The sequence below is a fragment of the Crotalus tigris genome, unplaced genomic scaffold, assembly GCF_016545835.1.
Source record: "Crotalus tigris isolate CLP2741 ecotype Arizona unplaced genomic scaffold, ASM1654583v1 scf7180000024461.2689607, whole genome shotgun sequence".
Taxonomy (NCBI): domain Eukaryota; kingdom Metazoa; phylum Chordata; class Lepidosauria; order Squamata; family Viperidae; genus Crotalus; species Crotalus tigris.
In genome coordinates this window covers 2,153,588-2,265,341 of record NW_024100631.1, presented here as the reverse complement: position 1 = coordinate 2,265,341, position 111,754 = coordinate 2,153,588, and the positions used below count along the sequence as shown (strand labels likewise).

Sequence of the window (111,754 nt, the reverse complement as noted above, 5' to 3'; positions counted from 1 at the left end):
TTTCCAATTCCACAAAACCAAGTGAAGATAGCTTCCCCCTTGAATGCAAGGACCTAGCATTTTTAAATCAAAAATCTCAACTATTAAACTTAGTCCAATCTCTGCCCTGTCCAATTTTGACTTCATCCTCTACCAGCCACCAGCATTTTCTAGTCTGAATGGATGACAATAAATATCCCACCAAACAATGTATCCACCTACACCCATGGAGAATTTTATAAGCCAACGTAGCATACAGTACTAGTCCTGTTTTGGAAAATCTAATCATGAGTGTCTCTGCACCCAACAACATTTGACACTGTTGCATTTCCATCCCTGAAACAATTCAAGATAGATCATGAATTTCATGGCGGAGTGAGGACTCTGCTCTGAGTCTCTCCAGTCTTAATCTGGACTATAATATACTACATTTTTAAATATATTTCCTTGGAACGTTTAGATAAGCTTTTAAAACAGATGTGTCTGCCCCGTCCTTTTTTCCATTGGTCAAATCTGATCTACCCCTCTGAAACGACATTACATGGCTTTTTAGAAGAATCCCTCCTAATAAAACTAGGATGAAAATTCTGTCTGGAAATGCCCAACTAATATTCCTTGGAAATGATAATAAAAAACACATCTTTATTACAGGACAGAATATGCAGTTGCAAATGAGGAAGAAAAAAAAAGACTTAAAACCAGCAAGTTTATACAGTACATGTAACACTCTGGAGAACATCAGACATGTAACATCAGGAAGGCTGTTTACATGAATGTTGCTTCATTCTGTCATGGGTCATTCATTGGCGTAATTTGAGATTATCTCCCTTGCTTTGCAAACTGCTTTGGACCAGTGATACACAAGGACCCACCGCCAAAATAAATAAAAACGACTCATCGGCCGACAACAAAGGCCGAATTCAAGATTTGTTTTTAGGGGGGGTGGGGGGCCTTGTACATTTAATGCCACCACAAGCAGCACAGAGACATTTGTTGTTTGTTCTGAAATCAACGCAACGTTCATTTATTAATTGTACTTACACAAAAAAATAATCTTCCCTCCCCAAATCCCATCCCATTTTTACCTACCCCTTCCCGTTTTGCCAATACCTTTTACAAATAGTTAAAAAAAAAAAAGAGAGAGAGACATTTATTTTGGTACAATTGTTCAGCAACGTAGCCGTCATAATGAATGAAGTTACGTTTGATATAACAAGAGGACTTGGGGGGAAGGGGTGGGATTATTGGCCAGATAAAATTCTCCTATTACAAGTTAGCAAATTTTAGTATAAAAATAGTCCCTTGTGTGATCAAACAGCCTCTCGCTTCTAATGGTTGTCCGCAAATTGAAGAGTTTGTGGGCTGCATAATTCTGGAGGAGTTTTTAGGATTTTCTGCTTTGGGTGGCTCCTCCTTCCATCGCCCCAATAGATTAAATCCTCAGTAAAATCCTCTGAAAGGAGGGCCTGTATGACATTCAGTTTAGCTTCTTGTAATGTGCTTCTCAAAGGATATTCAAAAGGCTCACAAAATGTGTCTTTCTGATATCTGGGACATCGGATCTGGAGTCCAACCGTCCCCTTTGAAGACCATTCTCACGCCCCGACAGCGGTAAGCTGCGATGCTCAACTTCCAGGAGAGAAACCAAGGAACGCATCCTGTCACTTCCCCAGCTTGTCACGCTGTTCCTCTTGCGACCTTCTTTTAAAAACGACAACATTTTAGGCTTGTTAAAAAGACCCCCAGACCTGGCTCCTGCCCCGCGTTTTTCAGCAGGGTTAGCTTCTGCCAACGGGACCCTCTGTTTCTTCCCTGCTCTCCTATTGGCTGGAGAAACGTCTCGGAGGGGGCTACTTGTCTTTCAAAAGGTCCAGCTGCTCCTGATATTCTGTGAAAAGTCGCTGGAAACGAAGGTTCTGCCCGATGACGGGCAACAGTTCCTTGAGCAGATCCCGTTTCCGTAAGCCCTGCGCAAAACACACAAAATTACACAAATAAGCATCTCACAGGCAGGATAGCCACTGCACTGAGCTGTTTCCGCTCACTTGTCTGCATGGAAACGACCCCACAGATCAAGCAGAGGGTGCAAAATCCCCGCTTCAACCTTATTTCTGTAGAAAAAGGCTCTGGAGAAAAACTTCCACAGTAGAAGCTGTTCCACTGTTCACAAGGCATGGAACCATACAAGTAGTCCTCGACTTACAACAGTTTGTTCAGCGACCGTTCCAAGTCACAACGGTGCTGAAAAGAGCAACTTAGGATCCTTTTTCACACTTACAGCCATTGCTGTATCCCCAGGGATGATCAAAATTAAGCCGCTGGGCGACAGACTCATATTTACGACGGCCGCGGTGTCCTGGGGTCACGTGATCCCCTTCTGAGACCTTCTGACAAGCAAAGCCAATTGGGGGGGGGAGCCAGATTCACTTAGCAACCATATTATAATTTTAACCCCTGCAGCGATCCACTCAGCAACTGCAGCCAGAAAGGTCGTAAAACAGGGCAAAAAAAAAAATCACTTAAGACGTCTCAATTAGCAACAGGAAGGTTGCTTAATTGCGATGGTAAGTCGAGGATTATTTGCATGCCATACGTTCCCTCCTGGATGTGGCTGGAAAAGTGAACGCTGGAAGATGGCCGGCATTCAAGCCGATGCTGAACCGTTCCGCAGCTGAGCTAGGGAGGGAAATATAATTTTATGTGTTCCCCCCCCCCAAAAAAAAACCCCCACAATCAATGCTTACCACGACGGTCGATTCCCACTGACTTCCAGAGGAAGAATGGACAGGACCTAACAAATCCTTGCATAATTCCCTCAAGCGATATTCAAAGCCTAAGGAAGACGGTAAAATAAGAAGAGTCACAAACCGGGCCATACTCTCCTCCAACTAATTTAGTAACAACAGGTGCCTGGGGTGCAATCCCCAAATGTCTGGAGCACCGTTTGAATATCGTCGGCATTGACAACATCCCCATCAGTCAATTGCAAAAGGCAGCTTTGCTTGGAACCTGCTGACATTCTGCAACGATACCAATCAAACAACAATATCGGCCTATTCTAAGTACTCTGGAAGGACTCAGTAGCTGGTGGGTAAAAATGTCAAATCCAGTCCAAGCATCTGGCTGTGCAACAAACCGTAATCGTAAGATCGGGAACACTGTATCAACCCCATCAGCATTGACAAGAATCCCATCAGTCAACAGCAAAAGGCAGCTTGACTTGGAACAGCTGACCTCTTGCAAGGATACCATCAAATATTTGCCTATCCCAGTTCCTTAGGAAGGACTCAAAAGGTGGACAAAAATGCCGAATCCAGTCTAAAACATCTGGATGACTGTGTATCAAACCATAACGTTGGCACTGACAACATCTCCGTCGGTCAATTGCCGAAGGGCACTTTACTTGGAATAGCTCACATCCTGCGACGGCATCTCTGACATTATTAAAAACATCTGCCTATTCCAGGTCCTTAGGAGGACTCGAGGCTTAGATAAAAATGCCAAATCCAGTCTGAACATCTTTGTATAAACAACCATAATAATAAGAATCCCCAAACATCTGGAGCACCACTTGAACACCGTCAGCATTGACAACATCCCCATCGGTCAATTGCAAAAGGCAGCTTTGCTCAGGACAGCGAACATCCTGCGACGAGACCTTTTGACACCGTCACACCAGTGCATCGCTCCTTACCTTCCTTAACCAGGTACCGTGCATAGATAAGCAGCCAGTGACGATATTCGTGGCTTGACTGTAAAGCCAGGGCAGACGCCACCTGATTCTCCAGGTACGCTGTGGTGGTTTCTTGCTGCACCAAATGAGGCATGGAGAACAATTTGGCTGCCTGTCGCCCAGAGCTGTGGGAAGGAGCAAAGAGGAAGCAGCTTTTAGGAGCTGAGAGTAGAAGGAGGTGTAGGAGATGACCAGGCTGAGCTCAAGGGAGGGGTGGTCAAAGGCGTCATCAGTCACAAGTCTCTGCGTGCCCACAAGAGATTTAAATCCAGCCCATCTTGAATGCCTTTCTTATCTCCCACTCGTTTCCCTTGACTGTTAATTGGCCAGATTCTTAAGTTTGCAAAAAACCTTTTTAAAGATAGTCCTTGACTTAACGATCACAACTGAGCCCAAAATCTAGGTTGCTAAGTGAAGCATCTGTTACGTGAGTTTTGCCCCATTTTACGACTTTCCTTGCCACTGTTTGCTAAGCGAACTGTAGCAATTGTTAAGCAAGTCACACAGTTGTTACGTGAACCTGGCTTCCCCGTTGACTTTGCTTGTTAGAAGGTTGCAAAGGGAGAAATCACGTGTCCTTGGGACACGGCGACCGTCATAAATATGAATCGGTGGCCAAGCATTTTGAATTTTGATCATGTGACCATGGGGAGGCCGCAACCGTCATTAAATGTGCAAAACGATCCTAAAGTCACTTTTTTCAGTGTTGTTGGTAAGTTTGAATGGATGCTAAATGAACTGTCGTAAGTCGAGGACTATCTGTACTCATTTAAACTGCATGACTCCCCTGATTTCCCCTGCGTTTGACGGGAAAACCGTGAAGGAGCTTTTGGGGGGAAATCCGCACAGTTCCAACAGGGGCTGCTGTGTTCAGAGTTCAAAGCAGGGGTCACCAAGCTTTGGGTGATCAAGAGCTTGGCCTGTTCCGATGGCCCGGTGGCTAAAGGCGGAGAGGTTGGGCGAGACAAGACAAGGTCGTACTTAGACATTCGTCCTTGGATGATGGCTAAAGGTCCTGAACACAGCATGGCCTCCTGGGATGGTAGACTGCTCCTGAAGTCTGCGCACTGTGCCAACATTTCCTGCTTGTCAGAGACAAGGTTCCTGGAAAGAGAGAACACGTTCCAGTTAACCAAGTTGGGAGAGGGCAGGCCTTCTCGCAAAATTAAACACTTGCAAGTTGGAAATTTAACCCATTTTCATTTCCCATCCAGCCCAACCTTGATTCCCGCTTAAGAATCATCCCGCCGTGCAAAGCCAGACTTCCACTTAAATGGGCTGGCCAACTGCAAAATAGGTTTCCAGTTTAAAAAACAAACAAACAACCTGTATTCTTGTAATTGACAGCAAGCCCAAGAAACTGTAGGACAAGGAATGGCAGAATCTGAGGGTGGTGGGGTCAAGAAAGGCGCCAGCCTAGAATCCCTACGTAGCTACCATTAGTTCGAGTCCCATTCCCCTTGAATTCTTATTTCTCCATTCTAGTGCTAAGCATGAGTCGGGAAGATTGCTGGGCACAGACAGGAGTAACAATAAATCAGTTTAATTGGAAGTTCATGGGTGGACCTGATCTTTCGCCCAGGACAGGAACGGAGCAAAATAAAACCACATCTGATTGCCGTATTTACTTAAGAGTTTGTTCCGGAAAGCCTTAGCTGCAGATCTAGCCTGCTTAGCTCAAGAATTGCCTTCCTTATATCTCCCACTCTGAGACTTACCAGGAAGATAGAGAAGGATTAAAGCAATATGCTTTTCCGTCCGACATATTCATCAGGGGGATGCCATGCTGAGTCAGCAAGATTTGAGAGACGGTGGTTTCACTTCCTGCAAAGGTCAAACGTACCCATCAGTTTTCTTGGGAGCAGAAATGTGGGGCGAGACTCATCAGCTGACGGGGGAAGGACAGATAGTCCTTGACTTACAGCTGTTCATTTAGTGACCGTTGGGAGTTAACAGTGGCAATGGCGAAAAAAAAGTGACCTACATGTGTCCTCAGACTTACAACTTCGGTCATGTGTGTTGTGATTTCTCACCAGCTAGTGGACCAGGCAGCTGAATCTGAGGAGGAGGAGGGGCCTGGAGTGACATTAAGAGTCAGAGGAAGACTCTGAGGAGCTCCAAGACTTACAGTCTGACGAGGAGCCTGGCCCCTCTACTCACGCTCAGGCTGAGACATAGCTGTGCTGGGAGCCTGAGTTGGACAGTGATGAAGAACATCTGGGGCAAATCGCAGATGCAAGAGAAGCAAGTAGGACAGAGGAATGCAATGGGGCGGCTCCAAAGGCAAAGGAGAAGGCATTAGGAAGCCACACCTTGGCTGCATAATAAAAGGGAACGTGTGGGAGGTGCTGGTTGTTGAAGGCAACTGTTTGTGTTAAGGAATCGAGTTTCTGTGAAATGTGTTTGTTTGCCTTGGACATTGACTCAGGTTGTGAATAATAAAAGGGAATTGCTTTTTTCCTGCGGTTCCAGCTTGCTTGTTGGAAGGGGGGTTTCTCCTTGTGAGCATTAACAAGGACTCACGTAGGCTGAGACAGAATAAGGTGATTATCACTTGTCAACATTCCAGCCGATGTCCGACAACCACTCAATTAAGCCAGATTTGCTTAATGACTGTATTATTCACTTAAATAACTGCAGGGACTAGAATTTCTGCTGGCAAGGAAGAGGTGGTGATTAAGTAAGTCAGCCCCATTTTATGACCTCTTGGGCCACGGTTATTAAGCAAATTTACTGCAGTTGTTAAACGAGTCGTGCAGCGAATCCCATCGCTCTGGGACCCGCAACTGTTGTCAACGCGTGCCAAGCGCCCCAAATTGGACTGTGTGAGAGCACGGGGATCCTGTGAGAGTCATAAGTGCAAGGGCCAATGGCAAGTCCCTTTTTTTGTGCTGTGAAAACTTGGAAAGCGTCGCGAAACAAAGAGACGTTAAGTCCAGGGTGATTTGTAAAGAGGATTCTGATGGGCCCAGGTGATTGTCATTACCTGCTAAAATGGTTTGTAGGGACTCGTCTTTCACCACCACTGTCTGCTTCCTCACGTTCCTAGGGGAAAAAAGAGGTGGGAGAACAAAAGGGTCATTCCGTTCCACGTGACGCGTCTTTGCAAAGGAAGATGGAAAAAAAGACGGTCGGGGAGGGAAAGAGAGGTTCACTGCTTACCAGACTGATAGGGTGGCCGCTGTGGTGAGAGCCATGATGTAAAACCCTGTACAGTGCAACGTGGAGATGGGGGAATGCAGGACGATGGGAGGGAGGAGGCGACGGCCACACGCCGAAAACACAGAGAGGGTCCGCTTTTCACAAGCCACGCTCACCACCTCGCTGGGGGGGAAAAGCACAAGAGAAATAGACGTTTGGTGAAGACATCAGGCTAGAAAGAGGGAGACGGGAGTTCTAGTCCCACTCTAGGTGTGAAAGCCAGCTGAAGGTCTTTCTGCCCCTCATCCCGAGACGGTGAGTTCTAGTCCCACCTTGGGCGTGAAAACTGGCTGAGTGACTTTGGACCGATCACCAGGAGACTGGGAGTTCTAGTTCCATCTCAGGTGTGAAAGCTGGCTGGGTGACTCTGTGCCAATCATCTGGAGACGGTGAGTTCTAGTCCTGGCCTTGGGCATGAAAGCCTGCTGGGTGACTATGGACCAATCACCAGGAGACTGGGAGTTCTATCTAGTTCCATCTTAGGCATGACAACTGGCTGGGTGACTTTGTGCCAATCATCTGGAGACGGTGAGTTCTAGTCCTGGCCTTGGGCATGAAAGCGGCTGGGTGACTTTAGACCGATCACCAGGAGACTGGGAGTCCTAGTTCCATCTTAGGCATGAAAGCTGGCTGGGGAACTTTCAGCCAATGATTAGGAGACTGTGAGTTCTAATCCCACCTCAGGGATGAAAGGCAGCGAGGTGACCTTGAGCCAGTCCCTCTCACCCTCAGCCCAACCCACCTTATGGGATTGTTGTGCTTGGAAAAATAGAAGCAGGAAGGAATATTAGGTGTGTTCACCATCTTAAGTTTTTTATAAAAATAATAAAAGATGAGATTTAAAAAAAAAAACCTAAAAAGAAAAAGGCACAATTCCTTAACCTTTCCAGCAAAGCTGATTAGCCTACAAAACAGTAACAAAACCAAAATAAAAAACCAACATTAAGATTAAACCAGGCATATGAACAAACCCAACCAGCTTCAAAAGGATCCGGGATAGAAAAATCGTGCAAGGACGATTCTGGATCCCTGGCTTACAGGGGCGAGCGAGACAGGCCTAAAAGGCAGATGGTTGATCCCCAAATATTAGACTGTGTGAATTGGGAGTCTCAGATCAACACAGAGGCCTCACCTTGGGAAAGGTCACTTTTTAATCCAATGCATCAAGTTTTTAGCACGTTCTCTCTTCACTGCGCGTACCCAGACCCCCACGCTTACCAGCTTCCCGCCGCGGAGAGAATTCGGCTGGTGAGCAACGTCTCCCACTCTTTCCCGTCTCGGTTGCATTTCAGTCTGCTGAGCTTGGACCCTCCCACGGCTGTGATCTCGTTTTCCACTTCGATATACATCGAGGGATCGGAGCTCACCTGCAAGAGAGGTTTCATCTGAGCCCCTAAGCAGTCCCAGTGCAAGCCAACGGAGAAACCTGGAGGTTTGTGAAGAACCTGATCTGGGGTGTAGTTAAAAGGGCAGGTATGTTCCTCTCCTTGAGATAGGCAGACCGACAGAAGGAAGGAAGGAAGGAAGGAAGGAAGGAAGGAAGGAAGGAAGGAAGGAAGGAAGGAAGGAAGGAAGAAAGAAAGAAAGAAAGAAAGAAAGAGAAAGAAAAAAGAAAGAAGAAAGAAAGAAGAGAGAAAAAGAAAGAAAGAAAGAAAGAAAGAAAGAAAGAAAGAAAGAAAGAAAGAAAGAAAGAAAGAAAGAAAGAAAGGAGGGAGGGAGGAAGGTGGGAATGAGAGGAAGGGGAGGGAGAGAGGGAGGGAGGGAGAGAAGGAAGGAAGGAAGGAAGGAAGGAAGGAAGATGGGAATGAGAGAAAGGGGAGGGAGGGAGGGAAGGAAGGGAGGAAGGAAGGTGGGAATGAGAGGAAGGGAAGGGAGTGAGAGAGGGAAGGAAGGAAGAAAGGAAGAAAGGAAGGAAGGAAGGAAGATGGGAATAAGAGGGAGGGAGGGAGGGAAGGAGGAAGGAAGGAAGGGAGTTGGAGAGAGAGAGAATATACTGGAGATGATAGATAGATAGATAGATAGATAGATAGATAGATAGATAGATAGATAGATGTAGGTAGGTAGGTAGGTAGGTAGGTAGATAAATAGGTAAATAGGTAGATAGATAATAGAGCGACAGAGATAGAGATAGAGATAAAGATAGATAAAGCTGAACTAGATAGAGTAGCTAAGAAGAAATATAGATATTTAGATAGATTTGGGGGCCCTGCGTATGATTCCAGGTTAGTCAGGTAGAAAAAGGGCGGGACAAGAACCTAATAACAAATACAGTCCACCTCTTACCTGTAAAGCAAACGACTTCTGTAGCACCGGGGTCGGCAGTTTAAGTGCTAAGGGTGTACTGTGGCAAGCCCCATCCTTCTCGGAGGCTAATATAGCTGGAGACTGGGAGACAAAACAAAGCATGTCAAGAAGGAGTTAGGCCCCTCTCAACTCCACTCCGGCACAAATTCTGCGGGCTGATCAAATTACGCAATCTAGCTCAGGGGGTCCCCAACCCCCCGATCCGTGGACCGATACCGGGCCGCAGCATGCCAGCAACCGGTCCGCCCAAACAAGCAAAGCCCCATCCGTGGGATGCAGGCAGCACACAAAACCACGCACTCTCTCCGGTCCGTGGGAAAAAAACCTTCCTCCACGGAACCGGTCCCTGGTGCTCAAAAGCTTGGGGGTGGGGTGGGGGTGCTGATCTAGCTGGTCTTCAGAAGAACTCTGCATGATGAATCTGAGCTGGGTTTGAAATAGCCCAACCAGGCTGAAACGCACGTGTGTTTTGTGAGAAAAATCAGAGTGGAATCGATTAAATCAAGTAGAGATATATACAGAGAGAGAGAGGTCACTGTTTGTTCTTAATAGCAATAGCTAGCGATAGCGTCTAGACCAGTGGTTCTCAACCTTTTTAATGCCGCAACCCCCAACCGGTCGTAAGTCGAGGACTACTCAACCTGTCGTAAGTCGAGGACTACTCAACTGGTGCAGCACCGTTTGCAGAATGGGACTTTTGGCAGGCTCAGCAGGGCAGAGACAGCCTGGACAATTCCTGTTGGCTTTTGAAAGCCCATAGAATTAGACTCTATTCAAGAGAGTCTATTCTATGGGCTTTCAAAAGCCAATAGAATAAAAGGGAGTAGCACAGCTAAGGAAAAGGAGGAAAAAAATGGCGGACTGCGTTGTTTGGCAACCCTCGTGAAATGGTCGTTCGACCCCAAATGGGGTCCCGACCCACAGATTGAGAACCACTGATCTAAGGATTGAGCTTGGCTGTTTCCTTGCAAATGTTTCATGACTCCCCTAGCTAACATCCTCCGTGCTCCTTTGCAATAAACCAGGATGATTTGCTTAATTTGCCTGCAGCTAGATTCAGAACATACAGTCTGGTTTCTAAAATGGATAAAAAAAAAAAGCGGGATCTGTCGTCGTGTATCGGAGAGAGATGACGAGCGCCTTCGGTTACCTGAACGGTTAAAGTGACAGGCATCAGCCGGGAGTCTTTCCGAGGTCTGCCTTTCTTCTTCTTTTCAACTTCAAGGTCCAACTTTCGCTTGGACAGCGACAAGGGTTTGATGGCGAGTTTTTCTTCGCTATCGCTGCTACTTTCTAGGAGATCCCTGGGTTTGCTTTCCCGAACGGAGTTCTGCTCCTTCAGTCTGCAGAAAAAAAGGAAAAACAAAACAAAACCAGTTTGATCCAGTTTTTAAGGAACCAGGCGAGAAAATGGCAGACCAACGTGGTCCTTTTACGACTTGTGGACTTCAACTCCCAGAATTCCTCAGCCAGCGTGTCATAAAAGGACCAAGTTTGAAGACTCCCGTGGAAGATTCCGAGTTCTAGTTCCACTTTAAGCATGAAAGCTGGCTGGGTTTCATGACTTTGGGCCAGTCACTCTCAGCCCAATGCTCCTTACAGGGCTGTTGTGGAGAAAGTAGGAGGAAGCAGGGTTATTGGACATGTCTCTAGTCTTGAGTTAGTTCTAAAAATTATAAAGCCAAGATACAAATCAATTAAATTAGGGTTTCAGATCGAGATTGTAAATATTTGGCTGACCACAAGAGGGCACCAAAGAACGAGAGTTTCTGGGTCTCTTTGCTGCCATCTAGTGGGCATTTAAATTTGTGACGTGCAACGCTGGAAGCCCTGTCGACGTCCTATTCCTCCTAAGCCAGCATCCTTTGGACTGCAGAGGAGACCAGCACGATGCTTTCTCCTTTGCTTACAATACGGTGTCCAGCTGAAATGGTTCTTTTCCGCTTCTGCGCCTCACCTGTCCAAGGTAACCTGATTGGCGTGCGAGACGGGGGAAGTCCCTGAGGTGGCTTTGGATCGCTCTGTAAACCGAGAATCAAAAGCCTTCATGGGCTCAATCTTAGAAGAAGCGGACAGCACCGAGGACGAAGAGGCTGGGAGAGCAGCTGAAGCCGAGGTAGCGTTCACACTGGGAAAAGAGAAAGCAAAGACAAAATAAACACATTTGAAGCACCCCACGTATCTGGCAGGGGTCCGCTCTGTTCACAACCGGCAATAAACAGCATCACAAACAGTTGTGGTTTTTTAACCCCTTACCCGGTCGAATTGGGGGGCAAGGGCTCATTTTCTAAAGCAGTAGTTTTCAACAAACATCTGTGGACTTCAACTCCCAGAATGCCCCAGCCAGAATTCGGGGACTTGAAGCCCGCACATCTTGAGAAGTGTTCAGGACCGGGACAAATCCAGATCACACAGAGGGATGGGCTTGCTTGGCATCTACTACATTAAACCTTGGGGACGCCTGATAGAGAAGCACCAGGCGAGCCGTATCCACGTCCTTCGGAAATGTAAGCTGACCCAACTGTGGAATTTCCGCTTGCATGTCTAGGTAGCTTAGGAACAAGCAAACCGGATGGGACAACCCACCAGGGCCAACTCACTATACTGCCTACTCGCCACGGCCAAGTTGCCACAGGACAACTCGCTGTGGAACAATTCAATTTTAATTCTTTCCAATAACTGAGCCCGATTTTAATTTTGCTCACTCGCCTTTCGTTTGATCCCTCCTTATCGCCTCCTTCCTTTTAATGGTTTTACTCCATTTCTTCGATATTAGCGCAACTCCTGTCCTGCAGCAAGTGGTCGTGGCAAGTTGTGTAGTTGTGAATGGGCTGTGGCAAGTTGTGGTAGGGGTGAATTGGCCGTAGCGAGCTGGCTGCAGCGAATTGTCCTAAACCCCCAGCGTGGGACCACTCTACCAGTGGGACGGTCTTCAGCCCATTACATCGGCCCGTCCCACCGGATTCGGCAGGGAAGGCATCCCGTAGATGCCATCAGTTAAAGGACTTGGATGGGTGGAGTGCCTTCTCTGCTGTTGCCCCCTCCCTGTGGAATATTCTCCCCCCCCCCGAGGTGAGGCAGGCCCCCCCACTCCTGGCCTAATGAAAAGGAATCAAAACGTGGCTCTGTGGCCTTGCGTGGGGAGTCCAGAGGAGCATGCAATCCTGGAGGTAGTTAGCTAATTTTAACAGTGCTTGCCTTTTTTTTTTTAAAAAAAAAAATTAATTAATTAATTAATAGTTATATATCGTTTTCGTGTTTTAATGTTCACCGCCCAGAATCTCTCTTTGAGGGAGATCGATGGTTCAAAGATGTGAAAAATAAATACGTTAAGTGTAAGGTCTCTGAAGATGAAGGCCATCACAGGTAGAGCTTCCACCTCACTAAATGTCTATCGAGATTCTCCATCATCCAGGTCGTGGTTGTCCCAAAGGTGCTTTTTCACGAGGCCACTGGACCTCCTTGTTTTTCTTTGAAGACGTTTCGCTTCTCATCCCAGAAGCTTCTTCAGCTCTGACTGGAGGGTGGGGAAGGGAAGGATTTATACTCCTCGTAGACAGCTGGTCATTTGCATCCTTTTAGAGAGTCGCTGAGGCCACCTGGAGGTTTATCTCTAGTCTACAACACAGTCCTTTCAGCAGGTCCAAGAAGGCTCCACGCCCATTCACACCACTCAGGTGATTTTGAAGACACAGACAAATCTCCAAGTGGCCTCAACGACTCTCCAAAAGAAGACAAATGACCAGCGGTCTGCAAGGAGTATAAGTCCTTCCATTCCCCACCCTCCAGTCAGAGCTGAAGAAGCTTCTGGGATGAGAAGAGAAAGCTCTTCAAAGAAAAACAAAGAAGCCCAATTGCCTCCTGGAACAGCAGCTTTGGGATGTCCTCCTCACTACGCCAACCCATGCTTCAGTGAACGGGTCCTTGGTTCACCCGAGTCAGAAGGAGAAGGCCTTTCTTTTGATGCTCACCCATCCTTGTTGGCTACGTCTTCCGCCGATTTAGCGGCCGCTGCCATGGGCTCTAAGGCAGGCTTAGCGGTGCCCAGGGAGTTGGCCGTGTTGTAATCTAACGCTATGAGCTGATTTGTCTGGGAAGCGGACATCATGGACCCGGCTAAGGACCCAGAGAGTGGGATGCTGTTAAAGAGGGCGGTCGAAAAATCCCTGTTGGAAAAAGAAAGGCCGTCAGGGGTAAATGGGGGTATGTTATCCCCACCGGACCGACCAGGACCAATATTTTAAATAGGTCCTGTCTAGGTCATCTTCAACTTACAAGCCTTTGTTCAAGGACTGAACAGAAAACGACAGAAAACCGTGACTTTATGACCAGGCCTCACGCTAACTACCGCCGCAGCGTCCCCAGGTCACATGATCAACATTTAAATATTTGGGAAACCGGTATGCATTTATGACCGGGGCTGCATCCCGGGGGGTGGGGTGGGGTGACGTGATCGCCAATAGGTGACCTTTCCAGTTTGGCTTCGGACAAGCAAAATCCATGGGGAAGCCGGGGTTTGCTTAATGACTACATTAGGAAATCAGGAGGATTCAGGTAACAAGAGTGGCGGATTTGCTAAACAATAGCACGCTTCGCTTTGTGACCGCGGTGATCTGCCTAACCGGAAAAGATCATACGACTGGGCACAATGCGCTGAACAACTGTCTTGCTTAGCAACAGAGCTTCCGCTCCCAATTCTGGTCGCAAGTTGAGGACTTATGAATCACACTGTGATTTAAAAAAAAAAAAAAGGACAGCTGATATTTGGATACATCTTGTTAATTCTTTGCAATCCTAGCTGGAGGGGGTGAGGTCGTTTTGAAAGTGGTTAGGTCTGGCCTGCTTCTTCCAGGGGCTGAGAGCATTTTGTCCACTGCTACTTTGGGAACAAAACAAGACAAAAGTCCAAAATATTTTGCAAACAGTACCCTGTGTCCAGCTGAGCTATGCAGAGCGGTGTGATCCTTCGCCGACCATCGGCTGTCCGCGTCTCAACTTGTTTTTTTAATAGGTTCTGCCAGGAAGAAATAGGATTACTAGGGTTTTGGTTTTATAGTCGCGACGAAGTTTGACCAAGCCCCAGCCTCCCAGTATCCCTTGTTCAGGTTGGTGGCCATATAAACGGGGTGGATAAAGCAATATTAAATAAATAGATATATCAAAATATCTCTTAGGTTGATATGAAAGCTCCCTTTTTTCCTTTTGGTCATTTTTTTTTTTTTTTTACTTCCCATGACGTATTTAAAGGGCGTTAATCGAAAAATCTACTTTTAAGGGCGGTTTTGCTTCATCTGTTAACAATGGGCTGCCTCAGCCTTGTGTTCCCTAAGCACAAAAAGAGAGGAGACGATGGGAAGGCGATTGGAAGAGGGATAGAGAGGGAGGGAAGAAGGAAGGAACGTATACCTGAAAAGAGAGAAGGAAAGAAATGAGAGGAAGGTAGATAGGTAGGGGGATGGGAGGGAGGGAGGGAGGGAGGGAGGGAGGGAGAAAGGAAGGAAGGAGAAGGGAAGAGGAAAAATGAAAGGGAAGGAAGGGGAAGGGACAAGAGGAAAGAAATGAAGATGGAGGGAGAAGGGAAGGAAGGAAGGAAGGAAGGAAGGAAGGAAGGAAGGAAGGAAGGAAGGAAGGAAGGAAGGAAGGAAGGAAGGAAGAACTGTAGGGTCCTTGGTGCTCTCTGAGCTTGCTTCTTTTCTTGCAGACATTTCATTATCCAAACTAGGTAAAATCGTTAGTCCTAGAAGGGAGTGGAATTTATGCAAAGGAAGGAAGGAAGGAAGGAGAAGGGAAGAGGAAAAATGAAAGGGAAGGAAGGGGAAGGGACAAGAGGAAAGAAATGAAGATGGAGGGAGTGAGGGAAGGAAGGAAAGAAGGAAGGAAGGAGAAGGGAAGAGGAAAAATGAAAGGGAAGGAAGGGGAAGGGACAAGAGGAAAGAAATGAAGATGGAGGGAGGGAGTGAGGGAAGGAAGGAAAGAAGGAAGGAAGGAGAAGGGAAGAGGAAAAATGAAAGGGAAGGAAGGGGAAGGGACAAGAGGAAAGAAATGAAGATGGAGGGAGAAGGGAAGGAAGGAAGGAAGGAAGGAAGGAAGGAAGGAAGGAAGGAAGGAAGGAAGGAAGGAAGGAAGGCTATTTCTATCAAAGAGGCAGATCTTCCACGGCTACATCATGATACGTATATTTGAGTTTACGAGTTTATTGAAAAGAAGGACCGGAGGAATGAAACAGGGCACAGGAAAAAAAAAAACTACCTTTCTAATGTCCTCTAAGCTTTCTCCATTCACCATGCTGGCCAACTTAGGAGCTGTGACTGCTACTCCCGGACCAATCCCGTCTCGGAGGGCCTCGTTCTTCTTCTCCATTTGCTGCTGCCTTTGCTGGTACTTGAGCATCTCCGGATTCTCAATAATGGCGGTCGAGAGATGGGCCTCCGTCATTATCGCTAAACTTTTGCCATAGGTAGACTGGTGGATGTTGCTCTGAAAGGGGTTAGAACATCAGAACGTAAGCGGCGTCCTCCGGATCAGATCTCCTAGTCCAGGGGTCCCCAACCCCAGGTCTGTGGACCGGTACTGGGCTGCGGCATGCCAGCAACCAGTCCGCACAAACAAGCAAAGCCCCATCCGCGGGATGCAGGAGGCACACAAAACCACGCACCCTCCAGTCTGCGGAAAAACCTCTCTCCACGGAACCGGTCCCTGGTGCCCCAAAGGTTGGGGACCCCTGCTCTAGGCAGTCTGGTATTATTTAAAATAGAAGGGATTTGAAAGGTTAGAATGCTCAGCTAAACCAAAACCACAGGCACCTTCTCTTCCTCACTCAAGGGGTCGCCAAGCTCGTCTTGGGAAAAATCCAGAAAGGCCACGGACCCGTCCATGGAACACACTAAAATGCCAAGGCCGTTCAGAGTCCTGAAGGAGAAGAAACAAAAATGGAGATTTAATCATCCAGGTTCCCAAAGGTGCTCCCCCCCCCCAGCAACTGGGCTTTCTTTGTTTTTCCTTGAAGACGTTTCGCTTCTCATCCAAGAAGCTTCTTCATTTCTGGACTGAAGAAGTGAAGTGAACTGAAGAAGCTTCTACGGTAGGATGATGACAAAATGACAGAGTTGGAAGGGACCTTGGAGGTCTTCTAGTCCAACCCCCTGCTCAAGCAGGAAACCCTATACCAGGGGTCTTCCAACTTGGTCCTTTTATGACTTGTGGACTTCAACTTCCAGAATTCCTCAGCCAGCGTGCCTGGCTAAGGAATTCTGGGAGTTGGAAGTCCACAAGTCATAAAAGGGCCAAGTTGGAAGACCCTTGCTTGTGGACTTCAACTCCCAGAATTCCACAGCCAGCATGCCTGGCTGAGGAATTCTGGGAGTTGGAAGTCCACAAGTCATAAAAGGGCCAAGTTGGAAGACCCTTGCCCTATACCATTTCAGACAAACGCTTGTCCAATCTGTTCCTCAAAGGCTCCAGTGATGGAGCACCCACAACCTCTGAAGGCAAGTGCCTGTGAAAGCTATCTTACCATGAAATATCCATGATGGACTTGTCGAATAGCTCATGTATGACAACCAAAGGCCTTTTCAGACACGTCAGCTAAAAACAAAATGACAGGAGTATGAGTGTCACAAAAGGAGTCTCACATCCTGAGACTTAACGATGTACTTCAGTGAGCATACATTCATCTGTGCTACAAGAGTAACTAAGAGTGGAAAATTTAAGCAAATTGGTGGGAACCTGCCGCCTTCAAATCATGTCACCGGTGGTCCTCCATTTATGCCCATTTGCTGATTTATGTCCATCAGCAAACTCTCACGACTGCAGTTTATGATGGTTTTGCCAAAAAACCAGCACAACTGGCAAAACGTTGCTACAGTAAACAACTGGGGCATTTGCACTTAGGCTGCTTAATGATTGCCCCAAAATATTTCATAAAATCAGCTTGGTCACCTAACCCTTTTATAACTGCGACAACCATAATGGACATTACAGTCGTAACTGGAGGACTAGCTGTATAGTACAATTCCAAGCAGTTCCCAATGGTATGGCAAAACCAAGAGTTGCTGGGAATTGTTATTCAGCAAAATTGGAATTTCAGAACAACATCAGGACCACAAACTCCCCATGTTTGAATCTTGAGGAGGGAATATAACTTTTATGATCTAGTAGAAATTACAGCATTCTGAGCCATGAATGCAAAATGCTTTGATTGACCATTTGATCGCCTTTTTAAAAGATGGGAGTGACCCACAAGCACCCTCACATTATCTCCTGCATGTTTAAAGGGGAAGGGATGGAAAACTCACGAAGTGGCCCTTTTAAAAACCCAATCCTTCGAAAGACATGGAACCTGGCTTAGTCTGAGGTCAGTTTCAAAGCAAAGCAGGATCTGAATCTGAAGAAGACTAAAACTGGGGTGTCCGACCTCGGCAACTTTTAAGACTTGCAGACTTCAACTCCCAGAATTCTCCAGCCAGCCATGCTGGGAGTTGAAGTCCGCAAGTCTTAAAAGTTGCAAAGATTGGACATCCCTCACCTAAAAACGTCATCCCAAAAAAGGCCCAAAGATTTTGATTTGATTTTGCAAAAATACAGACGTGCAAAAAAGACCACCTACCCCAGGGGTGGGGAACCTTGGCTCTTTTATGACTGGTGGACTTCAACTCCCAGAATTCCTGAGCCAGCCATGCTGAGGGGAAAGGGAGAGGTTTCCAAGCTGAGCCATGCTGGCTCAGGAATTCTGGGAGTTGAAGTCCATGAGTCATAAAAGAGCCAAGGTTGCCTATCCCTGGCCTAACCCACTGTTTCTCAGCCTTGGGTACTTTAAGAGGTGTGGACTTCAACTCCCAGAATTCCTGAGCCAGCCATGCTGAGAGGAAAGGGAGAAGTTTTCCAAGCTGAGCCATGCTGGCTCAGGAATTCTGGGAGTTGAAGTCCACAAGTCATGAGGAGGCCATACGTTTCCTCCATGCTGGCTCAGGAATTCTGGGAGTTGAAGTCCACGAGTCATAAAAGAGCCAAGGTTCCCCACCTTTGACCTAACCCCTTAAATCTGACCAGACCTGTTACTTACCCAGACAGAAAGAGATCGGTCTTTGCTGCCAACTGCACAACAGCAGTAAGGACAACTTGGTTTGGTAGAGCTGCCATTCTTTTGCTTCTTTTTAAAGATTTTTGGATTGAATTTCTGGAAAAAAAGAATTGAGTTTTTTTCTTAATTTAATTTTTTTTTTTTTTTAAAAAAAGGTACTTTAAGAAAAGGAACTAGCAGATGCTTTGCAGGTGGTTCTCGACTTACAAACCAGCCCTTAAGCCAGGGGTCTTCAAACTTGGCCCTTTTATGATTTGTGGACTTCGACTCCTAGAATTCCTCAGCCAGGCACGCTGGCTGAGGAATTCTGGGAGTGGAAGTCCATAAGCCCTAAAAGGGCCAAGTTTCAAGACCCATGCCTTAAGCGGCTGTTTGAAATCAGGACAGAAAAAATGACTCAGGACCGGTCCTCCCACTTATGACCATCAAAGCACCCCTAAGGGCTGCTGTTTCGGCTCCAGACGTATTTGTCTTGATATTAAACTCTTGATATTCTGTGTATTTTGACTCTCCTTCAATGTACCCGTATCAAAATTTGATTTTGAATTTGATTATCACCACCGTTTTGTCGTAGTTAACTTTGGAACAATCTCCTTTCAGGATGGGAAAGAACTCACCACTACGGTCACTGCTTTGCGGTGCCCGACAAAATCCATGTTGGTTTTCCATCCGTCCCTTTCAATGATCTGGGCGGTGGGCCCAGAGTTATTCATGGCGTGAGCCGAGACCAGATAGTGCCCATCGGGAGACCAGCTGATGCGCAACACGTGGGTTGTGCCTCCACACTGAAAGAGAACGAGGACAGCGTGCACAAAAGTAAGTCAGGGGTGTTTTTTTTTTGCAAAGGTACGCAGGCGGAGAAGTACGAAAGAGATAAGCAGAGCTATTCTGATTTTCTACTGCAGGGGCCTTCAAACTTGGCCCTTTTACGACTCATGGACTTCAACTCCCAGAATTCCTCAGCCAGCTATGTCATCCACTATGACAGTGATGGCGAACCTTTTAGAGACCGAGTGCCCAAACTGCAACCCAAAACCCACTTATGCACCGTCGAGTGCCAGGTAGGTGTGGCCCATTGGGTGGGTGTGGCTGCGGTGGTAACAGCAGACTGGGTGGGACTAAAAAGTTCAACCAATCAATTCCAACTTTGCAAGATCTTTTTTTTCCCGCGAGAAGTTGAAATTGACTGATTGATTGAACCTTTTTTTTTTTTTTGCACACGGCGGCGGAGGCCTAAAGCGAAAAGGTTTTATAAAACCCAGCTGAAGGCCTAGGACTGGGGCAACGGCACGCGTGCCCACAGCCAGGGCTCTGAGTGCCGCCTCTGGCACCCGTGCCATAGGTTCGTCACCACTGCACTATGAGATTCTAGGAAAAGATGTAGCTGCTTTAAAGAGTCTCAGGCAAGTGGGTGTTTTGGAACTGACTTGGAAGCATTTCTCAGCCTGGCTGCGGAAGGATGGAGCGATGCAGGAATAGTTAAGAGCGCTCTCGCCATACGTACTTCATCAAAAGGTTTCGTAATGCTGGTTTCTAGCTGCCAATCCATCGTTCGCCAGACCTTCAAGCTTCGGTCATCAGCTTGAGAGGCAATGTATTTCCCAACGGGGTCCCAGGTGAGCCCCTTAACCAGGCCAGAGTGGCCTTTCAGTGTAGCAAGGATTTCTACAGGTAAAAAAAAAACAAAAAAAAAGAGAGAGAGAGTGGAAAGACTGGTTACTGGAAATGTTTTCGGATTAGAGAAAAACAGATGTTCACACAGTGGCAGAACAATTCAGTCAGTGCTGGCTCTTTGTCAAGAATTTTGAGATTCAAAATGTTTTTATTAATTTCAGCAAAGCATAAAATACCAAACTTAAAGAAAAATGAAGGTAAAATAGGGGAGGAAAAGGGGAAGAGAGAAAAGTGTAGGTAGAGGGGAAAAGGGAAAAAAAAAGCATTGACTTCTGACTCCTTTTGATGCAGAAGAAGAAGACAATAACATGAAACCTCAACGTTTGATTTTTACGTAATAGTATATACTAGCCATTTTAGAATAGAATAGAAGCTGGAAGGGACCTTGGAGGTCTTCTAGTCTAGCCCCCTGCTCAAGCAGGAGGACCTATCCCATCTCAGACAGGTGATTGTCCAGCCTCTTTTTAAAAACTTCCAGCGATGGAGCGCCTACGATTTCTGGGGGTAAGCTGTTCCACTGGTTGATTGTCCTCACTGTCAGGAAGTTTCTCCTTAATTCCAGGTTGCTTCTCTCCTTGATCAGTGTCCAACCATGGTTTCTCATCCTTCCCTCTGGTGCTCTGGTGAACAACTTGACCCCCTCTCTTTTTGGGGGCAGCCCCTCAGAGACTGAAACACTGCTATCATGTCTCCCCTATTTCTTCTTTTGTTTAGACTGGCCAAACCCAAATTCCGTAGCCGTTTCTATAACCCCAAACCCAAAATCAGAGTTTCATTTCCTCCCCCCCTCACCTCAAGCACAAAGTGTCCTTACACTTTCCAAGTGTCCTTACCAGGAAATTTAAGAGCATTCCAGATCACAACCGTGTTGTCCACGCTGCAGGAGGCTAGCCAAGCGTCGTGTGGGGACCACGCCACATCCATGACATCTACAGGGAAGTTTTAAAAAACACGGTCACGTGAATTCCAGGGACAGCATCCGGCCCAAACCAATTCATCCTGTGACAGGAGGATGCTGGAATGGGTTGTGTAAATGCAAAGAGGTGAGCCTAGCGCCCAAATGATGGTCATGGGACTGCAGGGGTGGCGTTACGGTCGTAGGTGTGAGGACAGATTGTGAGAAACTTGGAAACATGGTTGAACAAACCATCATTAAGTCGAGTTCTATATATACTTTTCTCCACGGAAACCTGGTAAGGGAAGGTGGGCTAAGATCCTGATCAAAAAAGCACCAGGCAGGAGTCAGTGGCTGATGGAGGCCTAATATCTGGACATTGCTGGTCGTCCGGGGATCTCCAACTTCAGCAAATTTTCAGACTTGTGAACTTCAGCCAGCGTGGGAATTGAAGTCCGCACGCCTTCAAGTGGCCACAGTTGGGAGACCCTTACAGCAGACCACCCGAGTAAATTTATATAGTCTAGATCAGTGGTTCTCAACCTTTTTAATGCCGTGACCCCCAACCGGTCGTAGGTCGAGGACTACTCAACTGGTCGTAAGTCGAGGACTACTCAACTGGTGCAGCACCGTTTGCAGAATGGGACTTTTGGCGGGCTTAGCAGGGCAGAGACAGCCTGGACAATTCCTATTGGCTTTTGAAAGCCAATAGAATTAGACTCTATTCAAGAGAGTCTATTCCATTGGCTTTCAAAAGCCAATAGAATAAAAGGGAGGAGCACAGCTAAGGAAAAGGGAAAAAAAATGGCAGACTGCGTTGTTTGGCGACCCCCGTGAAATGGTCGTTCGACCCCAAATGGGGTCCCGACCCACAGGTTGAGAACCACTGCTCTAGATTATTTCTGTTCTTATTCTTCTGGACAGGTAGTGTGACAACGCAAGTGGAAGTCCACGGTGTACATAAAAAAACAGACAGAGCTTTAATTGTAGCATCGCAACTGCCGTTTGGACCGTATCTTACAGATATCCCTGTTGCTGGAGTACCTAAATACAGGTAACTCTTGACTCAGGAGCCATAATTGAGTCTAACATTTCTTCGGCTCAGCCAGACGGTTGTTAAGTGATTTTTGCCCAATTTTACGGCCTTTCTTTGCCACAGTTGCTCCATGAACCTTATTTTTAGAAAGCAGAGCACGCAACGCGACCAACCGTCTCAGAGCTTCAAGCACTCTTACCGCCTGTGTGGCTTCTCAGGATGGAGACACACCTCCACTGTTCTACATTAGCAAGCTTACTACCGGAACCGAAGACGGTGCTGGGACCGATGTAGCTGTGGAAGAAACAGGGGAGGTATCAATAAAAGAGAATATTGGTAAATCAGGGTTGAAATGAGGGGTCCTGGGTGCTCTCTGACCTGGGTGGTTTTCTTGCAGACGTTTCATGACTCAACTAGGGAATATCATGAGTGGAATTTGTGGAGAAGAGAAAGAGGAGGAGGAGGAGGAGGAGGAGGAGGAGGAGGAGGAGGAGGAGGAGGAGGAGGAGGAGGAGGAGGAGGAGGAGGAGGATGGATGGCGACTGTGGGGTCCTTGGTGCTCTCTGAGCTTGGTTGCTTTCTTGCAGACATTTCATGACCCAGCTAGGGAATATCATCAGCACTAGAAGGAAGTGGAATTTGTGGAGAGGAAAAGGAGGAGGATTTTTTTGCAGACATCTCGTGACACAATTAGGACACAATGCGAAGAGGGAGGGAGGGAGGGAGGGAGGGAGGGAAGGAAGGAAGGAAGGAAGGAAGGAAGGAAGGAAGGAAGGAAGGAAGGAAGGACGGACTGTGGGGTCCTAAAACACACCATATGCACAAAGCCAAACAGATTGTTGGGGGCAATGTAAAATATATATATATACATTGCTTACTGGTGTACACCGCTTAGAGAGTGCTTGCACTTAAAGCGGTATATAAGTCTCATAAATAAATAAGTTTAAATAGTGTGTCAGCATATACATGTATGCAAAACGTGTGAACAATAATACAATGAGCAACATAAAGTATTAAGTGAAGGTCAAACCATGATAAAATGGGCTGCCATCAAGTCAAAATAGGATAGAGGTTATAATTACAGCTATTTACCCAACCTTGAACATAAGATAAGGAGTTTTTTTTTTCCCAAAAAGAGTCCAAGAAAGGTGCCAAGAATTAAACTTGCTGGGAGGAAGAAGGAAGGAAAGTACACTTACGCCGCTCTCTTCCAGACCATGATCAGTTTGTCATCTCCCCCAGAGGCCAGGTATATGCCATTGTTGGACCACCGCACACAATTCACGCAGGCTAGAACAAAAATGGGAAGACAAAGATGCTTGGGAAAAAACAAAACAAAACCTCAGAACACATTCTTATACTAAGGCGGGAGCTTATATTAGTGGGAGAGTTACCACCTGGTGATATTTTCAAAGCACAGGTGGCGTTTTTAATCCTTCAACACGCTTGGGCTGAGAGGGAGAGACTGGCCCAAAGTCACCCAGCAGGCTTTCACGCCTAAGGTGGGACTAGAACTCACAGTCTCCTGGTGATTGGCCCAAATCACCTAGCAGGCTTTCATGGCTAAGGCGGGACTAGAACTCATTGTCTCCTGGTGATTGGCCCAAAGTCACCCAGCTGGCTTTCACGGCTAAGGCGGGACTAGAACTCACAGTCTCCTGGTGATTGGCCCAAAGTCACCTAGCAGGCTTTCATGCCTAAGGCGGGACTAGAACTCACAGTCTCCTGATGATTGGCCCAAAGTCACCTAGCAGGCTTTCATGCCTAAGGCGGGACTAGAACTCACAGTCTCCTGATGAAAGTCGCCCAGCCAGCTTTCTTGCCTAAGGCGGGACTAGAACTCATAGTCTCCTGATGATTGGCCCAAAGTCACCTAGCAGGCTTTCATGCCTAAGGCGGGACTAGAACTCACAGTCTTCTGGTGATTGGCCCAAAGTCACCTAGCTGGCTTTCATGCCTAAGGCGGGACTAGAACTCACAGTCTCCTGGTGATTGGCCCAAAGTCACCTAGCTGGCTTTCATGCCTAAGGCGGGACTAGAACTCACAGTCTCCTGGTGATTGGCCCAAAGTCACCTAGCTGGCTTTCATGCCTAAGGCGGGACTAGAACACATAATCTCTTGCTTTCTAGTCTGGTGACTTAACCCCTAGACCAAACTGGCTCTCACATTATGCTGGCCCATTAGCCCCCCCCCCAAAAAAATAAAAATCTATGCTACCATACCTAAATGATTGTCCATCTGACAAAGCATTTTGGGCACATTCTCGTTCTTTTCGTCCTCCTCCCTGACGACAGGAGCCATATTCCATATTACCACTTTTCCGGAATCCTGTCCTGAAGACCCCAAGAAAAGCAAACTGCAGTTACTACAAGAGAAGAACAAGGCTGTGCATCTTTGCTAAGGGTCCTTAGAGCTTCCTTTGAAGCAGAGAGTAACTTTCCTCCTCAATTTAGCAAATAACAGAGCACTAGAAGTGTCTCCTTATCCGTCAGGATTTCTCAACCGCGGCCACTTTACGCTGCGTGGACTTCAACTCCCAGAGCTTCCCAGATCGTCTGGCCGCTAGGGAATTCTGAGAGTTGAAGTCCACACCACTTAAAATTAGAGAACCCAATTCCACTGAGCGCCGCAGCGACAGGATTTTAACAAAAATACCCTACAAAGAAACACGGCCTTTAAAATCCAGTTCACGGCTGCACATTTTTTTAAGTTTAGCTGAACGATGCACAACTATGAAACACGCAGCTACAATCTGGACTCTGCAGGAAATCTAACGTCTGTAATGATAGTAGGGAGCCACAAATGTTTTTTAATAATAATTTAAGATCTCAGGAAACACCTATGGCACTTAATTCACAATGGTTTTTTTTTAAAAAAAAAAATTCTGCAGCTAGCATCACTTTGATTAGGGAATAATGTACCCCTGCCACTGTAAATAAAAGAGAGGAAAGTGACTGAACGTTGAAGCCTATTAAATTGCACATTTTGAATTAATCCAACTAATGCCACATTAATTATAACCTCAGGGCTGGCAAGCGTATTTGCTTCTGATATTTTATCCCAAGAATCTCGGTCCCTGCTGTTCGCCACGCTAGCAGCAAGCTGTGGGACTCGCTGCAGGCGAAGTCCACCCCTTAAATAAATCAAAACCAAATGCAGACAGACTCAGGAATAGCCCAGGGCTATTATAACTAGCAAAAACAACCAGCATTCAAACAGGGAGGGAGCATGTCCAAGTCAGATATAACTCTAGGGGTGATGCCTATACTGTTCTTTATTGTCTATCATTTTAGGTCTAAGAATATTTCACTTACGATCTTCTGTATCCCACGCGAAAGGACCAGGGTAATATTTTAAAATGATCATTAAATAAAACATACGTTCAGCATTACTTGATTCAAAAGAGATTTGTTAAGATAAAGGGCTGCTTACTGTATTTACGGGTTGACCTGTGGAAAATTAAAATATTGGCTATGGTTCTTCTATGTGAGGTTTAGGCCCAGGTGAGCTGAGTCAGGCCTCATGCAAAAGTATTGAACCAAAGTTTGCGCTATGTTCAGTTTTACAATCCGAAGGAACTACTGTTTGTAATCTAAACTGCAACTGTATTTGACTTAATATGATTTTTTGCTAAGCTTGCTTGTTTTAAATATATTTTGAACTGTTAAGAAGTAGTGAACTGAAAGTAACTGATGGATGCGGGTTCCAATGTAGACAAGAAAGTTACGTTCAGCAGAAAGTGTAAGATTGCTGACCACGTCTACGGTCTTAGGACGAGAAAGGGTATAAAAAGTTGGGACTGGACCTGATTGATTGGCCACTGGCCTATAGCTGTCCTTATTGGACCTGCTAGGTCACTGGACTTCATTGCAATGGGTTTTTAACGTAAGGGATGTTTATGTGTGTGTTCCAAATTATTCCTGAAATAAACTTCTGAGTCTTAAAGTAAGGAGGATTGTTTTGTGTTACTGTCTCTTGTCTTTTTCACTGGGTTTTTCCACGACACAGCAGGAAAGGCCACTGTTAAGCGAGGCAGTCCTTCTGCGAGGACCTCCACAACGACTCACAGTGTTTTTCGTGGTGGTCGCTGAGCAAGTTGCAGGTTGTTAAGTGAGGACCGCACGCCTTCCCCATTGGCTTTGCCTGCTGGGAGCCAGCAGGGAAAGTCGCAGAGGGCGATCACGTAACTGCGGGATGCTGCAACTATGGTAAATGCAGTTGCCCAAATCATGATCAAATGACCGTGGGGATGTTGCTACATATTTGAAGACCAGTTTTAAGTCTTCCCTCCCGCCACTGCCAAGTTTAAGCCATCGCTGAACAAGTGGTGCCTAAGCAAAGTGTACCTGTACAGGTTACTATTTAAGTTCCTTTTGTGGACTGGGTGCAGGAGTTTACAAGAAACTTTCGCGGCCACCGTACCTTGACCTCCAGTTGCAAACTTGGTCCCATCTGGATGAATGTCAACTGAAAATATCGGCTTGGCTGTGAAAAAAAACAAAAATAAGAGAAAAAAAATCTTTGAGCAGAGAGGATCCTTGGGCTTGTAATGCACCACAGGCTGCAGAGAGAGAGATAGTTTATCACGAACAAACTGATAGTCAGCCAGCAACGATCCAAAATAAAACTTCAAGGTTAAATTTAAACAAGAAGTTGGTTTTCCAAAGGGCCTCAGGGATCAGGGACCAAGAATGTTTTCCAACTCAGCCAAATTCTATTTCTATAATCTCTGAGCACGAAATGGGAAAAAAATGTCTAGCAGCCCGTCACTGCCTCAGCAGGTTGCTGCTAACATATGGCCGAAAAAGAAAAAAAAAGTGCAAACAACTAATAATACGCTTTAAAACCTGCATGTATCCTACCCTCAGGGGTGACCTATTTGATTGCAAAGTTTGCACTCTGGAGGTCTTATTGATCGACAGTATTTTAGCTGATTTTCTAAAAAGAAAGCAGAACGGCCCCTGGTGAAACTTCTCTGCAACGAGGCTACTTTGAGGAGTAGCCCATCCACCAACCCTTTGGATGGAAGGAACGTCAAACACCCCTTCCCGGGAAACCAAGCAGGACACTCTGTGCATGGTATGGGTATCTGGAGCCCTTTCTTCACCTCTGGAAGGGAAAACAACAACTCTGCTTCCAGATCCTTCCTGATAATAAGGATTAAAGGATCAGCAAAAAACACTTTGGAGTTCTTCTCAATCTATATTCTTAAGAAGGTTAATATGTTATCTTCTGTTATCAGATCCCTTGTTGGTATCTTTACAAAATCTCCCAGCAAAAAATCACTAAAGCAAAGCTTAACTGTCCAGGAGGCTGAATAAAGTTCAATAAGAAGACAACGGAAGACGGTCTTTAGCTAGGAATTGCCAAATGCATCCTGCTTTCCATAAAACCCAACCAGGCCCGTTGCAAAAGATATTTACAAGTTAGAGGTGCTAACATTTGTCTTCCTAATGGGAGATGAGCAGGCCAAAGTATATTTTAATACTTTTTTTTTTTTCAGGGTCCAAGCAGTTCTGATCTGGATGGGAAATACATATCCTGTAGAGGTCATGAAATGGTCACTTAGGCACTAGATGAGCTCTTTAATTTTCAGGGGGAAAAAAGACCATTTAGCCTCCCCTGGATAGAAACAGTGCAATGCTAAAATAGGGAACTCTGCACTTCAACAAAAGTACTGGGAGGACGCACACTGTCCCTGCAACTAACCAAAGAGAGAAGCAACCTAGAACTAAGGAGAAACTTCCTGACAGTCAGAACAATTAACCAGGGGAACAACCTGCCTCCAGAAGCGGTGAATGCTCCAACACTGGAGGTCTGCAAGAAGAGGCTGGACAGCCACTTGTCTGAAATGGGATAGGGTTTCCTGCCTGAGCAGGGGGTTGGACTAGGTGATCTCCAAGGTCCCTTCCAACGTTATGATTATGATTGCAGGTCTGCAGTAAGCAAGCAGTACTGTCTTCAAGAAACTGCATAGCGGAAGAGATCAGCGAACAAGAAAGTGTCTCTTTAATCGCTAAGATGTCACTAACGACTTTCCTTCTATGTTGAACAAACAAAGAGGCAAACTCCAAAGCCCAATTTAAATGTCAATAAATATCTCCAAGAAATAGCAATAGACATTCTTAATCATCCAGGTCAGTGTTTCCCAAACTTGACAATTTTAAGGCATGAGGACTTCAACTCCCAGAATTCCACAGCCAGCAACGCTGGCTGTGGAATTCTGGGAGTTGAAGTCCTCATGCCTTAAAATTGTCAAGTTTGGGAAACACTGATCCAGGTCATGGTTATCCCAAAGCTGCTGCTTTTTCCAAAAGGCAACTGGATATATATATATATCTTAGCGTTTAAAGAGACACTTTCTGGTTCTCTGATCTCTTCCACACCTTCCATCCTTCCCCCTTTGCTCAGAGGACCCCCCCCTCCTTCCCCCCTCCCCGTGGGGGATAAACCCTCCCCCAACACTCTGCACTCCCTCAGAGGACCCCCCTCCATTCTTCCCGGCCACGAGCACGGGGGGGGGGGGCGGCGGCGGCTGACGCCTCCCCGAGCGCTCTGCACGCGCTCAGAGGCGCCCTCTGCACGCGCTCACCGTTGTGGTTGACCCAGGTCGGCTTCAGGAGCTTCATTTTCCCCGCCGCCTCCTCCTCCTCCTCCGCTTCTTTCTCGCTCCGTGCCGGGGACGGCCGCCGGCCGGGGCAGGCGGGACGGCCCCGGCTCAGGCTGCCCTGGGCGGAGGCGGCGGCGGCACCCCGGCCCTCGCCCCTGCCCCGCCGGCCGCCTCAGCGCCGCCTCCCTCCTCCTCCTCCGCCTCCCTTCTCCGCCGTCGCCGCCGCCTCGAGGGCCTCAGGGCCGCCGCGCCATCGCCCGCGCCCGTCCCGCCCGCAGCAGCAGCAGCAGCCGCCGCCACCCGGCCGCATCCCCCGCTCCCGGCGGCTCCCCGGCAACGCCGGAAGTCAGCGGAGGGCAACGACCCAAGCGGCCCGGCGGGAAACAAGGGACGACGCCCAGAGAGGCCGGCCGGGTGGCGCGGCGGGGGGCTTCTCGTGGGGGGGGTGAAGCGCGCGGGGGCGAGAGGCGTCCCGCCCGCGGAGGATCCCCGGCGGGGTCGGCGGCCGGCTTGTGGGGCGGCTCGGAGGCTCGGGCGGCCGGCATGGCTAAGGCAGGGCTGAGAGAGGAGCGCGGGGCGGCCCTGTCAGGCGGCGGGGAACTACAGCTCCCGGGAGCCTCCGCTGTGCCGGCTGGCGCTGAGGCATGCTGGGAGGTGTAGTTCGGCGGGAGGAGACGGGCCAGGCGGCGGTGGGGTGACGTCATGAGCGTCCCTGCAACTCCCCGGCTCTGATGGATTTTTTTAATATATATATTCCAGTTACAGGGGTATTATTCACCTGTATATTTTGTTGTATTGTGTTTATATACTGTATTAAAATATATTTTAAAGTGCATTAAAATGTGTTTACCTATTTTAGTATACAGGTAGTCCTCGGCTTAGAAAAAGTTCATTTAGTGACCGTTTGAAGTTACAACGGTCAATGAAAAAAGGGACTCAGGACCGTTTTTTCACACTTTGCAGCATCCCCAGGGTCACGTGATCAAAATTCAGATGCTTGGCAATGGACTCACATTTATGATGAAATGTTGAGCTCAACTGTGCTCATAAGAACTACTTGCATTATATAGAATAAAAATATGGTATAGGGTTTTCTGCCTGAGCAGGGGGTTGGACTAGAAGACCTCCAAGGTCCCTTCCAAGTCTATTAGTATTGTTGTTGTTGTTATTATTATTGATCATCACACAGTCAACCAGATGTTCAGACTGGACTTGGCATTTTTGTCTACTTATCAAGTTCTTCCCAAGGACTGGGATAGGCAGATGTGGATGTTTGATGGTGTTACAGATGGAAGCAGTTCCTAGTAAGGCTGCCTTTTACAACTGACTAATGTCGAATTTGTCAATGCCAACGATGGTGTTCAAGTGGTGCTCCAGTTGTTTTTGGATTGCACCCAAGGTGCCTATTACTATTGGTACCACCCTTGCTTGCCTTTGCCACAGTCTTTCTGTTTCTATTTGTAGGTCTTTGTATTTTGTTATCTTCTCCAGTTCTTTTTTGTCTGTTCTGCTGTCTCCAGGCACTGCCACGTCCACTATCCAGACCTTTTTGTCTTTCTTATCGACAATTGTTAAGTCCGGGGTGTTACGTTGTTTTTTTTTTTTTTTTCCTAGCAGTCAGGTAGCCAAGCAGTGGATATGCGGTTTCAATTTTGGAATATCAAAACACAGGCAGAATCCTTAATAGCAATGGATGGGATTGTACTGGAAGGATGAGACGTTTGCTATACTTAAATTTGTGGGGTCCTTGTTGCTCTCTGAGTGGTTTTCTTGCAAACATTTCACGACCCAACTACGTATGATCAGTGCTAGAAAATCCCACTCCCTTCTAGTACTCGTGATGTTACCAGTTGGGTTGTGAAAGGTCTGCAAGAAAACCACCAACCTCAAAGAGGACCCACCAGTTCAACCTTTGGCTACAAAGATGGTGTTATTGGTGCTTAAAATTGCAATGTGTCCAAATTCTAGATCTCACTCTTGGCGGAGGAAAGAAACCCATACAAAGAACCACCACTATTAGAGATGGGAAAGTCTGGGGGGGGGGGAATAGGAATAAAACAAGGTTTTTTTCTGAGTTTTTTTTCTTTCCTTTTTTTTTCCAAAACCCTTTGGGGGAAAAAAACAGGAAAAAAAACCCTTGTTTTATTCCCAATTTTTCCAGGTTTTTTGGGTTGGACGGTGACCTTCCACGGCAGCGGGAGGACTAGAACTCGCAGCTTAGCCCCTTCCTCCGCCATTACGTCAAATCGACCCTTCTCCCTTTCCTCCAGAAGCAAACTTCTCCAACGTCCGGTATTCTAAACAAGAGAGGGTCCGAAATGGCATAGGGTTTCCTGCCTGAGCAGGGGGCTGGACTAGATGACCTCCAAGGCCCCTTTCAACTTTATTATTATTGTTGTTGTTGTTGTTATTCGGAGAGCTCCAGGTTGGAGAATGCAGCACGGACGGAGGGAGGGAAGGCGGTAGAGGCGAAGGCTGCGCGCGCACCTTTCCCGGAACTTCCCGACGAGCGTTCGGAAGCCGGAGAGCAGCATTCACCGTCGGACTGCGGTGCGTCGCTGGGAGCGGTCCTCCGTCGGGAAGGGAGCCATGTGGGCTCGGGCTGCGTTGAACCTCCTCGGGAGCGGGACGGGAGGCGTTTTGTTTCGGTAAGCGGCCCGAAGGGAGTCCTGGGGGGGATGGGGGTCTTTTTCCTTCCCCCATGGGCTGCTTAGGGGGAGCCCTTGAGGACGCCCCGCCCCAACCTCGCCATGAAAAGCTATAACAGAATTGGAAGGGACCTTGGAGATCATCTAGTCCATCCCCCTGCTCAAGCAGGAGACCCTATGCCATTCCGGGTAAATAGCTGTCCAGTCTCTTCTTAAAAGCCTCCAGCGATGGAGCATCCACAGCTTATCGTAATTTATAGAACATAGAATAAGGTTGGAAGGGACTCTGGAGGTCATCTAGTTCATCCCCCTGCTCAAGCAGGAGACCCTATGCCATTCCGGATGAATGGCTGTGCAGTCTCTTCTTAAAAGCCTCCGGTGATGGAGCACCCACAACTTCTGGAGGCAACTTATTAATTGTTCTCACTGTTAGAAAATTCCTCCTTAGTTCTAGGTTGAATGTCTCCTTGATAAGCGTCCATCCATTATTTTTATTCATTTGTATCCCACCTTTATTAATATTAATAAATAATTAATGGTGCCAGACATATCCAACACCACCTTCCTCGAACTGTTTTCCCCACAACAACCCTGGATTGACATTATATACATTTTTTTAGTTCCCAGTTAATCTGGAATGGACAACTCCGAGCGAACCACTGGCAGTCTTCCCTCCTGGAACTGAGAACAGCTCTGCCCATGAGGTAAAGCCCAGATTGGTATTTGATCCTTTCCACCTGATAATATAGGAAGAACTATTGAAATGCTTTTCCAAGTTCACATTTCAAATTTATCCAATGCACTCAAGTAATCAATCAACGTGGCTGCCATTTAATTCTTGCTTATGTAGGAAAAAAGTGTTGCTGAATCCAACAGGATTTACATTTGAGTGAGCACATATACACCCCAACATCCACACATAAATGACCATAATGGAGCCTGGAAATCTGTCTTAAGTGACCGACCCAATTTTACAATTATTTTGTACTAGTTGTTAAGCAAACACTGTGATTATAATGCAGATGTGCTGGTTGTTAAATGAATCCATTCCTATGGGTACTTTTTTTTTTGCTGTAAACTGGCCAAAAAGGCTAGAAACTAGCAAAAAATGTTGTTACTTTTTGAGATTAAAGTCATTCTGAGAAGGTGAAATAGCATTCTGTAAAAATTTGTATTTTATTTTATATTTTATTTATCCCCCCCCCCTCCATTAGAGCAGAGCCCCCAAGGAAGAAGAAAAAGACAGATCCGAAGAAGGACCATGCTCTAAGAGAAAGGCTGAAAAAGAAAATCAAAAAATTGGAAAGAGCACCTCAAGAGCTGGTTCCTATTGAAGACTTCATAATCCCTTTCAGATTCATGGATGAAAAAAGGTAATGGGACATTGGGCAGGCGGGGTCCCTGCAGACTGTTCCTGCAGTTTTGTTTAAAAAAATGTATTTACAATGTTCGTTCATGCTGGCGGAGGAATTTGGGGTGTTGATGTCCACATGTCTCAAAGTGGCCGAAGAAAGATGGTGTGCCGTCATAAATACGAGTCAGTTGCCAAGCATCTCAATTCTCATCATGTGATCCTGGGAATGCTGCAAAGATCATTAAGTATGAAAGCTTTTCAGTGCCGTCGCAACTTCGGTCCCTAAATGAATTGCAAGTCAAGGACAAGCTATGTAAAACAAAAGAACTCAATTCAGAAGAATCTCCATGTGTCGTTTGTGGTTTGTGGCCTGACTGTGTTTTTCCTCACAGGGTCCGAGAGCTCCCACCGCTGCCCCTTGAAGAACGTGAAAGACGAGCTAAAATTTTAAAGCGGTGGGCTGCCTATAAGCATCGCGAGAACAAGGCCGAGATGGACACCATAAAAACTCTGGTCGCTGCGCAGGAACAAGCTTTAAGGGAACTACGGCTGGAGTCGGAAGAGCTGTATCAGGCAGCCATTCTACGGGATAATCTCTTGTTCCCTTTTGACAGGCCAGAACCCCTGCACACACCCCCTCAGGCTAAATACGAAGCTCCCGAAGGAAAATGTAACGATCTCACAAGAATATATACGTACTGATTTGGGTTGTGGGAAAACCCAACACCCTCAGCAAGCGCAAAGCTGCTAAATTATGTTCTACCTGACCATCTGTTTGATCGCAAGCACCAGTTCAATGTAGCTGTTTGATTAAACCCATCGTTGAGACCCATAGATCACGCAAGAGTCTGTGGAAAAAAGCTTGGAATGTTGACTCTTTTAAAAATAAAGAGTTCAATCTTCTACATGCCGTGCACATTTATTCAATAAATAAAATCTTGTTGGGAGACAAGCCCCTCGGAAAGGATTCATTTTCTCGCCGATTGAAAACGCAAAGCCTCTGAGACCCCCATCCTAACTATTCTTAGCTGATTCTTACGATATCAAGAGTAGGTGGCATTAATGTATTGATCAACGTTTTGTAGAAGTTCCATATTTTACTACTCTGCTGGATGTTCAATAAAGTACACTTGCCAATCTTTTAAAGTAGTTTTGCCTGAACACACAGTGCTGATGAAAAGCTATTTTTATACTGGTAGTCCTTGATCACCACTGACGCCAACATTTCCATCCCTAAGACAGTTGTTAAATAGGTTTTGCCCCATTTTACAATCACTGTGGTTGTTAAGCTAGTAATGTTGTTAAAGGAATCTAGCTTCCCCATTGACTTCGCTTGTCAGAAAGGTCGCAGAAAGGGATCACGTAACCCCAGGATACTGCAAAATTCAGCGTCTGAATTTTGATCATGTCACCCTGGGGATGCTACAACAGCCATGTCAAAAACAGTCCTTTTTTTTAGTGCCGTTGTAACTTTGGAACAGTCACTAAATGAACTGTTCTTAAATCGAGGAGTACCTGTGTATCTCCTCTGTGGTGTTGAACATAATAGAATTGCCAGTTGTCTAAACATCTAACTTTCACACATCCTGTTAAGCCATAGTGTATTGGGTTGGGGGGGGGGCTATTAAGTTGTGGGAACACAATCCCTGTGGTTTGTAAAGGACATGAATGTGGCATACAAATAAATAATTCTTGGGTTGTTCCCTTATCACCCAGCATCGGCATTTTTTGTACTAATTTGCAACGAAGACCGAGCTTGTGAACAGCAAAATATATCCCTTGCAACGACGTTTTTGTGAATGTCCTTTGAAACTTTGCACTGGCTTAGGAGAAGAATTCAGAGCAGCTGTTTACAGAAACATACATTGGACACACTTAAACCCAGGTACGGGCAGGTGAGAGCACAGTTTTATGGTGGAAAAATCCTTCTATTCAGGATTAAGAGTCTCTTAAGTGGCATCAGATAGAGGTCCCACTAGAATGTTGGGGGGGGGGCTCATCATTTGAAGTCTTCTTCCCCAATGGGTGAATTCCAATCAGGTGGAGGGCTTTTTCTCATTTTCCATACTGGTGCATATTTCTGTTTCCTGGCCATCCGTTGTCGCTCACTGTCACACAACTGTTCCTGCCACAGATCAAAGCTGTTATTAATAATATCCCAACTCTCGGAATAAACAGGGCTTTTCAGAGTGAAATAGATCTGTAGGGTCCTTGGTGCTCTCTGAACTTGGTGGTTTTTTTGCAGACGTTTCATTACTCAAGCTAGGTAACATCATCTGTAGCAAATCCCACTCCCTTCTAGCACTGATGACGTTACCTAGTTTGGTAATGAAACGTCTGCAAGAAAACCACCAAGCTCAGAGAGCACAAAAGACTCCTCATTTCAACTTTGAGCTATGAATATTCTCCTTTATTGGAAAACATCTGTGTCCAGAATGGCTTCTGTTCTGTTATTTTTACACTGTTTTTAAACCTTTGTTACTGTCAGAATTTGTCAGAGTGTAAGGGCAAGGCCAAAACTTTCACAGAAAGTTGAACAATCGGCAAACTACGCTGTGGTAGTGCAGTGGTTAGAATGTAGTATTGCAGGCTGACTCTGCTCACTCCTAGCAGTTCAATCCTCACTGGTTTAAAGTTGACTCATCCTTCGATCCTTCCAAGGTCAGTAAAATGAGAACCCAGATTGTTGGAGGCAAGAGGCTGAGTCTGTAAACCCCTTAGGAAGGACTGTAAAGCGATATATAAGTCTTAAGTGCTATTGCTATTTGAATGATAAAATCAACATTTGATCATACCTATCTCTTTATAGTTAAAGAGATTGCAAAGGTACAATAACTACATAGAATAAATTTGGTATAGAGGTCAAGTCACCGGGCTGGAAACCAAGAGACCCTGGGTTGAAAAAACATCACCAGAAAACTGCAGGGATTTATCAGGGCAATCTCCCAACAATTGGACACAACCGAATGGAAGAGGAAAAAATGTAGACTGTTCCTGCTACTGATCAACCAAACAGGAAGAGAAATGTCTTTTTCTGCTTTTTTTTTTTTTAAATGTCGTACGTCATGGCAAAATGCAGCACGGTGCATTGTCTTAAAAACAAACAAGTACGAGTGAGGAATAAACTTAGGAATAAAATTAGGTTTCTATAACTTCCATCCTCCAGATCCCACGCCCTACCTTGGCCGTCACGCTTTTTGTTCTCTCCCATTCTTTGCAATTCTTGTAATCCTTTTTCCACTGCGCGCACGACGGCATCTCCCCGTAAGTGTAATAATGATGGTATAGATTACGGATGCTCCGACACAGCTTCCATTCAGACCAGTAATCTGCGCAGGCTCGGGGCGGCTGTCGGACACACACAGCACAAAAATACAGGACAGGTAGTCCTCGACTTAGTGACCGTTCAAAGTTACAACAGCGCTGCAAAAAGTATCTTAAGGATCGTTTTTCACACCTAAAGATGACCCTTGCAGTATCTTCCCCGTGGTCACCTCATCAAAAATCAGATGCTCAGCAACTGACTCATATTTATGACGGTTGCAGTGTCCCTGGAGTCACACGATCCGCTTTTGCGACCTTATGACAAGCAAAGTCAATGGGGAGGCCAGATTCGCTTAACGACCAGATTACTAACTGAACAACTGCAGCGATTTTCACCTTAACAACTGGAGCCAGGAAAGTTGTAAAACAGAGCAAACTCACTTAACAAATGTTTCACTTAGAAATTTTGGGTCAGTTGCAATAGTGCTGAAAGACCTACAAATCTGAGATTCACCCAGATCAGAAGAAATCAGCAGGATCCACAAAGCAGATCCTGCAACGGATGTCCTTAAATGTTCTTCATTTTTGCCTTCTAACTTTCTCACTTTTCCTTAATCTCAATTTTTGCCCTTTTAGATCGCACTCACTGGACTCATCCGATGCTTATTTTTTTTTCTAGGTGGTTAAGCTTTCCTGCTTTATTTATTGTTATTTGTTTGATTGTTACAAGCCACCCAGAGTGGATTCAGAGTCAGGCAGCGTACAATTTTGACCCATTATTTATAAATATATTAATTATGATACACCTATCACGCTAGTATCCCAACAGCAATCAGTGTTATGTTACAGAACATGTTATACTTATTTCAATACATCATATACATTTAATAGGTATATTACATGCAATATGTAACATACGTACTAATCTAATATAATTTTTTACTTATTAAATTTACACCCATGTTGCAACCCTGGGCGACCTATAATTTTGTTTGAGTATAAAATGTAATAAAAACCATGACGCCCGGCATATACATTTATGCTGAAACACAGAATGTAAAATATAAGTAGAATAATGCACGATTATGGTATACGATTTCCGGCCTGAGCAGGGGGTTGGACTAGATGACCTCCAAGGTCCCTTCCAACACTATTATTTATTATTATTATTATTATTATTATTAAAAGCTTTCACGTTCCCACGGGCACCGGAGAGGGCGCTCCAATGGGTGGGCGGGCCGCTAAATCCCGAAGAAATGCACCACCGGGAGTGCTTTCACACGACCTGCAAACTCCCGTGTCCTGCATTCGCACGACCTGCGAGTTACACCGCGAGAAAGGCGTTTCCTTCCTGCTGAATCAAGGGAATGTCCCTCCCAGGGGCCAGTTTTTCAATATTAGCCCCGATTCTGGGCTAATTGTGACCCAGGAAAGCTCACCCGCCAAGATCCGCTTTCAACGGCCATCGGTCCGGTGGAGGAACGACTCCCACAGGGGCGGGGCTTCTGGCCGATCGTCCCCGCCCACCTTTGTCCCAATGGGCGGGGCAAAGCGCCGATGGGAACGTGACAGGGACCTAAGGGCTACAGTCAACAGCGCGCAGCCCTCTCTTCCGGTTCTCTTGTGCAATGGAAAAAGCGGATAGGCGGGTCAGGCTCGGGGGAACTCAGGGCTACAGTCCGTAGCGAGCACACACCGCTTCCGGTTCCCAGATGTAAAGCAAGAGTTCCTCCATGTGCGGGTAAAAAAAAAATATACGGTGTTTAAAAGCTTTAAGTTTAAAACAATTCAAGGCAGGAATGTGGATCAATGTAATTTTGCCAGTGTGGTCGTTTTGGCCATGTGGGCTGGGCTTTCTGGGAATTGTGGTTGCATGATAGGAGGCTAGAAGGCTCACATTGGAATTTAATTTTTTTTTTTAAATGAGTTTTTTTTAATGGTTTGGGCCAGTGCGTTATTCACAATTCATACCCTGGTTGCAGTGTTTCTCAACCTTGACAATTTTAAGGCACGCGGACTTCAACTCCAGTATTGCTGGCTGTGGAATTCTGGGAGTTGAAGTCCACGTGCCTTAAAATTGTCAAGGTTGAGAAACACTGCAAGCAAAGCAATTGGATCAGAATGTCACTTGGCTGCTGGAAAGCGCAGTTTCTCAACCTGAAAACCCACAAAAATTAAACCTGGGGGAAAGTACCAATTGTATTTGTTGATGTTGGCTGGGGAAGTGGAATACGAGGGCTTGCCCTCTAGTCATCTGTCTTCCCCACCACCACCACCACCACCACCAGTGGAATCACTCTGCTTCCTAGGAAGGCTAAGGCAGGCAGGCCCAAGGGTTAGAGCCAAGCGCTCCCAGATTTGTTAGCAAGCCGCGCTTAGTTACCACTGCTTTTAATAATAATAATAAAGTTGGAAGGGACCTTGGAGGTCATCAAGTCCAACCCCCTACTCAGGCAGATAACCCTATACCATTTCAGACAAATGGCTGTCCAGTTTCTTCTTAAAAACTTCCAATGTTGGAGCATTGGTGAATTGTTCTAACTGTCAGGAAGTTTCTCCTTGCTTCACTTTCTTAAAATGAAATATACAAATAGGAGAAAATATCTGCAGCTCAGGCTTGATCTGTGGGGTCCCTGCTTGGTGGAGGTTTTTTTTTTTTTTTGCAGACATTACATTACCCAACTAGGTAACAACATCAGTGCTAGATAGGAAGAGGAGGAGGAGGAGGACGACTGTTGGGTTCTTGGTGCTCTCTGAACTTGGTTGTTTTCCTGCAGACATCTCTTTACCCCACTAGGTAACGTCATCAGTGCTAGAAGGGAGTGGGCTTTGTTCTCAAAACTGAAAAGACTTCAGAAGCCAATTTTCATTTTCTGTTCAGATCATTAAGGCGCTTGACAGAGAAACAGGCAAACAAACAGCCTTGCCAGAAATGCTAGTATACAGGATTATTTTATTGTCTTCCGACTGCAGAGTTCAGGGTTTTCTGCCTTTCTTGCGAAGAGACTGACCTTCTCCGGAGAACGCAATAAAGCGAGTACCAGCGTCATCCTGAGGAAACACAGAAAAAGGGTAGAGAAGTAATGTGAACCCTAATTATTTTCTGGAATCGCATTCACAAAGTCAACAGGCCCTGCTTCCAATGCTATTCGGAAGAATACTTTTCAAGCTTATTGAGCATCCAGTTTTTTTTTTTTTTTAGTAGAGGGTGGGTGGGGAGGGGACACCAGGAAAGCTTGCACAAATCATTTCCGGGGATTTTGGCTCGCAAGCTACCTAGCGCAACATTAGCACCAGATTTCCGTTCATTTCATTTTTTTTTTTTAAAAAAGGCATTGAATTATTTATTCTTTCTTATGCCCTGGATCAAGACTGCCCTGAGTTTTAAGATCGGAGAGGCAGATGAATACAATGAACAAACAAATAAGAAAGACATGTCATTGGGTTAAAAAAAACCCCAGCAAACGCTAAAAAAATTCACCACGTTTTCTGATATATTTGTTTCTTTTTTCCCCCCTCCTAATCTTTTCAATTTCTCTGGAAAAACTGATATATATTGCTGATGTTTGGAACGTGATGCATAACAGACCGCAATCACCAGCTGCAACTTCTCTGGCTGGTTTTGGTCTCGGAGAAAGGTGACCGCTTATTGAAGTTTACAATCTGAAATCCGGTTTAAAAAATAAATAAATAAAGGGCCCTATCCAGCTTCACTCACCTCTTCTATTTTTTTGACCAGCGGCCGGGAATTTCTAATGAATGTGATCTTGCCAATTTTGAAGTCGTAATTCGGAATGCCCCTGCAAAGGGGAGGAAGGGGGGGGGAAAGTTCGCCATTTAAAAAGACAGGAAAAGGTTTAATCAAGTCGATTTTGCATTTGGGGACCTGCGTTCACAGGTTCCCTTTGTTCCCTGGCTGGCTATTTTAACACAGTGAAATTTTACTGTACTTTATAAAGACACCACGAGTCAAAAGGATGCTGGCTTTCGCAAGCATTTCAAAAATCAACCTGTTAATCCACAAAGACAGTCGCTGGGTTCTCACAAAACACTGCTTTAACCCCCCACCTCACCTCATTTTAGCTTAGTTCAAACCCAGCCATGAGTTATTTCGGCTGAAGCAACTTTACAAAATCAGCCAGTGTGGTTATTTTAACGTTGTTGTTGTTAGCTGCGAAGTTGTGTCCGACCCATCGCGACCCCATGGACAATGTTCCTCCAGGCCTTCCTGTCCTCTACCATCTTCTGGAGTCCATTTAAATTCACACCTACTGCTTCAGTGACTCCATCCAGCCACCTCATTCTCTGTCGTCCTCTTCTTCTCTTGCCCTCCATCTTTCCCAGCATCAGGCTCTTCTCCAGTGAGTCCTTCCTTCTCATTAGGTGGCCAAAGTACTTGAGTTTCAACTTCAGGATCTGGCCTTCTAAAGAGCAGTCGGGGTTGATCTCCTGTAGGACTGACCGGTTGGACCGCCTTGCAGTCCAGGGGACTCGCAGGAGTCTTCTCCAGCACCAGAGTTCAAAGGCCTCCATTCTTTGGCACTCAGCCTTTCTTAGGGTCCAACTTTCCCAGCCATACATTGCAACTGGGAAAACTATGGCCTTGACTATACGCACTTTTGTTGGCAGGGTGACGTCTTTTTAGTATGCTGTCTAGATTTGCCATAGCTTTCCTCCCCAGGAGCAAGTGTCTTTTAATTTCTTGGCTGCAGTCCCCATCTGCGGTGATCTTGGAGCCCAAGAAGATAAAATCTCTCACTGCCTCCATTTCTTCCCCATCTACTTGCCAGGAATTGAGAGGGCCAGATGCCATTTTAACATAGTCTGTGGCAAACCCAGATAACAATAATTTATATATTAAACTATGCCTAAACAAACAAGCGATAAACAAACCAGGCCAAGCCAGGGAAAACAGCAATGATTTGCGTGAATGATGGAAATAGAGAAAAAAGGGCGCAACTAACCGCCGAATGTCTCCTGGTTTAATTGGAGAAGGACTTGGCTCAACTCCTTTCTTTTTTCCATCCAATCTGTTCCCAGATCCAGAAAAGGCCTTAAGGGGAAAAAAAGAGAGAGAGAAAAAAATAATCACACAACTTTGTATCTGGCACGGGTGCCATCAAAACTCAACTGAATATATTTATGTTTGCATCAAAGAAAGTTGAAAGTCGTTCCTTTTTTTTTTTTTGCCTTTACAGGTAAGTCCTTGACTTACGGCCACAATGGAGTCCAAAATCGTCGTTAAGTCAGACATTTGTTAAGTGAGCTTTGCCCCCATTTTACGGCCTGCCTTGCCAACAGTTGTTAAATGAATCATTTGCAGGTGTCAAGTTAGCAACACGGTCATTAACGAATCTGGTTTCCCTATTGAGTTTGTCAGAAAGTCGCAAAAGGGGATCACGTGACCCCGGGGACACTGCCGCCGTCATAAAGACGAGTCAGTTGCCAACTGTTTGAATTTCGATCACGTGACCACGGGGAACGCTGCAACGGTCGTGCGAGAAATGATCATGTCGCTTTTTACAGTGCCGTTGTAACTTCGAACGGTCATTAAATGAACAAGTGTTAAGTTGAGGACTACCTATACATTTTTTCCCTCCTCTTCTTTTTTGCACTTATCTTGCTTTTTGTTGGGTACTTTCTCGTTTCTCTCTTTGCTCGCTTCCCTGCTTTTTCTTCCTGTTTTCAAAATCTATTAAAATCATATCTTTAAAAAAAAAAAACCTTAATGGAATAGATTTAAATCTGATTTTATCCCAAAGTTTGCGGAAGCCAGTCTCCAAAGGGACAAAAATCGGAGCATCAAAGATCATCTTTTTTGCTGTTCCTTACAAGCGTTCAGAAATTTGCAATTTGACCAAGGTCAGCTTTAAACTCTAATGATCGACCTAAGTAAGCTTTATCTCAATAAAGAGACTTACACGGAATCCCAGATCGTTCACATAACCGCTGTGGTCTGCTTCAACATCCTAATCAACAAGAGGAGAAAGAAACATAGCCAGCATAGATGAAATATTCCTCAAGAAGAATTAGCTCTGATACGCTTGTCACAAGCTCTGATTCTAACTTGCGTTCTGTTGGAGCGATACCAAAGGAACAAAACAAACCTCTAATAAACCAGAGGTTTATGCTTGGAGTGACCCCGAGATTCCCAGTGGCACAGTTCAGATTCAATCACCCCCAAATCCCTTGGGTGTCCAATCACGCTTGGCCAATAAAGAATTCTATCTCTATTATGCTCCTTGGGCAGCTTTTATAGTAAAAAAGAGATAGTTTGATATCGCAATTCATTACTGGGGAAGGGGGGGGGAAATAACAATAAAATAACCTAATTAAACCTTTTGCTCATTTGCATAATGTTCTGAAAGTATTTGAGCCCTGATATGTTAGTGCAGAGTTCAGAAATAACATAATTTATCAAGGTGGCCCTCGTGTTTGGAAATGATGGGGGGGGGGATCGGAGCAGCGGCACCAGTGGATCTAAAAAAAAATCCAGCCTCCCATAAATGTGTCAGGCTGCGATGTGAAGAGAGAAAGGAGTTGGATCAACTAATCCAATGCCGCTCCCAGGTTTCATACGGCTTTAAATTCTCCAAACATTTGAAGATGAAATGGATCACTACTTCTCTCAAGTGAAAGGGAGAAAGGTTGTGTGTGTGTGTGTGTGTGTGTATGTGTGTGCCAACAACAACACAACAAGAAGGAACTTACGGCAGACTCCTCGTGAGACGCCTGTCTCTCGGGCTCTTTGTAACCCAAAGGTGCATCGAAGTCTACCTGAATTGAAGTCAACGCAACACAAAAGTTACACCCAGCTCACAAATTAAGTCAATGCAACATGAAATGCAACAGCTCACCGTCATCAAGGGACCTATAAAACCACTCTATGTCAGGCACGAACGACCAGACACACCCGTGTAGAGTTTAAGCTAGCTACTTTATTGTTCTGTGCCTATAATACAGGAATCTTCCTGGACGGATGGGTTTTGCCTGGGAAACCCCATATAAGGCTCAAAAGCATTCAAGGGGAGAAGCAAACCTTGCTCTCTTGTGCTTATGTAAGCAGGGGGTTGGACTAGATGACCTCCAAGGTCCCTTCCAACAACATCATCATCATTATTATTATTGAGTCTAGGCTAATTCCCTATTTGATCCCTCCTTCCAGCTGGGTCAGGTGCTCTCCAACATCCTTACATCCCTACTTTAAGATGCGTCGACGTCAACTCCCAGAATTCCCCAGCCAGCATTGCTGGCTGGGGAATTCTGGGAGTTGACGTCGACGCATCTTAAAGGAGATGACTGTGAGAAACACTGATTTAGAGTCTGCTTCTTGGAAGACTTTGCAAGACAGTTTTGTTGTGTTAGAGCAGGGGTCTTCAAACCTGGCCCTTTTGTGACTTGTGGACTTCCAACTCCCAGAATTCCTCAGCCAGGCATGCTAGCTGTGGAATTCTGGGAGTTGAAGTCCACAAGCAAGGGTCTTCCAACTTGGCCCTTTTATGACTTGTGGACGTCCAACTCCCAGAATTCCTCAGCCAGGCACGCTGGAGTTGGACGTCCACAAGTCATAAAAGGGCCAAGTTGGAAGACCCCTGTGTTAGAGTGTTCTGAGCTGACACGGCAACTCTACCAGGCCAAAGTCTGCTTGGTTCCACTGTGTTACCACATGGTTCATCTGCTCTACCAGTGGCTTAGCCAGGGTGGAGACTCCGTCCATCTCTTGACTTACATTCATGTCACATTCAATGATGGACACTGCTTTGTCTGGCTTGGTCTCCATGACTCGAAGTTCATAGATCTAAACGAAAGGAAGGAAAAAAAAAAGAGAAAGGATGAAGAACAGGCTGGGCGGAAGTCTTTCCCATCCTTAACTTAGCCAGCTGGAAAATTCTGGGAACTGACTGAAGTCCACGCAGTTTAAAGTTGCGCAAGTGGTCTAGCCTCTCCTTCTCCGCAAAGGACTGACGTTACCTTCTCATTGTAGTTGATGGCGATGACATCTCCTGTGGTGAGGCACGCAAAATTCCGGAGCGCGTTTTCCAATCTTCGGAGCGCGTTAAGTGGAAATACAGAGATCTCCCAATCGCAACGAGGCAATCCCTTGAGGTTCTGACAGGCCTCTGGTTTAAGGGCTACCCTTTTCTATCTGACCTCAGGAGGGACTAGAATTCACCGTCTCCTAGTGATTGGCCCAAAGTCACCCAGCTCACTTTCTCGCCTCAGGAGGGATTAGAATTCACCGTCTCCCGGTGATTGGCCCAAAATCACCCAGTTACATTCTTGCCTCAGGAGGGACTAGAATTCACCGTCTCCTAGTGATTGGCCCAAAGTCACCCAGCTCACTTTCTCACCTCAGGAGGGACTAGAATTCACCGTCTCCTAGTGATTGGCCCAAAGTCACCCAGCTACTTCTTGTTCCCTCCTGAAGGATTATCCAAAAAGGATACACAGCTTTGGGGTTGGTGATGTCGAGAAAATCAGGACTTTGTGGCTGAAATTTGGAGTAAGTGGCTACTTGGAGGTTGACGCTTTCTACTTGCACCAGGCCCCCTTCCTCCAGGAGAAGATTCTGCATCATCTTAGGGAAAAAACACACAGCCAAACTGATTTCAAGCAAGGCCCAAAGCTCAATACGTTTTTTTCTATATAGTTTGCAAACAGTAACAACAGAAGCAGGAGGAGCGAATAACAAACAGTATTGCAACAGCCAGAGAGGAGAAATCAATCTTTAATTTTTCCAACTAGGAAAGATAACTTCTCCCCATGGATGTCCACCCTTAACCAGTCTATCCGCAACTCCAGATCAAATCTTTTTAGTAAAAAAAGAGGTCTCAAAATTGAGATGTGGAAAAAGAAAATGGGTGAAATAGAACAGAAATAGAAAATAGAATAGAAAATAGAACAGAACGGAACGGAACGGAACAGAACAGAACAGAATAGAATAGAACAGAACAGAATAGCTTTATTTGGCAAAGTGTGATTAGATACACAAGGAATTTGTCTCTGGTGTCGAAATTCTCAGTGTACATGCAAAGCAACAGAGTGTAATAAACACACTAAGGATATCAATAACAGGGGTTATTAAAAAAGATGAGAAGGATAATAATACAGCCATGCAACATGGGTAAATATACATAGATGTTATACTGTAATCTGAGGATTAGATGTTCAGCAGAGTGAAGGCAAACTTTATCTGCTTGTTTGCATCCAGCCTTTATTATTTTTACAAATAACTCAAGGCGGTGAACACATCCAACACATTCCTCATGAAGTCTGTCCTATTGCTGTGTAAGGTTAAAGACTCAAAAAATATCTTCAGAAAGTAAATATTTGTGAACAGTTTGGGGATTTTCAACCGAAAAGTTGATATATACCTGTACAAATCAATAAAATGCATCCATTTTAAGTAATCCGCTTTATTATACGCACCCAAGAGTTTAGGAACAAGAAATTGGTCAAATATTAGATGCTCTCATTGCTATGGCTAAATAGGTAAAGATTTGGGACACGCCATGAAAACAGCATGTAAAAAATGTCACGTTACCAAAGAGACTCGGAGCTCACTTCACAGAGGAATGCTAAATTAGATGCACAGTAGGTTAGTTGAAAATGGATTGTATTTGTGCAAAATGAATCTTGCCCCGTATTTGAGCAACATATCTCTAATCTAATGCAACAAAACTGTCAACTTACCCAATGTGGAAGGTAACAGATGCCTTCATCAGCCACAAATTCCAGCACGCCACAATGAGTCATCCGGTCTGAATTTTTATTTGTCAGTTTAAACAACATCGGGTAGGTGATATTAAGCCGACCTAGAGGAAACAAGTACACAGTCCTGCATGGGTGTTGTAGTGTTCTGGTGGCGCAGTGGTTAGAATGCAGTATTGCAGGCTAATTTCTGCTGAGTGCCAGCAGTTCAATCCTGACCAGCTCAAGGTTGACTCAGCCTTCCATCCTTCGGAGGCCAGTAAAATGAGGACCCAGATTGTCAGGGGCTGTAGAGAGCCCTGTGAAGCATTTAGAGAGGGCTGTAAAGCACTGTGAAGTAATATATAAGTGCTGTTGCTATTGCTATATCCGAGAATAAGAATAATGTCTTATTCTTGAAATTTGCAGAAAATCCCTAGGACGGCTAATGCCATCAGTTTTTCCTTTTGTGTTTTTTAGACGGTGATTTTTAATTTCCTTAAACTTAATTGCTTTCCTCTTATCCCGTTTTTTTTTCTTCCTAAAAATGTCTTTGAGACTGTACGTTGGTGGAGAGAACCTATCTTTGTGTAAAAATTGAAATTAATTTTTAACTGAAATTTTAATTGCTAAGATTAATTTTTATACGTTGTTTTACTTATCGGTTATATTACATCATACACTGCCCAGAACCCCTCTTTGAAGTGAGATGGGCAATTTAGAAATATGATAGATAGATGATAGATATACAGATAGATGATAGATAGATGATAGATAGATAAATAGATAGATAGATAGATATAGATGATGGATGGATGATAGATGATCGATAGATGATAGATAGCGATATATAGATGATAGATAGATGATAAATAGATGATAGATAGATAGATGATAGACAGACAGACAAATAAATAAATAGACAGACAGACAGATAAATAAATTACTGCCAAACAAATAATTTTGGCCAAAGAGTGGGACAACAGTCCTTTAAAGAAATGATGGGCCATAAAAGAATATCAAGCATGTAAACACATTAAATGTACACAACTTACTGAGTTGATCCAAAGCAGACGGTGGCATAATTACTGCAGGAAAAGACGAAACAATTTGTTAAAAATGCTGGGAAAAACGGACAGCAACTAACAAAAGAAAGCAATTCTGGGACATTTAAACTTGATCCCACTCGTGGTTGTAATATTGGTTTATTATGTGGAATATCAGCTGCTGTGAATTGTTTACATCAAGAGGTAAAAACGAGTTTCTCTATGAGGTAACCAGGTAAAACAGGATGTTCCCACAGGACAACAGCGAAGGGATCCGCCCGGTCAGTTGGCAAACAGCTATATAGGACAGGAAGCACAACTCGTGAAGCAATGATGACTCCCTTCACCAGAACACGAGATTAAGTTATCCAAACAGGTTGAAAGAGATAAATCAGGTTTCTAGAAAACACTGGACTGTAAATAGATTTACAAGCTTTGGCAGCTATATGGAGTACAAGCTGATCCGGTCAAATTTTTTTAAAGTGAATTAAGGAAAGGGAGGATCCAGTTATTAAGGATTAATAGCCGTGTTGTCTCCAGTTTATTTTTGTAAGATTGGAGGCATGGAGTCTCTCCCTAGCCGCTGCGTATAAAAAAATCATTCGAAATCACTTTGAAAAGCAGAGTGCTTTTAAGCAAAGCCAAAGAGGAGCTTTATAAATAATGCACGGCTATATTTATGCAGCTCATCGGGCAGGTTTCTTGCGAAAGCCGGTTCCAGAATAAAAGTGGGTTTATCTTCCTCCTCTCCCCCTACCTACGGGTCAAATAATGGCTATCTCAGATGCTAACTCTTCAGCCTTCCAGAGAGGGAACTGAAAAGAAATTGAAAAGAAAGCCAAAGAGCGCCTACTTTTTCCGCCCTTCTCCACATCCGATCGGTCATTAGGGCCAGCGAGCATGGAGACTGAGAAACAGCGGTATTGGGTGGAGAAGCGGTTCTGGAAGACGCGGGGAATTGGATGGTCAAACATGTTGAAGGAAAACTGGAGGGAAGGAGAAGAGAAAGACAGGAGGCGTTAAGACCACCACGATCTAATTGCCATAATAATTAATGTTTTTAATTCATATGTTTATCTTTTACAATGCTAAGTCACCCGGGGTTACCTTGAGGCATGATGGGCAGCCAATAAATTTTACAAACAAGCAAAGAAATACAGGTAGTCCTCGAAGCCAACAAGTCTGTTGTTAAGGGAGACATTTGTTAAGTAAGTTTTGCCCCATTTTACGACCTCACTTGCCACAGTTGTTAAGCGAAACACTGCAGTTGTTCAGTGAATCCGGATTCTCCATTGACTTTGCTTTTCAGATGGTCACAAAAGGGGATCACATGGCCCCTGGACACGGCAACCGTCGTAAACATGAGTTAGTTGCCAAGCATCCAAATTTTGATCACGTGACCATGGGGGTGCTGCAAAGGCCGTAACTGTGAAAAACGGTCCTAAATCAGATTCTTCAATTCTGTTCTAATTTTGAACAGTCACTAAACAAATTCTTGTAAAGCGAGGACTACATGTATCAAAATAAATTGGAGAGAATTAGGACTCACACCCATTTTATTTCTCCCTTTAAAACCTCAGTAGAAATCCCATCCTGTGTCTGCCACACCTACAGGGGGTCTGTAGCCCACCCTTCCAGGATGGGGTTTGTAGTTCAAACCGCCTGCCTGGATTTTGTAGTCCACCATGCCCAAGTGAGTTTGCAATCCATTCTGCCTGTATGCAGATTTGTCGTCCACACTGCCTGCGTAGGTTTTGTTGTTTCATCGCCCCCCCCCTCAAAAAAAGGGGTTTGTAAGCCAATCCACCTGCATGGGGTTTTGTAGTCCATCCCACCTGGATGGGATTTGTAACCCTCCTTGCCTGGATAGGGTTCCATAGCCCACCACCTCTGGGTCAGGTTTATAATCCATCCCGTTTCCACCCCTCCTGGAAGGGCTTTGGATCCCAATCCTGACGGGATGGGTTTGTGTAGTCCATCCCTCCTGGATGGGCTGTATAACCCCAAACCCGCCTGCATGGGTTTTGTAATCCCCCCTTACCAGGAATGCGTTTTATACTCACAACCCACCCCCAGTGGGCTTTGTAGTCCATCCCGCCTGAACGGGGCTTGTAACTCACCCTGGCAGAGAGGCGTTTGTCTCCCCCCCCCCACAACCCCTGGCTGGTGTTTGTAGTCCATTCTCACCGCCTGGGATCTCCCACTTGGATGGGATTTGTAGTCCACCCCACCCAGGTGCGGTTTGCAACCCACCCTGCCAGGATGGGACGCCGTACCCCACAAGCCCTGGCTGGAGTTTGTAGCCCATTCTGCCTGCGGATTTGCAATCCACCCCGCCTGCATGGGATTTGTAGTCCACCCCCTTCAGCCAGCCAAGCTCTTTCCCGGCCAGATGAGTCCCTCCGTCCCTCTCTGCCCCTCCTTCGACCCCCCTCCCCTCTGGATGGGGAGGGGGTCCCAAGGCCTGTACCATGATGGCGACGGCTCCTCCGGCCTCCCCTCCCAGCCGGCCGAGGGTCCCCCCCAAAAACCGGCAGCCGCCGAGCCGCTTCTGCGCTCTTCGCCCGGCCAGGAACCGCTCTTCGGCCTAGGCCCAGGCCTCGTCACGGCGCCCCCCCCCGCGCAAATCGGGCCTTCCTGAGGAGCAAACGGGGATCAGACACCCCCTCTTCGGAGTATGGGGCGCTTCTGCGGGGCAGGGCAGGCAGGAAGCTTTAAACTAAGAAGCGAAGGAACTACGCCTCCCAGAATGCACTTCGAGCCATCGGTCCGTCGATATTTGTGTTCCGGTGGCGCGCAAACGACTCAAGCGGAACTGTAAATCTACCCGTTTTCCCCTCATAGTCAAAGCAGTCGAGTCTCCTGGAAGAATGCCCACACGGCTTTCCTCATAAAACGTCTAGGCTTGTTTTTAGGGGCGTTTATCAACTCAAGACCGAGAGCGGGGAACGTTATAGGCAAGGGAATGCCCCCATCAAAGATGGCGGCCGCCAATTTTGCCCTTACTATGCTCACTCTGTTTTTGTTTTCCTCCTGAAAGGAAAAAAAAAATGGCGGTGACCCTCCTGGCCCAAGAGTTAAGCAGTCTTGCTTTGCGATATCTATTACCGGTACTGTTTAGGCGCTGCGGAGAGGAACGGGAAAATGCATGGGGACAATTGATGGGGATTGTTTATTAAGAACAGAAGTCTGCTTCCCCCAAAACAAAACAAAAATTATATCTGCTTCTTTCTACGTGTTCCGATTTAATTATTTCAAGCCTTGGAAAGAGACGGGACCCTCTCTTCCCCCATCTGCGATTATCTTTAAGCACCTATTTCCACCCTTTTGGCCCTGCAACGTATGGCATGAGGCCATTGCGAGCCGGAAGTCTCTCTCTGAAACTCTAAAGACCGTATCCCCCTTCTGTTCTCTGCGCTCTTTGAGAGCGGCGGGGCAGGAGAGGGCGGAGCTGAATGGGTGAAACCCGCCCACCCCGCCCGTCCGAGCGAGATCCTCGGTCTCCGATTGGTCGGTTTCCGTAAGCGTCGCGGCCAATGAGGAAAGGCGCTGCTTTGGCGCCTTCCTTGAAGCGGGTCTTTCTTCTCGCGCTCGGCCGCCATTGTTGCCTCCGCGGCCGGTCATGTTCCTGACAGACTTTCGGAAGGAGTTTTACGAGGTGGTCGTGAGCCAGGTAAGGGGGCTGGAGCTTCTCGGGGGTCAGGAGGAGGGGGAGGCGGCGGCTGAGGAGCATGGGGCTTGTCATCCTTCGCCCCCCCCCTCAGTGGGTCTACCCGATCTGGCTGTTGTGCAAGCAAACACTGCTGAGGGGGAGGGCGGAGGGGAAGGAACGGAATGGAGTTGGGCCTGGACAGAGGAAGTTGAGGGTTTTCCCTTTCCATGCTTGAAAGAGCCGGAGTCGTGGCTGGGGAGGGTGGGCGTTGTAGTCCAGCTTGGGTATTGTAGTCCAGCTTGGGGGTTGTAGCCCACCTTTGTGCCAACAGGCTGGCTTGGGACAGGGTTGGGATGAGGCAGATGGAGGTGGGCAGAGCCCAGGGATATGTTTGGGGAAGGAGGGGTGGCTGGGGAGGATGGGTCTTGCACGCCACCATTAAAAAAAAGCTTGGCCTCGGCGGGCTGATCTGCTGGGGCTTGTTGTATCGGCCTCCTCTGCCAGGGTGGTGGAGCTGGACCTGATGTGTGTGTGTGTGTGTGTGTATGTTGGTGTGTTTCCCTTTCAAGGTTTTGGGGACTGATGGCTGGGGAGGATGGGTATTGTATTCCACCATGTAAAGGCTTTGCATCTGGAGGCTTATCTGGGGAGGCTGTTGAACAGGCCTCTGCCAGGGTTGTGGAGCTGGGCCTGGTGTGTGTGTGTTTGTGTGTTACCCTTTCGGGGTTTGGGGGACTGATGGCTGGGGAGGATGGGTATTGCATCCCACCATGTAAAGGCTTTGCACCTGGTGGGGCTGTCGAACAGGCCTCCTCTGCCAGGGTTGTGGAGCTGGGCCTGGTGTGTGTATGTGTGTTTCCCTTTCAGGGTTTTAGGGTCTGGTGGCTGGGGAGGATAGACATTGTAGTGCCTTGGGGTTAGAGCATGGCCAAGGAGATCCCTTTGGATGAGACCAAGCTCTGAAATGGGAGAAAACATTTCAGAACTGACTTTGTGGAAGTAAGCAAAGCCCCTGAAATTGAGAAGGTGAAGATGAAATTGACCAGACTGAAGATGGATTGAACTGCTGCTTCTAACTAGAAAAACAACCTGGTAGTTGCTAACTAACATTTATATTTTCTTATAGCGGGTGCTGCTTCTGGTGGCGTCAGACATAGATGCATTATGTGCTTGTAAAATCCTCCAGGTAAGTCTGCCCTTCAAGTATTTTGAGTGTACAAGTGACGAAATATTGTGCAATGGGGTAAAAGAACTGTAAATAAGCACGCAATGAATATTTCCAAATAAATGAATATACTGTTAGTATCCTTCTTGCAAGGCAACCAGGGACAATGGCCCAAGGGTGAGGTAATTGAAGGAGTTCATCTTATTTTCATTACTTTCAGTTACAATTACTTCCAAATATACACCAGATCTTTCCTATAGTAAATGCTCTTAGGATGCTCTTCTAACGATAAATGAATTAGTATGCAATTAGTATAGAGTCATTAGATATAAGTTGGATGGCAAATAAAATGTATAAATATAGATAAAATATTTACAGAAATAACTTTACAGAAAGAGAAAAAAATCTTCCTTGCATGATTTTGATGATTTCCATGATAAAATGCCAATTTCCTTCCAGCCTATGAATCATTTGTTATCTTAAATACAGTAAAAATACAAAATTAGAGTGTTAAACAACATGAGCAATTAACAAAGCTCTACAGTTCTAGCTTGTTTGTCTTTAAATATAATTGATATATGTACAGTTGCTCAAAAAACTTGCTTGGATGCTCCTATTGCTGTACTCAGTTAAGTGAAGGGACAGTATTAATCTTTGCTCTTAAATCTAGCCTTCGTTTTTCTTCAGGCTTTATTTCAGTGTGATCATGTGCAATATACATTAGTCCCGGTATCTGGATGGCAAGAACTGGAAATAGCATTTCTAGAACATAAGGATCAGGTAAAGAAAAAAAAAATGGGACATATATAAAATACAAATAAGAGGGATGGAATACAGTCTCTTTCTCTTGAATCTACTGTACATTATCTAAGATAGATAGATAGGCAGGCAGGCAGGCAGACGAGAGAGATGGATAGAGCAGTTAAGTAGGGATGGATGGATGGATAGGTGGACAGTCAGATAGATAGATAGACAGACAGATAGATAGATAGATAGATAGACAGACAGACAGACAAGAGAGAGACGGATAGAGCAGTTAAGTAGGGATGGATGGATGGATAGGTGGACAGATAGATAGATAGACAGACAGACGAGAGAGAGACGGATAGAGCAGTTAAGTAAGGATGGATGGATGGATGGATAGGTGGACAGTCAGATAGATAGATGATAGCTAGACAGATGGATAGAGCAGTTAAGTAGGGATGGATGGATGGAAGGATAGGTGGACATTCAGATATATAGATAGATAGACAGACAGACAGATAGACGAGAGAGATAGATAGAGCAGTTAAGTAGGGATGGATGGATGGAAAGGTGGACAGATAGATAGATAGATTGATTGATTGATTACACAGCCTTTCATGCAGATTTATTTCCACAACCTACCTGCTTTTATTTACAGTTCAAACACTTTGTGCTCTTAAACTGCGGGGCCAACATTGACCTGCTGGAAATCCTTCAACCTGAAGCCGATACTCTGTTCTTTGTTTGCGATACTCATAGACCTATCAATGTAGTGAACGTTTACAATGAGACGCAAGTAAGTTCTCCTTTTTGAGAAAAAAGGTTGACATCATAAACGAGGCCCACCATCTACAGGATGGTGGCAAGTTCTCCTCAGTGGATCCTGTGCTGTTATCTGAGCAATTTAATAATGACTGGGGATGCTGACTTTTTATTATCAGTTACTGGAAATTTACAGTCGTTGTAAATTTACCTGTATTAGGTATGTTCGCCACCTTCAAGTGATTAAAAAAAAATCTAAAGGTGGGATTAAAAAACATCAGCAATCGGTTTACCAATGTACATGGCAGTCATGCAATTGGAGGAAAGATGGAGATGGAGATGGAATTTGGTAGTACAGGTTTTAAATTTAGTATAATGTAAAATATTTTACTGTGTGGTCTAAAATTTTCCATAATCAATGATAAATTCTACCGGCTTCTTGTGTTTCGCCAAGGTCATTACTGGAATTTACAGTGGTTTTATTTAAATTTTACTAGATCAAACTCCTGGTCAAGCAAGAGGACGACCTGGAGATTCCTGCTTATGATGATATTTTCAAGGAGGAAGAGGAGGATTCTGGGAATGAAAGCGATGGATCAGAGCCTGCGGGAAAACGGAGACGATTTGAAGAGGTGAGCTTTGAGCCAGTTACAATAAAATGGCATTTTAAAGGAAAGTCATATTTATCAATAGATTAAGGTAATTTAACAGGGACTGTACTACGGTAAGTAAAAGATGTATCAAAATATACAAGTCTCTTCCAGGGAGGGAAAGTTATTTTTGAAAAACATTTGCTCCTTTGTTTTGGTTCATGGCTCTCTTATCATTTGAAACTAACTCAAGTTGTAATCCTTTCTTTTTAAGGAATGTGGGGATTTTTAAAGTTAAAAATGTTTCATTGTCAAATGTTACACTGTTGTCAATTGTAACATTGAATCGATTATTTTTAGGGTATTTTTGCCTAGGCATTGATCTAAACCAAGGCAGCAGCTAATGATTCCAATAACATTTTGAAAGTATTTCAGTCTAGAATCTTCAGAATATTTCCATTCATGTTTGTTTCTTTCCAAAATTAAAGCAAATCATAAGCTTTGGATTTTTTTACTATGCTACTTCAACAGTTCTAGGGATGTTTTCTGTGTCTTTCATATTCATAAATAATAATATTTCTGGATTCTGCTTTGCTATCTATTTTCAGTTCAGCCCAGAATACCCCAATCAATTTTAGATTGGACCTCATGTTAGTAAAGTTACATTAACGTACACATCGAAATTAAGCCAGGTTTAAATACATAATTTGGACCTAAACATGGGATTCACTGGTGGAGGTTAAACAAGGTACAGGCAGTTCTTGACTTACGACCACAAGTGGAACCAGAACTTTTGTTTCTAAATAAGACAGTTGTTAAATGAGCCATGCCCACTTTTATTACCTTTTGCCATGGTGAAAGGTTGCAGATGACGATCCTATGATCTTGGGATGCTGCAACCCTGGTAAATACATGCTGGTTGCCAAATACCTGAATTTTGATCATGTAATCAAGGGGGCCATTTGTAAGCCAGTTTTTCAGTGCCCTTGCAACTTTGAATGGTCACTAAAGGAATGGTTGTAAGTTGAGGATTACCCGTACATCCTACTCCTAACATTTACTTTTACCACTTTGTCTATTTGAGCAAATCATATTTCAAATCAATTGATAAATCATTCGAGACAAAAACGGTTGCAGGAATTGGGTATAGCCAGTCTAGAGAAAAGAAGGACTAAGGAGGACATGACAGCAGGATTCCAGTATTTGAGAGGCTGCCACAAGGAGGGGGTCAATTTATTTTCCAAAGCACCTGAAGACAGGACAAGAAACAACGGATGGAAACTAATCAAGGAGAGAAGCAACCTTGGAATTAAAACAGAAACTTCCTGACAGTGAAAACAATTAGTCAGTGGAAGGGCTTCCATCCAGACGTTGTGGGTGCTCCATCACTGGAGGTTTTTAAGAAAAGACTGGACAGCCATTTGTCTGAAATGGAATAGGGTCTCCTGCTTGAGCAGACGGTTGGACTAGAAGACCTCCAAGGTCCCTTCCAACTCTATTCTGATTGATCATTGTTTATCCTAATCTCTGCATAGGAAGTGGTAGAAAGAACAATGAAAAGACGCGAAAGAAGAGAATGGGAGGCACGCAGGTACGTGACCCAAGCTATCTGCTTACTGGGTATTTCAATTTATGATCATAGCAGAAAAAAACTTGCTGATTTTTTTTCCTCCCTTTTTATTTAGGCAAGAAATTCTTTTTGACTATGAGCAGTACGAATATCACGGGACATCAGTACGTATTGAATCTTCACAGTCTGATTCATTCCTTTTTTAAGTGAAAGGGATTACTGCAGGTCTTAATTTCTAGAAAGCTAACTTAAAGATTTTATGCTACCTTCGGTGGAAAATCCACCTGGTCTTTGAGCAGCTCCTGTACAGGTAGTCCTCAACTTACAACAGTTCATTTCGTGACCGTTCAAAGTTACAGCGGCACTGAAAAAGTGACCTACGGCCGTTTTGCACACTTACGACCATTGCAGCCTCACGTGATCAAAATTCACACGCTTGGCAACTGACGGGTATTTATGACGGTCGCAGTGTCCCAGGGCCATGTGACCCTCTTTTGTAACCGTCTGATAAGCAAAGTCAATAGAGAAGCCAGGTTAACTTAACAACTGTTGTTACTAACTTAACAACTGCAGCGATTCACTTAACAAGCGTGGCAAGACAGGTCGTAAAATGGAGCAAAATTCACTTAACAACTGTCTCACTTAGAATCATAAATTTTGATCACTTGACCATGTGGATGCTGCAGTTGTTGTAAGTGTGAAGAACGGTTATAACTCCCGTTTTTCAGTGCCGCTGTAACTTGGAACGGTCGCTAAATGAACTGTTGTAAGTCGAGGACTATCTGTATCCCTGAAAAGAGAGAGAAAAGAATGTGATGTGTAATTTTGAATCTGTGTTAGTAAGAAGAAGGCTATTGAATGATGAATTAACATATTGTTTATGATAATTAACTATATCTATTATTGTATAGTTAAATACATGTACCCAGACATTATGCTGTTTGCTAAATATTGAAAATGTTATTTGGAAAAACCCAAACCCTAATCCCGACACCACCTTATCCCTAACCCTATAAAAACTAATAAAATCTATACAAAAAATAAAAAAATAAGTGATTGACATTTCATGAGACTTTGTGGAAAATAAATCTCTTACAAGGGGAAAAAAAAGGGATTTGCTTTCTTGACAGCTTCTTTTTAACGCTGATCATGTCCTTGTTTTCCCCTTTGCAGTCTGCCATGATGATGTTTGATTTGGCATGGGTCATGTCCAAAGACTTGAACGACATGCTGTGGTAGGTGGTCTTGTTTGCGATATTGCTAATTTGAAGTTCAAAGCTCCTCTCCCTCCCTCTTTCTTGAAAACGGGTTGTTCCACTGAAGAAAAACAATTAAGTTGTAAGGGTGTCCTCATAGGCACAATAAACAATCCTAGCTACATCGTACTAATAGTCCTTAACTCACAATCACAGCTGGAATGGACCAGAATTGCCATTGCTACACACGCTGGTTGTAAAGGGAGCCACATCTGATTTTATGACTATTTTTTTTATTACCATGGCTGTTAAACGAATCACTGCGGCTCTTAAACGAATCATAATTGTCTTTAAGCAAATCCAGTTTCCCTGTCGACTTTGCTCGTCGGAAGCCAGCTGAGAAAGTTGTAAATTTATTTATTTATTTATTTACAAATATTTATATGCCGCCCAATCCCAAAGGACTCAGGGCGGCGTACAAAATTAAAAACAGTCGTAAAACAATAAAATAATCCAGTCATAATGATCACATCACCCCATTTTGCCATAACGGTCATAAATACAAGCACCTGGATTTTGATCACGTGACCTGGGATGCTGCAATGGTCCTAAGTGTAAAAATGGGTCATCGGTTTCTCTTTTTCGGTGTCCTGTAACTTCAGACAGTCTCTCAGCGAATGATTATAAGTTGAGGACTAGCATTAATATATCCTCATACAAACACTTTGCATGCAAGAAGCTTCAGGTTCTGCCCTTAGACTTTTCAAAGCACAGAAATTAAAAAAAATGTGGGAGTGAGTCTTTAATCAGAATAATAAAATAACTGTATAAAGTAACTGCATGCTCAACTAGACAAGGGAGGCCGTTGGTTTGTGGCTATGACCTGGATGTCACTGAACCTATTTGGAAATGGTTTTGACTTCTTGAGAAATCCCTTCCTAGACTTTGGCCACTATATAGGTCATCCTCGGCTTACGACCACAACTGAGCCCAAAACGCCTGTTGCTAAGTGAGATATTTGTTAAGTGAGTTTGGCCCCATTTTACGACTTTTCTTGCCACCGTTGTTAAGTGAATCACTGCAGTTGATTAGTTAGTAACCCGGTTGTTAAGTGAATCTGACTTCCCCAATGCTTGTCGGAAGGTCACAAAAAGTGACCACATGGCCCCGGGACGCTGCAGCGGTCATAAGTGTGAACCAGTTGTCAAGCAGCTGAATTTTGATCACCTGATCATGGCGATGCTGCAAAAGTCGTAACTGTGAAAAACGGTCATATGTCACTTTTTTTAGTGCCGTTGTAACTTCGAACGGTCGCTAAGTGAACTGTTGTAAGTCGAGGGCTACCTGTACAGGTAAAAGGCAATATGTACAAGTCTCGATTCTTTTTCTTTCTTTTTTTTAAGGTGGGCTGTGGTTGGGCTAACGGACCAGTGGATCCAAGACAGAATCACTCAGTAAGTGAAAACTTGATGCCTCCTTTAAATCATGTGCTCCTCCAAATCCATAAATGTCCTGGTGTTTCTTGAGCCAAGAATTTCTTCAGCATGGGACCTAAAATCTTTCCCAAATGAGCTCTTTCCCAACATTGTCTCAGAAAACATTTTCATTTCCTGAGCTTCGATGTTCGAAAAAGAGGCAAGGCAGCTACGCCTCGCCATCAATCAATAATATTTTGCCTTGGTTTTTCTTGAATGGAAGAATGAAGTACGTGACGGACGTCGGGACTCTCCAGCGTCACGTCACTCGGCATAATCATCGCAACGGGGATGAAGACAACTCCCTTTCTATCGACTGCATGAGGATCGCCTTCGAATACGAGTATCCTTCCAAGGGTGATGGAAATTGTTCAGGGCTTCAGCGGCAACTTGATACACATTGAATTGTCACGGTGAAGTCATTGGCTCAGATCAGTCCTGATGAGGGGCCACTTCTCCCAGCCCCAATCCTTGCAGTTTTTGAGTGTGGGAGCTTCTGTCTCTCTGTCCACCTTTTCCCTGCTGGTCCATTTTCCAAATCTAGTCCTATTTTTTAAGCAGTATTTCACTGAAGAGTCCCTTGGTTCCACCTTTGATGCTAATTGTGACTTAGAGAGCCAAGATAACAATAGAATAGAATAGAATAGAATAGAATAGAATAGAGATAGAATAGAATAGAGAAAAGGAATAGAATAGAATAGATATAGAGATAGAATAGAATAGAGAAAAGGAATAGAATAGAATAGAATAGAATAGAATAGAGAAATGGAATAGAATAGAATAGAGAAATGGAATAGAATAGAATAGAATAGAGAAAAGGAATAGAATAGAATAGAATAGAGAAAAGGAATAGAATAGAATAGAGAAAAGGAATAGAATAGAGATAGAATAGAATAGAATAGAGAAAAGGAATAGAATAGAATAGAATATCTTTATTGTCATTGTGTAACTCACAATGAAATTAAGTGTTCTTGGTGCTTTTGCTTTCCAAAAAATGAGATGGAGAGAAGGTGCAAATTAGTGCACCACTAATCATACCGTAGAGCAGCAAGTTATGAGCAAAAATAGATTGTGGTTCAGAATATTTCAGAGGGAGGCCGGAAAAAAAAATGTTCCAGTGCTTTTCAAAAGGCCTTGAATAACTCCGTGCATTTCTGCTTTAATCTCCACATCAGAAATATTGGGGGGGGGGAGGGAAGACCTCAGATTTGTTCATGAGGCTATAATAATTTTAGAAGTATAATATAAAACCTTGGTTAATCTGCATAAGCCAACCTAGTCAACATTTATGGAGAAGAAAATGACAGAAGAGGTGAAATAAGCATTGCCAGCCCAAATCACACTCATTCCTTTTTATTCTTCTTAATTCTGGATGGCCTTAGCTTGTGCCTTGCTCTTTATCAGCATTGGTCTCTGTACGAAAGTCTACGCAATACTTGTTACACGTCTGCCAGCTTCAAGCTTTGGTCTGTTCAAGGCCAAAAAAGACTGCAAGAATTCCTGGCTGACATGGGGTAAGTTAATCAAGAGAGTTGGGAATTGAAAAGGGGAAAAAAAACAAACCCAAATCGGGATGATGGCCATGGATGGTAATTTTGAAGGAATTAAAGAGCGTGGGTAGCCTTGTCTAAGACTGGAGTAGGGGGTCTCCTTGGCAACTTCAAGACTGGTGGACTTCTCATGGCTGGCTGAGGAATTCTGGGAGTTGAAGTTCACAAGTCTTAGAAGTTGCCAGGTTTGAAGACCCATGTAACCAGAGTTGAACCAGGTTGCTAAGCAAAGTCAGCTTCCTATCACTTTGGTTGTCTGTTTTTTCACAACCTCTTATGTGTAGAAGATTCAAACCCAATGTTTCTGGAGCAATTAGAAAGAAAACCCCTGAAATTTTGCAAAACTCCTACCACTGGTCAGTACTGGGACCTGATTTGAATCTGAGTAAAATAGTTTCCAATATTCAATAAAAGGCTCCATTATCAGAAACTAGCAATACTTAGCGGATAAGCAGGAAGAGATTGGCAGTGTCTTAGTTCTGTGTGTCAGATGTTCCTCCCCACGTACTTAATTCCTTAATTTGTTTTTCTAAGGTTGCCTTTAAAGCAAGTCAAACAGAAATTTCATTCCATGGACATGTCCCTGAAAGAGAATCTTCGGGAAATGATCGAAGAATCTGGAAATAAGTTTGGGTAAGATACTTTTTTTTTTTAACGACACAGAATTCTGAACTGATTTACTCACATGTTTATTTATTTGTAAAATGTATGGGCCATCTTGCCTCATTTTGTATCTCTGGGTGACTTGCAATCATATAAGATAAAAAAAACTGTATAAGCTTAAAAGACGTAAACAAGTTAATACAAAAAGCCAAACTCTACGGCTTGTCTGAGTGTGATCGTTAAGTTGTTTGAACGTTTCCAGTGATTCCCCTTTATTTTTCAGAATGAAGGATCTGAGAGTGCAGACCTTCAGTGTCCATTTTGGTTTTAAAAATAAATTTTTAGCCAGTGATGTTGTGTATGCCACGGCAGCGTTAATGGAGAACGTGGAAAAGGAAGCGAGCAGAACCGATAATTTTATCAAAGCTTTGGATAGTCTTTCCAGGTAATGTACAGTTTCCCCTCTTGTAACCCTAGCATATGTTGAAGAAGCCAGGTTAGCAAATGTTGCTATAGGGCAGTATTTCTCAACCTGGGCAAAAGATGTCTGGATTTCAACTCCCAGAATTCTGCAGCCAAGCAGGCCTGCTGGAGAATTCGCAGATCTTCAAGTTACCACTGAAGGAAAGAGCAAAAGACCCCCTCCTCTAAAATTGTGTATAGAAAATTATTATTTGCAGATGTTTGCTAATGAGTGAGAAGGAATGGAAACAGCTTAGCTTAGTAAAATCCTTGCTTGCTCAGGGTGGAACAAGGTGATTGTGTGCACAGGAAACTTGAGGTTCACAAGAACAAGGAACAAATCATCATGCTAATATATATATATATAGATTTTACAGATATATCAAAGGCAATGATTTGAGAGAAGAGGAACTAATTACCATATGGCGTATTGAAGAGTAGAGTAGAGTAGAATACCACAAATTACCCATCTCTACTGCCACCCATTGATATCAAGAAGTTGTAGATATTATCCAGTTAACAAGCTACCAATATTTGTCACTAATGTGCCTCTGCATTAAGGTGATAGTAAGGAACATTTCCCAAGAATATTATGAATTCCTTTCCTTCTGGGTAAAAGCAATGTCTTCGTTTTGTTTCTCCTTCCAGGGGTAATCTTGGCCAGTTGCTTCAAGGACTGGAGCTGGCCAAAAAACAGCTGTGCGCCATCCAGCAGACTGTGGCCAGCTGCATCTGCACCAATCTTGTCATCAACCAGGGACCGTTCCTGTATTGCTACCTCATGGAGGTGAACATCACCTTGCTGCAGTCATCTATCTATCTATCTATCTATCTATCTATCTATCTATCTATCTATCTATCTATCTATCTATCTATCTATCTATCATTTATCTACACTCTAGTTATCAATCATCTGTCATCTATCCATCTATATCTATACTCAATTTACTATCTATCTACACTCTATTTATCTGTCATCTATCCATCGTACATCTTTATCTGTCTATATAATCAATCTATCTATCTACACTCTATCAATCATCTGTCATCTATCTATATCTATACTCAATCTATTTACTATCTATCTACACTCTATTTATCTGTCATCTGTCCATCATCTATCTTCTCTGTCTATATAATCCATCTACTATCTATCATTTATCATCTATCCATTTTTCTATCCAGCCATCCACTTACCTATTTATAAATATTTCTTTTTCAGGGTACGCCAGATGTGAAACTATTCTCCAGGCCAATATCCTTAGGTCTGCTCACCAAGTGCCTGCTTAGATCCTTCGTTTCTTCTGTAAGTGACTTATTAATTTACAATGCATCTGCCATTAGGGGCGTTATTTTGAAACATGACATTTAAGCCACCTTAACCAAAAAAATACCCGGAACAATGCCCAAACTAGATATGACTCACACACCATAAAGTTTGCTTTAAAAATAGCATCAGTGCTTTTCTTAACAAACAATGTTTTGAAAAGAGGAATTTTCCTCGAGATTGCCTAAGGGTTGGGTGAAAAACTAAACATCACATGCTTCCTACCTCATGTTGTTTCTGTAATCCATCCCACTAATGGCTTAAAATAAAATATGCTCATTAACATATATATTTTTTTTAACATCCTGCCTGGTTTGGCCCCTAGTTAACTTATTCAGCTCTTTAAAATAAGTGTGGAAAAACAATGAAACGGGAAGAAAAATGCAGGATTGGCTTTTAGTTCTAAATATTACATGTTAGATAGCACTGGATTCTGGGGTGAAGTAACACTGCAAACAAAGTAGCATCTTGCAAAACATAATGTAGCAGAGTATGTTCAGAGGGGGAGGGGAAATGATGGCATGTGATGATGTCATGAGATGCAAATAGCATGAATCAAACGGGATGATTTCTGTATGTTTGCTCCATTTGTGCAGTTATATGTACATGTCAATTTGCTGTTGTCATAGTTATTACAAATACCAGTTAATATATCTGAATATGGGTAGTTCCTTGATTTACGACCACAATTCAGCCCAAAATTGATGTTGCTAGATGAGAAATTGGTTAAGTGAGTTTTGCCCTACTTTACAACTTTTCTTGCCACGTTTGTCACGCGGTTGTTAAGTGAATTGGGCTCCCCTCCCCCTTGACTTTGCTTGTCAGAAGTTTGCAGAAAGGCATCACACCACAACTGTTATAAATATGAACCAGTTGTCAATCATCTGAATATAACTCCCATGGCCATGAGGATGCTGCAGCGGTTGTGAGAGTGAAAAAGGATCATAAGTCACTTTTTTCCAGTGCTGTCGTAATTTCGAACGGTCACTAAATGAATTGTGAGTTTGAGGACTACCTATATCATTCTCTATCCATCATCCGCTATAATCCAGTGCTAACCTTACTTGGATAAGTATTGTGGGTGGCCTCTGAAAAGCCTTTTAATCTTGTCCCAAACTATTTTTATTGTTGGGAGGTATGTCCCTCTCCATGTTAAAAGCAAGGGAGATAAAAATCTGAAATTTAGCAGTGCAACAAGCAATGTATACAGGCTGCGACGGCAATCCGTGGAAGCCAAGTCTGTTTAAGATGCTTAAAAGTGGCCTTTTGTTTTATCTGCAATCTTCCTCAGATAGCTGTAATCCTCAAATTAGCCCTTCCTCTGTACTTCAAACAAAACCAGCACCCCAAACCCAGAATTTTGGTCTTAGGATTCTTCTGCCTTTGAGCTTTGTCTAGCCAAGACCCCTTTTCTGATATATATACTTTTGTTTTAGACCAGAAACAAGCGCTGCAAACTGCTCCCCATGGTTATGGCAGCCCCCATGAATCTCGACCAAGGGACAGTGATCGTGGTCGGGACTCCACCTCACACGGAAAGCTCCGACAAGAAAAAGTAAGGGCTTTGCTTGCTGATTCCTTTAGATCAGGAGGGTCTCTTTGATCTCAAATTCTTCAGCTGTGTGGAAGATAGACCCGTGAGGAGCATCTGTTTCAGTGACTGAATGGAACTTCTGGAATGTTGTGGGATCTAGCGTGGAGAGCAAATAATAAGTGGCGAGCGAGATCAGAAATGTGGGACGTGTAGTTGCGAGTATCTCACCAAGATGTGTTTCTCTTTCTTTCTTAGCTTTTTTGGGAGAGCGTTTGAAAAAGCTGCCGAAAACACCAATTCTCGGACTTTACACAACCATTTCGACATGTCTAGTGAGTAAAATTCATTGGGGCTTTGTTGTATAGAGCACGTAATAGTTACATATATTTTTCCCTGTGGGATGATACATGAAGCGCATGATGATAAAACTGGAGGCTAACATATGGTGCCTCCCTGTATTCAGTTGCTAAAAGTTTGGCCCGTGTGACTTACTACACATTGCTGGCTAAGGACATTCTGGTAGTCCCCAACTTAGGGCCAGAACTGAACCCAAAATTTCTGTTGCTAAGCGAGACAGTTAAGTGAGATTTGCCCCATTTTACGATATTCCTTGCTGCAGTTGAATCACTGCACTTGTAAAGTTAGGAACACATTTATAAAGTGAATCGGGCTTCCCCATTGACTTTGCTTGTCATAAAGTCACAAAAGTGGATCACATGATGCCAGGACACTGCGACCATCTTAAATTCGAGCCAGTTGCCAAGCGTCTGAATTTTGATCACGTGACCGTGGGGATGCTACTACGGTCGTAAGTGTGAAACCTGGTCACAAGTCACTTTTTTCTTTTTAAAGATAACCTCCAAGTTTCTCTCCCACCACAGTTGTTTAAGTATTTTAATTTCTTTTTCTACTGAAAGCTTTCCTGCTTACCTGAGTATCAGTTGGTGACCAGAAGACCATCAGTTGCTTAGTTGCAGGCATTAAAACAATACAGCTTAGTGTTGTATCAGGCTAAATGAATTTGCATGAACTGCTTTAAATTCTGAATTGATTCTTAAGAACACAGAGGGATATTAGGCTGTTGATTATTAAGTCAGAGGTCTGAAGTTTCCTTTAAAATATCTATGAAGATTCTTAGTCATCCAGATCATGGTTGTCCCAAAGATGCTTTTTCAAAAAGCTAGTGGACTTTGTTTTTCCTTGAAAACTAGACATTTCCCTTCTCCAATGCTTCGGTTCTGACTGAATGATGGAGGATATAATATAAATCCTTCCATCCTCCACATTCGGGCAGAACTGAGGAAGCTTCTTGGATGAGAAGCGAAACGTCTTCAATGAAAAAGAAAGTCCAGTTGCCTTTTGGGAAAAAAGCATCTTTGGGACATCCTTTACAGGGTTAGGCAACCTCGGCTCTTTTATGACTCATGGACTTCAACTCCCAGAATTCCTGAGTCCATGAGTCATAAAAGAGCCGAGGTTGCCTACCCCTGCTTTAGAATATGCACTCGTGATAATGAATGATCCCTCTGACATTATTTTCTTTATTATTTTAGTAATTGAATTGAAAATGGAAGACAGGAGCAAATTTCTCGATGCTCTTATTGCTCTTTTATCCTAATGGTAAGCTGTTGAAGAATGTTGGTTATTTCTCCCCCCCCCCCACTACGGGAAATTTTTAGAACCACTTACCATGTTTCACACTGTGGCATTGGCTAGATTTGGAAAGATATTTTTTTCTTGGTAGAAGGGAGCCAAGGCCTTACCATCCGTGTGTGTTATTTTGTATATATAAATCTGTAAATACTTTGTGTCTACCAGAACTTTGTCTAGATTTTATGTAAGCCTGTTTTAAAACATTTTAAGAGTTTTTAAAAGTGTATCCAGTGCCAGTTTGTGCTTGGAAAATTGTAATCAAATAAATTTTTAAATTTTATATCTTGTTTGATGGAGGACCTTTTCTTACCTAAAGTGCAATAACATCATATCATTATCAATACATTACAAATAATTACATAGGAAAAGTTCGCTTTTAATGTGGCTTCTATACGTATTGGTATTTGTTGAAACACATGATAAAGCACTAAATACTTCATTACTCAACTGGATGGGCTCACTTATTTTTAAAATGTATCTATAACTCAGCATTTCCTTGCTTGTAAATCACGGTTTTCAACCAAATTTAATGTGTGAGCTCAGCTAGTTGGGTTATATTGAATAAATCATGGTTTTCATGCGTGCAAACTACTTTCATGAGTGTTTGATTAACTAAATTGGCTTATTACTATTCTTATAACTTCCTTTTTTGGAGTTTAAGAATCTAGCTGGACTTGAAGTGATAACAGACGATTTTCATAGAAAGAGTTTGCACCATATGCCAAGTTCCAAACTTGGGCATCCGTCTGGTCTGGTACAGGGCTCTCCAAACTTGGCATCTTTAAGACTTGTGGACTTCAACTCCCAGAATTCCTCAGCCAGCCATGCCAAATGGCCAAACCTGGAGACCCTTTGTCTGTATAATATGCAAACTCAACCAGGTATTGTCCAGCTGATGCTCCCTTACCAGCTGCAATTGGGGCCAGCATCTAAGTGGTGTGGTCATTTAGCTCAATGTCACATGACCATGCTGACTTACAACACCAGTTCCGGCTGCAGTTGTTAAGCGAATCACCACGGGCTGTTAACCATGACATCATACAACTACAACTTATGACATCCTTCTGGTTTCCCCATTGACGGAATCCGACTGTGAAGTTTGCAAACGGCGATCGTAAGATTGTGGGACTCTGCAACCATCCCAAATGCACACCGCTTACCAACGAATCGTGGTTATGCATTGTTATTGTGGGAACGTTGCGATGGCCACAACTTGAGGAGCGGTCATCCGTTTCTTTCTTCAGCACTGTTGTAACTCTGAATGCTCACTGAACAATAGGTGAGGACTCCCTGTATATGCTTTCTGTCAATCTCCAGCCAGCTGGCTGAGGAATTCTGGGAGTTGAAGTCCTACCATCTTCAAATTGCCATGGTTGACAAACACCGCACTAGAGCGTTGTACCTTTTTATCACAACAAAGCAACACTGATATCTACCTTCTAGAAATCTCAAAGACATGGATGATTAAAAAACAGATATTTCAGGACCTTGGACAGAGCTCAGAGAATCAATTGAATGAGTGCTCCCGGAAGATTAATTTTTCCTGACCATCCCTTTCCAAGGCCCACCTTTTTTGTAACTCTCCACCTTTACTAATTCAAGGTGGCGAACATACCTAATATTCTTTCTTCCTGTTTTCCCCACAACAACAAACCTGTGGGGTAGGTTGAGCTGAGAGAGAGATTGGCCCAAAGTCGCTCATATGTTTTTCTTGCCTAAGGTGAGACTAGAACTCACCGTCTCCTGATGATTGGCCCAAAGTCATCCAGCCGGCTTTCTTGCCTAAAGCAGGACTAGAACTCACCATCTCCTGGTGATTGGCTCAAAGTCACCCACCCAGCTTTTTTGCCTAAGGCAGCACTAGAACTCACCATCTCCTGACGATTAGCCCAAAGTCCTCCAGCTCGCTTTCTTGCCTAAGGCGGAACTATAACTCACTGTCTCCTGGTGACTGGCCCAAAGTCAACCAGCTGGCTTTCAAGGCGGAACTAGAACTCACCATCGCCTGGTGACTGACCTAAAGTTACCCAGCTGCTTTCATGGCTAAGATGGAACTAGAACTCACCGTCTCCTGGTGACTGGCCTACCCAGCTGCTTTCACGCCTAAGGTGGAACTAGAACTCACCGTTTCCTGGTTTCTAGGCCAGCACCTTAGATACTACACCAAACCATATAGCCATCCGAAAAAAGGAAGTTTTATGATCTTTCTTTCATTGGTCACACATATTACTGGTGTGAATCTTTTTTGTAACTTTCCTCGTGTTCCTCTTTACCATAGTTAGTGCAATAATAATCTTGTTTCTTTTCATTGATTGATTTCTGTTTCTTTTCTTGTAATAATGCTGCTTCAAATGCTTCTTGCTTCCTCATTCATCTCGTACCAGATAAAGCCCCCTCGTAAAGACCCCTGCAGGAGGAGCCATTATCGCTGTTACAAATCCTTGGCTCAATATCTCTTCTTCTTTACTTTTTCTTTGTAAATTTCCTCAGACAAGAATACTTTGTAGCATGTCAATGATTCATCCTCACTACCAACAGACAATCTTATCAGAGGCTCTGTGGGCCAATTATGAAGGATTTCTGGCTTCTTCTATCCAAGCTAAATAATCAAGCTTGACCTGCCTTGTAATTATGATGGCAGTGTTTACAGCTGCTTTATAGACCATCAGATCCACCAGCTCCAATGCCATGATTTGCAGCAGGAATCGCCGTCCTTTTACTGTGCATCTTAAGTCCTGCTCTGCAGAATTCTCTTTGTAGTAAATAACAGGGTCTCTGTAGTACGTGTGGAATTTCAAAGGCTAAAGGAAGGAGAAGTCCCTCTTCCCTTTTGGTGTTCAAAACTTTTATTCATTTATCAAAATATACATACATTATCAATGTTAGAAGAGAGTGGAGTTTGCGGAGTGGAGAAGGGGAACGGTGGGGCCTTGGTGCTCTCTGAGTTTGGTTGTTTCCTTCCAGATGTTTCGTTACCCAGCCAGGTAAACATCATCAGTGTTAGAAGGGAGTGGAGTTTGCTGTCTCTTAACTATACTGTGAATGTTGGTGGGAGTTTTCCTGATGCTTCCTGCATTGGGCTGGTGTTTACTGTCTGAGCTAGTAGTTCCTTAATTAGGGTATTGTTTGATTCTTTTACATTAAATGTCCAGATTTTTTTTAAAAAAATCCCTTTCTTTGGCTGCTTTTCAAAACACCAGGGGTACAGGGTGGAGTCTTCCAGCCCGGTGCAAACATAACAACTTCCAGACGTTCTAGAAAGACGCATTTTGCCAACAGGAAACATTACGAAGCATTAAGCACACCAAGAACAATGTAAATCTGGCAGGGTGGGAGAACTCTTTCCTTAATGGCAAACCGAAGGCCGCTCATTTGCCAGCATTTCACCTCCCTAATCACCGTTTGCAATTTGGCCCCGGGGAAGAAGTGAGGCAAAGATTAACGGTCAGGAACGCCGAGGCTTTTTTAAAGACTGGATTGAGAAGCAGGGTGGGAGATAGGTTTATGCAGAAGCGAGGAATGTCTGCCTCGTCGTTCATTGGCCATGCGAAGAACTTAACCATATCTAATTAAAATCCTTCATTCTAAAACAGTGGTTCTCAATCTTTTTAATGCCGCGACCCCCAACCGGTCGTAAGTTGAGGACTACTCAACCGGTCGTAAGTCAAGGACTACTCAACTGGTGCAGCACCGTTTGCAGAATGGGACTTTTGGCGGGCTCAGCAGGGCAGAGACAGCCTGGACAATTCCTATTGGCTTTTGAAAGCCAATTAAATTAGACTCTATTCAAGAGAGTCTATTCTATTGGCTTTCAAAAGCCAATAGAATAAAAGGGAGTAGCACAGCTAAGGAAAGGGGGGGAAAAAATGGTGGACTGCGTTGTTTGGCGACCCCCGTGAAATGATTGTTCGACCCCAAATGGGGTCCCGACCCACAGGTTGAGAACCATGTTCTAAAAGCACCCCTTTTTCTGCATTCACTTGCCAAGTTTCAGGGAAGTTTCTTTGGGAGAGAAGTAGTTGGAAACCACAAGGTGGAGGATTCTGTTACGGTCTACATTTCCGTGGCAGGTTTTTGTTAGATTGGTGTTGAGTGCTGACACTGACAGGGCCAGAATTAAAAGGTATGAGAATAAAGTCAAAGGCAGACACTGACATATTTTTGGTTTCTCTCCTCCAACTGGTGAAGGCACCTAGTTAGAAGCCAGGAGATGGTGAGTTGTAGTCAGTGGTGGGTTTCAAATAGGGGAACAACCAGTTCTCTTGTTCTCTTCCGGAAGTCCATTCTGGGCCTGGGCAACAAAAAAATTAGCTACCGGTTCTGCTGAAGTCGTGTGAACCAGCTGAATCCCACCACTGGTTATAGTCCCACTTTAGGCATGAAAGTTGACAGGGTGACTTTGCAGAATTACTAGGAGACAGTGAGTTCTAGTCCCGCCTTAGGCATGAAAGCAGCTGGGTGACTTTGATCCAAACACCAGGAGATGGTGAGTTCTAGACTCACCTTAGGTATGAAAACCAGCTGGGTGACTTTAGGCCAATCACCAGGAGATGGTGAGTTCTAGTCCTGCCTTAGGCATAAAACCCAACTGGGTGATTTTGGGCCAGTCCCTCTCTCTCAATTCAACCTACCTCACAGGGTTGTAGTTGTTGGGAAAACAGGAAGAGGAAAGAGTATAAGGTATGTTCACCACCTTGAATTTTATACACATCATAAAACAAAACCCAAGATTTTTGTTCTCTGATAGCTTAATGCTTTAGACATGAATGTCCAAAATAAATAATGGTGCTTTACGGAATAAATGATAATGCTGTTTCACGCAATATGCTAAGCCATACATCTTCATGTGATGGGATTCAGACAACAAAATTTTGTGCTCTAGGTGGATGCCTCAGTGTGACCCATGGCTATTCCTTCCAGTTTGGAGCCCTTGTTTAATAGCAAGCCAAGATTATTTTTTAATGGGTTGATTTTAAGTCATTACAGTTAGTGGATTAATCATTGTATTGCACCAGCCTAAGTAAGTAGGATAATTAAGGAAATTACGGCTCAGTTAAATCATGGGTAGCGTATTATGTAACCCCTGCTCCCTGGAGTCCTTTCCAGAGCATGAAAAGAGAGAAATTCATCACCCTGTTTCTTTAGATTAGACACCAAGATGAATATCTTTCTGGACCTGTAAGCGGTTAGGCATTTCCTGCAAAATGGCTGCATTCATTTTGCATCCCGAGCAGGCAAATCCAGGATGACTGGAAGAAGAAAAATGTTTGAAAAGCTTCAGTGCCATAGCCCCCCCCCCCCCACTTTTTTTTTCTTTTTGCTTGCAGGATGTGGTCTTTTCTCAAGAATTCGGACCTCTTGGCAGGACTCTGACATGCTCTGACAGATTAGGTAGGAAAGTACTTGCTTTTTCTAGCTAAGAAAAAAGGATATTTTTTTTTAATGATTGCTTTGCAAAAATTGGAAAGTGTTGAAAAACGTTCTGTGTAGTAGGGCTCTCCAAAACCGTGGCCACTTTTAGACTTGTGGACTTCAACTCCCAGAATTCCCGAGCCAGCCACGCTCTTCCAGTCTATAGGGTCCCTTCCTAAAGGACAGCTTATCTATCCCATGATGTGATATTAGTCTCCTTTCTCATGATTTCTTTTGAAACTACGATTATGTTTTCATTTAATTTAGTTGCGATTTAATTTTAGCAACCCAAACCCCGAAGCAATATAAAAACCACTGTATGATAAATACATAATTGGAAAAACTGCCCAGTCGAAAATTTTAGATGCTCGATCGCCGAAAAACAGCAGCCAGGGAAACCTTGAGAGAAATAAAATGATTGCCTTCCACTTTGTGTTTCAAGCTGGCACTTCTCAAAAGACTGTAAAAGCTTAAAGGTGACATTCTTGGGAGTGCACAAATTTCAGCTGGTAGTCAAGGGGGAATTGTGGACTTCGCCACAATGTCCATGTCTGAGAAACGTGTGTCTTTTGTTTGTAGCTGAAAGGGCTGTCTTTGCATTGTTCTCTCTCTTTTGCTGTAAGGCGGGTTTTCAAGATCTGGTCATAAATCAGAAACAGCAACAGATAACCCTCTTGCTTAAAGTAAGTTGATACTAGTTTGTTGTGAGAACGCAGCCTGATTTGGAAGAACGGAAACAATGCCATGAACCAAATTTCAAAAAAGTTGGTTGAGCCAGGCCAAGGAACTGGCCACTTCTAAGACAAAGAGCTACCTTTGATTTAGTGCGTGTGTCTGCGTATTACCTCCCCCCGCATCTCGGCCTAATGTTAACACTCTGCTGCCCTGTTTCCCTCTTAACAATGGCTTATTGCATCCGCTTTTGCAGTGTTCCTGCATATATTCAGCTAAACCTGGGTGTGAATTCCCACAGCATCAAGCCTAACCCACACTGTGGCTTGATGCAAACTGGAAACACTTGAGCATTTATGTCTAGAAAGATTCTCAAATTGTCCAGGACATGGTTGTCCCAAAGATGCTTTTTTTTTTTCCTCCCAAAAAGATACTGTACTTTTTTTTTTTCTTTGAAAACATTTCGCTTCTCATCCAAGAAGCTTCTTCGTGAACTATCTCGGGGCTGCCCCAAAAAAGAGGGAGTCAAGCTATTATCCAAAGTGCCTGAAGGCAGGACAAGAAGCAACGGATGGAAACTCATCAAGGAGAGAAGCAACCTGGAACTAAGGAGAAACTTCCTGACAGTGAGAACAATTAACCAGTGGAACAACCTGCCTCCAGAAGCGGTGAATGCTCCAACACTGGAAGTTTTTAAGAAGAGACTGGACAGTCATTTGTCCAAAATGGTGTAGGGTTTCCTGCCTGAGCAGGGGGTTGGACTAGATGACCTCCAAGGTCCCTTCCAACTTTATTATTGTTGTTGTTGTTTACGACTGAGAAGGTTGCAAATGATGATCACGTGACCTTGGAAGGCTACAACTATTGTAAAATACAGGCTGGTTCCCAAGTGCTTGCGTTTTGATCATGTAACCATGGGGATGCTACCGCTAGGGTTGTAAGCATGAGGACTGGCTATATGCCACTTATTTCAGTGTCGTCGTAACGCAAGCACTTTTCACTTCTCACCCTTGCCACTTAAACCTTTACTCTCCAGGGCTCGCTAGAAGTTTCAGATCAGACCCTGGTTGAAGCCCAACCCTGGATCTTGTGGGACTTTCTGACCTAATCCAGCTGGACTTGTGTGACAGTCTAAATAAAAGTCAGCTCAGCAGCAGCAACCTACTCACAGCAGCAATGAAAACTTTCTGAAAGCCGATGGACCACCAGTTGTAATTCTGTTCAAGCTGCATCTTTTTAAAAAAAAAAAGAAAAAAAAATTGGAAAAGGATATCTTTTATGTTAGCCAGGAAAACCCTTTGCCCTTTTCTATCAGCTAAATAGCCTATTATGGGGAGAACCATAACAGCCTTTCACTTCCATACAAATAGACCTTGCCCTTATCTCCAAGCAGAAGGTGAGGACGGAAAAAAAAAAAAAAAGATAAAAGCCTTGCCAAAAGAGATAAGTGATTCCTTGCCAGATTTCCTGCCATGTTTTCCCCGGGAAGTGTCGGCCAAGATACGGTCTGCTCCAAATGTAGTGTGCTGGATCCGTTCCCCTTCCTCTTTTAATATTTATTTGTGGTCTGCTTTTATTCATTTTTTTTTTACAAATAACTCAAGGCGGCAAACATATCCAACACACCTTCCTCCTCTTATTCTCTCCACGATAACCTCATGAGCTGGGTTGGGCTGAGAGAGAGAGAGGGGGACCAGCCAAGGTCGCCCAGCTGTTTTTTGTGGCTAAGGTGGAACTAGAACTCCCCGTCTCCTGGTGATTGACCCAAAGTCACCGAGCTGGTTTTCATGGCTAAGATGGAACTAGAACTCCCCGTCTCCTGGTGATTGACCCAAAGCCACCAAGCTGGTTTTCGTGGCTAAGATGGAACTAGAACTCCCCGTCTCCTGGTGATTGACCCAAAGTCACCAAGCTGGTTTTCATGGCTAAGATGGAACTAGAACTCCCCGTCTCCTGGTGATTGACCCAAAGTCACCAAGCTGGTTTTCATGGCTAAGATGGAACTAGAACTCCCCGTCTCCTGGTGATTGACCCAAAGCCACCGAGCTGGTTTTCGTGGCTAAGATGGAATTAGAACTCCCCGTCTCCTGGTGATTGACCCAAAGGCACCCAACTGGTTTTCATGGCTAAGGCAGGATTAGAACTCACTGTCTCTTGGTGATGGGCCCCAAATCAATTGGTTTTCATGTCTGAAGCTGGACTAGAACTCCCATTCTCCTGGTGATTGAACCAAAGTCACCCAACCATTTGTCTGTAATGGCATAGGGTTTCCTGCCTGTGCAGGGGGTTGGACTAGAAGACCTCCAAGGCCCCTTCCAACTCTGTTTATTCTATTCTATTCTATTTCTGTTTTTCTATTCTACTCTACTCTATTCTATTCTATTTCTGTTATTCTACTCTACTCTACTCCATTCCATTCTCTTCTATTCTGTTCTATTCTATTCTATTCTATTCTATTCTATTCTAGCTGTTCCACTGATTAATTGTTCTAACTATCAGGACATTTCTCCTTATTTCTAGGCTGGTTCTCTCCTTGACTCTTGACTAAAGAATGCTGAGGTCTGAGTATAAACTGTCTATTTCTGTTCTGCAAACACTTCAGGGCATTTCTTTATAATCACAATATTTCTGTCCCAAAGGCCACAGAATCCCAGCAAAGGATCTTCGGTGCAGGCTTATAATATCCGGCAACCCCATAGTTAGACTCTGCCTGGCCTCTCCAGTTCCTGAGTCAAATCTTTAATTACAAGACGAGACAAAATTTCAGCCAGCACATGGGGGGGGGGGAAATAAATGGTCCCCATGGCAACTGGGAAGCTTTTGAGGTTGCTTGGCTACCCAACCCTTGTTAGGCCAGTTCCCCCCTTGAAGCAGAGAACGAAGCCTCTGGCAATAAATCAGTCCAGGGTTTGCATTATCCCCTGGCATTTTGAGACCTTATTTACAATCCACATTTTCTCCTTGTCTTTGTCTTCCCAAATACAGTAGGCTTTGTGACCCTTCAGCAGATTCTGAAGCTGGGCAGAGCAGGGAGGAAATTTAGGTTTAAACACGGAAAGAACAAAAGCTTTTCCTGTCATATTTGGAGGAGGAAAACGGCTCTTCAAATCAGCTTTGAGCCCTTGAGGCTTCGTTTGCTTTTATGAGCGAGAAAACGCAGAACTGAAAGCGTTTTTAAAGTCTTTCTTTTTCTTTTCTTTTCTTTCTTTCTTTCTTTCTTTCTTTCTTTCTTTCTCTCTCTCTCTTCTTCCTTTCTTCCTTCTTCTCTTCCCTTCCCATCTTTTTCTCTCTTCTTTCTTATTGTCTTTCTGTCTCTATTTTTCTTTCTTTCTCTCTCTCTCTCTCTCTCTCTCTCACTTCTTCCTTCTCATCTCCTTTCTCTTTCTTTTTCTTTCTTTTTTTCTCTCTCTTCTTCCTTTATTCCTTCTTCCCTTCCTTTCCCTTCCCTTCCCATCTTTTTCTCTTCTTTCTTACTTTCTGTCTCTATTTTTCTTTCTTTCTCTCTCTCACTTCTCCTTCCTTCTCATCTCCTTTCTCTTTCTTCTTTCTTCCTTTTCCTTTCTTTCTCTTTTCTTTCTCTCTCTCCTTCCTTCCTTCTTCCCTTCCTTCCTATCTTTTTCTCTTCTTTCTTACTTTCTGTCTCTATTTTTCTTTCTTTCTCTCTCTCACTTCTTCTCCTTCCTTCTCATCTCCTTTCTTCTTTCTTTCTTTCTCTTTCTTTCTCTTTCTCTTTCTCTCTCTCCTTCCTTTCTTCCTTCTTCCCTTCCTTTCCCTTCCTTCCCATCTTTTTCTCTTCTTTCTTACTTTCTGTCTCTATTTTTATTTCTTTCTCTCTCATTTCTTCCTTCCCTTCCCTTCCCTTCCTATCTCCTTTCTCTTTTCTTTCTCTTTCTTTCTTTCTTTCTTTCTTTCTTTCTTTCTTTCTTTCTTTCTGTTTTCCTTCCTTCCTTCCTATACATCAGTATAAAATAATGCTGAAACTCTATGTGATCCCTAAGAGTTAACAACAAGTTGATGCCACATAATCAAACCCAATCCTTTAGGCATCTCAAGAAGGGACCCCAGTGGTTTGTTCTCCAAGCTTGTTTTAATTCAAACAAGCTTGGAGAACAAACCACAGCCAAAATCTAAAACCCGAGCTACGAGTATTTTCTATTATTTCAAGGGACCACAGTCTATTAAACGTTCAGGTCCCAACTGCCTCGAAAAGCCAGCCTACCTTGGCCTATGGATGGTCGCGCTTATCAGGGCATTGCAAACTTCTTTGATTCCTGTGAGATGATATGGAAAATTCTCCATTCAATTCTTTTATATTTCTATATTCTAGCAAAATAAAGGGGCCCCAGCTGAGGAATGGCAAACGCATCAGCACTATGATACAACGGAAGAGGAAACGCTGTCCTAAACATTCTGTTAAGAAAAATGACCTACTGTTTCCTTTTTCCTTTGCCTGGTGATGGCTGCATTTCCTGGTCATAGAACAGGCAGGTTTGAGCTGGATTTGCTAGGTTATCTGAAGGGTGGTTTAACTTAACCCTTAAATCCTAAGTGCTTAACTGAAAAGGAAAAGAAACTGAAAATGACCCACAGGAAAACCCCCCCCCCAGGTAGACAATGTTTATCTAGGTCAGCTCAGAGAGGGAAACGGGCTGTCACGAGAGTGAAAGCAAGGAATTGTCATTAACTCCGAAATGAAATCTATTTTTGTTTTAAAAGCAACTGCCAAGCCTTGAACGCGATGGACGGAAAGCGTGTTATAGGCCATTCCCGATGGGTGGGACAGGCAGAGCAAGATCGAGCATCAGGCTGGCCCGTTCCTCGGGCTAAGACGGTTGTTGTCTGGATCAGAGTATTTCTTTCCTGAAAAAGCCATAAATAAGTAAACAAACCTCTCTCAAGCTCCCCCTCGTAAAAGGGAGGAGGGTTTTGGCTCTTGTACGGGGTACCTCTTCTGACAGATAGTACGTGTTGGGTGGTGGGTTGGGCTAGATGATCTACGAGGTCCCTTCCAGCTCTGTTATTCTATTCTATTAATAAGTGTGTGATCAGAGCCTTGTGTGGGCAGAAAACCACCATGTAACCACCATCTTCGTGTGGTTACCTGCTTTTCAGAAGTAACTGGCCTTGCTCCTTCAAAGAAGGGGGTAGTGTGTGTGTGTGTGTGTGTGTGTGTGTGTCAGGAAGTGGGCAGGGAAAGAAGTGGGTTGGGTTGAGAGAGGAACTGGCCCAAAGTCACCCAGCTGGCTTTCAGGCCTAAAACAGAACTAGAACTCACCTTCTCCTGGTCATTAGTCCAAAGTCACCCAGCCAGTTTTCATGCATAAAACAACACTATAATTCACCGTCTCCTGCTTTCTAGCCTGGTGTCTTAACTAACTAGACCAGTCCCAGAACCTCAAAGCTGTGTGTGCTGGCACTGGGACTTGAGGGAGAGCAGGAGAAAATTGTAAATTGGGGACTACAGTTTTCTCCTGCTCCCCCTCAAGTCCCAGAACACAGCTTTGAGATTCTAGAGTGGTTAAAGGTACCAGGCTAGAAAGCAGGAGATCGTGAGTTCAAGTCCCATCTTAGGCATGAAAGGCAACTGAGTGACTTCGGGCCAATCACCAGGAGACTGGGAGTTCTAGTTCCGTCTTAGGCATGTGAGCCAACTGGGTGACTTTGGGCCAATCGCCAGGAGATTGTGAGTTCTAGTTCCATCTTAGGCATGCAAGCCAATTGGGTGGGCCAATCACCAGGAGACTGGGAGTTCTAGTTCCATCTTAGGCATGCAAGCCAACTGGGTGACTTTGGGCCAATCATCAGGAGACTGGGAGTTCTAGTTCCATCTTAGGCATGCAAGCCAACTGGGTGACTTTGGGCCAATCACCAGGAGACTGGGAGTTCTAGTTCCGTCTTAGGCATGCAAGCCAACTGGGTGACTTTGGGCCAGTCTCTCTCTTTCAGCCCAACTCATCTCACAGGGTTCTTGTTGTGAAGAAAACAGGAGGAGGAAGGCCCGTGGGATATGTTCACCGCCTTGAGTTATTTGTAACAATAATAAAGGCGAAATAAATGAACATTACTTTCCGCCAAAGCCAGTCCGAATGCAACTTTCCCCTACTTGACGCCTTCCAGGTGTGCTGCAGAGTTATAATGCGATGCATAAAGATAACGCCAGTGTGGAGAGCTTGATGTGGGTGCCTCCTCTTCCACTATTCCTCTCCTTAACATAACAGCCTTCAAAACACAATCTTGTCGAATTTGGCCAGGAAAATCCTCTATGCCTCCTGCTTCCTTTCCTCCCTCTTTCCTCGTCGTGCCCCCCCACACCGTTGCTCCTTTTTTCCCTCCTTTCGCTGTGTTGAAAACAAAGGGATCCCACTGCACCAGTTAGTTAGTCTTAACTAACCTGTTTCTTTTCCAAATATTCTTGCCTGGGGTTATATACCCCAACTGAATTCCTTTGGTTACCCTGAGCTGTAGTTTGTTCAATCAGGACTTGAGATGTGAATCGTAACTTCTTGAGGTCCCAAGACACGCTAAATCTTAATCCACAGGGAGCATATAGCGGGTTAGTGTGTTTTTCTGGACTTTTGTCCAGTTGTCTTGTTTTGTAATTTCTTTTTTTTTTTAAACCTTTTGCTGCTTTGCACCAATGCAGACAATTTCCCCACTCCACTCTAAGCTATCTACTCAGCTTCCAGCTAAGACAGATTTAGTAACTTGAAATTCTCAGATCCAACTAAACACCAAGCTAGTTCTCAACTCCATCCAATTGACTATTTCTGGGAAGCCTGCAGTTTAGCAAAACCGGTCATTTCCTCTCGTTCCTTCTTTATCTGGGGTTCCCCCGTAGCCTTCCCAAGCTTTCATATTGCTTTTTTTTTCTGCATATCAATTTACTTTCCCCTAAGGATGACGATCCAAGCAATTGAAACAAAGTTCAATTTGATTTGAGCTTATCATCTCGTGCAACCACCCAAACCTGGAAACCAAACAAATACTTTTAAATCCAGGACTGGAAACATCTGGAAAGAGACAGTGGGCTAAGCAAACATCCCCCACTCCCCCTAATACCTGGCAATTCACAGCTGTGTCTCTTGCCAATCTCCTTCTCCAGTTAATCATACTAAGTCTTTACAATGCTGGGAAGCTTTTTAAAAAATAGTCATTAAAAAAAAGGTCCAGCAAATAACATTGAAAAATAAATATTTCAAAAGTAGGCGGAGAGTTGAGAAAAAAAAAATTGTTCACTTTTTTTTTTTTTTGCTATCTAAACGAGTCGTGTTCTTTACAGATAACCACACTGAAACCATGAAAAGGAGACATGTAATTTCATATATACACATATATATTATAAATATGCAGATATATAGAATATACCAGATCTTTGATTTGAGAACACTGTTGATGAAGACAGATTTTTTCTTAAGTTACAGCGTGAAATAATAATAATAAAAATACAGTACCAGAATTATCCCTGCTTTGAATCCACTGAAGTGAACTAAAAAGCAATGCTTGCAAACGGAAAGAGAACCAGGTCAAACTCGGAAACTTTGACAAACTGAAGGTTCTCTACTGAATTTTAAAACCTGGGGTAGATTTTTTTTTTATTTGGCAGACAAATAAAAAGTCAACACTGAAACGGTCATTTGGAAACAAAACATCCAGTCCAGATTTCACCGAGTCATCCCATCACTTAAGGATCATAATTACATCATTTAAAAATAAGGCAGTGCAGTGCGGTGGAGAAGTTTGGCCTGGCGAAGACCAATCAGAAGACAAGAAACCTTCTTGGAATAAAATCTGTTTTAGAGGAGAGGCCGTCAAAGAAATGGCTATTTAATGGAGGCCATAAAGGAAGAAATTGGTATTTAAAAAGGCCGCGGAATGCTAGGTCAATTCTAATTTTGTCCAAGGGAATCTTTCGCCCAGTTTTGAAAGAGAGAAGGAAGAGAAAACCAAAAGTAGTGATAGGAAAAGAAAGGAAGTGTAGAAACGGGAAGAGAACATCCCCCACCCCGATAACATTCCCTAAAACCTGGTCCAGGCTCACGGCTTCTCTGAAGAAGTACTTGACCTCTTACATCTTCACATTGCTAATAAAACACAACCCCCTCTGATCATCTCGGCATAATACACACACACACCCCAAAGTGAGAGCCCCCACTTCATATTTACAAGAAGAACAGAGCGGAATCCCCGTCCCAAACAAAGCATCACCCCTTGATTTTCGAGTTCCTGTTTCCAGGAGTTTTTTAAAAAAATATCCTTAGGCATCATCTAAAAACTAACTTCAGAAAATAGGTGGGGGGTTACAGTGGGAGAGCTGACCCCCTCCTCGAAAAAGGAGCAGCGCAGCCAGGCCCTCAATGAGAGCTAGTACAATTCGAAGTCCACGCAAAGAAGAATTCTCAAAAAGTAAAGGAAGAGTCCCGGGTGCGAATTTTTTTTTTTTTTAGGTTTTTTTGGGGGGGGTCTTCTCCCCCCCTAAAGTCACCCCAAGCGGGGAGCCGTCTTCCTCCGAGGACCACCCTTCCCCTCCGCCAGCTCTTCCCTCGGCCCCGCGACGGGTGGGTGGCGCTCTCCGGAAGGGGGGGGGGAAAGGGACCCCTTGAGGCTGCCTAGCCGCACCCTTCTCAGACGTAGTTCTTCTTGTCGTACTCCCCTCCTGCGCCGTTGGAGAGCGGGGCGACGGGGCGCCGGTGGGCCGAGTACTTGACGGGGAAGCCGCCGCTGGGGTCTTTCCAAGCCGAGGCTCCGCAGATGAGCGCGCCGCCCAGCAGGAGCAGCGTGGCGGCCGCCCAGCCCAGGTAGAGCGCGGCGCCCATCTCCCGCTTCTTGGAAGGCTCGACGTTGGGGTCGTAGAAGTTGCTGATGATGGTGTTGGCGAACCAGGAGGGGGGCACCAGCACCAGGAAGCCGCAGACCACGAAGAGGCCGCCCCCGATGCCCGCGATCCAGTCCTTGATCTTAGCCCCGTGCATGCAGGTGGTGCACTGCGCGCCGGTCACCGTCACCAGCAGCGCCACCAGCCCCAGCACTGCGCCGATGACCATCAGGGTCCGGCCGGCTTGGATCTGCGGGCTGAGCGCCAGGATGGAGTCGAAGACCTTGCACTGCATCTGCCCGGTGCTTTGCACCACGCAGGCCATCCACAGCCCTTCCCAGGTGGTCTGCGACACCACCAGGTGACCTTCGATGAACGCCGAGACTTGCCAGGAGGGCAGGGCGGCCACCAGGATGGCCCCGGTCCAGCCCAGCACGCACAGGGCCAAGCCCAGCAGCTGGATCCCGGTAGACGCCATGCAGGGCCAAGAAAGGGTGGATGGGTTGGGTGCCTTGGGCGCTTGCTCGCTCGCTCGCTCGCTCGCCTAGCCCGGCTGGCTTAACTGGCCGTCGGCTCTCCCCTTTTGGAACAGCGCCCTGCAAGCTTCCTTTCTCTGCCCGTCGGAGTGGGGGTGGGACACACACAAAAAAATCTCCGGTCCTCCGTTCCCGTTTGGCACCTTCTGCCTTGGCTGGAGCGCAAGGATGCCCGGCTGGACTTTATATAGGCGCGAGGCGCTGCCCAGCCTGGCGCGCGTTCTGCCCTCCCCGTCGAAGGCCAGGCGAGCAAGAACGCGCCCCCCCTCCTCCGGCGGCCAATGGGGAAAAAAGGAACGGCTCCCCCCGCAGCCAATCGGAAGCCTCGGAAAGACACACACACAAACACACACGCACAAAAGTTGCATCGCACCGTCTCCGAAAAGGATAAGGCGGGTGACTCAGGATGGGGGCGCTGGTAGGGGTTTTTTTTGGGGGGGGGAACGGGAGAAAGTGTCTTTGGGGCGGGGGAGGCTCGGTCTGACACACGGCTGGCTTTTCTTCCCCTTTGCAAGGCCGGGAGGCGAGGGAGAGAGGACGGCGGTACTTCCCAGATTTGCACACACACACACACACAAAAAGCCTCGCTGCGGAGGCGAGAGCGGCGGGTGAACACGATGCCCCCGTGTGCAACGTTGGGTCAGGCAGGGCAGCGAGGGAAAGGGATGAGATCCGTGTCTTGCAAAAGCCGGTCTCCTGATGTCCCTTATGAGAGAGGGGGAGGGACACACAGAGAGGGGGGTGGGAGACAGAGAGAGAGAGGGGGGGGACACACAGAGAGAAAGAGATAGAGACACACACAGAGAGAAAGAGAGAGACAGGGACAGAAACAGAAAGAGGGGGAGACAGAAAGAGGGAGAGACAGACACACACACACAGAAAGAGAGAGATAGAGGGACAGAGACAGAAAGACAGAGAGAGAAAGAAAGAGACGGACAGAGACAGAAAGAGGGGGAGATAGAGAAATAGAGACAGACAACACAGAGAAAGAGTGATAGAGGGACAGAGACAGAAAGACAGAGAGAGAAAGAAAGAAAGAGACGGACAGAGACAGAAAGAGGGGCATTACAGAGAGAGAGAGAAAGGGAACACACACAGAGAGACAGACACAGAGAGAGAGAAAGGGGGGGGGACACAGAAAAAGAAAGAGACACAGAGAAAGAAAGAGAGAAAGAAGGAGGGAGAGAGGGGGGGGGCAGTCAAAGCCAGTTGATTCTATTTTTATTTTTGCAATATTATTTTACGGGCGGTGGATTTTGCAAAAAAATGAAAATCTGTAGCCAACTAGTTGGTTGCCAAAGTTTTATTTAAATTTCCCGTCCCGGGCAATCTGATAGCTTTGATTGACGCTACCTGTTCAGTAATCAAGATACAATTATTTCTCTTTTTAAAAAAGCGCAAGGTTGCTACCGTGTGTGCGTAAGCTTTGCCCGCAAAGGCTTGCTAATATTTCTTGTGGTTAAGCCACAGTTTTGAGTGGTTTGTTTTACGGACTGTACTTTTATTGGTCAATGATGGAAATCAAGGTCTGCCTGTAGCACGGGCCTAGAAAAATCGATAGATAAATGGTACTTTAACGATAAAAGGGTGGGGAAGAAACTCACCATTTTGTTTTTATTTAAAAGTTTTATAAATTTATTACAATATAAAACTCCCCCACCCCTTCCCCCCTCCCCCACTTCCCAGAGCTGATTACAGGATAAAAAATAAAATAAACAAACATAATCTAACCAACATAAACCAACTATACTATCAATCAAAACCATAACACACTTTAACTCCTTCTCAAAACAAATATTAACAAATTAAGTGAAAAATAATAAGATAATTAAAACTAATAATAATTATCTAAAATCTACTCAAAAGCAAGATAATCCTTTTCAATCTCATATTTCTTCTGAATGTAATCAATCCATCTTCTCCAAACCATAATATATTTTTCTTGTGAGTGATCCTAAAACTCACCATTTTGAATGATTCGTTTTCTGTATGTGTATGTGTGGTTGGAAAGCACTCACCGTCAAAGATGTTTCTTTAATTCTGGGTTGTTTTTTTTTCCAACTAGGGGCTTTTAAGGGATGCTTGCTCAGCATTCTCCTTTCTGGGAATTGATGTTATTATTATTTTTTTTTTTTAAATGATTTATAAGGTTTACAAATCAGCTGGCTCCAAGGTTCTGGAATTTTTGGCTTCCTATGTTTTCAACCTTCCCATGTGCAACTTGTGGAATTAAAGTACAAAAAGGCAGATTTCCGATTAATCCGATTAATGTTAGGGAAAAAAAAAACCTTAAAATGGAGAGAAGCTGAACAGTGGAAAGGGGGAGGTGGGTTTCTTGGCTGGAAGTTTTTAAGCAAAAAACCCCCAAAAAACCCAAGCCCTCTTTTTTTGAGCAGCAGGAAAGATTTGACAGTTTTAGTGTACTTTTCTAACTTTGTGATGTAAGGATTCTGGACTGTTATTTATTGAGTCAGTTGATGTTTAGATCATCTGGCATAGCTCTTCAGAGTTCAGTTCAGTTTTGAAATATCTAATGTTTATCTGTTGATTTTTTTTTTCACACTGCCTGCTATCCTCGTCTCTCAGCTGTTTATAATAAAACACACACACACACACACACACACAAAGCCAGAAGTAAGAAACACAACAACCAAATGGAGAATATTTGTAACTCCGCGTTGAACTGTAGAGTCCTTGATGCTTTCTGAGCTCGTAATGAAATGTCTGCAAGAAAACAACCAAGCACCAAGGATTCCACACCACAATCCAAAACCGTGAAAACCAACAAGTTCAACATTTCTTCTCAAGGGTGGTGTTTTGCAAATTGTCCCAAAACGTTCAAATTGAGATTTGTAAAGTTGACATGAAAAACACGTTAGACCTTCACAGAGTGAGTCAAATCTCTCCAGGTCTCAGACGCGGTAGAATAAATAAAAAAACATTTATTCAGATAATCTTATTGTTTTGTCCAAAGGACATCAAGTACAAGTACAATCGGTGTACTTCTGCAGCCCCTTCCTTTAACTGTATCTCGCTTCCCAACTATAGCTCTGAATCAAAATAGCGAGGGTTAAAAGGATTTTTATGCAAAGGGGGAAAATGGACCAATTGCTGGGAACGTTGGATTCTCAAGAATATTAAAGGATACTCAAGATGGGGCAATATCCTGTAGTGATATTTGTCTTATTTTTTTGGAAAAATGATGATGATGGCTGAGCCAAGAGCAACTTTCTTCCGTTAGCCTGTTCGCAAAGGGATGTAGTAAATATTTATCATCCAGCAATGTGCCATCTTGTTATCTTACGTTTGCAAGGGATCTACCCCATAGAACAGACAGCAACAGTTGTTTTGAGAACACCTAATTCCTTTTGGCTAAGAAGGATTGGGGAGGGAATGGGGGGGAGGCCAATCTAGCATTTGAGAAGTGTGGGGGTTTTTTTCCATTTGTTAGGATAAAGCATTAGATCTCTCTCTCTCGAGATATATTGGCTTGCTTCAGGACAAGTCCTCTCTCAATAAAGCAAAATTTCTTGCATTCTAAGCTGCTTTAAACCTGCTCGAGGCTCAGGGAAAGAAACTTTTGCTTACTAATAATATGATCGCGGGTACAAATACATTCCATGGACTCTGAATCCTCAAGCAGAGAAAAAACAAAACAAAAACCCAGCATCTTTGAGCTAAAGAGTAGTCTTAAGTGCCTTTTGTTTCTCGCTGGGAAGCTCCTATTTCTATTTTCACTCCCCACAATCTGTGGAGATTCTCTAGTCCTCCGGGTCACAGCTACCTCAAAGGTGCTTTTTCCAAAAGGCAACTGGACTGTTGTTGTTTTTTATCCCTCGAAAAAGAAGAAGTTGTTTCACTTCTCGTCCCAGATGCTTCATCGGTTCTGGCAGAACGGTGAAACGAATCCTTCCCCTTTTTTCTCCCCACCCCATCCATTCAGAACTGATGAAGCTTCTGGGAGGAGAAGCGAAACGTTCAGCTGCCTTTTGAAAAAGCACTTTTTGAGACTCCCCTTAAGTATTTCAGCCCTTTGTCTGAAATGGTATTGGGTTTCCTGCCTGAGCGGGGGGTTGGACTAGATGACCTCCAAGGTCCCTTCCAACATCATCATCATCATCATCATTATTATGGATCATCGCACAGTCAGCCAGATGTTCAGACTGGATTTGGCATTTTGTCTACCTATCGAGTCCTCACCCAGGACCTGGGATAGGCAGATGTGGATGTTTGATGGTATTACAGATCTCGTCACAGGACGGAAGCAGTTCCTAGTAAGGCCGCCTTTTGCAATTGACTAATAGCGAATTTGTCAATGCCAATGGTGCTCAAGTGGTGCTCCTTTGGGATTGCACCGAAGGCGCCTATCACTATTGGTACTACCCTTGCTTGCCTTTGCCACAATCGTTCTATTTCTATTTGTAGGTCTTTGTATTTTGTTATCTTCTCCAGTTCTTTCTCTTCTATTCTGCTGTCTCCAGGCACTGCCGCGTCCACTATGCAGACTTTTTTGTCTTTCTTATCGACAATTGTTAAGTCTGGGGTGTTATGTTGCAGGTGCTTGTCTGTTTGAATTCTGAAGTCCCAGAGCAGTTTAATTTTATCATTTTCTATGACTTTCTCTATTTTATGATCCCACCAGTTTTTGCTTACAGGCAAATGATATTTTTTGCAGATCTTCCAATGCACCATTGTTGCTACTTTGTCATGCCGCTGCTTGTAATCAGTCTGTGCAATCTTCTTGCAACAGCTTACCAAGTGGTCCACTGTTTCTTCAGCTTCTTTGCATAGGCGGCACTTACTGTCTGTTGCTGTCTTCTCAATTTTGACTTTGTATGCATTTGTCCTTAAGGCTTGGTCTTGTGCAGCCAGAATTAGTCCCTCGGTCTCTTTAATTAGTCCCTCGGTCTCTTTCTCTCTTCTTGTTGGACTTGATCTGTAGTAACAGATCATTATTTCTTTGTTTTCCATCACTGTGTATCTGCGACGGGTAAACACCTTTTCTTCCAGTAGTTCTGCAGCTGCTGGCCCTGGTTGCTCAGCCAACAGTCCTGAGTCCTGTAACCCATTTTTCACCAGATATCCAGGAACTCCAATATCTAGTGCGGACCTTGTTAACCCGGGCGACGTCCGAGCCGGTATGGCATTCTGAAATTTACGTCTCACCATATTTTTTATGGGAGAGACACTCTTTGTCTGACTCCTCTGATGAGACCTGTCCAGTATGGTTGAACCTCTAGCATAGCTCTCATCTTCCTCAGAGTACACAAGCCCCACAACCACGTCAAGGTAGTGTATTATTATTATTATTATTATTATTATTATTATTATTGAACAAAAAAAGAAACCCAAGACTTTATGAGTGAATCAGTTTGGGTGAAAACCTGCGACGTGTCCTGGAACGCATGACACAAGGAAGCCAAACCTGGTCATATCCTTCAATGTGCAATTTGGAGCATGGCACTCCTGTTTTTCCGTTGCCTGATCATGCAGCGTGCTCAATTGGTCATGCCTAAAAAAGGAAACGCTCCGGAAGGGTGCCCGTCTCCACCACAAAAGCTTCATCTTTTGTGGGCAGGAGGAAGTGACGTGGCGCACACCAAACGGTGCATGTGAGGAACGATAAAACAACTGTGTAGAAAGAGGATCATAAGGTTGATTCGGTCATCGGAAGTTTGCACCTCCAGGTTCTTTTCAGTCTGGAACATCTGCAAATATGGGCATCTTCCCTTAATGATTCCCCCGTTCTGTATCCCATTGAAGACCCACAGCCAGCCCCGAAAAGGATAGAAGGACCTATTCAGATCAAAAATGCCAGCTGGGTAGGGGAAAAAGAACCCATAAGGCACAGACGTGGAATAAGAAGCTGTCTGCAAAAGTAGGAATCGTAAAGAGAGAATGTCGTTTTCTGATGTCCATGTGGCCGGCAGGATTTGAAGCTCCACTTGAGGGAAACGTTGCTTTTTCTACACATGAAAAAACAAATGTGTTTTGTAGAAAGAAATCTCAAATAACTCACACTCAGATGTTAAGCGTCAGAAAATGAGAAAGTATTAAGTATGGTTATATTAAGCGAGCAAGATAATATCTAGCACGGTCCTGTATGTCAGGAAGAACGGAGGATATTATACAATACAGATAGTCCTCAACAGAGGGATAGAATCAAGATCACGTGAAGTGTTAATACCACTTTACACTGCCTGGGTAAGGCCACACTTGGAATATATTGCATCCAGTTTTGGTCACCACGATGTAAAAAAGATGTTGAGACTCTAGAAAGAGTGCAGAGAAGAGGAAGAAAGATGATCAGGGGACTGGAGGCTAAAACATAGAAGGAACAGTTGCTGGAATTGGGTATGTCTAATTTAATGAGGAGAAGGACGAGGGGGGACATGATAGCAGTCTTCCAGTATCTCAGGGGCTGCCCCAAAGAAGAGGGAGTCAAGCTATTTTCCAAAGCCCCTGAAGGCAGGACAAGAAGCAACGGATGGAAACTAATCAAGGAGAGAAGCAATCTAGAACTAAGGAGAAATTTCCTGACTGTGAGAACAATTAACCAGTGGAACAACCTGCCTCCAGAAGCGGTGAATGCTCCAACACTGGAAGTTTTTAAGAAGAGACCGGGCAGCCATTTGTCTGAAATGGTATAAGGTTTCCTGTCTGAGCAGGGGATTGGACTAGATGACCTCCAAGGTCCCTTCCAACTTTATTATTGTTGTTGTTGTTGTTTACGACTGAGAAGGTTGCAAATGATGATCACGTGACCTTGGAAGGCTACAACTATTGTAAAATACAGGCTGGTTCCCAAGTGCTTGCATTTTGATCATGTAACCACGGGGATGCTACCGCTAAGGTTGTAAGCATGAGGACTGGCTATATGCCACTTATTTCAGTGTCGTCGTAACTTCAAGAGGTTAAATGAATAGTTGTAAGTCAACGATTACCTGTGTAGTGTAGCCTTTCTCAAACCAACCTCTCATCCCCATTAAATGTTAAACTAAATATACTTGCTTAACATGATACAAATGATTGACACAACTATAAACAATCAGCAATAAGTCAATTGTAGAAGTTCCAGATCAAATTAAAGTATAATTCTATAAGTAAGAAAAGCCAGGTTTTGGAAAACTCCCCATGGCCAACGCACCACAGCCAGCTCCCCATGGCCAACACAACACAGCCATGAAAGCCAGTGGGTGACTTTGGGCCAATCACTAGGAGATGGTGAAATCTAGTCTTGTTTTAGGTAGGAAAGCCAGCTGGGTGACTTTGGGCCAATCACCAAAAGATTCTGAGTTCTAGTCCCACCTTAGGTATGAAAGCCAACTGGGTGACTGGATGGATGGATAGATGCAAGGCGTAGACTTAGCTACTGGCCAATTGCCACCTGTCTGGGTGGAGACAGAATTTAACCAAATGGACTTCCCACCGTTGAAAATTCAGCTCTGGTTGCTAGTCCAGAGAAGCAGTTTAAAAATGTCTACAAGTAGCATATTAATTTTCAGAATATTGTAAACATCCCATGACCTTCAGCACCAGTTATCTAAACACTATTGTATTAAGAATCTGGTGGCAGACATCAAAAGACAATTGTCTACGCAGAGACTTTGGCAAAAATTAGATTAAAACTTATCTGCAGGCGGCCACATGGGGTCCCAGCCTATTTCCCCCCCCCCCTGTGAGCTTGGCCAGTTTCCCAAGGGAATAGATGAACTTGAGAAAACCTAAAAGATTTCCATTCCTTTGAGAAGCTCTCTTGCTCAGGGCATAGGTGAAAATGAGCAGAGCTGCTCATGGCTGCATGAAAACTACATGTAGTATCACTGGAGGTTTTCAAGAAGAGATTGGACAGGGTCTCCTGCTTGAGCAGGGGGTTGGACTAGAAGACCTTAAAGGTGCCTTCTACTTTTATTCTGATTTATTGATTGAGCTCCTTTAAACTGCCTAATTCCATGCAGTCAGAGCTACTTTGGGCCCTGCTGAGATTGGGGATTATGAGATTAATAATAATAATAATAATAATAATAATAATAATAATAATAATAATAATAATAATAATAATGTTGGAAGGGACCTTGGAGGTCATCTAGTTCAACCCCCTGCTCAGGCAGGAAATCTTATACCATTTCGGACAAATGGCTGTCCAGTCTCTTCTTAAAAACTTCCAGTGTTGGAGCATTCACAACTTCTGGAGGGAAGATATTCCACTGGTTAATTGTTTTAACTGTCCGGAAGTTTCTCCTTAGTTCTAGGTTGCTTCTCTCTTTGATTAGTTTCCATCTGTTGCTTCTTGTCCTGCCTTCGGGCGTCTTGGAGAATAGCTTGACTCCCTCTTCTTTGGGGCAACCCCTGAGATATTGGAGCACTGCTATCATGTCCCCCCTCGTCCTTCTCTTCGTTAAACTAGACATTCCCAATTCCAGCAACCATTCCTTATATGTTTTAGCCTCCATCGCCTAATCATCTTTGTTGCTCTTCTCTGCACTCTTTCTAGAGCAGTGGTTCTCAACCTTTCTAATGCCATGACCCCATAATACAGTTCCCCATGTTGTGGTGACCCCCAAGTGGGTGTGGCCACCAATAAGAGGGAGTAGGACAGCTAGGGAAAAGGGAAAAAAATGGTGGACAGCGTGGTTTGGCGACCCCCATGAAATGGTCATTCGACCCCAAATGGGGTCCCGACCCACAGGTTGAGAACCACTGTTCTAGAGTCTCAACATCTTTAAGATAGATAAGATAACCTTTATTGTCATTTTTTTACTGTGGGCACAATGGCTCACATCAAAAATGAAATTTAGTTGCCCGCTCTCAAAAGTGAAACACATACATGACACACACCTAAAACATACTGTGTACAACATATGTATAGATCCACACCCCTACATATACATAGCAAATAAATAAGGTGACCAACCGTCCTCCTTTAGGGAGGACAGTCCTCCTTTTGTAAGTTCTGTCCTCTCTCGAGAAGTGTCCTCCTACATGTCCTCCTTTTCGATATTTGAAGACTAATCTGTAAATCTCCGTATTCGATCAATGCCGATCCGATCTGTTGCGTATGATGTGACGTATTTGTATTTGACGATTCGTCAAGGCTCGGCACAGTGCGGTGAGACGCGATTATAAGATGCATGCACTCCGCACAGAATTGTTTTGAGAGAGTGCGCCGCACGCAAGTGGCTTTGTTTACTACTTACCGAAACACGACACGGCACACACGCACGCATTAGACTCACTTTTTTTTCCTTCAGTTTGTGTCCTCCTTCTCATTGTAAAAGTTGGTCATCTTAAAATAAATATTAAACACTGTCCATCTTGAATATATAACGGAAGGAGGAAGCTTGAGAGTTCACAAAGTTGATGCTGTATGGAATGAAACTATGGCTGAATCTGGGATGTTCTGCTACAGTCATCCATAGATGTGAAAAGACATCTAGTTATGAAGTTTAAGCTTGGGGGTCAACCTCAAAAAAAGGCTCTATTCGCACCACACTTCTAATCCAGTTATTGTGGCAAATTTCCCCTTTTGATGAATTTTACCGGGCAATATTTCACGTGACCCCCTAGAAAAGGGCTGAATTCAGTCACTTGCAAGTTCATGCAAACACGGCTTTTGCAAAAATTACAGAGGCAATTAAATTGCATCGCACTTAAAAAGACAATACCAAGTGGGGAATCACTAATAAAGAAAATTATGTATTGCGCAGAACTAGATAGGATAACTAAAAGATTAAAAAATCAGGAAGAAACAGAATTTTATCGAATATGGAATAACTTTTATAGATGGAGGGGGAAAAAATGGAGGTCACAGTAAAGAGATAAACTGAGATAAGAGACTAGAAATGTGTAGTTGTATAAAGGTATATTATATGTAATTAAGGTACAATATGGACTGAGATGTCAGTCAAAGACGATCTACCATGTTCAATGTTTTTAATCCTTTTTTTTCTTTGTACTTAATAAAAATTTTTTTAAAAAAAGACAATTAAATCTGGGAGGGCACCAAACTCTGGCAAACCCCCCCCCCCTCCTTGACTCATCCCAGCCCTCCTACTTATTTTAGCCACGCCCCTGACTTGGCAAAAAGAATCGCCTCCCGGAATAAAGATGTCCCTGGTAGCTTCACAAGGGGGGAAAAAAATACCGCTCTAGGCCTCGCTTTCTATGGCCCTCTCTCTTCCCCCCCCCCCGAATCGCTCTCATTCATTTCAAGGCAGGGCGGCCGGGACCATAGAGACGAGGACGCTAGAAGGGCCGCGAGGGATGTGGGATAGAAGCGGGGCTGGGACCGCGAATTCTTCGCCTCCTTCCGCATTTCTGGGCCCAGCTGCGGACGGATCGGCGGCTGGGGGGCAAGGCAAGGTAAGGGGGATGCTCGCCCCGGCTCTCTCGCCTTTCCCCGGGTGGGCAAGGGACGGGTTTACCTTCATTGCACAAGCGGCTGGCAGGAGCAAGGTTTCCCCCGGGCTGCAAAAGCAATGGGTGTGTCTGTGTGTGCCAACGAGGGGTGGGTGTGTACGCGTGTGTCGGTGTCAAAAGCAGAAAGTAGGGGGTGGGCGTGCAAGCATGCAAAGGGGGAAGGTGGCACAAGGCGCCCCGGGTTGCTTTGAGCATCCTGGGAGAATGCTTCGACTTCACCATCTTTGCCAAAGAGAAGGACTCTTATTCATTTTATTTATTGGCTTGTTTGTTTATTTATTTAAGATTAGGAAAGGTTTAGGTAATTGTAGCCTTCATGTGACGTCTGCCCATCTTAGCTTAGTTTTTAAGCTAGTGTAAGCCAACATTATGAAGAATTCTGCCTTAATGGTATAAATAAATGCTATATATACTATAATAATACCATTATATATAATGGTATATATAAATTATATATAGACATATACATATATATGCACATACATATATCTCCTGCTTGAACAGGGGGTTGGACTAGAAGATCTTTCAAGATCTCTTCCAACTCTGTTATTCTGTTAATGTCCACAAATTGCCCCTAATACGGGAAGCATCTAAACCATAAAACCCCTTTGTAAGTTTCCAAATAAACCACAAACAAACTAGATGCTTAAAGCAAATCATGGTTTTGATTCTGGCCTCTTACAAGGGGCCCAGTTTAAAGCCTCTTGATTTTTATCTCCATAATTTGCTGAACTATTTGCTGAACATTTGATGTGAAAAACCAAATGAAGGCACTTAAGGGTGGGCCAGTCAGAATACTGGATTATGCAAACACAATGACTGATTACTGATTACCAAAATGCTTTTGAAGTATAGCTGTCCAGCTAGCTGTTCTGAAATTTTGAGCCTTCTTGCTCGCCACTCTCCTTCACTTTTCCTCCCCAGCTCCCAATCTATGCTCAGTTTTGCAATTCCAAAAGCATTTCAGGAATGCCACATCCATTCAGAACTTCCTGCTTCAATCTCCGCCCACTTCTAAGCTTTGGTATATGCAGCCTTTAAAGGTTTTTTCATCTCCTTGCCAAAGAAGTGAATCTTTGAATTTTGCAGAGGTCCTTGTCGTTGTTTGAGAAATAATTTTAAATCAAAAGGGATTACAATTTTCTTCTGCCGTGCCTTTATAATGGTGTCTCCCTTCCAATTCCTGTAAAATGTCTTGTTTGGACATTAAGATAAAGCTGATGAATTCAGGTAACCAGGTTTTGAAAATATCAGGTAGAATCTGGATGGTTGGTTATCTGGCTTAAATGTTAAAATCTTTCATAATTGCAGATGCTTCAAGGCAGGGGTCTTCAAACTTGGCCCTTTGATGACTTGTGGACTGGCTGAGGAATTCTGGGAGTTGAAGTCCACAAGTCATCAAAGGGCCAAGTTTGAAGACCCCTGCTTCAAGGCATACAAGCTATTATCTAGTGACTTTGTCTCCTGCATCATTTTCCTAAGTCTATTTACTAAACTCCGGTGTGAAAACTGTATTAGTTTATCAGAATATAAAATACAAAGAAAATGAACATAATGAGAAACTAAGGGAGAAAAAAGGGAGAAGGAAAAAGAAGGGGAAAAGAAAAAAAGGCATTGACTTCTGACTCTCTTTAGCACAGTAGAAGATAACAGCATTACAACTTCAACTCTTTACTTTTACACAATAATGTAAATTATAAATATAATATAAATATAAATCCTGGATGCTGCCACTATCATAAGCTCAGAAGGCACATTAATAAAATCTTTGAGGAAGATGGGTGGTGCCCAAAAATATGAAAAAAGAAAATAAAAATAGGAAGTTGGATCAAAAGCAGGTCTCCCTACACGGAGAGCATCTTTTAGAATAGAGACAAAAATCTGACGTTGCTAAACTATAATTTTTACTATGATGATGAGATAAGAGGTGCTTGGACTTGTCAATCAGTTGCCTCTGGAAAGTTATGGGCTCTCCACCCTGTCCAGAACATTCATGGGAAGTGTTTTGAGTACAACAGTATTCTTGCTCAATCCATTTTGCAAGAAGTGTGAGCTTTGTGACAGAACCTACAATGTTTGAGTTGTTGGCAGAAGGCTTCAATAGCTAATTAATAGCAGGATGCCCAGCCAAATACAGTCATATTTCTGAGATGAGCAGACTTACACATTCATTGAAATAATATTTTTCAAAGATTCAATAGCTGTCCTTTGGGGTTTCTGAAATTTTATTTTTGACTGCAGACTTAGCTGGAAACGTCATTTCAGTTTCCCACTTCAGTTTTTTTAGAATTTCGCTAAGATACAACAAAGACATTGGACCAGAATTTCTTATGGAAAAGATGGGTTTGAAAAACTGGGGGGGAAGGGGGGAAATGAGAAGAAACAAACCACGGTTTATTATGCCTGCATTTTTCCCCTAGGTTTATCAGGCATTTGGCTGAGGCATCTTTTTTTTTTTTTTTTTTGGTAATGCTGTGAACTTGAAAACTTTATATAACATTTCATCTTGCTGCGGTCAGAGAGGGAAATCCTCAGATGCCAGCTGGTATATTTATTTTATTTTATTTTATTTTATTGTATCCTGGAGTTACAAAGGAAATGAGTTGGCTTCCTTCCTGTAAGAGGCCCCCATTTCATACTGGGATTTTGGCATGATGGCATCTTCATGTTGGGCTGAATAGGACAGGCTGCCCTTGATCTTTGGCCTTTTTTTTTTTTTTAGTCTCGTAATGCTCAAAAGGCTGTCCTCTCAAAGCCCGGAAGTCTCTAGGTACAAGACATATAGTTCAGGAATCATCTTTGAAGACCAGGGATTGGACACGAGGCAAAATATGTCCTTTTCCAATTGTGGGTTATGACACGCATTATAAGTGAACCATGAGTAGTTAGGAATGAACTTCTAGACTTTATCAGATAAAGGTATACACGAACAAAACAAGTGGGATAAATGATACGGAAGTCTTCCGTATCATTTATCCCACTTGTTTTGTTCGTGTATACCTTTATCTGATAAAGTCTAGAAGTCGTATGCTATTTTTTTTATTGTTATAGAAATGGCTAGTGGTTATTATTTGGCCTAACTAAAAAGCTGAGACTGTAACGTTATCCTGTTGCCATAACTTAAGTCGTTGCTTTGTTCCTTTTTTATTTCTTTCTCTCCTTTCCTCACTTATCTCCTCTATTCCTTTTCTTTTCCCGTTTTTCCATTATATTTATTTCTATTTGTATTTTATGTTAAGCACGTACACACACACACACACACACATACAGAGAGAGAGAGAGAGAGAGAGAGAGACTTCACATGCTCTTTGTTAGACAGCATACTGTCCAAGTACAGAGTTTGGGATTTATATATATTTTTATATATAAACGAATGATTGCAAGTTGACAACTATCTGTAATTTGGTTTTAAAGCTACACCTTCAGCCGTAGGTGATGAGGCATTTCAGCCAAGCAAGCTGAATGTGGGGGCATAATGGATTCTTTTCCATTCTTAATAAATATTGCTTAAGAACCAGAGAAACTAAAAACCTGTAACTTTCTTGCTGGCCTTTTTGGATCAAAAGATTTCCTTAATTAAATTACAAATACTTTACTACACTCCTATGTCTCACAATGCTCGGTGTCAGAAATGTTGGAGGCAAAAGGCTTCAGGTTGGCTACCAGTCAGAGCTTAAACAAATCTGATTTAACTATCCAGCTGACCTCCGGGGTGGGGAAAAATATCTGGGAATTAATCCAAAGACTACTGAAAGCTGTGTTTGTTCAGCTGCCGTGCTTTGCTGTGTGTATGTTTGTATGTGGGTGGTAGTCAGGAATAAGTGACAATGGAAAATGTGTTGCAACTAAAATGATTGTCCTAATCAATCCAAAGATGCAGGCATGGGTATTAGTGTATCAAAGCACTTGTTGCAAAAGAGACATTTTGGATACAAACAGAAGTGTTTGACCCAAAAAACTTTGATACAAAAGCAAAAGCATTTGATACAAAACAAAAATATTTGGTGCCAAACAAACCACACGTATCAAAGTGGAGTTCTGCTATCTTTAAAATTCAGGATTTAACGGTGCTGATTTAAAGGATATTATTCCTTTCCTTTACACATGTAGTATTTTTCAACACTTATTGTTGTATCGTTCTTGCAAGAAGAATAATCAAGAAAGTAAAAAGTGGCAGGGGCTTGGATGAAATTGCATAATTGTGGTTTGGACGGCCGCGTAGAAAGATGCCTTCATCATTCCTGGAGCATAAAAACTTTACTTTGATGTAAAAGTCTTTCTGAAGTACCACTGAATACAGATAGTCCTTGATTTACAACCCTTGGTTTGGTGCAGGGGCCTTCAAACTTGGCCCTTTTATGACTTGTGGACTTCAACTCCCAGAATTCCTGAGCCAGCCACGCTGAGGGGAAAGGGAGAGGTTTCCAAGCTGAGCCAGGCTGGCTGAGGAATTCTGGGAGTTGAAGTCCACCAGTCATAAAAGGGCCACGTTTGAAGACCCCTGATCTGTGGAGATTCTTAGTCATCCGGATCATGGTTGTCCGAAAGGTGCTTTTTTCACGAGGCAGCGGGACTTTCTTAAGGGGTTCAAATCCTTCCACTCCCCACCATCCAGTCAGAGCTGAAGAAGCTTCCTGGATGAGAAGCGAAACGTCTTCAAAGAAAAAACAAAGAAGTCCAGTTGCCTCCTGGAGGAAAAAAAAAAAAAAAAGCACCTTGGGGTCGTAAAATGGGGCAAAACGCACAACTGCCTTGCTTAGCAGCAGAAGTTTTGGGCCCGACCGTGGCCCCGTAGGATGGAGCTTATGGCCAAGTAAAACTGACCTGTGCTCCAGTCTGTTTCCTTGGCCCAGGCTGTTAATTGCAGAAAGCTTCAATGGGCAGAGAAGCACCGCTCCAGAGGACGTGTGCATGTTTTGAGTTGAGTTGACTCACCCCTGGTTGGCAATAGGGCAGTGGTTCTCAACCTGTGGGTCGGGACCCCATTTGGGGTCAAACAACCATTTCACGGGGGTCGCCAAACAACGCAGTCCGCCATTTTTCCCCCCCTTTTCCTTAGCTGTGCTACTCCCTTTTATTCTATTGGCTTTTGAAAGCCAATAGAATAGACTCTCTTGAATAGAGTCTAATTCTATTGGCTTTCAAAAGCCAATAGGAATTGTCCAGGCTGTCTCTGCCCTGCTGAGCCCGCCAAAAGTCCCATTCTGCAAACGGTGCTGCACCCGTTGAGTAGTCCTCGACTTACGACCGGTTGAGTAGTCCTCGACTTACGACCGGTTGGGGGTCGCGGCATTAAAAAGGTTGAGAACCACTGCAATAGGGGAAGCTGAAAAAAAGTGCAAAACTCACGCCATTTGTCCCTTTTCCTGGAGTGCAAGCTTTCACTGACCTGTTGGTTTCCTTCCTCTCCTCTACAGCTTTGGATCGCATCCTGCCTCTTCGGAACAGGAAAGCATCTGTGTTGACGCCTCGCAGGTGTCTTTCTATAGGTCACTTCCTCGCTTTCAGACCGAGGTACGTTCGACAAAGCCCCCACAGCGCTGAAATGTCTTGTGCCTTTCCTCTTCGTTGGCTGCAGGTAGTCTAAATAAAGAAACAATTAATTTCATATAAAAAAGAGGCACAGGCAACATCCTTAGGCACGTCCACACAGACACGGTCACAAACCCCCACCCAAAGTTAGTCTTTGCCTGACAACTTGGATGCTAGCGTTGTTCCATTTGTTTGAAAGAGGTTCTGCAACCCGAGATTCAAAGCACGGCAAATAGTCCTCAAGGTACGATGGATTGCTTAGCGGCCGTTCGAAGCTCTGACAGACCTCCCCACGGCTGCTTCGAATCTGGATTTGAAGTTCCCGCAGTTGGTTGTATTTTGCTACAAACCGGCATTTTGGTTTGTCTGGCAAAAAATACCCGTTGTGGAGAATGGATTTGCTTAACAGCCTCGGTGCGTCATGGTTCCGATAGAGGAGAGCAGTTTTTATTTTGTGGAAATATTGTGGCGTTAATTTAATGGCCACCCGTATCTGTGTACGACACGGCCGTGAAAAAGGTTGTAAAATCAGTCACAAGTCGCATGGTGACCTGCTTAATGACTAACACAGCTTGCAACCATAATTCCAGGCTCAATTATGGTCATAAATCAAGGATTGCCTATATCAGGGGTAGGCAACCTTGGCTCTTTTATGACTCGTGGACTTCAACTCCCAGAATTCCTGAGCCAGCCTGGCTCAGCTTGGAAACCCCTCCTGGCTGGCTCAGGAATTCTGGGAGTTGAAGTCCAGGAGTCATAAAAGAGCCAAGGTTGCCTACCCCTGGCCTATACTGTCGTACTGACCTGGAGGTTGTTAAGTTACCAATTTGGCAGGCAGGCAGAAATTCAGGGTACGTGATGGTGTTTGTGTTTTTCTTCTGAGCAAGCAGGGTGGGCTAGATCCACACCTCAGGCTAAACCACAAACCACGATCTACATGTTTTGGGGGTCAAGTCTGGCCATTAAGCTACGCTACAGATAAAGAAAAAATTGTGGCATAATATGTATGTGACCCCACCAGAAAGGCTTCTTAATTGCATTGCCATGTTATAGTCCAATTTGGAAAGCATGATTGACAGTTTTAAAACAAGCTCTAATATGTCAGTGAAGCTTGTTATCCTTGCTTTGCTTCTTAAAACTTTTTTAAAAATCATTGTAATAGGAAACCAGATTGGTTTCTCTTGCTAAGAAGGAGACGTGATTGTCTCTTTTGTGGCTTACAAAACAGAATTGTATGATTCTCTGCAAATGATTGCCCAAATGGATTAAGTAATTCGCATTCAGTGTGTAGGTAGCCTTTGTGGTATACCAAAGAATATTCAATTTGTAACTTCCTTGTTACTAAACACGAACATGACCCATTCATTGGAATGCATCCTCTTGGGCGGACTAGGACAAAAAACTTAAATATTAGTCATTTAATGATGCATTCCGTGTGATTTGCTCCCCAATACATAGCATTTTTATTTGAGTTCAGTAAAATACACATTCAGTATACATGAATATGTTTGTTTCTCTGGATTCCAGCATCATAAATGGAAAAACTGATTAATAGATTTCAGATTTAGTGCATAAATGTTTTGTATTTTTTTCCCCCCAGGTTTTAGAAATTTGGAGTGCAGGAACATGTCTCAGTCTGGAGAAAAAGTAAAGGTGACATTAGCCCATCAAAAACAATTTGGGACATTAGCCCATCAAAACAATTCTTAGCTTTCAATGTTTTATTTTGGCTTTTAGGGTTTAAAGGCTGTGTTTTGCCATCACTTTGGGGCGGGATAGTGGAGAAAAGAACAGCTGGAAGGAATTTTAGAGAATTATTGTTGTTTAAATAAATAACCCACTTTCATAACTTGAAATAATCCAGCTTTATTCGTTCAACTTTCTGTTCGACAGACTGGAGGAAAAAGAATAGAAAATTCTCTGTAAATTGCCGAATCCATTGCAGAAAACAGTGGATAACAACAGCAGATCAAAATGAGACAGGAATCTTTAGTATAAAATTGACTGAATATCCTGGTTTCCCCCCTCCCACAGCCCATTGTTTTAAACATAACTTTTCAGCATGGATTTTCAAGCAAAGGCTAGTTAACAAAAGATTTTCTTGGTTTTCTTCATTATTATCTGCGAATGAATGAGTACAACAGCCGTATGCTGTGAATGATGGTTGTTATGCAGCCAACCCAGTTTGATATTTAAGCTGGTTTTGGGTTAAGTAGAAAGCTGAGACCTACAGGGCGAAACAAAATGCTTTTCCAAACATTCCTTTGCTGCTTCAGATTCTCAAGAAGTGGTAAAGAGAGGAAGTAAAACTAACCCCATATTTTCTCGCAGTGAGAGTCTATAGAGACTCTGTGTAATTCTTGCAGAGATTTTCTCTTAAACCACGTTCGTCGCCCTCTTCCACTTGCATACAAGCCAGAGAAAGGAAATACAACTCGGTCTACAGCAACATTTCTCAACCTTGACGACTGTAAGATTGGTGGACTTCAATTCCCAGAATCCCCCCCCCCCAGCCACCTATATTGAAATCCACACATCTTAAAAGTCACCAAGGCTGAGGAACACTCGTCTGATGGGTTGGTTTATTTATTTATTTTTCTGTTCTCCTTATGTTCCTTACATGTTTCACTTTTAAGATCCTGGTCTCCAGCTTGCAACTTTCCAACTTTGGTGTGTTTTCATAAATTCCGCCTCCAATTCGCTGCTTTCATTAATGGGTTTCTCATTCCAGTTTTCCGACTCGGCTGGATACGTGGGTTTTGCCAATCTTCCCAACCAAGTTCACCGGAAGTCGGTTAAGAAAGGGTTTGAATTCACCCTCATGGTTGTCGGTATGTGGATTTGATTTTCCATATTGGATGGAAACTAATCAAGGAGGGTAGCAACCTAGAACTCAGGAGAAACTTCCTGACAGTTAGAACAATTAACCAGTGGAACAACCTGCCTCCAGAAGCGGTGAATACTCCAACACTGGAAGTTTTTAAGAAGAGACTGGACAGCCATTTGTCGGAAATGGTATAGGGTTTCCTGCCTGAGCAGGGGGTTGGACTAGATGATCTCCAAGGTCCCTTCCAACTTTTATTATTATTGTTGTTGTTGATGATGCTTTGTTTTAATGGGTGTGATGAAGAAGATCCATTTTATGCTTTCCAAATATTATTTATAATTTTGGTTTCTAGGGCGTTCCTTTCTTGCTTTTATCTATGTTAAGCCACCTAAAGGTTTTGATAAAGTGCTCTGCGAAAACCTGGAATCAAGTCACTAAATAAAATACAGTGCAGAGCAACTATCGGAGAAGCAGTGCAGTGTAGCAGTTATGAACTTGGACTGTGGATTAAATCCCTTTGGGATTTTAAGATGATCTTTAGCATCCAGGATGAAATTTATCTCCCATAAGACGATTGTTAGGGGAATAAAATGAAAGCAGGTCGCCGTACGTGCAGATTTGGCTTTTTCCTTTATTTCTAGATAAGAAAGAGAAAGTCAGAGGAGAAAATGGTGCTGATCTTCTCCATTTGGGCTGTTTTCCAGCAGGCTTTATTTTCAATAGCTTCTGCTTTCCAGATAGTGCAGAGGCTTGATATAAAAATGGTTGCCTCTGAGGCAATTGGACAAGAACATCCAAAGGAGATGTCAGCTTCTATGCCAAAAAGGGACGTTATTGCTTTTGCTCATTCCTTCCTGTTTTAGAGAAATGACTCAAATCTTTCGGGTCAAAAGCAACGCATCGAAACGGCAGTGTGATAAAGAAGCCATTGAGTTCAAAGTCATGTTTTGGCACAGGATTTAGGAAGGAAGGATTCAAAAGAGGGTGGTAACGGTTCTGACCTCACTCTTCCTCAGAAGTAGCTACCTTAGGCTGCCACTCAAAATGTTATCAAACAAGGAGAAGCAGCCTTACATGACTGAAATCATTGTAGTACAAGTAGTCTCCGAGTTACAACAGTTCATTTAGTGCAGGGGTAGGCAACCTTGGCTCTTTTATGACTCGTGGACTTCAACTCCCATAATTCCTGAGCCAGCCATGCTGAGGAGAAAGGAAGAGGTTTCCAAGCTGAGCCATACTGGCTTAGGAATTCTTGGAATTGAAATCCAGGAGTCATGAGGGGGCCATAGTTCCCCCATGCTGGCTCAGGAATTCTGGGAATTGAAGTCCATGAGTCATGAGAGGGCCAAAGTTGTCCCATGCTGGCTCAGGAATTCTGGGAATTGAAGTCCACGAGTCATGAAGGGGACATAATTCCCTCATGCTGGCTCAGGAATTCTGGGAGTTGAAGTCCACGAGTCATGAAGGGCCATAATTCCCTCATGCTGGCTCAGGAATTCTGGGAGTTGAAGTCCACGAGTCATAAAAGAGCCAAGGTTGCCCACCCGATTTAGTGGCTGTTCGAAGTTACAACCACTGAAAAAAGTGACTGACGAACATTTTTCACACTTACAACCTTTGCAGCCCTCCCCATGATCACATAATCAAAATTCAGACCCTTGGCAACTGACTCACACTTATGACGGTTGCAGCGTCTTGGGGTCACGTTATCATCTCTTGCGACCTTCTGACAAAATCAGTGGGGAAGCCAGATTAACTTAACAACTGTGTCATTAACTTAACAACTGCAGTGATTCAAGATTGTAAAATGGGGCAAAACTCATTTCACAAATGCCTCGCTTAGCAGCAGAGATTTTGGGCTCATTCTTGGTCATAAATTGAGGACCACCTGTACTTCCTAGATTTAAAATTTAAACGAGGGATGCTAGGCACGGACCTGCTTTTCTAGGTTATTTTGAAAAGACTAATTTAATAAGAGCTTTTGATGGTACTGTCTTATCAAACAAGAAAAGAAAATTGACCGTTTGAGAAAACTGCGGTTTACACGGAACGGCGGGAAGATTATCCCAGTGATTAAATATCCCTCTTTTTTTTTTTTTTACAGGAGAATCGGGTTTGGGAAAATCCACTTTAATTAACAGTTTATTCCTGACGGATTTGTATCCTGAACGTTACATCCCTGGAGCTGGAGGTAATTTGTGTTTTTTTTTTTTTTTTCTAAATCGGCATTTCTCAGTCTCGGCAATTTTAAAGACGTCTGGGCTTTCATCTCCCAGAAGTACATGGCTGGGGAATTCTGGGAGTTGTAGGCCTCACTTCTTAAAGTGGCCAAGATTGAGAAACGCCATTCTAAATTTCATAAGATTCCAATTTCACCTTCCTTCCTTTTAAGCCAGGGGTGTTCAAACTTGGCCCTTTTATGACTTGTACGCTGGCTGAAGAATTCTGGGAGTTGAAGTCATAAAGTCATAAAAGGGCCAAGTTTGAAGACCCCCTACTTTTAGCCAAATGGGCAATCCTGAACCTTGATGAGGTCCCAAGTCCCTTTTGGTGGCCTTTCTAACCAGGTTTCCCAACCTTGTCTACTTCTAGGTCTGTGGCCTTTTAAAAACCCCATAATTCTCACAAAGAGCTGGGGTTTAACATCTATAGAGATTCTCAATCATCCAGGTCATGGTTGTCTCCCAAAAGACAGCTGGACTTTGAGGGTCTGACCTGCTTTTTCAAAAGACAGCTGGGCTTTGGGGTTGAATATTTCCTATCTCTGTCCGGTAGAAAAGATCGAAAGGACAGTTCAGATCGAAGCTTCGACTGTCGAGATTGAAGAGCGAGGGGTCAAGCTGCGTCTGACCGTCGTGGACACTCCAGGCTACGGAGATGCCATCAACAGCCAAAATTGGTAGGTTTTGCTCTCCTTTCAAAGACAGCTGACCAATATGTGGGCTTCCTTGGGTCAGACTCCACTCTGCCCATCCCCATCGTTACGTCGTCACCTTCTCATTGCCAGTAAATCTCGCCTGACCCTTTCCTGAGAATCTCTGAATGGCTGGACCTCGGCCACGGTGTTGTCAGAAGAATTTCCTGTTGATTGTATTCCGATGCTTGTGTTTATTCTTTGGAGAGATTTCTTGAAGTTCTGCAGATCTGAGTTCTACTTTTCCTTTTTTTTCTTTTCTTTTTTTTTAGACCTGGGAGTGAGACGCTAAGCATGGGTGGGAGCACAAGGCGTTCCAAGGCCCGTTGCTACGTCACGGGGTTGAAATTGCTGCAGAGAATTCAAAAGATTGTAGAAACAATATTTTTTTTAAAAAAATAACAACAATTCCCTGTCAGTTGGAGACTTCCTTTTCCTTTCTTTCCCCAACCAATATGAAGGCGGTGTTTCTTTTCGATTCATCACCTTCTCACGGAGTTAAGGATGATGTAGGATCCAATCCGAGTCTGTCCCCAGGACCAAAGGTTTGGTCTTCCAAGCTTTCAGACTATGCTGGGGCCCATTCTCAGAGAACTTCTCTCTCCTTGGGATGTGTAGTGCAGGGGTCCCCAACCCCTGGACCGTGGACCGGTACTGGTCCGCACAAACAAGCAAAGCCTCATCCGTGGGATGCAGGCAGCACATAAAACCATGCACTCTCCAGTCCGTGGAAAAACTCTCCATGGAACCAGTCCCTGGTGTCCAAAAGGTTGGGGACCTCTGGTCTAGGGCAGGGGGTCCCCAACCCCCGGTCCATGAACCAGGACCGGGCCACGGCATGCCAGCAACCAGTCCGCACAAACAAGCAAAGCCCCATCATTGGGATGCAGGCAGCACACAAAACCATGCTCCCTCTGGTCCATGGAAAAAACTCTCTCCACGGAACCGGTCCCTGGTGGCCAAAAGCTTGGAGACCTCTGATATAATGAGTCCAAAAGCTTGGAAAAATAAACCTCTGGTCCCAGTGACTGACCTTGATTGGATCCTGCAACATTATCTTGGGACGCGTGTATAGGGAGTCCTGGATTTAGGACCACGATTGATCCCAAACTTTCTGTTGTTAAGTGAGACAATTAAGTGAATTTTGCCCCCATTTTACGACCTTTCTCGCCACAGGTGTTAAGGGAATCACTGCAGTTGTTAAGTTAGTAACACGGTTGTTAAGTGAATTTGGATTCCCCTATTTGACTTGGCTTGTCAAGTAACACGGTTGTTAAGTGAATCTGGATTCCCCCATTTGACTTGGCTTGGGGTCCTCCAGGATACTGCAACCGTCCTAAACATGAATGAGTTGCCAAATGACTGAATTTTGATCATGTGACCACGGGGACGCTGTAATGGTCGTAAGTGTGAAAAGTCACTTTTTTCAGTGCTGTTGGCAAAAAAACCCCACCCATAATGAACAACATTTCGCTTAACGGCTGCAAGCTGAACAGCCACAGTCGTAAAATGGGGTGCAGTCATGCTTCGTGGACACCACAACTTATGACCGTAATTGTGGACATGGTTATGGTTGCAACTTGAGGATTGCCTTACGCCAGGCGATGCTAAGAAAGGCACAAATATTTTTTTCCCCAAATCCCTGTCTTATTGTAAAAATTGTTGTTGTTTTTTTGTAGAAGTTTTTATTAATTTTTTTCCATACACACAGCAACCAACGTGCTGTCTGAGTTTACATTCTCTAATGCATATTTAATTCTTAATCTTTTATTCTTTCCTCTAGCCATCGATAAAATAAGTCCCAAGTTTGATAATATTCTGTTTCTTCTTTTTCTTTCAGTCTCATAGTCAATCTGTCCATCTCTGCGCGTGCTAGTATTTTTTTGATTATTTCTTCCTCTGATGGTATTCCTTCATTTTTCCAATATTGTGGAAATATAATTCTTGCCGCTGTTGTGACATGCAAAGCCAAATAAAAGCTGTGTCTATTAGTCTTTTCTGGCATTATTCCTAATTAAAAAAAAAGTTCAGGTTTAAAGTCTGCATGTTCTCCCAACAGCTTTTCTAGCCAAACATTGTAAAAATTGTTTCTTCGCTTCTTGACCCAGTTTCAAAACCATCATCCATTATATCGACAATCAGTTTGAAAGATACCTTCACGATGAGAGCGGCTTGAATAGACGCCATATTGTAGACAACCGAGTCCATTGCTGCTTTTATTTCATTTCCCCTTTTGGACATGGGTAAGTGTTAAATTTTTTTTTAATGGCCCAGGATATAAGCCTTGCTGAATAACTTTCTGCAGGGGGCCTTAATCTCCACTTTTCGTATTAGCCAATTCAATTAAAATCATCTTTGGATTTTCCAGACTAAAACCTTTGGATGTGGAATTCATGAAGGCGCTTCATGGAAAAGTGAATATAGTTCCAGTCATAGCGAAGGCAGACACTTTAACTTTGAAGGAAAGGGAACGACTGAAGAGAAGGGTAATTTGTCAACTTTTCTGGGGAATTCTGGGAATTGAAGTCCAGCCATCTTTAAGCATGCTGGCTGGAGAATTCTGGGACTTGAAGTCTACCCATCTTCAAGCAGGCTGGCTGGGGAATTCTGGGACTTGAAGTCCACCCATCTTCAAGCATGCTGGCTGGAGAATTCTGGGACTTGAAGTCCACCCATCTTCAAGCATGCTGGTTGGGGAATTCTGGGAGTTGAATCTGCCCAATTTCAAGCTGCTAAGGTTGAGAAATATTAAATTAAGTCTTCTTTACATTTAAAGAAACAAAGAGTTTTAAAACTCCTTATTCAACCTTAGCCTCCAGAAAACCACAGTTTCGATTAGAATAGAGCTGGAAGGGACCTTAGAGGTCTTCTAGTCCAACCCCCCTGCTCAAGCTGGAGACCCTATGCCGTTTCAGAGCAGCAGGCTGTGCTTAGTTGTTTCGCCTTCTTTAGCCTTGGCGTTACCAGCTTGTAAATCCTCGGTGCTTATTTTTACATTAAATGTCCACGGATAGTTTAACAAAAGCCCTGGCCTTCATCTAGAGCAGCAAAAGGGCAAATAAACATCTAGCCCATTGTTTGAGTTTTGATCCATTTGAATCAGCGTTTTAAAATTTTTTTAAAAACAGACTGGCTTTATAAGGCAAATGTTTCATGTTGATCCAAAGCTTTGAAATTTCAGCTACTGTATATTTTTCTTCCTGAAAACATCTCTTTAGTGCAAAATCTCTAATCAAAGCAGGGGATCAAAATTTGCCTTTCTTGGCACAGCTTTCAAGGTTTGGATTTTTTTTTTTTTAAGATGTTTCTGCCCTTTGGCAATCAATCTAAAGTAAGGATTAGGTGTGTGTGTGTGTGTGTGTTTTTTCCCCTTTCTGGTTTTTAAAAATTATTTGAATAAGCAGAAACCTGAACGGTGGGTTTTTCAGTTAAGGAAGCCCATCCTGAAGGAATTCCTGTTTTGACTTAGTGGAATTGAATCTTCTTTTTCCTTCCCCCCCCAAAAAAATTAAAAAATTGAGCCTCTCAAGTGGGAATCAATGTGCGCCCGATTCACAAGCCACACCGTGCTGGTTTTTCGAGGAAGTTCAAAAATAAAAAAAGAATGACTCTGCAGGAAAGGAAACTTTACATTTTGACTTCTTTCTCTCCCTCTCTCTTTTTTTTTTCTCTGGGAAGCCTAATCTTTAAGATGCACGGAGCCTCTAGAGGCCCATAAACTGATGTCTGAAGCAACAAAATGCAGTTTTATTGTTGGGAGTATGAAATGCAGTTTGTTTTCCTTGCAGTTCTTCCTTTCTTTCTTTTTTTTTCTTTTTTCCTTTCAGGAAAGCACTTGGCTGAACAGCTGAGATATATTATTCAGGCACCCTTTGCTGGTTTTCCCGCCATTGTTTCGGGTTTTGCAGTTTTATCACCGAGATCTTTGCCTGCAGAAACTGGGCTTTCTTATTCCCCATCACTAACAAACAGCAAACTAGCTAATGTTGGCCAATCCCCTCATGCTGGGCTGTTCCTGGGAGGGGTTTTCTCTCTTGCAACCTATAATTAAAGCTGCTGTGACTTTGCTAATTCTTTAAGTCCCGCCTTTGGAAAATAGCCTGCCCGATGTGCAAAATGCGTGTGCGTTTGTGCTTGGATGGATTAGGTCTGGATGTTCTGTTCTGTTGATCTTTGGGAGTTTTATTATTATTATTATTTTGTGAAGTGTTACGTTTTTCTCTAAGAGAATTGGTACAGCTTGAGTGGAGACAGTGATCCCATTTGGAGTAGGGGACACGTCTTGTTACGAAACCGGGCAAACGATTCTGGGCACCGTACAGTGATGGGAAATTAAGAAGTTCTTGTGGTTTGACTTTAACGAGAAATTGTATTTTAAATAAACTGGGCTGGGAACCACGGTTTAAGTAAACCAGGAAGGGTGCACGGAGTCCCTGCTTAATAAGATAATAAGCTTAGAAAGCATTGATCAACCAAAACCATACAACAATTTTTTTTAATGCCTCGGGTAGGGTGTTTAACTGTTCTGATTGTGTATTTTGATCTCGTAAGGCCTTCCAAAATCCTTTGGAGTGGGCAATTATAATAAATCTAAATAACGGCATCAACATTAACCTGCTTAAAAGCGCCATGGAGCCCAGCATTACAAAATGCAAGAATAAAAAGGAGAAAGCACAGAAAATAAAAGAAAGAAAAAATACATATTAAAGAAAAAGAAACATATAATAAAGAAATGACTTTCGCTTTCATCAGAACAACTAAACAATTTTAGTAAGTTGTCATCTTTTCCGAAAAGATGAAAAATGATTTCTTTTTCTGACAAACAGGCTCTCCGCTCCGCTTCATTTCTGAGGAAAACTCCAGAAAAAAATAAACACAGGTCACACCCTGCAAATCAAATCAGTCAAATAGGGCAGGATCCAAGCCGCCTTTGTGCAAATACAATTAAGGGCTTTGTCTAGAATCAAAAATGATGCTTTCTTTCTTTCTTTCTTTCTTTCTTTCTTTCTTTCTTTCTTTCTTTCTTTCTTTCTTTCTTTCTTCCTTCCTTCCTTCCTTCCTTCCTTCCTTCCTTCCTTCCTTCTTTCTTTCTTTCTTCCTTTTTCTTTTTTCCTTCCTTCCTTCTTCCCTTCCCTTCCTTCCTTCCTTCTCTTTCTTTCTTTCTTTCTTTCTTTCTTTCTTTCTTTCTTTCGTTCTTTCTTTCTTTCTGGCATTGGTAGGTGTTGGATGAAATATCTGAGCACGGCATCCGAATTTACCAACTGCCCGACGCTGATTCCGATGAGGATGAAGAGTTCAAAGAACAGACAAGGGTCCTGAAGGTAAGCTGATGCCACCATGTCATTACAGAGAGTCTTCGACCTAACGACCGTTCGTTTAACGGCCGTTCAAATTTGGAACGCTGCCCCAAAGTGATGAGGACCAGTTGTAAGTCCCCCCTCCCCCTCCAGTGCCGTAGTAACTTCAAAAGGTCGCTAAATGAATGAGTAGTTCAGTATTGTGCCCTTGGATTCTTTCTACAATCATCACCTCAAGAATGTGCCTTCCTGAATGCTTTTAAGCCAAAATGATGGCATTTCTGAAGGGGAAGCTGTTTTGCTATTTCTGGGGTCAAATCATGGGTGTCAAGGTTGAAACCTGGGCAGCTACAAGCCTTTGCATTTCAACTTGCCTTTAGAGTAAGGTGTGTATTTACTTCCAAGTGGGTTAGATGGGGAAACGAAACTTCTGTGATTCCACGGGAGACCATGAGAGCCTGAAACCTTTTCAAGGACACCAGAACAGGTGTGGAGTTGAAGCAGACGGTTCCCAAAACAAAGTGAACTTTGGCTATTTCTTCTCATGGTAGTCTAGGGTTAGCCACTGGTTGTAATAAACCCGGGGTTTGTTAAGTTGAGGACTACCTGTAATACAAAGGAAGAAAATGAAAGGAATGTAAACAGAACAGAAGTAAAATAACAGAACAATAAAATAAGCGAAGACCAAGGAACACTACGAGAATAATATATCCATACGATAATCGACGGTCTCTCCGCTTTCCGATATGGCAGATGACATGGAATTCTTCCTCCTCTTGACTCCTCCAGGCCAGTGTTCCTTTCGCTGTGATCGGGTCCAACCAGCTAATTGAAGTGAAAGGAAAAAAGATCCGAGGCCGCCTCTACCCCTGGGGGGTGGTGGAAGTGGAAAACCCTGAACACAACGATTTCCTCAAGTTACGCACGATGCTGGTGTAAGTAGTGTGCCTTATTTGGCCTCTGTTTGCAGGCAAGCCTTGTGAATTGGCAAAATCTAGGGATATCACTGAGATATGAGAGAGAGAGAGAGATGGACATACCGATAGACAGATGGATAGATAGACCAACAGATAGACTGACCGACTGACCGACAGATAGATATAGATATAGATATGGATGGATGGATAAACAGACAGACAGACAGAGATGGATGGATGGACAGACGGACGGATGGATGGACATACCGATAGACAGATAATAGATAGACCGACAGATAGACTGACTGGCAGATAGATAGATGGATGGATGGACACATAGACATACAGATAGACTGACCAACAGACAGACAGACCGATAGATATGGATGGATGGATGGATGGACACATAGATATACAGATAGATAGATAGATAGATAGATAGATAGATAGATAGATAGATAGATAGACCAACAGATAGACTGGCTATAAAGAAAAAGAAAGAAAAGTAGAAGAAATGGATAGACTGATAGATATGGATAGATATGGATAGGGAGACAGACAGGTAGACACCGAGAGACAGACAGAGTGATCAATTCCTGGCTGTTTTACCCATAATTCCATTTTTCATCTTTGGAAAGAATAACTTCCACTCCAAGCGTTCCCTCTACTGGACAATTTTTACGCTACACTTGAAGATTTTGTCCTGTTTCTTGCTAAAAGTCGTCCCGGCTGCCGAGGCTTTTTAAGCAAGCCAAATGGAAGACATGCCATTGATTTAATGTCCCTTCTGATTAGCCCCTAATTGTGTTTCTTCTTTCAGGACACACATGCAAGATCTCCAAGAGGTAACTCAGGATTTGCACTACGAAAACTTCCGGTCGGAGAGACTAAAGAGGACTGGCAAGTAAGTTTTTTGGCGTCTCGTTGCTTTCCTACGTTGGCTGCAGCTTCAAGTCTCCCTTATAAAGTTTCCTAATGTTACCACTCCTCTTTGTTGTTAAGCAAACTGCAAAAAAAGGGCACCAATTTCCTTTTAAATGACCCCTCTGGAGGGTTAATGAGCAGAAACTAGCTATAGATTCAAGTGGCACAGTGGCCTATAGGTTCTCCTGCTTGAGCAGGGGGCTGGACTAGAAGACCTCCAAAGTCCTTTCCAGCTTTTACTCTACTCTACTCTACACTACACTACTCTACACTACACTACACTACATTCTACACTCTATTCTACTCTACTCTACTCTACACTACACTCTACTCTACTCTACACTACTCTACACTACATCTACTCTACACTCTACAGTACACTACACTCTACACTACACTACACTCTACACTACTCTACACTACACTCTACACTCTATTCTACTCTACACTACACTACACTCTACACTCTATTCACTACTCTACACTACACTCTACACTCTACTCTACAGTACTCTACACTACACTCTACACTACACTACACTCTATTCTATTCTACTCTACTCTACACTCTACTCTACTCTACTCTACTCTACTCTACTCTACTCTACTCTACTCTATGCCTCAATGTACAATCATGCCTGTCACCTGAAGGGAAGGGTCTTCCGACAACGCTGGCTCCCTCGGCCAAGAAACAAATGAACACTGCCCCCTACAGGCAGAAATGACTGGACAGGGGAAACTTTTACCTTTTTAAAACCTTTAACTATATAGATTCAGTGAAAAATAAGGATGGTGATTCCAGATGCTCCCCAAAGGTAGAGATTCCAGCTAGGAGGGATGTGAAATGCCATTTAATAGGAGGTTTGTCCTGTGTGTGAGAACAGACACCACGACTTATACATTCAGAAAGCTGTCACAGAGCAGGCTATTTTCAGAAGCGTAGGTGCTTCAGTTTTTGACAGCCCAAGCACCAACGAATCTCCTGACCCCTTTAAAAACTGGGGGACTTTGTAACCAGTCACCAGGAGACAGTGAGTTCTAGTTCTGCATTAGGCATGAAAACTGCTTGGGTGACTTTGGAGCAATCACCAGGAGATGGTGAATTGTAGTCCCATATTAGGCATAAGAGTCAGATGGGTGACTTCGGGCCAATCACCAGGAGACTGTGAGTTCTACTCTCACCTTGGCCATAAAAGCTGTCTGGGGGACTTTGGGCCAGTCAGCAGGAGACTTGTGAGTTCTAGTCCCGTCTTAGGCTGAGTGACTTTGAGCCAGTCTTTCTCTCTCAGGCCAACCCACCTTGTTGTTGATGTGGCGGAAATAAGGGGGAGGAAGCCATGTTGGATGTGTTTGCTGCCTTGCGTTATTTGTAAAAACAAAAATAATAATCAAAGATGGCATGCAGATAAAATCAATGATCGAAAATCAGGAGTTCTCTTTGTCTGAATTTGGCTTTTCCTGCCAGTTTATTTCAGAGGAAAAGCCTACAATTCAGCTAGTCTCCAACTTGGTCCGACTGAAATAATACCTGTTCTTTATCTTTTTGTTTCTGTGGTCCACAGGCCTGCAGAAGAAGAAGTTATGGACAAAGACAGGATCCTTCAGCAGAAGGAGGCTGAGGTAAGTAAGAACCGAAAATCCAAACCGGGGGGTATCCGTTGTGTTCGAATTTAGTTAGCGTTAATCAACAATGATAAGTCTTTTAAAGGATGCACATTTAACCCTGGTTAAAGAGCCAACCCCCCAAAAAAAAAATCAGTAAAGGGGCAGAGGATGGCCTAGTGCAGGGATAGGCAACCTTGGCTCTTTTATGACTCGTGGACTTCAACTCCCAGAATTCCTGAGCCAGCATGGGGGAACTATGGCCCCCTCATGACTCGTGGACTTCAACTCCCAGAATTCCTGAGCCAGCATGGGGGAACTATGACCCCTTCATGACTTGTGGACTTCAATTCCCAGAATTCCTGAGCCAATCTGGCTCAGCTTGGAAACCTCTCCTTTCCCCTCAGCATGGCTGGCTCAGGAATTCTGGGAGTTGAAGTCCATGAGTCATAAAAGAGCCAAGATTGCCTACCCCTGGCCTAGTGATTGAATTTGTTCTATACTGTATCTCCATTTATTTATTGGGAATTTTTATTGAAGAATTGCAGGGTTCTTCAAGGCTTTTAGCTTTACTCTTTGGTAAATCCAGTAGGAAAAAAAAAAGTATCCAGATCGCTTTCTTGGTTTCTCACGTGTATTTTTCCCTTTTAACATTTGAGAATCTGAGCTAGTGTTTGTTGCAGATCCAGTGAAACACCCTTTTTCTAAGCTGTTCTCTTGGCCTGTCCGACGTAAATCCGTTTTTAATACCCTTTCTTACCTTGTCAAATAAAATTTGTTCTACGTCCTTCAATAACATCTTTGGGACATAATCTATCCATAGAAGCAGACATCACTACTGACGTTGTTGATATTGTGGCTAACTCTTTTTCTGATTCCATTCTTCAAAAATGTCCTTCGGTATGTTTAGTGCCGTACCCATCTTGCAAGCCAGTTTACACTTCCTCTTAGCTAAGAAACTGCCTGTTCTCTAAAAGCAGTATTGTAAGGTTTGAGGAAGATGGAAAAGCAGGACTAAAAAGACACAGGAAATGGGTTCTGCATTCCTTGGACTTCGTTGGGAGCATAAACATCAATTTCCCTTTTAGTTTGT

The 111,754-nt window shown here is 43.9% G+C and overlaps 7 protein-coding genes across 14 annotated transcripts in view; 3 read left to right on the top strand and 4 right to left on the bottom strand.

The window, feature by feature from the left end:
• Nucleotides 1-599: 599 nt before the first annotated feature.
• LOC120303140 (protein HIRA) lies at nt 600-28,690 on the bottom strand. 2 transcript variants are annotated; one of them, XM_039332358.1, is made up of 25 exons: nt 28,495-28,689; nt 26,325-26,387; nt 24,125-24,235; nt 23,101-23,191; nt 22,101-22,195; nt 20,804-20,899; nt 19,801-19,961; nt 18,914-19,081; nt 18,279-18,392; nt 16,731-16,801; nt 16,021-16,126; nt 15,467-15,694; nt 14,146-14,231; nt 13,189-13,383; nt 11,175-11,345; nt 10,368-10,560; nt 9,197-9,298; nt 8,132-8,280; nt 6,875-7,036; nt 6,699-6,757; nt 5,431-5,536; nt 4,694-4,816; nt 3,674-3,837; nt 2,724-2,812; nt 600-1,946 (listed from the first exon to the last, which is right to left on the bottom strand). In XM_039332358.1, the coding sequence occupies exons 1-25, from the start codon at nt 28,529-28,531 to the stop codon at nt 1,830-1,832; spliced, it is 3,057 nt and encodes a 1,018-aa protein (XP_039188292.1). In that variant the 5' UTR covers nt 28,532-28,689; the 3' UTR covers nt 600-1,829. The 2 variants fall into 2 exon arrangements, with proteins under 2 accessions (XP_039188292.1, XP_039188293.1); XM_039332359.1 differs by lacking the exon at nt 13,189-13,383 and having other exon boundaries at nt 28,495-28,690.
• A 2,312-nt stretch (nt 28,691-31,002) lies between these two features.
• Nucleotides 31,003-33,466, top strand: MRPL40 (mitochondrial ribosomal protein L40). Its single transcript, XM_039332381.1, has 4 exons — nt 31,003-31,160; nt 31,781-31,864; nt 32,375-32,533; nt 32,907-33,466. Exons 1-4 carry the CDS (start codon nt 31,102-31,104, stop codon nt 33,214-33,216), a joined length of 612 nt encoding a protein of 203 aa, XP_039188315.1. The 5' UTR covers nt 31,003-31,101; the 3' UTR covers nt 33,217-33,466.
• Nucleotides 33,418-37,329, bottom strand: CUNH22orf39 (chromosome unknown C22orf39 homolog). Of its 2 annotated transcripts, none has more exons than XM_039332383.1 (3): nt 37,218-37,329; nt 35,695-35,862; nt 33,418-34,639 (listed from the first exon to the last, which is right to left on the bottom strand). In XM_039332383.1, exons 1-3 carry the CDS (start codon nt 37,242-37,244, stop codon nt 34,514-34,516), a joined length of 321 nt encoding a protein of 106 aa, XP_039188317.1. In that variant the 5' UTR covers nt 37,245-37,329; the 3' UTR covers nt 33,418-34,513. The 2 variants fall into 2 exon arrangements, with proteins under 2 accessions (XP_039188317.1, XP_039188318.1); XM_039332384.1 differs by having other exon boundaries at nt 33,418-34,633.
• Nucleotides 37,330-38,714: 1,385 nt separating this feature from the next.
• UFD1 (ubiquitin recognition factor in ER associated degradation 1) lies at nt 38,715-49,254 on the bottom strand. Its single transcript, XM_039332408.1, has 12 exons — nt 48,985-49,254; nt 47,368-47,500; nt 46,524-46,556; nt 45,472-45,593; nt 44,226-44,356; nt 43,750-43,822; nt 43,508-43,576; nt 42,490-42,555; nt 41,700-41,747; nt 40,743-40,831; nt 39,497-39,578; nt 38,715-38,829 (listed from the first exon to the last, which is right to left on the bottom strand). Exons 1-12 carry the CDS (start codon nt 48,985-48,987, stop codon nt 38,755-38,757), a joined length of 924 nt encoding a protein of 307 aa, XP_039188342.1. The 5' UTR covers nt 48,988-49,254; the 3' UTR covers nt 38,715-38,754.
• Nucleotides 49,255-50,071: 817 nt separating this feature from the next.
• On the top strand, nt 50,072-65,073 carry CDC45 (cell division cycle 45). The gene is made up of 18 exons (XM_039332348.1): nt 50,072-50,187; nt 51,293-51,352; nt 52,019-52,111; nt 52,734-52,871; nt 53,335-53,469; nt 54,963-55,018; nt 55,113-55,161; nt 56,171-56,232; nt 57,597-57,647; nt 57,892-58,011; nt 59,051-59,182; nt 59,753-59,851; nt 60,105-60,266; nt 60,932-61,070; nt 61,506-61,589; nt 63,047-63,165; nt 63,400-63,476; nt 64,698-65,073. The coding sequence occupies exons 1-18, from the start codon at nt 50,137-50,139 to the stop codon at nt 64,760-64,762; spliced, it is 1,692 nt and encodes a 563-aa protein (XP_039188282.1). The 5' UTR covers nt 50,072-50,136; the 3' UTR covers nt 64,763-65,073.
• A 13,102-nt stretch (nt 65,074-78,175) lies between these two features.
• CLDN5 (claudin 5) lies at nt 78,176-80,521 on the bottom strand. Its single transcript, XM_039332405.1, has one exon. It carries the CDS (start codon nt 80,169-80,171, stop codon nt 79,503-79,505), a length of 669 nt encoding a protein of 222 aa, XP_039188339.1. The 5' UTR covers nt 80,172-80,521; the 3' UTR covers nt 78,176-79,502.
• A 9,914-nt stretch (nt 80,522-90,435) lies between these two features.
• Nucleotides 90,436-111,754, top strand: part of LOC120303173 (septin-2) — a 34,542-nt gene continuing 13,223 nt past the window's right edge. Inside the window, exons 1-12 of one of the 6 annotated variants that reach the window (XM_039332435.1) lie at nt 90,436-90,591; nt 96,066-96,162; nt 97,781-97,827; nt 98,912-99,011; nt 101,112-101,198; nt 101,783-101,906; nt 104,030-104,164; nt 104,290-104,407; nt 107,141-107,242; nt 108,008-108,153; nt 108,956-109,039; nt 110,622-110,679. In XM_039332435.1, coding sequence (XP_039188369.1) covers nt 97,807-97,827; nt 98,912-99,011; nt 101,112-101,198; nt 101,783-101,906; nt 104,030-104,164; nt 104,290-104,407; nt 107,141-107,242; nt 108,008-108,153; nt 108,956-109,039; nt 110,622-110,679 — 975 coding nt within the window. In that variant the 5' untranslated portion in view covers nt 90,436-90,591; nt 96,066-96,162; nt 97,781-97,806. Of the gene's footprint in view, nt 90,592-96,065; nt 96,163-96,896; nt 97,834-98,911; nt 99,012-101,111; nt 101,199-101,782; nt 101,907-104,029; nt 104,165-104,289; nt 104,408-107,140; nt 107,243-108,007; nt 108,154-108,955; nt 109,040-110,621; nt 110,680-111,754 lie in introns of those variants that run through there. The other 5 variants (XM_039332434.1, XM_039332436.1, XM_039332432.1 and 2 more) reach the window with 5 other exon arrangements.

What these genes read in the sequence shown, in the direction of transcription:
- LOC120303140 (XM_039332358.1), bottom strand. Translation starts at nt 28,531, where the DNA reads ATGAAGCTCCTGAAGCCGACCTGGGTCAACCACAACG. An exon ending in GACCTGGGTCAACCACAACG is followed by an intron (nt 26,388 to 28,494) that starts GTGAGCGCGTGC and finishes TTTTTTTCACAG; the next exon opens with CCAAGCCGATATTTTCAGTT. An exon ending in CTCTCCGCGGCGGGAAGCTG is followed by an intron (nt 7,037 to 8,131) that starts GTAAGCGTGGGG and finishes TTTCCCCCCCAG; the next exon opens with CGAGGTGGTGAGCGTGGCTT.
- MRPL40 (XM_039332381.1), top strand. Translation starts at nt 31,102, where the DNA reads ATGTGGGCTCGGGCTGCGTTGAACCTCCTCGGGAGCGGGACGGGAGGC. An exon ending in AGAACAGCTCTGCCCATGAG is followed by an intron (nt 31,865 to 32,374) that starts GTAAAGCCCAGA and finishes CCCCTCCATTAG; the next exon opens with AGCAGAGCCCCCAAGGAAGA. An exon ending in AGATTCATGGATGAAAAAAG is followed by an intron (nt 32,534 to 32,906) that starts GTAATGGGACAT and finishes TTTTCCTCACAG; the next exon opens with GGTCCGAGAGCTCCCACCGC.
- CUNH22orf39 (XM_039332383.1), bottom strand. Translation starts at nt 37,244, where the DNA reads ATGGCCGTTGAAAGCGGATCTTGGCGG. An exon ending in TTGAAAGCGGATCTTGGCGG is followed by an intron (nt 35,863 to 37,217) that starts GTGAGCTTTCCT and finishes TGTGTCCGACAG; the next exon opens with CCGCCCCGAGCCTGCGCAGA. An exon ending in CAAAAAGCGTGACGGCCAAG is followed by an intron (nt 34,640 to 35,694) that starts GTAGGGCGTGGG and finishes GATCTGTGGCAG; the next exon opens with GAACAGTTGTGTGACAGTGA.
- UFD1 (XM_039332408.1), bottom strand. An exon ending in TGAACGATCTGGGATTCCGT is followed by an intron (nt 40,832 to 41,699) that starts GTAAGTCTCTTT and finishes TTTCCCCTTAAG; the next exon opens with GCCTTTTCTGGATCTGGGAA. An exon ending in AAACCAGGAGACATTCGGCG is followed by an intron (nt 39,579 to 40,742) that starts GTTAGTTGCGCC and finishes TCCCCTTTGCAG; the next exon opens with GGGCATTCCGAATTACGACT.
- CDC45 (XM_039332348.1), top strand. Translation starts at nt 50,137, where the DNA reads ATGTTCCTGACAGACTTTCGGAAGGAGTTTTACGAGGTGGTCGTGAGC. An exon ending in AGGATCGCCTTCGAATACGA is followed by an intron (nt 58,012 to 59,050) that starts GTATCCTTCCAA and finishes GGATGGCCTTAG; the next exon opens with CTTGTGCCTTGCTCTTTATC. An exon ending in CAACCATTTCGACATGTCTA is followed by an intron (nt 63,477 to 64,697) that starts GTGAGTAAAATT and finishes TTATTATTTTAG; the next exon opens with TAATTGAATTGAAAATGGAA.
- CLDN5 (XM_039332405.1), bottom strand. Translation starts at nt 80,171, where the DNA reads ATGGCGTCTACCGGGATCCAGCTGCTGGGCTTGGCCCTGTGCGTGCTG.